This window comes from Furipterus horrens, unplaced genomic scaffold (assembly GCF_987537825.1).
Source record: "Furipterus horrens unplaced genomic scaffold, mFurHor1.1.pri manual_scaffold_11, whole genome shotgun sequence".
NCBI lineage: Eukaryota > Metazoa > Chordata > Mammalia > Chiroptera > Furipteridae > Furipterus > Furipterus horrens.
Window position 1 is genome coordinate 75,513,301 of NW_028327181.1, and position 142,836 is coordinate 75,656,136.

The following is a 142,836-nucleotide window of genomic DNA, read 5'->3' on the forward strand; positions in this document are numbered from 1 at the left end:
ATTTACGTGTCGTGCGTAGGTTGCCCTGCCTTTACGTGAAGGAGCTGGGACAAGACCCCTGCCACCCTTGAAAGCCTAGTGAAGGGTCCTAGCAGGAGGATCGTTCTCAAACTCCGGGTCCTGAACGTTCTTCTGGTGGAGAGGGTAGGTAGAGTTGCTAATGCTGGGCAGCGGCTAGGGGGCGCTAAGGCTCCACTAAGAATTTCATGGCGTTAGGACCCAGTAGAAGCCTGACGGCCGACCGGGCAGAAGACTTCGATTTGCCCAGCCCTCCGCACCACCTCCCCGCCCATTTGTCTGTCTTCGCACAGAGCAGCCAATCGATGACCTCCACATCCTTATACATCATCACTCCACGCCCGCGTAACTCGAAGGTCGCCCCACTGAGCTCCGGATTGCAGTTGTCCTCGGAATTGCCTGATCGGAAAAATCCGGAGGGCAAGACTTTAACCTCGAGGCAGCTAGCTTTGCTGGCCACTAGGGACGAAGACAAGGTACTAGGATGGGTTCCCTGTCCTTGGAAGAGGTTTCTGGGCTCTTGAGAAGTTGCTCCGTAGGCGGCCCTGAGCTGGCAGTTCTGGCGGTGGCTGTTGGGCCCTGCTGAGAGGCGGTCGCATGCAGCTCCTATGAGGCCCCTGTCGCCGGTCGGCGATGTCCGACTGGAGCTGTCACCGCCGCTGCCACTGCCGGCTGTGAGCGGGTCTCCGGTCGGGTCGTCCGGGCGTCTCATGGCCGCTAGCAGCTCCCTGGTTCCCGACCGGCTGCGCCTGCCGCTCTGCTTTCTCGGTGTCTTTGTCTGCTATTTCTACTATGGGATCCTGCAGGAAAAGATGTGAGCGGGTCCCCGGGGTCGGGAAACAGACATTCCCCGCGATCCCACCTCCTCCCCTTACCCTGTGGCCGGGTTCACAGTCTTCACGCCCCTGCGCCCGGTGTTCCTACTTGCCCTCCTCCTTTCCAGCACCCCAACACCTTTGCAGAGAGGCTCAACCTCCCCAGATTTCCAAAACGGGAAAGTTGGTCTTTGGATTCTCGGGACCTGGTGATTTTTCTTCCATTAATTGCTTTTTGCCCTGTTGGTTCTAAGGGCCTGGGTTTTACAGGCTGAGACTTACACACCCAAGCAGGTTTCCGTGACTTGTGCCGGTGCCTCTTTGGAGCTCCTAGATGCTTGCAGACAGCAGACTTTCGCCCTCAGCGTTGTTGCTGTAGCCCCAGGTGCCTCGTTTCACCATCTAATTTTCTACGTTTCTTTTAACTCCATCCTTTACGGATGTTCTTGTCCTAGGCTACAGGATTAGTAGACTGGGATGTCTAGTTTCTAAATCCAAAAAAATCAGGTCCTTCTGTAATAGAGCCCAGTGATCCTTACCAAACTTCCCTACATCCAGAGAGGCAATGTGATTTCAAAGCTTTCAGTGGCTCTGGACATACGAGATGACATTGAAGGAAATATACTGATTTCTCCCCTTTCTTTCCCATGCATTTTATTCCTAGAACAAGAGGAAAGCATGGGGAGGGAGCCAAGCAGGAGAAGTTCACTTTTGCCTTAACTTTGGTCTTCATCCAATGTGTGATAAATGCTGTGTTTGCCAAGATCTGTGAGTACCTACATAGTAATGTGTTATGTGCCACCTCCGTTTTGTATCCTGGGCATTAGGCAGTTATCCAACCTTTAGGTCTAACTCTTAAGGTCCCCACTTCCTTTTGCACTTAACACAGACTCTCTATGTAGTCTATAAAGCTCATGACTTTGGCATGGAGTAAAACCCTGTTTCCTTAAATTAGACCCACTGCATTAGAAATACACAGAGAATGGGCCTTCTGTATTTCTGATCCCCGTGGAGACTACTTAATTTTTTGTTGTTGTTGTCCCTTTGATTTTCCTTTTTGTGTCCACTTCAAACATGGTTTGAGCTTTTCTCTGTTCCCTGGGGGCTAGCAGCAGGCTAACTACTCCCTTGAACTGAATGAGCGCCCCACCCCTGCCCTGGATGTCATCTTGTGTTAAGCTTAGGTAGGATTGGAAAATTGAATAATCAGCAGAGGTTTCCCAGTGCAAGAGGACAGAAATAGCTTGTACTTCTTATCTTATTTGACAGGCCAGTTCCTTTCATGTGGCTGCAACTTTTGCTCAGTTACGAATTCTAGGTTTTTCCCACCAGGTTTTTCTTGTCTTTTTTTGTTTCTTTCTTCTCCCAGTGATCCAGTTTTTTGACACTGCCAGGGTGGATCGTACTCGGAGCTGGCTCTATGCTGCCTGTTCTATCTCCTATCTGGGTGCCATGGTCTCCAGCAACTCAGCACTACAGTTTGTCAACTACCCAACTCAGGTGAAATCTCAGGACAGGCTGGGGGTTGCCTCAGAAGTTATTTGAAAAGAACTAAGGATTCTTCCCACAGGTCTGTGACTTAAATAAAAAGAGAGTGTGTTTGAGAACTTTAGAGTGCAAGGAACCATAGATCTGAGGAGGAGTGGTGGTGGGATGGCCACGATAAGGCTGCTTTTTGAGGCTGCGGTCTCCGGTGCATGCCCACACTTACTCATCTTAACACAGCACCTAGCATAGTACCTGGCGCATCACACATGCTCAGAAATTATTTGCTGAATTTAATTTCAGGTCCTTGGTAAATCCTGCAAACCGATTCCAGGTAAGCAGAAGAAGATGGTCTTCCATCTTCCAACCTCACTTTTTGTATAAGTTCTCACCTTCTCTGCTAAAGCTTTGTATCCCTTCAGGCTACATCATCCCATCATAGCTATCTCCAGGGACTACCCTCCATTCCTTCCCCCTGCCGTCCTGTCATTGTATCAATTCATTTGGTGTTGGATATGCTTAAGCTGGGAGCTAGAAGCTTCATGTGGTTAGTCATTTTAGTGTCCCATGTGTTTGCATTGTCACTAGACACCCTCAACCCCATTTTGATCATCAGTTAATTTCAACCTTTCACTTTTCCTCATTCAGCCTACCTTTGCCCTGTTCCTTCCTGGACCTTTCATCTTGGTTCTCTGCCTTTTCCCTGCCTTATACTCTCTGTTCAACCCTGTTGCTCAATCCTCTGTCTAGGTGCCAGCCTCACCCTCCTCTTATCCTCTAGAGGCCTGCCTTCTCAGACATTCTTTTCTCCCATGGGTCTTTTCTTGGCTCCTAGGAGGAGAGTGTTGGGCTTATCAATGCCTGCGGGTACCTGAATTTTCCACTCTCGTGTTTTCCCTGTAGTCATGCTCCTTGGAGTGACCCTCTTGAAGAAGAAGTACCCAATGGCCAAGTACCTGTGTGTGTTGTTAATTGTGGCTGGAGTGGCCCTTTTCATGTACAAACCCAAGAAAGTAGTTGGGATGGAAGAACACACAATTGGCTATGGAGAACTGCTCCTGGTATGTGATCCTGGTGGGAAAGGCAGCCTTTTCCAATAGTCTTAACCAAGGAAAAACCCCACCTTGGCAGGCAAAGGCCAGTTATATGTCTTGAGGAAGGTTGCGATGTTCCTTGTCCCCATTTCTGGTCTTTGTCTGTTGCTACATGGCCCCTGGCCCTGCTAAGACCCATAGTGGGAAGCTTGAAATACTTAATTGCAGGTCTGCTCTCCTGGGGAAGGGACGACTCTGAGGCTTGTGTCTAAATGCTGGTGTGACATCACAGAGATCTGAGAACAAAGAGTGAAGGAATAGTGTGTCTCTCATTGTGGCTTTCTGAGGAACCTGGAAGCCAGAGTTGAAAATAAATAAAAATATAGTAGCTATTGCTTACTGTGTATTTAAGCACTGTTCCAAGTGTTTTACATACTAACTGATTAAGTTTTACAACAATAATCTCATAACAAATAGGATTATCTCCATTTTACAGATGAAGAACCTGAAACAGAGGTTAAGTCACTTGCCCATGGTCACATGACTTTTAAGTGGTGGTTAGTGGTAACACTGCACAGTACCCAGTCTCTCCTCCATGCCAGGAGTACTGGGAATAGGTTTTCTCTCTCTAGCTTCAATGGAAGAATGTATGTGGCTCCCCTCAACCTGTTGGAAATCCTTGCACACCAGGCCTCATGGCATTGTATTGGAAAGTGGTAGCCTTCCTGCCCTGTTCTGACTACAACTATTTGTGTGGCTGATAGCCTGTCATTCTAGTGCCTGGGGGACAAGGGAGCTTGCATGGTTTCTCCCCATCCTCCACCATGACCAAATGGCACTCTGTCTTAAGCAATAGCTTTCTGAGGAGTCTCAGAAAGGTGAGAGTCCTGTGTCCTGGGTTGGGGAGGGGCACTGTTGGCCTTCTCACTGAAAGTTGTATCCTTTTTCCCCCCAGTTATTATCTCTGACCCTGGATGGACTGACAGGTGTTTCCCAGGACCACATGCGGGCTCATTATCAAACAGGTTCCAACCAGATGATGTTGAACATTAACCTTTGGTCGACACTGCTGCTGGGAGCTGGTAAGAAGCAGTTCTGTTGTTCTTCCATGTATCAGCAGAGGGCAGGCTGCCCTTATCCAGGTGATCTCTAGCTCAGATGCCAGTTGCTAGCTTTGCCTGGGCCAAAGTCCTGCCTTGACTCTAAGATGCCCTTATGTCCAAGCTCCCGAGAATTGTCCTGGAGAAACCTGCACTAGCAGGCTGTGCTTGCTGCTCGTTCCTGGCACAATCTGGGGTATACTATGCTAGGTAACATGGGAAGACATGTGGCAGTAGAACAAAGGGATACCTTGGGAACTTGCCATCTTCTAAGGGAAGTGAGACACTGGTATGTGGTATATATTGAATATAGTTCAAAGCGAATGCATTTGCTTTTAAATTAGTACATTATAACCTTTTCCAAATCTGGGCACAGGAGGAAGTTTTTTTGTATCGCAAACTAGGATTAACAGAGGAGCCTGCTGATGGCTGGAGGTGACCGGGCTTGGCTGCCCTGAGCTAGGGAGGTGTGGATCAGTATCTCCACAACACCTGAGGATCTCTGCTTTCGGTCACTTTTGGCAGAAGTAACTAATGAACTTTCAAGCCTTTCTTGGAAGGGACTTTAGTTAGTTTCTCTAATCAGGAAAAGAGGAAAAGGATGCCTGATGGGATAATATCAGCTCACTGCATACATTGCCCGCATCTCACTGCCTTTCAGATTACTTAGCGGGCCGTGTGTAGGTGTGTGCAGGGGTGTGGATGGAAAGATGCACCACTCATCTTGTTGCATTTTTTCCTAGGAATCCTGTTCACTGGGGAGCTCTGGGAATTCTTGAGCTTTGCTGAAAGGCACCCTACCATCATCTATAATATCCTGCTCTTTGGCTTAACCAGTGCTCTGGGTCAGGTGAGTGCCTTGAGGGGGTGGCGGGGCTTCCCCAAGAGATTGGCCTGGCTGGGAGAAGGGGGGTGGCAAGATTAGACCTGATATCCTGTTATAGACTTGAGACCTTGTGGCAATTGCCCAAGAACCAGCCTGACCGCATCTTTCTCTGTCTCTCTCTAGAGCTTCATCTTCATGACAGTTGTGTATTTTGGTCCCCTGACCTGCTCTATCATCACCACAACTCGAAAGTTCTTCACCATTTTGGCCTCTGTGATCCTCTTCGCCAACCCCATCAGCCCTATGCAGTGGGTGGGCACTGTGCTTGTGTTCTTGGGTGAGTTCCATACACAGCAGGCATCTCTGGACCACGCAGAGAGACAGTGACAGAGCTTAATTATTTTTTGCCTTAAAATTTACTTGTATGTTTATGAAATTTATTTAGTTATTATAGGGAAAACTCAAAAAAAATATTTTAAAGTATAGTTGGCATACGATAGTACATTCGTTTCAGATATACAACATTATTCAACATTTTTATGCCTGACGATGTAATTGTCACGCTGAGTCTAGTAACCATCTGTCACCATGCCAAGTTATTACAATATTATTGTCTGTATTTCTTGTGCTGTTCACTACATCTCTGTGGCTTATTTATCTTATAGCTGAAAGTTGTACCTCTTACTCCTCTTGGCCTTTTTCACCTACCGTCCCATCCCCCTTCCCCTTTGATAACCATCAGTTTATTCTTTGGTTCTATGAGTCTATTTTTGTTTTGTTAGGTTTGTTTTAGTTTTTTTAGATCCCACATATAACTGAAATCATACAGTATTTGTCTTCCTTTGACTTATTTCACTTAGCGTAACACCCTCTAGGTTCATCCTTTTTTTATTGCTAGTAGTCATATATATATATATATATATATATATATATCACATCTTTTTTATCTACTCATCTACCGTTGGACACTTGGTTGCTTCCATGTTTTGGCTATTGTAAATAATCTTGCAATGAACACATATTTTTTTGAATTAGTGTTTTCATTTTCTTTGGGTAAATATCCAGAAGTAGAATTCCTATGTCATGAGGAAACTTGTTTTAAAGAGAAAAGGAAGCATTACCTCTAATCCAGCCTTCCTAATGAGCATTCATTTCAGTGATTTCCTTTCAGTGACTCAGGTTTCCCCAGACATTGAACAGGGTAAAATCATTGTGCTTATTCCCTATTAATGCTTGTTATGGACAAGCTGAGAGAACAGGCTTAGAAATTTTGACTCTTATGTTTCAGTCTTGCTGTACTTTATTTGTTTATCTCTATATATAATCTATATATCTATATGGGTGCAGATATAATTACCAGTATCTTGGTATCTTGGTGATTTTTTTTCATCTGATGTCGTTCTTTTTCTCTGAGGGAGTTTTATAAAACCCATGTTTGGAAACTAGTTTTACTTAAAGCCCCAGTTTTGGAGAACCTTGGCTCACCTTTTATTTTTCCTCCAAATTATTAGTAGGTATTTATTTTTCCTCATAACGCTTAGCCCGTTTTCTCCCTTTCCATAGGTCTTGGTCTTGATGCCAAATTTGGGAAAGGAGCCAAGAAGACATCCCACTAGGAAGAGAGACATACCTCCACTGCAAGAATATTTAAATTATTATCTTTAATAGCGATATCTCTTGGGAAAACGGACACAGTAGGGATAAAGGACTGGGCTCCAGTCTGTTTTTGTTTTTTTTTAAAGGAAGCAAAATCACATATTAAAAAAAAAAAGTACTTGGATTTTAACAAAGCAGAGTCGGCCGTTTTCTGTTCTTGACGACCCGGAGCACAGCCTAACACAAACGAAGAGAGAACGAGGGAAGCGGCAGAGCTTGATGCTTGTTGCCCAAGCTGCTTCCTCTCCAGTGTGGTTAACCTGGTTGGGTTGCTGATTCCTTCAAGGGCCTGACCATTACAGGGAGGAACTTGAATAGATTGCATAGTTGTGCTTGTGTCCTCCCCTCCCACTGGTAAGGGTCTAAATATGCCAAGGCAGGTGGCTGTGTTTGAGCTATAGAATGTAAAAAATCACTTTCTCAAAGCTCTGGTCGGCAAATATGTCTTTAAAAAAAAAAAACTATACATATCCTCTCCTCAAGAAACCTCTCTTAAAAAAATTTTTTTTATATCCTTACCCCAGGATATATTTATTGATTTTAGAGAGGAAGAGGGGAGGAGAAACATCGATCAGCCGTTTCCTCGGGGATCGAACCCACAACCTTTTGGTGTACAGGACAGCACTCTAGCCAACTGAGCCACCTGGCCGGGGTGAGAAACTTTTCTTGAGGTTGGGGTAAACTGAGCCCAGAGCCTCAGAGTCCTGCTGTGTTTTCACATTTTTCCACTGCCTCCCTTCACCCAAAAGCGGAAACCCAATATGCATGTCATGAACAGCTTTGGAAAGTCTCATTCCCTCTCCATCTCTGTCTATTCTCAGTCCACCTGGTCCCCTCCTGGGGAGGCTGGATTAATCCTTCCTATTTTCCTGCCCTCTTCAGCTGCTGAAGCATTGCAATCCTTTGCCATCCTGGCTGTGGCAAGGTATCACCACGCCAGCTTCTGTCTGTTGCAAAGGGATGCTGGCGGAAGGCATGGTGGCTGAGTCCTGACACACAGCCGCTGTTGAGTTTTCTGGGTGGCAATGGGGGAGAAGGCGGAGCATGGAGCAGAGCCACCTGCCCACTGCTGCCTTCAGAGTTGGAAATCGCAGTCCTCCAGGGACCACGCTTTACACATGAAAGTGCATTTCCACCAGCTGCAGCTTTCACTCCATCTGCTCAGCAGCTCCGGCCCCTGGGCCCTCCAGATGGGAGCCCAGCCCCCTTCCTGAGCCCTGCCTCTCCACCCCCCTGCCCAGCCTTTCAAGCCCTGCCTTAGTCGCACTCATCTCCCTCTCCTGGGCCCGGATGTCACTGCAGCTCTGGCCCTAAAGGCCCGCTCTCTTTTTGAGCTCCTGGAGAGAAGAGGTTTTCCATACATCTGGCTGAACTTCCTTCCTTCACCCCTTTCCCTGCTGTGTGCTCTTCATCCTGAAAGTTGCATCAGTTAGCTTCTTCTCTATTGGAATGATCTCCTGTGGATCAGTTAGGTAGTTAGAACATGTTACCAGGGCCCGGGGCCTACTGTTTTAATGAGACATCTTCCCAGCTCTCAGACCGATCCTCTCCCTCTGCCCACTGCCATTTCCAGCCAGCTGTCTCAGGTATGCCTAATGCGAGTCAAGAGCAAGACAGGGTTTTCAACAGCTCAGCCTGGCCCTCAACCTGATACTAAAGCAAGCGTGTCCCACCAACAATGAGCTAGAAACCCAGTCCTGTCCATTCTGTGTGCCACGTACTGTGAATGTGCTGGGAGTTCAAAGATGAGTAGCACCAGTACTTAGCCTTTAGGGAGTTCATAGTCTAACAGGGAGTTGGGTAAACGAATCATTGCATCTCAGATGTCCAGGGGTAACAAGGTAGGAAGGTGTCTGGGCAAGGCGAGGCTTGAGCTGCAGAGAGTGTGGGAAGATGAAAGGAGGAGGAAGTGAGTTTTGGCTCCACCGCCAAGTGGAGAATGGGGTTAAACTGGTTCCTCTCCATCTAGCGCCTCCAGTCATTTCAAGTGAGAGCTGGGGCAGAAGAGTGGCTCTGCAGTGAGACATCTTTCAGCTCCATTGGAAGATATTTGAAGATGCTGCGTAAGCTGCCAGTTTGTCTGGGGCGGCACGCTTCCTTACAGGATCTCAGGAACTGAGAGCACCAGGTTAGGCTCAGTTCAGTGGCACTCTGTGAGGTTATAATAGGGCTGATAAATGGGAAATTCCAGACAAGTTCTAACAAACGTATTGTTGATTCCTAACCCCGGGCGGCCTGATGCCTTGGGTTTCTAAAGATCAAAGGACTTTCACGTGCAGTTAATTCTCAGCTATGTGTAGAAGGGAGGGAACCAGCACAAATTTTCCCAAACGCTGTTCTTAATTTGGGGTGGACTGTATTTAAGTGTGTTTTGGTCAGACTGTCAGGTCTGCCTTTGCTGTTTGTGGTCAGGCTCCTGGTAAAGGGGTTTTGCCAGCTCCTGTGCACCTCTTGGCCCAGGGCAAGGGAGTGGCCCACACATGCGATTTGGGGTAAAACCATGGAGAAAGCTGTTCTGGAATTAAAAAGAAGACAAAAATTATAATTATTTTTCAAAGGACTTAAAGGGGCAGGAATTAAACACTGGCTAGTCTTTAAGGTGAGGTATTTAGCGATGCGTGATATGTTTTCTCACAGCCCTGTGACCCCCTCATGAAGAGGACTGAGCAAGCATCTGCACCTTTTAGAAATGACCAAACAAGTTAGAGAAGGTTGGGTGACCTGTGGGAGGTCCCTGGGTATGTCCCTGAGAGATTAACTAGAACTCAGGTCCCTGAGGTCTTGTTGTGTCTTGGACACATGCCCTTTTGAGGGAGAGGAGCAAAGCTCCTCAGGAGGCCCATTGCCTCTGCACGCTGGTCCTACTTGTCAATGGAACAGTTTGCACTCCTGAGTGGTGCTGGTCACTTTCCCCAGATGCCCCCTGGCAAAGAAATTGTCCTGGGTCTCGGCGGGATCATTTGGCCCCTCCCACAGAAAACACGCCAGCTGTCTAGGAGCAGCAATCTCATGTATTCGTTGAGTTCCTCTTTTCCCAAAGCTTTCTGGTTCCTGACATTTTATCTCTACGACACCCCTGGGGAGAGCTTGAGCCGGAAACCAGTCTGCCATGTTTGGAATCGGGAGCCTAAAGTATGTCAGCGGAAGGTCACACGACTGGGAGGGCAGGGCTCCAAAGTGAGTCTCCACTTCATACAGGTCAGGTCAGTGAGCTAAGCCCAGCTGTCTGGATTTCCTGTTCTAGAATTTCCAAATAACTTGGAGGGCTGACATAGATATACTGGCCTTCGCCCCACAATCCCGGGTAAGGACATTAAAAAAAAAATTTAGTATCATCATTATGGCTTATAAAAGGATGTTTAAGTCTATAAAAATTTTAGGAAAAGGTATTCATTTTAGACTAAAGGACCCTTTTTCCAAGGAAATTATAGTTATAAATCATACCACCATACAGAAAATGAAATTAATTATTTTAAGTGCAGAAAATGTTTAATGTAAAACATCTTATGGTTGGGTAGTTCATTATGATTGTTCGTTTGATACAACTAGGCCAATTTGGGGGCTGTATTCCACAATGCAGTCCGCAGGAGCTGGAATGTCACATAAGCATGCTGACAAAGATGAAAGCAATATGCAATGAGGTTTTAAGTCATCTAGAACATTCTGAGAGTGAAAATCACACCCCCTGACCTGGGCCACTCCTGCCTTCCCTCTACAGGGCTGGGAGCAGGCTGTGGGGCCAAGGGGCTTCCCATTTAGGACTCAGCTCCCCTACTGCTAGAATGTCCAGACCATGGCTTTGCTCACCCAGTTCAGAGTGTCCAGAGTTTCTGACAGACACAGCCCTCAGACTGGGAACCAGTGGGCTGTGCCTGCCATGGCAAGGATGGAAAGGGGGCCCAAGAGGGTCTTGGGATGAGGGGTGATTTCATTTTGCACCTTCCACTTGGCTGAGGCGCAAGTCCACGAAGGCTGCTGGGTTTTCTGCCCAAGTACGCCTGACTCCCTGTTAGCTCTGGGAGAGGCCGAAGAGGGAAGAGGCACAAGGCATTTTACCAAAGAGAGAAACGGACTCTTTCTTCCTGCCCACTTCTGTGTTTCGTCATGGTATGTGGGTGGCCAGAGCCAGTAGAACCATGTTTTGCTTAGGTTTTGACTAAGCACCCGTTCCTCCTACTCAGGATCTGCAACTGCCACATTCAGACCACATCCCTAGAAGGAAGGTATCACTCTTACAGGAAGGCTGGGAACTCCCTGAAATTTTATGTGAAAGTGTGAGTGTGTAATATCATAAGTGTTCACACGTGTCAAGCTGATAGGAGGTTCATTTTGGTGTAAAAAGGAGTCCATGGCTCTCTTCAGATTCTCAAGGGGGTCATGTGCAGGGTCCTATACTAATGGGACTCCTTTCATTAAAAGTGATTTCCCAAACCAAGTTGTATAACTGGGCACCACTGCAAAATTTGAGAAATCACCATCTCCAGCTCTGCTTATGTGGAGGGTGGAGCTGAGGCTGCAGAGACACCCAAGGGGAGTAACCTATCCAATGTCATTCCTGCCTGCTGCCCAGCTCCTCCACACACTTCATCTAGGGTTGGCAGGTTTAGTGAATAAAAATAAAGAGTACCCATCTAAATTTTAACTTCAGATAAACAACACATAATTTTAGACATACTTAATCTAAAAATTATGCATTACTTGAATATACCAAACTTATACCAAACAATTATGTATCGGTTATCTAAAATTCAAATTTAGTCCTCATTCTGTATTTATCTGACAAGACTGTTTGTGGCATTAGTCATTATCACACGTGTTCTCATGGGCCCCTCTTTTCCTAGGAAAAGGAAGGCACTCAGATACGCCGCCACTTGCAGTTCTGTGCCCAGGGCTTCCAGGTATTTTTCTTAGCGGCTACACCTAACTTCCCTCTTGGCCCAGGGCAGGCGCAAGGCTGGACTTAGTCAGCAGGGGGCGCCATTTTCTTAAACTAGATCCCAGTGGAGTTTCAGGGGCCTCAGAAAGGTAATGGGGAGCATTGAATTGAATTCTATTTGCTGCTCTTTCTCTGGAGCTCACTTCTCCCCACCCACCACTGTGCCAGAGTTCTCTCTGCGAAACCAGAATCTCATCCTGCCACTTCACTCCTTAAGTCACATCCAAGGTTCCCTGGGGAACTTCTTAATGCGGCATCAAAAGCACTTCAGGATCCCATTGGAGTTTTATCTTCCCTGCTCAACCGCTGCTGCTTCTGCCCTGTGTGATCCCACCCACTTCGCACTTCCAGCACCCCCACGCACCATGAAGTATTTGCCGTTTTCCTGTACACTACTTAGTGTCAGGTCTTTATGCCCACAGTTCCCTCTGCTTGGAATTCCTTCTAGTGACTCCATTCATTCAACGCATCTCACAAGTATGTATTGGGACCAACCATGTATCAGGCTTTGTGCTACTCGCTGGACATACTGTGGAGAAGGTGGTCGACTACTGCGCTTCCCTGATGCATGTCACAGTGAGGAGAGGGGAGAAACAATAAATAATTAAATCAGTGAGGTCCTTGGACTTAGTTCAAGGGTTAACTCATCAGATGTCCTGGAGCAGAGTTAATGGTTCTCTGCTCCTGGTCCTCTTATGGTTTTTCATTTTAAGGGCCCGGTATTCTAGCACCTGCACAATCATTGCAGGGAACGTGGATGAATGAGGAGCCCGTTGAATTAATAGGGAAGGGGGTAGGAAGGAGAGATGGGGGGGTGCGGTCTGTGATAAACTGAGAATTTGTGTCCCATCTAAAGGGGACAGTGGCTTTTCACCTCCTTCCAATTTTTGCCAGATCTGCTATTTCAAAAAAAGATGGAAATACTGATTTTTTACATGAACTTTCCCAATTTTTAAAAATTCTTTGCCAGCTACACTAAACATGCCCACAGGTCAGCTTTGGCCTGTGGCCACCGGTTTGCCACCCTTCACCGTGTAACACAATATCATTCATTGTCCTGCATCTGATTAGTATTCGTATATACTTTCTCACCCGAGACTGTGTTCTTGTGTCTTTCGCCCCTAACTCAGTGGCTGGCACATGGTAGGTGCCAGTCAAACACCAATAAGCGTTGGTGGAGGGGCCAAAAGAAGGGAGGGAGGCAGGAGGCAAACTGGGAACAAGTTTATTGGTGGAAGTTTTTATTACAACTGCTTTGGGTGTGGGACACATGAAACGATTTATTTCTGAGTGTGCACGAGTGTGAGTTCTCATGTGAGCAGGTGTGACAGCTGAAAAATGTGTCAAAGAGCCACCAGCTCCTTTCTTGGTGGGCTCCCAAGCCATTCTCCCCCTTGTTGGCAGATGAGGGGGAGGAGAAGAATGCAGAGCTCGTGGTGGACCGCTGGCCTCCATCCAGGACCTGTAGCCCCTGGCACAGAGATCAGAAAGAGCTTATATAGGCTTTCGGCTCCAACGGATACGTCCTCAGGGGAAGGTGTCTGGCAGCTCTTGCCACCCACTGCCTGCCCGCTAGTGCCCACTGCATAGCCAGCAGTTGTGGGGGTCCAAGTAAAATGTTTTCTCTTCTCACTTGTCCAAAGTGAGGTCATTGAAATGACCCTTCACCCTGCATTGGGGCTCAAAATTCCTAAATTAAAGAGTGGGGTGGGTGTGGCTTAGACTGCCCACCACAGCCGCCCAGAGACAGAGCAGGAGCTTGACCATGAAGCAGTTTGCTGATTTCTGCTAATGGTATGCCTTCCGCTTTATCAAGAGAGGTGCTGCCTTGAGCCCACACAGACCATCCCATATGTATATTTTTTTTTTCGTTTTTCAATTACAGTTGTCCCCTTTTCCCCCAATTTCTCTCCTCCACCCAACCCACCCCCTCTCCCGCAATCATATCCCTCCCCGTTGTCCATGTCCATGAGTCATTTTTACGGGTTCTTTGACTAAACCCTTCCCTTACTTATCCCCCTTCTCCCCCCCCCCCATATGTATTCTTGCTGCCCCAATGAGTAAGGACATATCTTTGGAAATTAGACATCTGAGGCTTAAAATGTATATTTTGTCTAGTTTTCAGGAGAAAACTAGGAATCAGAGCCTCCATCTTGGCTCTGAAGTCTCTTGTGAGGCCTGGAAAATGCAATTTTTTGAGTTGGAAAAGGTAGAAGGTATTGGACAACCTGAAATGCAATGGAATCACTTGTTAAGGTAGACTGTGGAAATTTCTATCCCATGATGCTCTCTCTGGTGAGAGATATCTTAAAAGCCAAAGCCAAAGCTACCTCCAGCCTCCAGGGTCCCTCTTGCTTCCTACCAGCACTTGGCCAGCCAGAAGCTTTGAAGCAAGACTTTCCAGGAAGCAATCTTTCTTACAGGCAGTGCTGGTTTAGCCCAGACTCCAAGCTCTAAGCTTGGTCCCTGTCCCAGAGTAGCCCACAGAGGCAGGGGCGCACAGGGAGCTGTGACCCTGGGCTGTGGGTGTGCTGCTGGGGGCAGGGTGGATGGTGTGTGTGTGTGCAGAAACAGTGAGGCATGGACCCTGAATTGTTTAGGCTTTTGCTAAGAAAAAAAAAAAAGGACAGAGACTCAATAGTGGCTTGAAGCCAGCAACCTTGGGCAAAATCTATCCCTCCTAAATTCCCAGAAGAAAGGATGGTGGCAAAGTCAGTACCTTGAATCTGGGAGCCAGAACATTCTCTGATACGTTCCCGGCTTTCATTTCTATTATGCTGTTGGGGGAGGGGAGGACTAGCTCTCTGGGGCCTCCACTTGACTCTCCAACATTCTCTTTTTGCAAATTACTTCGCTTGGATTAGCAGGAATTTGTGCTCCCTCTCTCCTCTTCACTCTCTTCCATCTCTGCCGCTGCTTTCTGCTTCCCTCCTGCCTGTCCTTCCCTCCTTCTATCCTTCACTGGCATTTTCCTCTCTCTACACTCCCTCGTCCCTTCCCCCCATTCTGATGGCAAATCCTTTCCCTGGCACAGGCTCTCCACTTGCTTGCCAGCCCTGCTGGGTTACTCTCCTCGTTTCTGTAGCTTCTGTCCAATTATTTCTTTGGCCAGGTTCGTTGGGGAGCCCTCTCCTCTGGCCACCCTGTCTCCTTCTTTCCTGCTGGATAGCCCTGCTATCACCCACGATTTACATCTGGGGATGGAGGTGGAAAGCTCATTTGAGTAGCCTGGGAGATGTTCGGCTCTCCATTCTGTGTTCTGCTCTGAGGGCCCCAGCAGAGTTAAGAGAATCTTAGGGAGGACGACATCATTTCATAGACCTTTAAGGGCTGCAGGATCTAGTTTTAATGAATGTGGGATCAAAAGCTTTTTAGAGTCAGACAGTCCTTAAAAACCAGGGCCCAGGGACAGGAAGGAGTGGAGGCCTTTGCCATGGAAAACAAAGCCGTGAGGCACAGGCATCTCATAGATGCTTCCTCGCTCATCCACGCTCCTGAGTTTCGTGTCTTTGGCTTGGGAGTTAACTCTGAGACGTTTCCAACATAGATAAAAATAGAGCTCATAAATGCCATCATAGGCACTTTTCAATAAGGTGGCCTTTTAAGGCAAGGCTGGGCTCCAGCCCTGGGTGTGAGTCAAGGAGCCGGTGTTCGGGGTTCTCACAGGCTGCTGACCAGCCTGCTGACAGCCTGTGGCCCAACAGTGGATGCAGGAAGAGGAAGCTGCTGGAGGTTTTTGTGCCTGAAACTACAGCAACCAAGTTCCTGAAAGGAATGTTTATTTCACTCATTCATCCATTTATTCATCACACAAGCATTTCTCTGAATACTTATTATGTCCCAGGAATGCCACTTGGTGCTGGAAATACCACAGACAAAAAGGAAAAGGAATCCCTGACCCCAACACGGAGAGGGTATCAGGCAGGCAAGAATCAGAGGATATTGCAGTGGGAGGGGAAATATGGGGAGACGTAGCTCAGGGTCAGGGGATGTGCACAGCTTCCTGGAGGAACATGTAGGTAAAGCAAAGCCTGGAAACTCAGCAGAGAATGAACCTGGGGAAGGTGGGGGTGGGGGCAGAGGACGGTGTGGAGTTGTCTGTTCTGGGAAGAGGTGACAGCCTGTGCAAAAAGAGAGAACTTGGTTCACTCGGGGAACTGAAAGTGGTTCTGTGTATGACTAGAAACCATGCTGTTAAGCGGCATTGGGAGGGTAAGAGAGTCCTTGGAGGCCAAGGCATGGTCACTGGTAAAGAGCCTTTTGCTCTTGTTAAGGAGTGTGGACTTTATCTAGAGGGCAATGTGAAACCATCGAAGGGCTGTATGCAAAGAAGTGACTCGAGCAGATTGTCATTTTAGAAAGCTCACTTCTGCTGCAGAACAGAGAATGAACTGAAAGGGGGAAGACCAGAGGCTGGGAGACAGGTAAGGAGGCTGCTGTGATTCTAGGAAGAATTGGGGAAGTGTCAAGAAGATGGAAGGAAGGAGGCAGAATTGGGACATAACCGAAGTATAGAACTGTCTGAAGTTGGCATTGAATTAAAAGTGAGCTTGAGAAGTCGGGAATAATTCCCAGTTCCAGGCTCGAGCTACTCGGTGAGACAGAGAACACTGGAGGAGAAGCAAGTTTTAGATCTGCTTTAGATGTCTTAGTGCCTACAGGACATCCAACTGAAGCTGTCAGGTTGGTACTTGGGTGTGTAAGTCTAGAGCTCAAGAGAAAGACCTGGCTTAAGATAGATTTGGAATATTTTTCAGCAGATGGATGGCAGTGGAGCTGTGAGAGTGAATGAGCGATCTCAAGGCAAGTGAGGACAGCGTGAAGAGGAGAGGAAATGAACAGAATCCAAGGAAAGCCAGTATTCAAAGGATGGCTAAAGGAAGTAGCCGAAGAGGTAGAAGGAAAACCGGGAGCAAGGGCCTTTGTTGTTGGCCTCTAGCAGTCCTTTCCCCCGGCCTTCTGCCAAGGGCGCCCCTGTGGTTTGGATCCTAGGGGGGAGATGCTGGCTGGTTCTGCCTGACCCCTCTTAACCCACTTCCCACAGACTCACTTGTTCTCTGTACTCCAGTCATACTAATTTTCCTCGAGTTTCTAAAAACACATGAATTTCTCTGGTCTTAGGATCTTTATCTCTCTGGACTACCTTCCTTCCTTATTCCTCTTCTCCACACCCTTTCCTTATTAACCTTTTCTTCAAACTTCAGACCTCTGTTCAAGCCTTTTCTGACATTCCAGATAAGATCAGGGCTTTCTGTCATTTGTTCCTTCGTTAGTTCATTCATTCATTCATTCATTCTGTGCTGAGCATCTTCTATGTGCCAGCACTGCTGCGCTGAATGCTGGGACATTACGGAGAGCAAAACAGCCAGGTTCCAATGGAGCTGAGAAATGAATAGGGAAGACCAATAATAAACAAGTAAATACTCTATAACAATTATAAATTGTTGTTAGTATTGTAAAGGAAGTAAACAGAGTACCTTGATAGAAAATAACAGAAAGTTCTTACCTCCGGTCAGGTGGGTGGTCTGAGAAGGCTCTCTGTGAACGTGAAAATTAAACTGAGATCTGGAAGAAGAGGCAGAACCCTCTATGTGAAGAGTTAGGGGGAAAGTGTTCCAGACAGAGGGAACAGCGGATACAAAGGCCTGTGGAGGGCAAGAATTTGATGGGTTTTATCAGTTCCAGACTTTGACAGATGCCTAGGCTAAAGTGAAGACAGGAGAAAGTGACATGGGATGTGGTTGAATATGTGACTGTGCTGGACAGTGGTATAAGGTTTGGGTTTTATTCTTGGTATGGTGAGAAGCCATTTAAAGGTCTTAAGCAGGGTGGCAGCATGATGTGACTTAGGTTTTAATTAGATTGGCCTGGGTACTGAGTGAAGAAGAGATTGAGGGCCAAGCAAAGAATTAGGAAGCCTAATTAAGACCCTCTCATTGTGGTTCAAGTAAAAGAGGATCATGGCCAGAACTTGGATAGGACAAGGGAGACGGAGAAAGTGGGTGGATTTGAAACTAGAATTTACAGGAATTCCTGATGGATTAGAGGTGAAGTATCAGGAGGAAAGGGGAGGCAAGGATGGTGCCTAATTTCTGGCCCGAACAAATGGAAAGAGAACCAGGCTGGCTTGGCTTGTTCTGCCCCAGCCCCATTTGACCAGCCTTGGAACCCTTGAGACAAATCTTCAGGAGCCGGAGCTTGGGAAGCAAGCACAATTCGAAAACCACTGGGTTGGAGAATCTTTATGGTTCCTTTCAGTTTTGAATTTTATTTTTTATTTGAAACTGAAAACTCTCTGTGAATAGGGACAATATTTCTATTTCTTTTGCCTTCTTCTGTAGTTACCTAGGTAGAGTTCTGTACCCAGGGAGCATTCAGTAAGTGCTAGTTTACTGTTCACTTTGGCACAGGCCTTCTATAATTGAATTTTAGATTAAATTCCCTTTTTAAAATAGGATTCTAAGGTAGAGTAAACTTTCAATTGAAATCAATTCACTTTGATAAAGTAGAGCCGTGGCAAGGGTAATCAAAAATTGTAGAATCCAAAGTAATTTGTATTTGAGTTGAGGCAGAGAAAAAAATGTGTTTATGCTAAACTAATTACCTACACTTCGATAATGTTATTTTAGGGCAAATGCCAACAGGTAGTGGTTTAATCCTGATCAAAATAAGACCAAAAACCCCACTGAAAATAATTCACAATGGTGAACATAATCTATATTTAGTAATATTTTCTTTGTCGAAAACAGATATTAATCCACTAAAAACTTATTTTGAAGCAATGACTTCAGGCAGTTTTTTAGACCTGTTTTAAAGATGAATGAGACAGAGATGGAGTTGGGTTGTCAGTTCAATATAAAAGTCAAAGAAAAGCTAGCCATTTTCAAATTTCCCATTTCCTCTTCTCTCTTTTCCACGGCTGTTCCTTTGCTGGTTACTCTACTCTTTAGATATCATGTTTCTTAACCATCTTTCTAAGTTGAAAACTCAGAATGTCAATATCTGTAAGCACATTGGTCAAATCCTCAGATAACTACATGATTCCAAACCTTTTGTTTTACTGAAGAGGGAAGTAAAGTAACAGAATGCCTTTTATGTGCCAGCACTTTTGAACAAATGTCAAGTCATTCCATGCTGCTTATTACCCTGTGATGGATGTCCCATCTCACAGATGAGATGGGAGGGCTGGCAATCCAGCATCTGACCTGCTTCCTCTTTGGGATGAGTCCCCTGTGATAGATAATGTCAATGAGAAGAAGTACCAAATATTACACAATGAACACCACAGCAGTGAGACCTTTCTTTGTTGCCTACCATGGTGGTCAGGTCACAGGATGTGGCCTAGAATTGGCCAACAGGATGGTGAGCATGGGCACAAAAATGGAAGGAAGGTTAGACATCCTTTCCAGTGGCAGCAGCTGTGACCATGTGTCTGGTGGTGGCATTCTGGGGAAGTGCCCAGCGGTTGGACCTCTTGGCCAGAATGGTCTGCTGAAGAAGATTGTTCTTCCTCTATTAGCCTTTGGTTTTTCAGCTGAATTTCCAAGTCTGATTCTTTGGGTCCTGTTAAGTCTGGGAGCCAGAGATATTTTTTTCAGTAAATTCCAGTTTGGGTTGATATAGCCAGAGTTGGTGCAATTCCTGCAGCCAGAAACCCTGCTCGACCTGTGAGGAAACAGATTCCCCAGTCCAAGAGCTTGTTCAGGGATGTCAGTTAGCAAGTGGCACTGCTCTGGCTGAGAAGTCTATGCTGTTTCCTTGATTTTATGTTTCCCTAAGAAGGGCACAGGGAAAAGGAATGAGCATGGTACACATATTAGAGTGGGACTTGAAGACCAGTAGGTACTATATGAACACTTACCCTGAAAAACCACGTTCAGTAACATAGCTATAATTCAGAGGGGTTTACTCTTTATTAGGGACTGTGTTATGTTCAAATATTATCTCAGTTAATCCTCACAACAATATGATATGTTGGGCATTATTTTCTCCATTGTTTTGATGGAAAAACTGAGGCTTAGAGACATTTGTCCAAGTTTTTATTATAGTGTCAGTGCTGGGTTTGAACTTAAGTGTCTGGATAGGGAGCCTGGATCTCATTCATTAAGCCACAGCTGCCTCACTGTGAAATTTAATCAATAAATATTTTTCCACTTCCAATTTCTATTAACCCCATTATGGCCCCAGCATAACCTCATCCATGTATTCTTGTTGGCATGTTTCCTTGTGTGTGGTCTTACATTTGTGTCCCACAGTGTGTCATCTGTCCCTGTTTCTTTAGACTGGAGACCTCCAGAGCACAGGACCACGTCCCTACTAAGGATCTTCCTGCCTATCCATCTCTGATTTCCATGCAGAGCTTCACCACGGCAGCCCACTGGCTGGGCATTCATTGACTGGCAATCTGAATAACTATATATAGAGAAGAGAACTTCATCTTCCAGCAGTGCTTACAGACAAATATGAGAGTTTGTAATCATCTGTTCTATCCCGTCTGTCTCCACCTCCCCTATAGCTTCAAGGGAAACCATGCCTTTGCTTACTGGACTATAAAATGGAGCCAAAAGTCCTCCTTGGCAGAATAAATACCAGATGTCTCAGGGTCATTTTGGGGCACAGCCTTTGCCCAGACCTGGTTCCTGATGGCCAGAGAACACTTTGTCATTTGTGTTTTGGAATTAAGAAAATGAGTTCTGCGTGTTTCCTACTGTCACAAGGGGCAGCCAATTGAACTGGTGCCATTGTAAGCTTGATTGTTGTTGCATAGATAAAAGCCTCATTAAGTCCCTCCTGAGGTGAGAAGAATTTTATTCCAAGGACAGAGTTGTGAGGGGGGGGGCTTCTTGATTGTCATGGTTACGACAACAAAACAATAAATGGAGGAAATAATGAAATAACTGCTCCCCCCACCAAAGACCCTCGTCAGGAGGCTGGGTGAGTTTTTAATTAGTGCTGCGTTTTCAATAAATTCGTATCTGTACGTGGTGCCGATTCTTCCCTGGATAAGGAAAGATGATAATGAGAATCCTATTTTTCAGCCCCACACTAAGGGGATGCCTAGTATATTTAATCATGTTGTAGAAATCCTGGCAGCTTTCTCTGAGCCCAGCCTCTGCTCTAATTACATTTCTAGATTTTAGTAAATTGAAAGGGAAAATGTAGGAACAAAATAATTAAAACCAAAGAGGAAGTGCATATTAAAAAGGAGAAGCTGTTTAAAATTCTTCCACACAGTGCTTCCAAGGACGTCTAGTCATTTAATCAGATCCACACCAAATTAAAGCCCTTTGTACAGAGGCTGGTGGGATCACATCTCAGGTGGGTGGTATGGCCCCACAGCAGAATGGGAGCCTCATTGCATCAGGCTGCAGATGGGGATAGAACTCTAATGTCCTTTCAGATCTCTGGGGATTCAAGGCCAGCCTGAACAAGTTGCTGGCAGCCTCACTAGCCCTGAGGAGTCCACTCCCAGGTCCCAGGCAGAACCTCACTAAACTGTAATGATTAGCCCAAGTCGTGAGGCAGCTAAAGCATTATGGTCCATGCTCCCTGTTTCCTCGTTCTGCGTCCCTTCCCTACCTGCATGCTCTTCCCTCCAAGGAGTGAGTATTCCCTTTCTTTTTCTCCTATTGTCCTGTGAAATCTAAAGTCAAGAACTAACAGCCTCGTGGCACCAGGAGTCAATTACTTATAAATGGTTACTGGGTTACCTGTGGGACACTTAGAATTTTCACAAGGACTGAAAACCTTGCTGGCTTCAGCTAAAGGAATGAATGTTGGTTGATAATGATGTTGAGTGAAATCGAATTGGAAAGTTTCAACTTCAGCTTCATAGGTGACAGAAGCTCTTTTTGTTTCAAGAGGGACAGGCACAAATTTCGAATCTCCATTTCTTGATCAGTTTTACTGAAATTTGGTTTGGGCAAGCTCAAGGAGTCTGGGGTGTATTGTTCACGATTTCTAGGACATTTTAAGCTGTGGGATTGTACGGTCTTCTTGTGTATTTGAAAGTGGAAGGCAGCCTGGTATTGTCAGGGGTTTCTTTCCAAACCCCTGTGGCTTTGCTCAGGTGCTCCCAGCCTTCTTTGCCCAACAGACTCACCAGCCACCTGGTGCCGGTACACTTGTGGCAGGAGACAGTGAGCACCGTCTCCGTGACAGTCTCACAGCAGTGGGGCTTCCAGAAGCTTTTCCCAAGTCAGGGCCCACATTTTGTTACCCCATGACCTGCAGTTTCACTTTGTTGCTCTTTTGGATCTAGTGCCTCCTCAGGCGTGTGTGTGTGTGTGTGTGTGTGTGTGTGTGTGTGTGTCTACATAATATTACCTCAATATGTAAGAGACAATGCTTGCTCTGGATTATTTAGTTCAATTTAGTAAGAATAAGTTTTAAAATTTAAGTCAAAGAGAAGAGTTGTAGCAATAATAAATATCCCATCACTGATGTTATTACTGGAACTGGGAGATGACTTTTTTTTTTTTTCCTTGCAGGGCCAAGATACTCTGAGACTTTTTTCTTTTACTAAACTCAGGAGTCATTGATGGCCTTTGGGAGCTAGGAGGACATGAGGCCAACAGGGGACCCAAGTGTCCAAGACATTATCACTGAATCCGCTTTCATTTATATGTCCGCCTTCCTTCCTCAAAATGGTCCTTATTTTTGTTTCCAAATGCTAAATTTTAAAAGTTCCTTAAAAGATTCTCTAGTATTATCATAAAGTCCAAAAAACATTTTACTGACGGTTAGAAAAGACGCAGTAATTATTGGTAATTCCTAAATTGCTTGCAAATATAAGTTGCCGTTGTTAACCGCCTTCATTGTTACGCTGTCCACTACTTCTCCTCTCCTCCCCTTACCTCGGTGCGCCTCTATTTGGTCCTCGCACCTCGGAGCAGCCTGCGGGGCCCAGCACGCGACCCCCTTCGAATTCCCGCCTCTTTCTTCTGAGGCCCCTCCTTCCCTTCAAATCTCCGGGCCCGGAGAGATTCCTGGGACGCACGCGCGCTAGGGGAAAGTAGGTGAAGTCTTGAGACACAAGGAGGAGGGGCACGAGAACCCAGGGAGGGGAGGAGAGGAGAGTAGAATGGGCGGAGGGCGCGCGGGGTGGGGCCCGGCGGGTGCGCGCTCGCTGCGTCGACGTGCTGACGCCATGACGCCCCGGCTGATGTGTGTCGGTGTGTGTGTGTGCGTGTGTGAGTGTGCGCGTTGAGTGTGTGTGTATTTGTGTATCGGCGGTCCCGCAGGTCCCGGATGTTGCGGACAGTATGAGGCGAGCGCAGGGGGACGGGGACCAGCAGCTGTTGCCGCCGTTCTCAGGTGAGTGGGGGGGAGGAGAGTCGAGGGAGAGGGTTGTCCTGTCGGGAGTGGGGGGCGCCTCCCTTAAGAGGTGATTGACCCCCCCACTCCACTCGCCTCCTCCTCCCGGCACACATATACTCTTCTCTGCCCCATTTCCCACATCCCGGGTTACGTGACTTGTGAATGCCAGAGCTTAATCAACCGTTCCTTCTCGCAATCCCAAGCATTCAGGAGACACAAACGCGCCCCCTGCTTTCAGCGCCCCCCCACATCATTTTCCCAGCCCCATCCCCCTTGCCAAATAGCGAGCTGTCGCCTGCGGCGAGATGGGTGACTGCGCATGCGCTAGTGTGAACGAGCTTGGGGTGCTTGGTCGCTGCCCTTGTGGCGCATGCGCATCGCTGTGTTGCAGGGACCTGCGGGATAAAGAGCCCCTTGACCACGCGCCCGCCTTCCTCCCCGGCAGTGGGCTAGACTTGCTGCCAGATAGCGAGCCTGTTGCTCTTATCCAAAAGGGAGGATTTCAGTTTTTTGAGGGACTTAATGACAGCACTGTTTGCATCTGGCGTTGCCCAGGCTACAAACGCTTCCTAGAGCCAACATGCCGCACGTTGACCCTTTTGAAGCTGTCACTACAACTTACAGTTCTAGCATTATTTTTCCTTACTTCCGTAGTTGTGCTGTATCTTTAATGCAAATATCCCCTAAATTTCGGAGGAGGTGCCCAAACACATTCAGTTACTCTGGCAGGGGATTTTGGAAGGATTTCTGAGGAGGATTAGGGGGAGTTTTCTTTTAGCAGAATTCTTAATTATCTTCACAAAACTAGGTAAGGTATAAAGAGCACACAATATAAGGTTTAGAGTAGTAGCTGTAAGTCAAGATAATCATGGTTCTCTCATCACCAGGCCTCTTATTTGTCTCTTTCTTTGTAAAAGAAGCTCTTAGTGTTTTCGTTTTAGCTGTACATTATTGATGCCCTGAACGTCACATGAAAACAAAAGCAGTCTGAAACTACTGGTGGACAATAACTTATCCAGTGGAAGTTCTAACTCTCAAGTGATGAGAGTGCAAGTAACAAACAGCAGCTTAAAACTAGGACCTTGAAAGTACAGTTATATTTCAGTGAGCTAGGTCCTGGTGGCACATTATCCATGGTCCTTTAATTTGCTCTCGCTGTGCCACTCTTTTGCATACTTTACTGTTTCTTACCTGTGCCATCAGAACAGGGTGAGGAAATGATAAGCTCTTACCAACAGAAGGTTTGCTGAATAGCACTGAAACGAACAGCCAAATTGTTGGGCGGGACGGGATGCATTTTCCGTATTTTTCAGATACCTTTGTCAACCCTGTTCTATCTGGATAACTAGGAATGGGATATATTAGTAAGCCTTATTTTCTGTTCTCTTTCCTTTATGTTCTTTCTTTGGTATTCCTCTCTCAAGGCTTTTTTGGCTGCCCGTTTAACTGTAGGACCTTATATGTTCTTGGGCCTTCAAGTATATGCATATATTCTTTTTCCACTTTCCCATTTAATTCTGGCCTTTGCATGGTTCAGCTGTCTTTTGTGCTGATTTATGTTGCCATGGTTGCAGTGGAGCCAAGAGATGACCCAGAGGAAACAGGAATGGGGGTGGGGGGCATATATCATCCTTGCCCTGGGGAAGAGCTGGAGACTCATCTTTTTTTTCCTTGTGTAAGCATGAGGAGAGTTAAGTTATTGTGACAGCCCCCGCACTTCGGGTGTGGGTGGTTGGTGTCCATTTGGAACTTTAGTGACTTCTCCTTTTAGAGTTCTTTCTAGTGGTTAGTTAATGTTGCCTGTGTCCAGCCTTTCATCAGGTTCTGGTAAAATCGTGAAGTAAAACTATTGAGGTAATAAATGTCCATTTTTTTCCTTGGTAGGCTTCCGTCTTCTAGGGTGCTTTGTTTTAATCTGGAAACATTTCATCTGGTTGAATTTACTGAAGCCTCATTTAAAACTGTTACCAAGGCATGATATGCTTTTAGGATTAAGATGAGTACCATTAAACAATTCTTATTGATGCAGAGCCATGTTAAAAAATAATAACTCTTGAAAATGGGTAACACATTTACATATGAAACAAAATTCAAAAGATACAAAGAAAAAGTGAAAAATCTTTTTTCTACTGTTCTTTCATCCATCAAGTTTCCCTCCCCCAAAGAAATTGTTGTTACCTGTATCTTGTTTGCCCTTTCTGAGATGGTTGATACTTTTACAAGCACATACAACTATATATTCTTTGGTGCTTTTGTTTTTAACTGTTGTTTTAACACAAATGGTAAGAAACTATACCCATTATTCTGCACTTTGCTTTTCTCATTTAATATATCTTGGCCATCAGTTAATACAGTACATAGAGTACCTCTTTTTGAAAGCTGGCAGGTAGGTATTCCGTTGTATAGATAGACCATCTGCCCTGGCTGGTTTAGCTCAGTGGATTGAGCGTCGGCCTGCGAGCTAAGTGTCGCTGGTTCGATCTTCCAGTCAGGGTACATCAGAGAAGGAAAACTCTGACTCCAAAAAACCTCCGCTGCCTTGCGGCATACCTCTTCAGGGGAAAGGCTAAGGGAGTAAACCCCGACAGAAAATCCGGAGCCGGAGTCCCTAAGGCGGTTTGACGTTGTAGTCAACACCGGCAACTCCTGCGGCGCACCTGAACCCAAGCTGTATCGACTCCGTCTTTCCCTTGGACCCTTCAGCTGCGAAGAGAGGGGGGGTCTGCTGCATGGGCAACAGCAGACCCTCCATATTACCCTGCCCAGGCTCTGTAGCTTCAGCGTCATCACAAGATGTCGATTCAACACGGGAGGAGACAGATACCATGTCACTCCCGAGTCGGACTGCACAGCCATTCTCGGCAGTGCAGATAGACTCTTAAGAAGCTACACCATCGTCTCTCGAGACGGACGGCTGCCGACGACGAGATAGACCATCATTCATCCAGCTCTTACTATTGGATACTTAGGTTGTTTCCAGAACTGCAATTAATTTCTTGTATGTACTTTTTATGTACATGGGTGTCTGTTGGGTAAATTCATAGTGGAAGTGCTGGATCACAGGATGTGTGCATTTTTACTGTTGTTCAATATTGTTAAATTGCTTTCCATCAAGGTTGTATGCATTTATATTCCTGCCAGCAGAGTATGAGCCTGCCTCTTTCCTCACTGATACTGTATCATCAAATTTTTATCTATGTGCAGTCTTTTATTTAAGATTTTAAAGTTCATTATGTTGCTCGTTAAGCTTCATTACACCCAGGAGTTGCAGATTAATACGTTGCTGTTTTTGCAGATAGGGGTGGTGGTGGAAGGTATTCTTTAACTGAAGAATAATGTCATGGGAATAAAGTCGTATGCCTGGATAACACACCAACCCCAGGACAGTACTAGGCAGGCATGTAAAACCTATATTCTAATTTCTTTAACTTTTAGATGCCAGTTTTTCCATATGAACTTCTATAAGCCATAAGTGATGTTTTATGATCTTTTGATAGCTGTGACTCAAAATGCTTTAGACAAGTGACCTGCCACTCTGTTGAGGAATTGAAAAGCTAACTCAGTTAAGGTACTTTACTAAGTACCTACGCAGAATATCGGTACTAAGACTTTTTAAAAGTCTGCTGACTGCAGAATACTTCACTATGAGCTATGGGGAAATAGAAGAGCATTAAAAGATGTCTGTTCCTGAAAGAGCTTACAGTGCTGTTGGAAAACCAAATTTACTGAACACAGGAAATAATAAGAGAACAGAAAACAGAACAGGAACATTAATACACAGTTTTATGCTGAGAGGACTTTGTAAAACAAGAGATTAAGAGTTTTAGGAGAGATCATTTGGGATGCCTTCCTGGAAGAAGTGCATTTTGAGCCCGCCCTCCCCCTTTTTTTACAACTGTTTAAATGAAGTTTCAACATACAGAAAAACTGAAAGAATAGTATAGTTATCACCTATATTCAACAGTTGTTCACATTTTGCTATATTTGGTTTATATATGTGCATGTGCATTTGTATAAATATAAATTTTTATATTGCAGACATACAAAATAAATTAATGCTCTAATACTTTGAATATGTTAGATGCTTCATCTTAAAATTTACTTAATTGTTCTTTTAATACATTGCCATAGTTAAGGCAATTTACAGTACTTTCCTAATACTGTACCACCTAATACCCAGTTCATGTTCAGATTTTCCCAGTTGTCTTGAAGATGACACCTTTTAGCTATTGGGGTTTTTTTCCCCTCCAAACTTGTCTCATTAGTCTCTTTTTAAACCTAGAACAGTTTATATAGAAGCCACATAATACTGACTTTTTGAAGAGACCAGGCCATTTGTCTTATAGAATATGTCACTCCTAGAATTTTCTGATTGCTTTCTCATAGTTTCATTTAATTTGTTTCTTTATTCCTGTATTTCCTATAAACAGGCAGTGCATTCTAAAGGCTTGATTAGAATCAGGTTGAGCATTTTTGGTAAGAATACTTCATAGATGTTGCTCTGTTCCTCATACTGCATCACAATAAGAGAAATGTAATACGTCCTGTGTTTCACTATTAATGATGCTGAGTTTGATCACTTTTTAAGATGGTAAATACCATGTGTCTCTATTGAAAGGACTTTTTTTTCTCTTCGTAATTAGCAAGTAATCTGCAGAGTGGTGGCAGTTTGGCGCCATACTGCTATACTTCCCCACAACCTTTCATCTAGAGATGATGATCGTTGCCAGTTATTTCTTTGGTTGTTGCAAAAGGGTAATTTTCTAATTCTCATTCCCCCCGTGTTCTGTAAAAAGTTTCCCTCATCAGTTAGGAATAAATTATAATTTCTACTAAAAAGCTCAGGTAAATTATTAATTGTCCCTTTAACAATTTTCTGAGTAAGGCGATGGTATAATAATCACTCTAATGGCAGCAAATTGTTTCTTTTTGTTTTAGTATCATTATAAGCTTACGGATTTTAATTTATTCTATGCTTTACCAAAATTTATTTTTCTTTGATGTTCAAGATGTCCCATATTTTGCCTGTGGAAGCCTTTTAAGCTTGGTGTATAAGCACTTCCTTGCCTTCTAGTACAAGAAGTTTCTGGCTCACTTTGTATTTTCCTGTCCCAGATGGGGAACCCTCACCTCTGTGTGTATGTGTGCATCACATTTTCTTCCCTTTTAGTAAATTATGTTGTTTATCTCCCTCTGGAGCTTCTGGAACCAAATTCTAAAAAATAAAGGTGCCTTTATTTTAACACAATGCACCTAGTGTTTGACTCATTTCTGTGCCACTCGTATTGCTGGATTCTGGATCTTAGACTTCACAGATTCCTTTTCTTGAATACTGTTTGTGAAAGACAGGTAGTATCTCTGAAGAGAGCACTGCTTCCTTACACTCCCCGGCCCCCTTAATGTAAGGCTAGCTATAGAAGAGACTGGGGAATTTCTTCTCTCATGAGCAGTATTGCTTTTTTTCTGAAGTGAAAGGTACAGAAAATGAAGTTTAGAGACTGAATTGTGTTCATAAGCTTTCTGCGAGATGTGGGGTTTTGTTGTTATATAAAAATATCTGTGTGTGTGTGTGTGTGTGTGTGTGTATGTAGAAGTATGTATTTGTCTTTTCTCTCTTTTCCTCAATTTGCATGCATTTCTCCAGACAGTTGGAGCATTATGTAAGATTATGCTGTAATAGGATGTTTTTTGTTATCACTAGATTTTCAGGGTAAAAAAGCAGTGAGACAAATTGTTTTTAATTAGGGAAAATTTTCAGATAGACCATGAACTCTAGTATCTAGCTGTCTTAACTTAGGGTCTGAAACAGTGCTGAATCCTGTGGGTTTCTTCTGTGTACTGAAGGCGCAGGAGAAGCGTTGGTGTGTCCACGGTGTTTTCTGAAACTCTCGTCATACTAATGAAGATTAATACAAATGAAAGATACACTGGAACTGCATTCTAAAGCTGGTTTTAAGGGCTGGACTAATTCCTGCCTTAGCAGAAAATGTTTTATTAGACTCCTACGATGTAGTGGTATTTTGAGTACTCTTATTTGAATAAACTGATTTCAGATTACTCAAACCTTGACAATAACAGTATTCTGATATTTATCTGAAATTCATTTTTCTTTTCACCATCTTGTCATATTTACTTCCAGACATTATAATGTTATTCTCAACCTGGTTTCATAAGACAGTACTGGCCTCATATTAAATTCTGGTTGTGTATTCAGGGAAGCACACCTGTTTCTTGTGTTTGTTTTCAGGCATGGTGAATGACTCTGAAACACTATGCTGACACATTTGTTACTTTTGTTTTTGACAAACTCCCGTTATAGGAAAAAATATTCTAAAGTATAGCCTCTTTAGGAAACGCTTAGGCCTTCATTCCGACAGCTATGGTTACGTTTTAATAGAGCGGGAGTTGCCTGCCTGCTCTGTGTGGCAAAGCTGGTCATGCTACTTTGGGAGAGCTGGATGCAGACCTCAAAGTGGGGATTAAACATTCAGACAGTAACCCTTGTTTGACCATGAAGACCTTTTTTCTTGTCTGTTTCTTTTTAAGAAGCTGTTGGCATAAATCTTTTTGCTGTGGCACCAGCTACGTCCAAGAAGGGATTGCAGTAGTTCTCTGAAAACCTCTAATTCTTTCTGTCTATTTATTTGCCAGAAAAAAAAATGTATATGTAGTCATTCATCTCCTTAATTTGAGATTTATGCGATTCTTTTTTGGTATTTAGAAACAGGTGCTACTTTCTGTTCTGTGATTTTGACTACTTTAGATACGTCATATGAGTGGAATCGTGCAGTGTTTGTCCTTTTGTATCTGGCTTATTTTACTCAGCATATTGTCTGTGAGATTCATCCATGTTGTGGCATGTGTCAGAATTTCATTCCTTTTTAAAGCTGAGTTATATTCCATTGTATGTGTTTATTCACCTGCTGATGGACACTTGGATTGCTTCCATCTTTCAGCTATTGTGAATAATGCTGCTATGAACATTGGTGTAAACATTTCTCTTTGAGACCTTGCTTTCAGTTCTTTTGGATATATACCCAGAAGTGGAATTGCTGAATCATAGGGTAATTCTATTTTTAATTTTGTATTTTTTTGAGGAACTGCCATACTGTTTAATGTAGTGGCTGCACTTACATTCCTATCAACAGTGTATAAGGATTCTAATTTCTCTACATCCTCCACAACACTTGTTTTCTTCTCCTTTTTTTTTTTTTTTTAAGATTTTACTTATTTTTAGAGAGTGGGGAAGAGAGAGAAACATCAATGTGTGGTTGCCTCTCTTGCACCCCCTACTGGGGACCTGGCCCCCAACCCAGGCATGTGCTCTGACTGGGAATCAAACCAGTGATCTCTGGTTCACAGGCCGGCGCTCAATCCACTGAGCCACACCGGCCTGGGGCTGTTTTTTTTGTTTGTTTTTATCGTAGTTATCCTAATGAGTGTGTTTTAATATTTTTTTTAGCTTGATTCTATGTTTTATTGAAACTAAGTTTTAAACTTTAACAGAGTCAGATTTATTTATTTTTTGTAGTGTGGTTTTGTTTCTGAATCAAGGATTCTGCCTCTATACTGAGGTAATAGTTACATCCTATATTTTCTTTTAAAAGTTTTAAAGTTTCGCTTTTCACATTTAGGTCTCTAATCCACGTAGAATTTATTTTGATATTTGGTGTGAAATAGGGATCTAATTTTTTTCCATAAGGATAACCCGCTACCCCAGCATCATTTATTAAATCCCCCTACCACGTTATGTTTCCAAATATATGAGTATTTGTATCAGTATCCTCTGTACTATAGACATGATATATAGTTTTCTCCAAAAAAAGAAAAAGTAATTAAGCCTCCTATATCTAGCAGCTGATCATTAAGTTTGTCTCTTGTTCTGCATGAGCCTACAGTTTCCATTTAATTTTTAGTTTTTGGGAGTGACTTTTATTTTTATATAGGGATCTGATCTTTCAAGTGTAAGAAAAGAAGCTTATTTAAAATAGCTCCTATAAAAGATTTATCAAAAGGAAATAGCTGTCATAGAATCCAAGGAAAAACTGAACAATCAGACTTCAGAAAGGGCTGGAACAAAAACAGTTCCAAGGACTTCAGCAATAAGAGTTAATGGACTCTCGTGTTCCACCATAAATAGACCTCAGTATCCATGAGGCATAATTCAGATTCCTGAGTGATATCTGATTTGGTCAACCTAAGGCTTGATTTCCTTTGGGCCAGATATCTGCCCCAGATTCAGCTGTGGTTGAGGATGGGGGGAAGGGAGATTTGGTATAGTGATGTTGGGAGTGACTCGAATAAGAGGGAGATTTTCTTAGAGTAGTGGTTCTCAAACTTAGTGGTCTCAGGACTGTTTATACTCTTACAAAAATATTGAGGCCACAAAGAGCTTTTGTTTAGGTGGTTTATATCTGTTGATATGGACCAAATTAGAAATCAAAATGGAAAACATTTTTTAGAAATATTGATTACTTTAAAAAGTATATCATGTTAACATAAAACGCAGGAGTGGGCAAAAGTAGGTTACCAGTTGTGAGTACATGAAACAGTTTATTCTTGTATTAATATTTATTATTGCATTATTTATTTATATTACAGCTGTAAACCTACTTTTGCCTATGCCTGTGTTTTTATGTAAATAACTTAAAAAATTAGTGAGAAAAGTGGCATTTTTTGTAACATTTTTGCAAATCTCTTAAATATCTACTTAATAGAAGACAGCTAGATTCTTATTTCTTCTGTATTCAGTCTGATATGATAGATTGTTTTGGTTGAAGTATGTGAAAAAAATACGGCCTCAAATGATATAGTTGGAAAAAGGAGGAGTATTTTTAGACAATTGTGCATATTCTTCTGTGGCACTATACCAAAACTTGACAAATGGTAGTTTCTTACACATTGCAGTGTGGAAGCTGAAATCACACTGATGTTACTGTTACATTAAAATCCATTGGTCTGTCTTGCACCTTGACTAGATCTTTTACCTATATATGATTTTATAATATCATGCATTGGTTTCTTGGAAACACCAGTTCATCGAATTAAGCAGATCTTCCAAATGACACATTTTATAGTGCCATATCAAAAAACCATGTTAGTTGCCCTGTCAGGTGACTTGGGTGGAGTGTCGTCCCATACACCAAAAGGTTGCAGGTTCGATTTCCAGTCAGGGCACATATCTAGGTTGAGGGTTCAATCCCCAGTAGAGGTATGTACTACTGCAGGCAACTGATCAATGTTTCTCTTTCACGTCAATGTTCCTCTCTGTCCTCGCCTCTCTCTCTCTCTCTCTCTCTCATATCAATGAACATATCCTTAAGTGAGGATTGAAAGAACAAAAAATACCTACCCCATGTTAGTTAATATCGCCATCCATCTCATCAGAAAAGTTATTGGAATCTGTCAGGCATCCACAAGATTTCCAAAATTCTAATTTTTGATTAAAGGTTTAGCTTTTATCATTGGCAACAAATACTGTCAGTTGTTTTCCTTGAAGTGATAGACTCACTTCATTTTCAAGAAAATGTCTGTTTAGTAGTCATGTCTGAATAACCAGTTTGTGCTTTGTTCCAAGTTAAAGCAGTATTCTGTGAAAAAATCAGTTAGTCCTGCAGGAGTGCTTTTTGCATACTTCTCATTACACACAGAATATTTATCTGTTTAAAGATTTTATTTAGTTTCAGAAAGAGGAGAAGGGAAAGAGAAAGAGGGGGAGAAACATAGACGTGTGAAACATTGATGCATTGCCTCTTGCACGCCCCCTGCTGGGGACCTGGCCTGCAACCCAGGCATGTGTCCTGACTGAACTGAACCAGCGGAAGTTTGCAGGCCGGTGCTCCATCCACTGAGCCACCCCAGCCAGGGCTATTAATTAATTAATTAATTAATTAACTTATTTATCCTTACCCAAGGACATGCTTATTGATTTTAGAGAGGGGAAGGGGGAGAGAGAGAGAGAGAGAGAAGATGAAAGAGAGAGCAAGAGAGACATACATAGGTTGCCTTTTGTATGCACCCCAACTGGGGATTGAACCCACAACCTAGGCATATGCCCCTCTTGGGGAACCAAACCTGCAACCTAGACATGTGCCCTTTTGCTCTATGGGACGACATTCCAACCAACTGAGCCATACCAGCCAGGGCCATCACACAAAATATTTAAAAGATCTGTACTTAAGAGCTTAATTTATAAAATTAATAATTTTTATTGCTTCATCAAAAACATTCTTAAGTGAAATTGGCTTTTTAAAATGATCAGTAGATGATGGTAAAAGACACATGACTCTGATACAGTTTGATGCTGTTACCTTGATTTATGCTAAGGCATCAGCAGTTTTACCACCAGTAGAAATGTCAGCATAACGAAAAAGACAAACAATTTCTTAGTATTATGAAAATAGTTTTGGTTTCATGGACTTTTTGAAAAAGACCTCCAGGGAAACACAGACTACACTTTGAGAACCACAGCCTTATGAGAGGGTGTGGGTAGGGAAACAAAGGTCTGCAACTTGAGGTGTAACAAGTGTTTCATGGTAGAATTTTACTGGGTTACTAGGATGTTCCTTAAGGTCACTCAGCATGATGTAAAAATGAATGGGATATTTTAAAAGATCATAAAATATTTCATATTTCTTGTTGGACAACTATGTTTTTCTAGTAATTATTGTTTTTCAGACATCAAAATTTAAGGTATTCAGATTTTTCAGCCAGCTATTCTTTCAAGTATGTGATAATCTTAGGGTAACTCATTTTAATATAGCTTATGAATTTATGTCATCATAGTAGCACATCGCAGCTTAACATTTTTTTCTTTCAAGCAGTTGAATACATTTAAAAATCTGAGCTCTAAAAATTGTGTTTGGGAAGATCTTGCTATTTCAGAAAAGGCATAGAAGGGAATACCATTCCAGTTTTGTGTCTTTTAGTCATTAAAGGGCCTGTCAAAAGAGAACCCCCTTCCAAATTAAATATTTTATGACAGAGAAGGAAGTAATGGTGTTATCTGGCTTTCATTTCAACAAATATCTATTGACCATAAACAAAAGGTTTTGTAACGGGTGGGGGAGGGGTATGTTCTGAAAAGAGTAGGGGATTAAACCAGTAAAATGTATTTTGGTGTTTAGAAGAGGAAGAGGTCATTCAATTGGGGAAGTTGGTGGTTGAGAGGGGTGTCAGGATTGTCTTCGTGAAGGTGAAGGTTGTGTTTGAGCTGGGTTTTGAAGGGTAGGTATTTTGAAAGTTGGAATTTTAATTGGCAGAGATGGGAAGGGAATTCAGGTAGAAGGAATGCCATAAACAAAAATGTGGAGGTGGGGAAATTCTGTGTTTGTTGGTAGAACTGGGTGTGTACCAGAAATAATGAACAGTGTGGTGTTGTTGCAGCAAAAGACACATGAGATAATGAGAGATAAGACAGTAAAGTAAATTGGCCCAGAACATGGAAGGTTTTCTACCAAGGCCAGGCAGTTAGTGTTTAATGTGGCAAGTGATGGAGAGACTTTGAAAGTTTTGATTGAAAAAAATAACATGATCAGGTATGCTTTCAGACAGTGTATTTGACCTCATTTATTTATTACTTTATTCACTGGCTGTATCTTAAAATAGTTACTCTGTGCCACTTAAGCATGGGGAATGGTGTATACAGAGTGGGGCAAGAGTAGGTTTACAGTTGTTTGTATGAAAAATAATACAGTAATTAATAAATAATAATAAAAGAATAAACTTTGTTTTGCATACTCAAGCCTATGGGGCAAAAGTAGGTTTACAGTTGTTCATGTGGAAAATAATACAATAAATAATACAAGAATATACTCTGAATTTCATGTACTCACAACTGTAAACCTACTTTTGCCCCACCCTGTATAAATGGTGACCCAAACAGAATGTCCTTATTCTCTTAGAATTTATAGTCTAGGTAAGGAGCCTCAACAAATAAACATAAATACAATTACAAATTATTGTAAGTGTTATGAAGGAAAGGAATAAATTAATATTAGGGGAATAATAGGGAAATTATAGTTAGGGGAATCTGGGAAAGCCTTGCTGTGGAGTTAAATGTTAATTATCTAGCTATGACAGATGCTATTCTGGGTGCTGGGGATATAGTTAAGGACCAAAACAGACAAAAATCCCTGCTTCCATGAAGTATATAAACAAGATGAATAAAATAGATGGTATGTTTAAAAGTGGTAAGTCCCAAGGAGAAAAATAAATCTGGAGAAAGAGGTAGGGAATGCTGGGGTGGGGTTGCAATTTTAAATAGAAGGGCCAGGGACCATCTCACTAAATCACTGAAGAGGTAATATTTGAATAAATGTCTATAGGTGAAGGAGTGAAATCAGAACTCTTAGACAGAGGGAATAGCAAGGGCAAAAGCCATGAGGAATGTGTGTGCCTGGCAAGTTCAAGGAGCCAGCAAGGAGGCCAGTGTGGCTGGAGTCAAGTGAGCAAGGGTGAAAGTGGTAGAAATGAGGTCAGAGAGGTGAGTGGGAGATCCTGTGGACCAGTGGTTCTCGCCCTTCACGGCATGTTAAAATCACCTGGGAAGCTTTTAAAAACCCTGGTGCCTGGGCTGCTTCTCATACCACTTAAATAAGAATCTTTGCAGGTAGGGCTCGGTGGCGGAGGCTATGGGGAGAAGTAGATGGATTTAGGAAGTGTGTTAAAGAAAGAAGTCAGTTAATTATAGATGGAATGTGGGAGTTGAGAGAGAAAAAAGTGTCAAGGATGACTCCCAGGTTTCTGGCTCAAGCAGTTGGATGGGAAGAGGTGCCACTTACTAAGATGGGAGAGGGGGATAGAGGAATAGGAAGAGTAGGTGTGGGATTTGGAGGGAAGATCGGAAATCAGGAGTTCAGTTTTAGACATGTTAAATTTGAGATGTGAATGAAGCTAAGTATAAATGTTAAGTAGGCAGAATTATATGAGTGGAGCTTGAAGTCAGAACTCGAGTTAATTTATGTGTTATCTGCTTATTGGTGGTCTTCAAAGTATCTAAATGACATCACACAGGGTAAATTTGATGAGGAAAGAACTGGTTAGCTTACTCCAGTAATTTGAACAAGAATTGGTGATAATGTGAACTAGGATAGTGGCAGTGGAACTAGTATAGAAAAAGCAGGTTGGAGATTTGAGGACCTGTGGAGCCCACTTCTAGTGACAGTGGACAATAGGAAGGAGTGAAAGGTAGCTTTGAGATATCAAGTCTGGATGAATGATTGGTCTGTCAGCAGATATAAACTAGGCAAAAGGAGATGGTTTGGGAAAAAAGACAGTGTTTGACTTTAAGTATTGCCATTTAGGAGAGGCTGCCTAGCAGGTAGGCAGTTGAATTTCTTGCACTGGGTTTTAGAAGAGCAGATAAGGTTTGAAACATAGATTTAGGTTTCATTTATATAAAATTGATTCACCATGGGAGTGGCAAAATTTATTAAAATAACATCCAAAATCTTGATCATGACCTGTCAGGCCCTCTAAGACATATAGAGGCCTTTCTCGTTTCTTGTACAGTGTTTTCCTTCGTTCACCATGTTCAAGCTGCACTGACCTTCCTTCTGTTTTTCCAATGTACCCAGCTAGGTCCTCCTTCTGCGCTTCTGCACGTGCTGTTTTCTCATCTTGACTCTTCCCTTCTTCTTGGTAGAGGGAATAGGAATACAGAGAGAAAAATTCAGAAGTTATCTGGTAAGTAGAAAAAATTCCAAGAGATCCTTGCTAAGGTAAAAGTGTGGATGAGCATCTGCAGTGGAATGGCTATGGGGGCCATTGAAGCTGAAATCCTGTCAACACAAAGATACCGTGTCTTAGTGTATAGGGTCTTAGTATACCTCAGTACTGAAATCTGTTGACCAGAGTTGTTAAATCGACCGGAGTTGTTAAATCGACCAGTGGTAGTTCCTCTCCACCTTGGCAGTCTGATGATGCGATGGTGGTGATGGTGGTGATGGTCGGCTTTTGGAATATAACTTGTCTTGATGATGACTTGACTCATGCCACCTTGTCACCACTTAAGGACGCCTAGTCTGCATAGGTGAGAAACTTCTTGCAGTGAAAATTATTGGTCAATTATTTTAGAAACTTCTTGCTTGAAGAAACAACATGAAAACAGCAAGGAAGTTAATTGCATGTAGACTTTGATACATTGTTAGGGACTACTTTTCTTCATGAGCTAGAGTGTCACTCCTTAAGTGGTGGTGCTAATAGTAAATGTGGATAATGCACTATACACACAAATTCTTAAAAAGAGTTGTGTGTAATTTCAAAACCTGCACTGTATATATTTTTTCAGAATAAAAAGATTTGCTTTTTCTGCAATACAAATGGAAAAATAGAAAAAAAATAAAGAAAACTAAAAAATTTCATGTTACTAAAGAATAATCTTTTAAAGTAAATATGTAGAATTCTGTTGTATAGATGCATCATATTTTATTTGGCCAATTCCCTTCTAATGAACTTCCTTTTCCCCCAGTTTTTGCTTATAAATTATGCTACTATAAAAGTCCTTGTATATAAATTATTATATATTGAACGGGAATTTATGTGCTTAAATGGTATGCAGTGTTCTATTTTTTTTCTAATTACTCTTTAAATATTTTTATAGTTAAAAGGAAATTTAAACATTAAAGGACATTTTAATGAAGGGAAAAGTCAATTTTATTCTTCTACCAGCTCTTTTGTTTTGGTTTTTAAGTACCTATTCCTTGGTCTCACTAGAGCTACCAGAAGAGAATTTTGGTGTAGACAAAGACATATACACAGAACAATTACAGTTCTGGGTGTCCTATGTTAATTATCAGGTAAGGGATTCTAAGTAACATTTGTTAACTGTTAAGAAAGTAATAATCAGTACTACAGGAATTCAGAGTGAACTGGGGTGATTAGGAAAAGCTTTGACCTAGATCCAGAAGGGAGATGTTCAAATAGAACGTAGGAGAACATTCCAGGCTTTCAGAATCATATGAACAAATTTGAGGAAGACACATGGGGGGGAAAAAAAGCATGATTGTACATATGAGCTGACAAGTAGTAGAATCTAGACTAATGGGAGAGGATGGTGTAGTGGAGAGGCTTGTACAGAATTGAAGGTATATCCCAGATGACCAATTTTGTTTTTGGGACATCTGAAGTTGTACACTATGGGTCTGTAAAATAAAGCAGATATATAGATGTGGCCCAATTTAAGCAAACTGAATATATTAAAATCCATTTTTATAAGAAATATAGAAGGTTATTTATTTATATAAGTGAATTATTTAAATAATGATCTTCCTATAGATCCTAAAAGTTCTCATCACAAGAAAAAGATGTTTTTTGTAACTATAGTGGAAATGGATGTTAACTAAACTTACTGTGGCGATCATTTTGCAATATATACATGTATCAAATCATATTTTGTACACCTAAAACTAATGCAGTGTTATATGTTAATTATCTCATATTTTTAATGAACTTCCCAATTCTTAAATATTTATTTTAATATGTAGTTTTGACAAACATGTTGCAACTTTTGTGGATCTCAGTTTCTTCTATAAAATCAAAGTGTTTAGACTACTTGGTCACCGAAGTACTTTCTGGCACTGAAATTGTTACATGGCCTTTCAAGAATACCTTGATTTTATGAAATAAATCAGCCTGTAGTTAGGCCGATACTCACTTCTTGCTCTTCAGGCACAGTAATGCACCACCATACCTGTGGGAGCAGAAATCCTCAATTGGATGATTCGCTCATGGTTTCAGAGGTTTAGATTGATTCACCTTTAAATGCTCAGTTGTTCTCATCATTCGTTTCTAAGTGACATTTAGAGATTTTCATCTGAAAGAATTTTATGGCTAAGATCGAGCCTCAGTAGGATGCAGTGAGGCTGAGAGGAATTACTATATAATAATAGTTTTAAATTATCCTTGTATAATCTGTAGGAATTTATCTCATGCTGGCTTACCTCTTTTATGTTTAATTCACTCCCCTGGTGTTTTTAATGTATGGCCAGGCTATGTAAATACATTTTATTATTAGTTTCTACTATAAATCTATTGGAGAAGTTACACAATACATTCCAAAGTAAAATGTTAAGGATTTCTTTTTTACTGTTTTGAATTAATTATACCACTTTTCAGCTCCTTAGTGTGGATAATTGAGAGATGACTATTACTTTTTTAAACTCAAGAGACTTTCTCTTTAAAGTACATAATCATATTCAAAGCTAATTAGTGACATACTTTAAGTATGTCCCTCCTCGCCTCACATTCTTTTCACTAAATTATACTATCTTTGATCAAAATGTTGCCTTTAGAGGGAACCAAGGTAAGGTGTGAGAGGTGACCAGCTAGCTCTTGTTACAAGTCCTGTCAGGATGCTGCTAACTTGATGGGGTCTTCAAGATTCAGGATCCATTCCTGTTGTGCAAGTAAACTCCACTTCTTCATTGTCACCAGGGTTGATTGGTCTCATGGAAAAGTGGCTAACCAAACTGCAGGGGACTGACAGATAAACCCTCATGTACATCGAGGGGTAGTCTTTTCCGTGACCAAGAAAACGTGTCTGCTCAGTCTATTCTCCTAGCATGGCATATTATTAAAAAACTAATAACGATAGCTGATGTTTACTGAGCACTCACTACATGTCAGGTACTACTCTAAGCATTTTACATGTATTTAACTCATTTAATCTTCACAGTAACCTTACGGTAGAAGTATTTATCTGTACTTTACAGGTGAGGAATCTGAGGCACAGAGAAGTTTTTACATAACTTGCCCGAAATCATATACTTGTAACACAGTTAAGTGTCCTCCTGGTAGTACTCTCAGTCCAGTGGAAAAGACAAATAATTACAACAGCAAGAAGTTTATACATTGAGAGTGATGAGGAGAAGCATTTAATTTTACTTGGAGAGATGAGGGGGTTTGCAAAGATGAAGGAAAGGCATTCCAGGTAGAGGAAACGTTATATGCAAAGATGCCATAGTGAAAAAAAAATGGCTTATTCTGCAGGAATGAAACAAGGAAGTATTGCATTAATTAAGGTAATCCTGCATGGTTATTGGTTGTGGGGATCAAGAGAAATAGAACATTTTGGGATACATATTGAGGTAAAATTGACAAGACATGGTAATTGACTAAATTGGGGGATGGGAAGTGGAGGTGTGGAGGTAGTGAGGGAGCATGAGGAGTTAAGGATAACTCCAAGGCTTCTAGTTGGAGCACTAGGATTACTGGAAAACAGAGTGTCCAGGGGCAGGAGGAAGATGGGCTTCTATTTTGGACTTGCTGAATTTGAGATATCTATGATACAGCCACATGATGTCTCGTAGCAGGAGGTTAGTTTGTGGTACAGAAGAGATACACTTGTACATGGTCACTGAAGCCATGGGAATTAAACAAATGGGGGTGATTTGTAGTGTTTTGGATTGGCTAGAAGACAGGAATAAAAGTAGGGGGGGGTCAGTATTCCTCTGTTCTCAGTAAATCCTTGTTTAAATTTATAACTCTTATTTATGGTGGTTGTTATAAAATTCAAATGACCTGGCTGGTGTGGCTCAGTGGATTGTGTGCTGGCGTGCCAACCAAAGGGTTGCCAGTTCAATTCCCAGTCAGGGCACATGCCTGTGTTGCGGGCCAGGTCCCCAATTGGGGGGGTTGTGAGACGCAACCACACGTTGATGTTTCTCTCTCTTTCTTTCTCCCTCCCATTCTCTCTAAAAATAAATAAATCTTTAAAAAAATAAAATGTACACAAAAACGGTTTTATTCTTTTGATTGTAGTGGTGATTACTTGGGAATTTAGTCAAAATTCACAGGCTGTATAATTTTATGCAAAAAGTAATTTTTTACTCTATATAAAAATTATTTTTAAAAATGCATTCAGAGTTTCTCCCAGAGTTTTGTGGGTGCTTTTCTCCTGCACTCTTTTAACATCTTATTAGAACTTTTTATAATGCCAAAACCTCATGTAACACATTCCTTTAAACTTTGTCACCAATTTTTGACCAAGCTCACAAATAAGAAAATGGATGGACTTAAATTTATCTATTCTTTTCCTATTCAGTTATCACTATTTGAAGACAGGGAGGCAACAAAGGGCTAAAGAATCTACAAATTCGATAGTGAGCACTATATTGACTCCAATCCCCCCCGCCCCCGTGCCAAATGGTGAATTATTTAACTATATATATCTACAGTGCTTTTAAAAATATTTTATTTATTTTTAGAGGTGGGGAGGGAGAAATAGAGGGAGAGAAACATCCATTGGTGGCCTCTTGCATGCCCCCACTGAGGACCTGTCCCACAACTCAGGCATGTGCCCTGACTGGGAATCGAACTGGCAACCTTTTAGTCTGCAAGCTGGCACTCAGTCCATTAAGCCACATCAGCTGGGGCTGCAGTGTTCTTTAAAATTTATTTTTTAAATAAGCTTTCATCTTTAATTATGGTAGGAATTAAAATGAAGATCATAATTTCATTCTAGAATAATGAGGATAACAGCATTATCTTTATTGCCAACTACAGTGTAAAGATATTTCGAATTAGCAAAATTAACAACAGTTATGAAAGTCAAAGTTTATACACATGCGATATTTATAGAAGTGATTGGGTTAATTATAAATTATGGGGAAGTCTCAAGGACATTGGACATTAGGTTTTGGTAATTTTTATGCAGCAATCGACTAAGACATCTCCATTCTTCTACTGGACTGTGCCTTGACTACTGTGCCTTGTATAGAGTACATGCTCATTAAAAAGTTATACAATGATAAAAAACCCAAACTACTTATATTTGGAGCTATTTGCATTATATGATTTGATAGGATAAACTTTTGTGGCAAGTATGGGCAGTAACCAATAAATGTGCACTTTGGTAACCAGACTGTCTGCAGCCAATCATGAACCATTGTTTTGTTTTATGTCATAGTAGCTTGTCCATGTAACAGGGACCTAACCAAATATTGCTTTAGTTTGTTTCTGACTTCAGTGCAAGCTCAGTGTTAAATTGGATGTCTTTAGATTTGATTTTTGGATTAATTTCAAGTAGTTATTTTCTCTTCTTCATACATTGCCACTTAATACCAATATCTAGTCCAAGAAACAGACTCTTTTGTGTCTTGGAAACAGGAGATTGTATTGAAGGATGTAATTATTTCATTTTAGTCTCAAGCCGCCTTTTTAATTATGTGATTGAAATATTTGTTTTTCTTTGATTTATGATTTTTATTTGAAAACTTTTAATTTAAAATATGTATCTACAAATCTGTGGAATTCAGCCTGTATCTGGGCATTGAACTCCATTCAGTAGAATTTGCCAGCACCTAGAAGATTTTTTCTTCATCTTCAAGTCAATCTTAAAGAGCTTATCCAAATCATATGCCTACAGGTAAGGGATTCTTTATTAGTATTAGAGTTTGCGAACCTCCCACATGATTTTCTTGATAATATCATAGGTAGGACCCTAGCCAAGTAACCCTTTTATTTGACTTTGTGGCCCATTTAGCTCAACTCCTCCCTCCCTTTCCCAGTTGATGCATTGTTGGACACCTAGAGCTATGTGCCTTGAGTCCAGTGTCTGGCATCGTCACTGGTCATTTGTGATGTAGTCAGAACTAGGGTTGAGAAGATCACTTCATTTTAAAAGAGATGCTTGGTTAGTTTTATGCGTAGGAGTATATAAGGCTCACCTTGATTCTGAGTGCTGCTGCTTATTAATGCTTAAACTTGCTTTTTTAAAAAAAGTGACCCCTGATAATAGAAGAAACTGGGGGCAGTTTTCTTAAGAGAATTAATGTTGGATATGGCTGGTTTACTTGGGTGAGGAGAAGAAAAGAATGTGTTGGGAATAATCTCACACTGAGTGTTCCTAAATTGTATTTTCCTACTTATAAAATTAGAGGGAGCCTCTGCTGGAAACAAACATATTACATGAGATATACTACATTTCCTGATTATAAAGTAAAATTATTTTTCACATTTTAGTGTAAGACCAAAGTATTATGCATACTACAACTAAGATATAATAAATACTGATCCCCACGCAGTCCAAGATCCATGTATAACTTTTGATTTCCCAAAAACTTCACTACAGTCATCCCTCAGTATCTGTGAGGGATTCATTTCAGGACCCTTGTGGGCAGAAACCAAAATCTTCGGATGCTCAGGTTCCTTATACACAATGGAGTAGAACAGTGCTGAGACTTGGCCTTCCGCATCCGGAGTCTGTGGATGGGAAACCTGAGGATGCAGAGGGCCGGGCCAGCTGTATATTGAAAATACTCTGCTTATAGGTGGACCCATGCAGTTCCAAGTTCAGCTATAATAGCAAATGATAGGACAGTAAAATGAGAACTTTTGTCTATATTTCGTTTTTAGACACTTACGTGCTCCCCCATACGTACGTACACTCACACATACACATACATATATTCCTAGAGTTGCCCGATGTTCACTTGGTCCTTTGCAGATACTTCCTGTTAAATGAAGATGATAATTTTCAAAGAGGGTAGTGTGAATAACTTAACAGTTACTTACTATCTACTACATGCTAGGCATTATTCCAATTATTTAGTAAAAAGCACTTTTAAAATACAGCAAGAGTTGCTTCCTATGTACTTTATTAAGACTTTAAAAAAAATCTGTTAGTATTTATTTTATGCTGAATTACTCTTGGGCCATAAGTTTTTGTTTCTTCAGTTTCTTCTGGGTTATCTTTTTCTTCTGTGCAGACTCCTCTTCTGGTTTAGGAACAATCTAATATTCTTGTTTTCAGTAAGAATCATTGCAATGTGGCAGGTCTGTGAGCTTATGTATGTGTTAATCCACCATGAGCTCTCTTAAGTTCTGTGCCACATTTTAGGAACTTTGCTCACCTGGATGTGTTCAGTGACCAGAGAATCTACATCTGAACCCTTAAGTTCAGCACTACTCTCTGCATTTTTAAGCATGTGCAGCAAAAACTCAGCACTCCTTTTGGGCCACTGACCCCTGTGTCCAGCCCCAGTCTTTGGCCTGAGCACACCTATCAACTCCACCATTGTAAGGATGGAACGGCACACATTGCTTCTGTAAAGTGACATCCTTCGGATGCTTGGTGGCTTTTTTAATATGCATACCTTTGATGGCCTGGGCAGCTTTACTAGTGTTCTTAAAGTGAACATGAAGATTTAAACCTCCTGATGGGCATGATTTTATGGTATTTTCCAGGTCAAGTGAATAGCGAACCATTTTCAGAGGTCACCTCTGGCTGCAGCTATTAAAGCTTTTACTACCTCTGGAATAATGCACTATTTCAATTAATTTTGGGGTTAAAGGCTGAATTAATAGGGATCCTTTGCCAGTGATAAAGATAAGGAGCTAAATGGGCTTTTTACTGTGGGTAACCATCTCTTGATAACAGTGACCAGATTATATGTGGAATTTAGTCATACATGTTACTAAACCCGTATCCTGATCTATGACAGAATTGAGTCTCCTCGGAATTAATAGAATATGCAATACAAGTTGCTCACCTACTCTCCTGTGTTTCCTTTCCATGCCCCCAAATTTATTTTCTATCAATATGTTCTTTTACAAGCATCTGAGGGTGACAGCAATACTTAAATCCTGTAGCAAACAAGTACCACCTATTATTTCTGGTATATTTTTGGATGGATTTTTCCACTTAATTCATAAAAGGCATTTCTGGCCTTTTTTTCTGGGGTTCTAAATCTCACTGGCCCATCTGTTGAAAAGTTTGTTTATACCTCTCTGTCTCTGGCCATCCTGGATGAATAGTGTATCAGTAGGATAGATGCTTAAAAATATGGGGAGTCAGGCAATTGTATGGGGGATACATATTATTAGCACAACATTTTGTAGGGCAGTTTTGCAATATCTATCAAACAATGTACAGGTTCTTGTGCTTGCTTGCATTTATGTTCAGATATACTTATTTGCTACATTTGTTTGCAGTAGTAAAATCCTGACAACCACACTTCAGTGTTCAATAGAATTCTTTGCAACTTTTAGAAATAATAAGGTATATGTGTGCCTGTAAGGGAATATGAGAGAGTGTGTGTTTGCTAGTACATGCCCTTTTTTGGTTTTGTGTGTTTTTTATTTGTTTCTGAGGATACAAAAGAAAACAATGGTTATTTTTAGATTTTGGAAGAGGGATTTGGGTGTCTATAACTTCCTAATTTTTCTGTATGCGTATTGCTTGTCATTTTTAAAAAGCACATATAAAGAGAGGTACATATAATTTTAACGGAATTTTCAAAGGAACATAGAACTTTAGCTTTGGAAGGGACCTTAGAGATTCTTGGACAGTTGCCCTCAATTTAAAGATGAGAAAACTCAAAGCTTACACTAGAATTCAGGTCCAGAGGAAGGCAAAAGCTTATAAATATATTGACTTGTTCTATTCTTATTCTAAAAGTTTATTTAAATGATGTCCTTTTCTTGTTGTGAAGAACTGATTTTGAAAGACCCAATAAAATTTTGACCTTTGTACAACATTTTTTAAAAAACCATTCTTAAAGTCCTTACCTCTGGCAGTAAAGATAAAGTGATAGTGGTAACTCTTACCCACATTTTGCAACTTTGGAGACTCATTACCCTAAAAGTGAATTTATTTATAAGTTCTGTAAGTATTTACTATTTGAAGTGAATTTGTGTCTAGAGTCCAAAGGTTCCCTTTGTGATTTGAATACCTGACTATTCTAGATTTATAAAATTAATTTTACTGAGTTTTTGTTCATCCAATACCCAGAAGTGAATAGATGGAGAAATAATGTTCGTGACTTCTAAGTGGCTTGCTATTCAAAGGCAAAGTGTGCTGTAAAAGATGTTAGTAAAATTTTTTAAAGGAGGAAAATTTATATGTTGAGATTTTTTGTTCTTGAAAATATGAGCGGTTTTTCTCTTTAGTCGTAAGTTGAGTCTTTTTCTGGCTCTTTAAGACCAGAAACATTTTTTTCTTTATTTAAACCAAATCATTGGAAAGTCATTCTGAAGAAGTTGGTAGTGTTGAGGCTGGTAGTTCAACTGGAGACTGGCCATCCAAATTGCATTCATTGAATATTTTTTTATGGTTGATTGGCTTTAGGGTTCAAGCAATAGAAACATTAATGTTAAGATTAGTTAGTTTTTGGATTTAGGATAAAAATCTATGCTTGTGATTGTACTACTTTATAGGTGTGAAATACTACTCTTTCAAAATTTAAATTACCCATAGGCCTCTCTCAAAATAGGCACTCTATTTGATAATAATTTGGTTAGGTCGATAAGATGAATCTTTGTTTTTCAAAGGAACGAATTTTCAGGAAATAGAGTAAAGTGTTTTCACATCTTGAGAATCGGTGTCAAATCATGTCTGCAGTTTTAATCAGTAAAGGTTTGGTTCAATGGAAAGGAGAAAAGGTCATAGAGGGCCAAGAACAAATAGAATTGCAAATTTGTCTTTGCAACCCTACATACCTAGGGAGGAATCCAGTTTGTGAAACCACTTTAATTCTGTTGTGAATGAGCAATGGAATTGGGTACCTGACTTAATCTGAACAGTCAATATTAGGTAAGACTTTAAAGCTTGGCTGGAGGATGTCAGTGTTTGCTGTGTTTCTGGTTTGTTTTCCGTATTCTTTCTGATAATGGAGAGAAGAATTCGGTTGGTCCATTTGGACTCTACATAGTGGATAACTGTAGTGCCTCACTAAGTTCTTTCTTTTTGTGTTTCAAATCATTATTGAACTCAGTGTCTTTAATTACAGTTTGATTGTTTTTCACTAGTGCATTATTTTTCATTTACCCACATTGAAATTCTTCAGCCCAGCACCTACTTTTTCCAGCATAACTAGAGAGAGATAGTAGAATAGCTTGGGTTTTGGTCTCAGCTCTGCTCCTGGCCTCATGTGTGTGCTCTATCACATTGGGCAAGCCACTGAGCTGCTCTGGGGTCCAGGTTTCTGACACGTAAGACAAAAGCATTTGACTGGATGTTCATTAAGTACTTTTATATCTCTAGAATTATTTTACTCATTTTTTTATTCACCAAACATTTATGAAGCACCTTCTGTGTGTCAGGCGCAGTGCAGGATGCTCTGGGTGCAAGCCCCTTGCCCTCAAAGAGTGGTCAGGCTAATAGCAAAGAATTCCCTTCACTTTATTCAGATCACTTTCAGTCCTGAAGAATTAAGCAGTATTAGCAAGTTTTCTTGATTTTTATTGTCACTCTGTAAGGCATTTGTTAAAACTGCTGCCATTATTTACATCTCTATCTCCAAAAATACTCTTTATCTCTATCTTTATTTTTCTATTTGTAACTCAGTTTCCCATCTCAGAAAACAGATTCCAGATCCCCAGTCCCATTATGATTAGCTGTTGTTTTCTTTAATTGATAGAAAGTAAACTGTGTACTATAGATTAAGGCTTAGTGGACAGAAAAACTAGTGATTTCTATAAAGCAAATAAAAAATGACACAAGTCTAGAGGCTTGATATTATACTTTTAAAAAAAGAGAAGCATAAATGAATATAATAGGAAACATTTTAAAGATTAACAATGGCTTTGTTTAAAAATTGTATACCTGAAAGAAAAAAGAAAATTCAGTAGAGTTTCTGTTGGATGCTAAAAAGAAAAAGATCAGGGAGCTACTTCTGACTTTGAACTGGACATTATATTTACAGAGCCCTCCACTGTCCAGGTTCCAGTTTTTAGCTTGCAGGACCAGAATGTCAATAGTGTAAGTGCACCAAGAAGAGATGATCAGGCTGTAGACTGTAGACAGTGTAGAGGAGTAATTCACATAAAAAATTCACATAAAACAAATTCATAGAAAGTAGGGGTGGGACTGCTACTTTTGACTGTCATCAGAGAAGGCCTTTTTAAAAAAGAAGTGACTTTTGAGCTAAGACCTAAATAAGAAGAGGCAAGCAATGTGAATCTCTAGAAGGGTCTTCCAGGCTGGGGGAAGACTGTGCAAAGGCCCTGTAATGGAAACAGGCTTGGCTTATTTATAGAAAGTCCAGTGTGTTTGGAGTGAAGTTCGTGATGCCGATGAAGGTAGGTGGTGAATTTGGTATAGTGGGCCAGCGCTTACAGGAGCAGGTATGGTTAAATGGAAGAGAGACGTGATATGATTTACTTTTCTTTTTCTTTTTTTTTTTTTTAAGATTTTTATTTATTTATTTTTAGCGGGGAAGGGAGGAAGAAAGAAAGGGAGAGAAACATCGATGTACAGGAGAAACACCGATCTGTTGCCTCTTGCGCGCCCCCAACTGGGGACCTGGCCCACAACTCAGGCTTGTGCCCTGACTGGGGATTGATCAGCAACCTTTCAGTTCTCAGGCCGGCACTCAATCCACTAAGCCACACCAGCCAGGGCTGATTTAATTTTTAAAAGTTCATTGTGGCTGGTATGTGGAGACTAGATTGTGCTATAGAGTAAGCTAGGAGATCCCAATTAGAAATCAGTCAACACTGGTTCAGGTAAGAGAAAACTGCAGAGAAATGGATAAAATTAAAATGGGTAAATGTGGAATATATTAGGGACCAGGACAGTTGACAGGACTTGCTGATAGACTCAGATATGAAAAGATAGGTTTTGGGTTGAGCAACTGGGTAGACGATGGTACCATTTAGTTTTCGTCATGTTCGATATCTCAGATTGAGTATAGGTAAGTGATGATAGAAACCATATTTTCAAATTCTGTGCTCTTGTGGCAAAAGGGAGATAGAGCTCTCCAGAGAAAAAGATATTGGTGCCTCAGAACTCAGACTAGAAAATTACTTTGGCATGTTAGAGCAGGAGACATTTTATTTTTTTAAATTGATGATTAGGTACTAAAGGTTGGAGAGTCATTCTAAAAGTATTAGGATATATGATTTTTTTCCCAGGGTCCAGTCTTGAAAGTAGATAGGCCTGAGCCTATCAACAATTTGCCCAAATTTTCATTAATAACGGCACCCAGGCCCTGACAGATGTGGCTCTGTTGGGCGTTATTCCACAAAGCGAGGGGGGTCGCCAATTCGATTCTGAATCAGGACACGTGCCTGGGTTACACATTTGGTCTCCAATTAGGGTGCATAGGAGAAGCAACCAATTGATGTTTCTCACACCCGGGTTTCTCTTCCTCTGTTTCTCTCTCCTTTCTCCTCTCTCTAAAAATAAATAAAATATATTAAAAAAAAACAAAATGGTGCTCAGAATTCATCAGAAGAGCATACTTTTCAACAGAGTTGCCACTTAAAAATGAAATTGGAATCAGAAGCTAGGGTATATAAATGTGCCTTCTATTTGATATTTTTCTAATTCCTACATGTTTAGTAAAAGACCGTACCTGATCTAAGAATCACCTAGTCACATGAATTATGAAGTATTGGATTAGGAATTGAAAGACTTATGTTCTGAACTGCAACCCCTTCATAGCTATGTGACCGCAACACATTGTAACCTCTTGAGTTTCTGTTTCCTTATTTGTAGAATACTTGCCCTGCATGCCTTACAGAGCTGTTGAAAATCCCAAATAAGATCATGAGTGTCAAAGGACTTTGAAGACTGAAGCACTGAATACTGCTTGTAAGAGAATGCTTATATAGCTTTAAGCATTTAACAAAAAGGACCTTGGAAGTTTTTATTTTTAAAGAAGACCAGGATGAGGTGGGAGTGTATGGGTTATGCCTATACTGTGAATCTTAAGGTTATATTTCTACTAGGCTATAGTACTCAACTGTACAGACGTATTCTAAGTAGTCTTATTATTCTTAACCCAAGTGCCTTGTGAATTAGAGGACTCCAGATACATTTAAGTGCTATAAAGATGACAAAATATGCAAACATGTTTGGTTTTACTCGTTAGGTTGCTAGAACTTTATCGTTAGCCATAATATCAAAATGGAAAGCAGCAAAATATGGTTAGTATTTTTTACTTGAGGTTTTTTCCCCCTTTATTTGACCTTTGGGCTGTGGAGAGGGATTTTGTTTGGTTTATTTGGGAATATCTTTTCCTTAAGAAGTGAAATGTATAAACACGCCAGAGACTTGCTAGCAGCTGAAAGCAACTGTTGGCCTGGCCAGGTAGCTCAGTTGGTCAGAGCATCATCCTGAAGCATCAAGGTTGTGGGTTTGACCCCTGGCCAGGGCACATACAAGGAGCAACCAATGAATGCCTAAGTAAGTAGAACAACAAATCAGTGTTTCTCTCTTTCTCTCTAAAAAATCAATAAAAAAAATAAATAAAAATGGAAGGAAAAAAAACAGTTGGGAATGGAAAAGATAAAAGGAGGTAGGGAACTTATATTTGATGGTGGAGAAAAAGCTTAAATCATTTCAGGAAGTCTCAAGTTTTCTTTTAAAGAAAAATCTTTGAGTATAGATATTAAAATATGAGGTGATTAAAGAAGAGGGATTGTTTTCAGAGAGAGAAATGAGTGAAATGAGGGAAAGACGGAGAACAGGTCTACAGGAGGTTAGAAGTACAATAGAACAGATCCTGTAGCAGTTAGAATTCTGACCAGAAAGGAGAAAGTGCTCCAGGGGGTGGGAACATGGTTCCTTATGAGGATTCATAGTCTCTCCGAAGACAGGCTGGATTACTGTGAGAATTATTTTTATTTAAAAATTACTTTTTTACTGAAGTATATGAAATCAGTCTATTTAATCCCTCCCTTGTCAAGTAACCCCTGTGCTACGTAATTTCCACCAACTGGAAAAAATATTTTACCAACAAAAGCTGGACTTTTCATCATTAAGAAGACAGGGACTGAATTCACTGGCCTTTTTGGGGGGGGGGGGCAGAGGGTTTGATTCTGATTACAGTACGTATTGTCTATTTAAAATATTGCTCTGATGTCGATTTTCAAAAGCTTTTCTAATTTACTTTGTCCTCTGAATTTATTGTTTTCGAAAAGTGTTTTCAAAAGGCCAAACAACAAATAGAGAGATTGTGACAAATACCTCCAGCTAAAGTCCTCTTTATTCACTTTCTCAGTTCTTTTTCCCACCCTCACTCACCCGAGACAACCTGTTACCATAAATTTAGTGTGCATTCTCCCAGTGCAGTGTGTGTTAAATATATAAATGTGTGTAATATATAAATAAATTCTATGGAAGTCTTTTTTCCCCCCCATTTACTCTTGTTTTGAACATCTGTTCACCTGGATGTGTATAGATCTAGGTCCCTCGTTTTAGCTGTTTTATTTTTATTTCATTGTATGACTGTTCCACAGTTTTTTTCAAAACCATTTGATGGATATATAAATTGTTTTCTTTTTTCTTTTTGCCATTAAAGGCAGAACTCTAGTGAACAGAAACCTCATACATATTCCTTATGGTTTTCTCCTCTTCTTCCTCATCCTCTTCCTCCTCTTCTTCCTTCTTTTTGTTGTTTTTGTTGCTTTGGTGTTTTGATTCTATTCTGAGTATCTTTTATTTTTTTTTAAAGATTTTATTTATTTCTAGAGAGAGGGGACGGGAGGGAGAGAAACATCATGTGTGAGAGAAATAGCTATCAGTTGCCTCTCGCATGCCCCCAGCTGGGTACCTGTCCCACAACCCAAGTATGTGCCCTGACTGGGAATTGAACTGGTGACCATTTGGTTCCCAAGCCAGTGCTTAACTCAGAGTCACACCAGCCAGGACCTAACTATCTTTTTATTTGAATTCTCCCCCTTGGTTTACCATTTTGAGGAGAGGGAAAGATCATTAGAGGAAAAGGAAGGGATGAGGAAAATCTTGCATAACTTGGAATGACAGTCTTTTTATAGGGCCAGAGACTCTGAAAATTTCTTTTCCTGTGGAATCTGATAAATCTGGCAACTTTTGTATGTTAATATTTTGTGACTTTATTGTCTCATATCCAATAGCTGCTTTTCATAAATAACTACTTAACCTTTCTCCCTTCTAAGTTTTCTTTTACTACTTTTTAACTCCTAGAATATTCCCTACCCACTAAATGTAGGCCTATTTAGTGATCTCCAATCCAGTTCATGCAATTCTTACGTTACCTTATAAGTTTAGCATGATCCAAATATAGCTGATATTTATGAAAGAGTTTCTTGGAGCGTTCTTAGTCAAAGTAAGCATTTAAAAAATAAAAGCCTTCACCTTAGATTAGAATTATTAGAGGTAAATTTTGTTCAGGAAATACATGTTTCAATGACCAGTGGTTTTCATTTATAATTTTTTTCTGGAGTCTTTAAACCCATTATGCTTTTATTCATTTTTGTGAGGTTGAGTACATTTTTAATTTTTATATTTCATATTTTTTCTCCTTAAATGTGGATCCTGTTCAGAGCTTTGACACTTGGAATGCTGAAATGTTACAAATGAAAACTGTTACTCTTCTCTAATAACTCTGCCTGCTGCAAGTATTTGAGTAGGAATTCTTTAATTAGTTTGGGCAGTCATCTCATATATAAATATATATTCACCTCATGAATATATTAACTACCTTAAGAATTTGAGAAAAATTTATTGCTACATATTTTTTAAAATGATAAAACTTAAAGTGAAAATCTTAGTAATAAATATAACTGTAGAATATCAGATGGCTGTGTATTTTCTGTCAGACTTATTATGTCTTAGGATATGATTCAGGTCACAAGTATTGTGGTTGGAAAGTAACCTTCGTATCTAGGCTTACTCCAACTTTAACTTCGGTGAAGTATGTCATCAAAATAGTATGCTCAGAAATATCTGTTATGTCTTCCAGTAAGCTTTGTTTAGTGAATTATCTTCCTTATGCCATTGTAATTATGAAGTTGGAATGGACTTCGTTACCTGCACTTTATCACATCAGTCCCACATTTTATCCTGTGGAGAAATGTTCCTATTTTAAATCTTTCTTTAGAATAAAATTATGTTCTTACATAGAATATTAACACTGTGGAGTTTTGTTTTCCCTTTGACTCTGGAAATTCTCCATAAAAATTTTTAGTTCCTAAGTCAAAAATAATTTTTTTAACTCTATCAACAGCTTATGGACATTAAGCAGCTTGCTAAATAAAAAGTGTTTCAAACCCTAAATAATAATCTTCAATGGCTTAACCCTAAAAATTGGTTTCAAGGACTAAATTTACATATATGAATAATAGGAACAACTACATGTTTGTTACTCATCATTATACTTTGTGTCCTCTGATGTGTCTGCAAGCTGTTTTCCCGTGAGCGTATTCAAGAAAAGCAAATAGCAAGCTTTATAGGGCTTTCTATTGTAAGTGTCTTTAAAAACAAAAAAGGGAGAGATGTAGGGGATCGCTCCTTGTGGTTTCGGGAATTGTAGCCCAAGCCGTGAGCCAGGCACCCCCCCCCCCCCCCCCCGGGAAGGTCTCTTAAGTCTCAGCAGAAAACCGACAGGCTGTGCAGCAGACAGGACTGAAGGCCACTCACAGGGTTCCCGTGGGAATTGGATTTGAAGCATGCATATTATGCTTTAGAGCTTGCTCTGCTTTTCTTATCTGTTAGTTAACTATAAACAACGTGTAGCTAAAAATGTATGAAGCCTTGCACCTAATGCCAGTGTGGCGTCAAGATGTTTAATAGACCCTGACACAGACTGGTCACTGTGCCCTGTATATTGATATCTATAATCAGTAACTGTCAACTGTAATCCAGGTGCCTAAAAGCTAATTGATGATTTATAAATTTTGACCTTGTTATCTCCCATAAAATGCATGAGGAATGGAGGTCTTGCGCTTTCTCCACTAGCGGGAACAGCCACCTCCCGTTCCCCCAGACAAAATAGAGTGTCCTGGATAAATTTGTTCCGCCGTGGTCCTGAAACCTCTGCTGGACAGAGAAGTTTCCAACCGAGCTGGGGTGTTGGAGCAGCTCAGCTTCAAGTGTGCCAGGAGAGTATCTCAGAGAACAGTTATACAGGTAGAGAGAAGGGCAGGTACAAAACGCTGAAGCAGGAACAAGCCTCTTTGGTTTGAGAAATACCAGCAAAGGAGGGCAATGTGACTGGAACACCGTGAGCTCAGGAGAATGTAATTGGAGATGAGGCTGACAAGGTAATGGTGTCCAGCTTGTGTAGAGCTTTTAGGCCATTGTAAGGATTTTGTCTTTTACTCAGAGTGAGATGGGAAATCATTGGAGCTTTCATCAGAGGCCACAATTAAACTGAAACAGTAATACCAAAAAATACTTGTATCCTGGCTTTGATTTTTCAGAAGCTTTTGCTTATTTCTTATAATAATTTGGGTATTAAGTAATGGCTCCAGGTGAGTAGAAGTACATAGATTTAAACGTTTGTGTCAGTATTGAAAATTTTACTGAAATAGAGATCTTAGGTATTGCATATAAATTCAAAGAAAGGAAGTATAGTAAGAAAGCCTGTCTGTAGGTATCCATTCCTGAGTGGCCCTGCTCTGTTACTGAGTTCTCATCCTAAATTGTCTTGGAGGGAAAAATCAAGGGTGTATTCTGTACAAGACATTTATTTACCCTTAGACATTGGAGGAAATAAATAGATACTATTTATAATAAATATTAGATAAATATATTCAATAAACATGTAAATAAAATTTACATATTCACACACAAAGTTGACCTTTAAACAATTCAGGGTTTAGGGGCCCTGACCTCCCCCGCCCCAATGCAGTTGAAAAGTCTGTGTATAACTGTGACTTCCACAAAATTGAACTATTAATAGCCTACTGTAACCCCTTACCGATAACAGTTGATGAACACATTTTGTATGTTATATGTATTATATACTGTATTCTTACAATAAAATAAGCTAGAGAAAAGAAAATGTTATTAAGAAAATCATAGGAGAAAATATCACTTATAGTATTTATTGAAAAAAATCTCTAAGTGGACCCATGCGGTTCAAAACTGTGTTGTTCAGTGTCAACTGTATGTATATACTCTGTTGGATTATTTTGATGTATGTTTTGAACGTTTTCATTATCAAATATAACAAAAATACACAACTGTATATAGATTAATTATAAAAAACAAGTACCTGTATAACTACCAGTAAGACCTAGAAATATATCATTGCTAGCACCCAAATGAAGCTTGCTGTGTGCCCCTTCTAGCTTATAACCCATACTTTTTTGCTCAGAAGTTTGACTAGTCTGACATTTATGATAATTATTTCCTTTTTGATTTTACCACCGAGGTTTCATTGCAAACCAATATAGTTTAATTCTATCTGCTTTTGAACTTTATATAAATAGAATAATACTATGAGTGTTCTTTTGTGTTTTCTTTCAGAGCCTAGCAGTATGTAACTTTCATCTATGTCATTATGCAGAACTGTAGTTTAATTTTGTTGCCAGATAGCATCATTCTATAAATATACTGTACCATAATTTATGTAGCTATTCTGCTGTTGATGCTTTTGGCTGTTATGAACACTGCTGCTATGAACATTTATTTATTTACTTTTTACATGTGCTGACAGAAATTTGCAGGAGGAGTTTCTCTGGGCCATCTTTGGGAGTGAAATTGCTGGATCTTTAGCTTTATTGGATAATAAGCTGGTGTCCTTCTACCAAGGGTGTGAGAGTGTCCCTTGTTCTCTTAGTGCTCACCAGTATTGTCAGACTCTTTAAATTTTGCTAATCCTTTGGACCTAAAGTAATTATTCTACCAAACTTACTGTGAAACCAAAAACCTTAAATTTATAAAATATATAGAGAGTAAAGGACTAGAGGTATTGGTTTCAGCTTTAAGAATCACAGGTATTCAGAGCATTTTTATTTGTTAAAAAGTTCATTAATAACTTTTGTGTAAGAAGTAGTTACTTATAAAATCTTAAAGGCATGTATCTGTTTATACCCTCAGAGGGCCAGGGACCTTGCCTCTCTCTCTCTTTACTACTATATCTCAAAGAATGTCTTGCACAGTTGGTGTTCAGTAAATATTTATTAAATGAATTCAGCCTGAGTCTTGCTATTCTTAAATTTTCTGATCATGACTGTCCTGTTTTAACATCAATAGTTTAAGACAGTTTTTGGTGAGGGCTCATTCCATTACCTGTAGTAACCAGATTTGGTTTACCAAAATGAGAGAAGCTTACTCATACAGTTGTAACAGTTAAAGATAGTGTTTACAGAGACCAGAAGTGCTTTGCTCTAATCTGATCCTTTTCATCTGGGTTGAAACTTGGGGGCCCACAAAGATGCCAGCTTACCACTCTTCTCTCATGGACCCCGACACAAAACTCATTGGAAACATGGCACTGTTGCCTATCGAAAGTCAGTTCAAAGGATTCACCCCTAGAGAGACAAAAGATACAGATATTGTGAATGAGGCCATCTATTACTTCAAGGCCAATATCTTCTTCAAAAACTATGAAATTAAAAATGAAACTGATAGAACCATGATATACATAACGCTTTACATTTCTCAGTGTCTAAAGAAACTCCGTAAGTGCAATTCCAAAAGCCAAGGCAAGAAAGAAATGTATACACTGGGAATCACTAATTTTCCCAGTCCTGGAGAGCCTGGTTTTCCACTTAATGCAATTTATGCCACACCTGCCAACAAACAGGAAGACTGTTTACAGCAGCTAAGACAAGAGACTGGACTGAGACTTTGTGAGAAAGATTTTGGCCCTCAGAACAATAAACCCAGCAAGTGGTAGACTTGCTTTGTGAAGAGGCAGTTCATGAACAAGAGTCTTTCAGGACCTAGGCAGTAACGGGAGCCTGAGCAGACACTGTTTCCATGACCACGGTCTGCATTTTACAGCAAGATGTGCACAGTTCTTTGCCTTTATTTCATAAAGTTTTATACAGAAAGGAGTAGAGAACATGTCTTTACTTGAAAAGTTTATTATCAAGAATTGGGTGGGTGGGGGAGAATGAATTGTCAAAGGGTGATTTGAAATTTTCTGCAGTATTAAGCTGGTCCTTAATAAGTAATAATAAAGAAATTTCTAACATTTTATGTCAGGGGGAAAAGAAGATAGTGTTTACATTTTTAGGAAAAGATTCTGTTTTAAAGAATTACCCCAGTATATGCAGTATTTCATTTTCCTGCAAAAGGGAAGCTAACACCAGAATTTTCTACCTACATGAGGCTTCTGGAAGTCTTGCAACCACTTTTACTCCTGTTTCTGTTTTGAGTCACTTTGTAGGATATGATAGATTTTTAGGGTGGTATAGTGATAGTGGTTAGCCACGTTGTTTCAGCAGTCTTCAACAGGAGCATCATAGTGACAGCTGTTTATTAAAACGAAAGGATACAGCCCTGACTGGTGTGGTTCAGTGGTTTGAGCATCATCCCGCAAACCGAAAGGTCACCAGTTTGATCCCCAGTCAGGGCACATGCCTGGGTTGGGGGTGTGTGAGAGACAACTTGGTCAATGTTTCTCTCACGCATTTATATTTCTCTTTCTTACCCCCTCAATAAATAATTAATTAATTTTTAAAAACCTATAAGTTACATTGCTTTGTTTAAATGCATCTTGTATCGGTATCATTGACCCATAGAGCACTTTTTTAAAGGATATTTTACATAAAAACCTTACAGATTTTTTTTTTTTCAATATTTTGTGAGGTGACTGACAAAAGTGCTTACTCCTCTCTTATTGATGCTGGGCAAGCCACTATTTCATTTTTACTACATTCATAGGCCATTTCATTAGAAGAATTGGCTTGGATTTCTCTGACTTTAATTTCTAAATACTATCTTTTTGAAATATGACTTAAAAATAGACACTCAGGACTAGAGATACAAGAATGGTAATTTTGACTTGTAAATCCTAGCAAATGTATCACCTGCTTTTGTAAGATTTTCTAATTTCAAAATAGCCAAAGCAAGGAGGACTTGTATGAGATTCAGAAGCTAGTTAACTCTGATTCATCATCTCTATTTACAACAGAGATTTCCTGTTAGACAAGACAAATTATTCTTTCTACTGACTTGGTGAGTTTTTACATAGTTTTATTTTAAATATAGTTTCATATGATGATGAAAAAAAAGTGGAATGAAATGCATAGACATATTTACCATGACTTAAAAAAATACACATCTTGAGTGCAGTCTACTGTTTCATATCAGTGTAAATGATATGTAAAGCTGGAAGTCATGTAAGGTAAGCATGTAAAGTGGTATTTAAAAAAATAATAATGAGCATTACAACCTGTGAAAGAAACATTTTTATAAGTGCTTTCAAAAGAAGTTTTATTCTAAATATTTTTCCTAAAGTAAACCAGATCTTCTGTGGTGACTGTTGTATTAGATAGATAGGATTAGGCTTTATACTGAGGATGAAGGGGAGACAAGATACTTGGATTTAAATTTTCTTAAGATTTTATTTACTTATTTTTAGAGAGAGGGGGATGGAGAAAGAGAGGGACAGGAACACCGATGTGTGGTTGCCCCCTGTGCGTCCCCAACCAGGGACCTGGCCTGCAACCCAGGCCATGTGCCCTGACTAGGAATTGAACTGGTGACCTATTGGTTTGCAGGCTGGTGCTCAATCCACTGAGCCACACCAGCCAGGGCTAAAGTTTTAATTAATAGTTGATAATACTTGATTTTGAAACCGTAGAGTAAGATTATTTTTCTCCCTGGAAAACACTTTCAGGGAAATTAGAATTGTAGTTTAGAAAAGGAGATACCTTAAAGCAATTCATAGGCTTCATTTTACTCTATAAAAGGAGTTTGATTTAGAACAGATTGCCTTTTCCTTTAACTTTTATTTATTTTTAATTAATTTTGGAGAGAGAGAGAGAGGAAGGAAGAGAGAAACATTGTTTTGTTCCACTTATTTATGCATTCATTGGTTATTTCTTGTATATGCCCTGACCCAGGATCAAATCTGCAACCTTGGCGTGTGGGGATGATGCTTCGACCATCTGAGCTAGCTGGCCAGGTCTGTGGCTGGCATCTTAAAACTTTTACTTCGTGATATGAGAGTCTTGCCTCAAATGCTTATCTATGTTTTCACAGTGTTTTAATGGGTAAAATAGGTGTTACGGCATGTTAATCTTTTAAATTCTGACACAAATCTTTGGGAGCCAGGAAATTCTGTTAAGACAGACATCCTGTCTGACTTTCTCTAGTTGTGTCTGCCAGTGTGGTTTTACTTTTTCCTTGTGTTGTGAATTTTGGAATGAACATTTAAAGCAGAGAACTTCCTGCCCATCCTTTGTTCCGTTTAGTTTAGTTAGAACCTTAACACTTACATAGAAATTGGCTTATTTTAATAACTTCAGAAGATAAGAGAATTTCTTACCTGCCAATATTTGCTAGGCAAGGAGCATGGGTCCATGTAAACAGTCATCAGATTTCTTCAGTTAAGGCCATAGTTAAAGAAGGTGAAAGTGTAGGTATACCTTGATCTCTCATAGTTAGAGGGAGGTCTAGATGTCTCATAAAGAAGTATCTCCAGAAAACACTGATTCTGTACTTAAAAGAATTTTTAAGCTAGATAGTAGTTAATGCTGAAGAGACTTGGTTGCCCATGTAATTAATATGAGAGAGACCCCCCAAAAAATCCTGGAATTATCTTCTGGAGGGCAGGCCCTTTGTAGTACAGGCTTCCCTGCTAGCTGTGTATTCTAGGAACCCATGTGGATCAGTGTACCAGCTGGTGTTGTTGTGAGAGGCTGTGTTTGGCTTCAGTGAATTTTTCTTGAAGACTCCTTCAACGTGTTTGTTTGCCCATTTCATGATGGTGATTTAGAAGTGCACCTGCCCACACCATGCTGAGTGTTCAGCAGTTTTTGTACAAAAACGGCCTGACCCCTGTGCCCCACCCTCCCTGTTCAGCCAGTCTTGCCCCCAAGCTACTTTTTTTGTCCCTCCCCCCCCCCCAATGAAAAAAGTCCTCAAAGGGAAACATTTTGCTGATGTGGAAGAAGTGAAACAAAAAATGGCAGAAGCACTAAAAGACATCAAAATCAATGAGTTAAAAAACTTTTGAGCAGTGGGAAAAACGTCTCAGTAGGTGTATTGCATCACATGGAGAGCACTTTGAAGGTGACTGAAGTTTAAACGTGTGAGAATAAATACACAGTGTTTTACACCAAATCCTCTGCTGCAGATGGACCTTTTCAGCTTTTAACTTATTGTAAATTGTATGCCATAAGACCAATTTAGACTTTCTTTTTTGATATGCATTCTTTGGGCCCTTTCTGTAGCCAAATTGTGTTAGCAAGAAATATTTTTAAATGGCTTGGCCCAAGTGTAGATGGCCAAAGAGAGCTGCATATTGAATTTGGCTTCTGTAAAGGGGGGGACCCTTTGGGATTATCCAACTTCTCCCTATTTGTTTCATGAAATGTCTCTTGTTTTTGAATTCCTTGCAGATTGGACATGCTTAAATTGTATTAGGGCCAAGCCTTTCATCTGTTTACTACTTGCATTTTATAAGGTTCTTCATAGCTGTACTGGAAAGGAAAGGATGAAAAGTCTCTCAAATCTCAAAACAATTTTGGGAATATAATTCTATACAAATAGAATCTTCTTAGCCATAAGGTTTTCTCCCTCTATCCCCAATCCCTCTTCCCCCTCCCCCTCCTCCTCTCTCCCCACCCCCTCTTTCTTTTTAAAAATCCTGTTCTAGCTCTTGTTTTACAATAAATTTTCTCAACCTAGAGAAGAAACTTTGATAACACGTGGGATGTGTTAAAATCTTCATCTTTCCTAACTTTGTTCTTTGTAGCCTTAGAGATTTTCTCCCAAGCCTTTCAGTGGAATCAACACATTATCATGATTTGTGAAAAGAGAAGTTGCTGATTGGTTTTTCCTAACTTCATTTCTAAATGTGTTTTCCTTTGGAACTGAGACCCACTTTGAAGTGAACTAGCCCCTTTATAATCAGATTTGTCTGCTGATTTGGATTCATGTCATTCCATTTCAGACATCTCCCAAATGATGGAGTTTGAAAGTGATGTGCGGAGAGGCTTAATCTGATGAACTCTCTCTGCCTTTTTTAAAAAAGCAGTTAGAGGAGTGGTTTGGTTTTGTTTTTTCCTAGTGGGGGTTCTGTAATTAACAGTAGCAGCACATCAACTGAAGGTGTTAAGCCAGGTCTTGTGAAATCTGTGGTCTTGCAACCATGGTTTATCTGCTGTCTCCTCCATCCAAGTGGAGACAGGAATTTTTTTTCTTTCCAGTGTTGTTTTGTAGATGTATTTAGTTCAGTAGTCATTTTTGTCTAAATTAAAAAGCAAGAACAAAACTCAAAAAGTCTTCTTAAGGTCTAAGGTGACACAATCCTACAAGGCTATTGAATGGCATCTGCCTGCCTCTTTTCAGGAAAGACCTCTACATTTGGAGTGTAGAATGCATTACATTCCCCCTGGACATATTTTTGGGGAAGGGAATTATGCTAATATATCTGTGTCAACAACTGTTACATATGGATAGTTTTCAGTGGAGAGGAACAATTCCCCAGCCCTTAAATTGGCAATATATTGTTCTGCTTTTTGATTATTTTGCTACCTGGAGAAGTTGCATCCAAAGTGAGAATTATTCCGTATTTTAACCTTTGAGCTGGCTGCTAAGGTCTCCTCAGGGACAGGGACACTTTGTAGTTATTTATAACCTGTAGAAAAGGGCAGTAAGACTGTAAACAGCCAGCATACACTGAGGTATGGAAGTCAGTGGGAGCATTTTGTTGGTTATCCCACTGCTTTTCGTGACAGGAGATTCTTTCATGTACCTTCCTGTTCATCCTGACTTTGTCTGGATGAGACTTACTAGCCAGGCTATTTGATAAAAACTCTGTCTTATAACACTTAGGTTGAGGAGAAGAAGGAAAAATAACCCGTTTATGTACTGTGAACGTATCTAATCCTTACAATCATTTTAGAGTCTATGCTTGCCTAAGAGATATTTGTAAACTGGGACAATCTTAAAGGTACTGACATGCATACATAATGCTATACTTGTTTCTAAGTTTTCCTTCTATACAGCAGTTGCAAGAACAGTTTAACTCTTAATCAGATAAATATTTAGCTGTGTCAGAAAATATATTCTACATTTTAGCCTGGTAGAGAAAAAACTTTGTTATGTATCTAGACATATTTTAAAGATTTTTTAAAAATATATTTATGTATATACATGTTGACACATATATATATTTAATGTTAATTATCTTTTCTCTGCATGTCAATTTTAAGGGAATCAAACCCCATGTCAGATAGTATGAAAATTATAGATCAAATCTTAAGTAAATGCTAAGGAACCACCTCATTTTATCAATATATTGGAATTTTATTATATAGAATTTAACTTGAAATAACTTAGAGGTCTAGCCTGAATTCCTCACAACTGCTGTAATGGTACATTCTATAACTGGGATCAACTTACTCCGGAAAGTCTGCTTATTACTGCTGTCTTGTGGGTTCAGGAACTTTTCATTTAGCCCTTTTCTCCCAAGTTATCTTGGATTGTTTTTTAATCAAAGAAGAGTGTAGTTTTGGAATGTATTAAATGAATTTTTAAAAATTGGAGTGAGATGAACTGATAATTTTTTTTTAGTGTTGTTTTCAAAATATGCCTGGGTTCCTATGCTGTTATTCATTCATCAACTCCTAAACTTTTAACATTTTAACCAGCACTCATTAAGGAAAAATATGATCCCAGAATACTATGAGTCTAGTTATTCAACAACAATTCCATTGAACAAATATTTATTGAGTGTTTGTTATGCCATTAGGCACGTGGGGATGCTCTTCTATCACTGAGCTTAACTTCTAGTGGGGAAAACAATAGACAAAAAAAATTAGAATAAGATAGTTTCAGGTGGTGGTAATAAAGAAAAAATAAAATAGTGTAATATGGGAAAGAGATGGGCTAGAAGTGGGCTTCACATTGGGTGATCAGGAAGCTATTACATTTGATTGGATATCTAAAGGACAAGAAGGAGCCAGCTATGAAAAGAACTGAGGGTAGAAAGAGCTTTCCAGGTGGAGGAAAGAGCTTGATGTGCTCACCAAACAGAATTCAAGGCCTGAGCGACTGAGCGTGGTGGTTCAGAAGGGTGAGTGTTAGATGAGGTCAGGGAGGTGCACTGAGGACTTGGCTGTCGGGACAGAAGGTAGATTTTATTCGGATACTAGTGGCGGCCACTGAAGAATTCCTGTCTTGTCTCTCATAAGGGTCTGATTTATAAGCCATCTTAAAACTTATAAAATTATTTGTAAATGCTAGTTCCTTTACATTTTACTTATTTACAGTATTGATTTTAGAGAGAGGGAGGGAGGGACAGAGAAAGGAGGGAAAGGGGGGAGAGAGAGAGAGAGAGAGAGAGAAACATCAATTTCTTGTACTACTTATTTATGTATTCATTAATTGGTTCTCGCATGTGCCCTAACCCCAGATGGAACCTCCAACCTTGGCTTATCGGGACAAAGCTATAACCCAGCTTAGCTACCTGACCAGGGTTAAATATTTTTACTTTATTATTTGAAAAGATAATATAGTCACATAGTCCAAAATTCAGAAAGTAAAAAGGGAATACAGTTGAAATTCTTCCCAACCAAGTATCCAGTACCAGTAACCAGTGTCTCTAGCTTTAGATTTTATATATATATGAATAAGATATATGTATATATCTTTAATATATATTAAAACAAATACTTTTGCCTCTTTAAGTAGGATAAGCTTCCTTATTTCTTTTTTTTTAACAGATGCTTATTACGTTGTCTATCTGCGTTATAATTTAATCAAGCCCCCGTTGATGGACTTTTACGTCATTTCCATTTTGTGATTACAAATAATGTCATGAGAAACATTTTATATTTGTCACATTAAATCTATCAATAGGGTCAATTTCTAGAAGTAGAATTGGTGGATCAAAGGGTATGCAATTCTTATTCATTCTTATATACATTTCTCTTCATGGAAATTGTAGCAATTTATGCTCTAATCAGAAATGTTCTTCTTACCCTGGGCAAGTGTTATCAAACATTTTGATCTTTGCTAACTCACTGGGTGACTTGATGAGCGTTTAATTTGCATTTATCTTATTATGAATGAGAGTTTAACATACCTTCACATATTTAAGAATCATTAATATTTATATTTCTGTAAACTATTGCCCATTTTTCTTTTAGGCTGTTGACTTTTTCTTCTTGATCTGTAGACTCAATACTAAATCCCTCCCTTAAAGAATTAAAAAATAATGTTATTTGTCAAGTTATGTCTCAATTTTTAAAAAGTAGTTATCTTTAACTTACAAATTTTATAAAGCATGAACCTGGTAAGGGACATAAGAGAAACCCAAACTTCCCTTTGCTGATTGAGATCTCTCTTTGATTGCTCTTAGTTTTATTTTAAGAAGTATCTCTAAGTTTTACAAAAGTGTGTTTTAAAAAGTATTTGGTTAGATTAGACTGAACTACAAAAAAGTTTACCCATAACAAATATTCAAAAGTCATTCAAACCTTGCAACAGAGAAAGTCAGTATGACCTAAAATAATCTCCCCCTAGAGTAATGAGAAAGAATTACTACCTCCTGGGTTGTATACAATTGAAGGCACTGTAACAGAAGAAACACAAATGCTCCTTTGAAATCACATCAGTTACTCAAAAATGAGTGTATACCCAAATCTTTCTGTAGTTCACTGTTCTCTCTCTCTCTCTCTCTCTCTCTCTCTCTCTCTCTCTCAGTCTTTTTGGCTTCTTCTGTTTTGGAAAATGGCAAACATCTGTCAGGTTTAAAATAGTTATGACATTGGGATTTTTCCTTACTTGGAAACTGTACAGGTCTTTAAATCAAAAGAAAAGAAAGTGATAAGCTTTTAAAAAGTCCCTAACAAACATTCTTTGGCAAGCAGCTACGTTCCCAGCCATCTAGCTTGCTCATGTTTGTATATTATGTTATGTTGAACCACATGAAATTGCTGATATATGGCCTACAGGAAAATTGCATGGTTCAATCTAATATATCTACAACCTTATTCCTGTAATTTTTAAAGCTGGTGGGTATAAGGCTAACTATATCATGTGTGTGATGTGGCTGCTGTTGATTTAAAAAAAAAAAAATCTCTGGATGACTGAATTAGATCACAGGTGGAGGAATGCTTATAGAGAATAAAAGAAGGATAAAAAAATAACTGCGCACGTTGTCTATGTAACACTTTTCAGAGAATGTGCTAGCTTAGCTCTGCATATACTGCAGGTTAAACTACTGTAACACTTCCCCCTGTTGTACAGGGAATTCATATTCTATCCTGAAAGAATCCTGATTATGTAAGAGTTTAGTTCAAATTACTGATTTGTGTTTTCAAAGTGAAAGAAATTATAATGTCTTTCTCCGCATGTAGAATGAAGATACACTTAATTAATAATACTGGATGAAAAATTCAAATTTAACCAGGGCTGAAACTTGAGAGTGCCCAGCTAGGAGTTTTTGGCTTTGTTTATACCTTGTCTGAAAGAACAAATTAATGATTTTCATTCCATTGCAAATCTAATATACTCGGCACTGTTCAAAGGTCTCTTTTAGAGATATGTGAAAGAAGCAAACAAAAGTTAATGAACTTGAATGCAGCGGCATAAATGTTTCAATCATCAAAGTATTTCTGCTGAATGCCTTGTTCAGGGTTGGCTGTGCTGGGTGGTAAAGGTGATACAAAGAATAGTTGCAAGTTCCTTTTAAAAGTCTGTTAGAGGCAGTAGAAGTGTTCATAAGCATAAAAGCATGTAGAGGAGACCGTGCACTGTGTAGGGTCCATCGAAAGCATTACATCATAATACCTGCTTGGAACATTCTGTTAGAGATTGTTACTAGTTGCTAATAGTTACCAACTGCCACTGCCTTCATTGGGATTTGAGCAGTGAGCAGTATTACAGTCCACTGATATTTGAAGTATATTTCTGGGTATGTCTTCAGAAAAGGTATGTGTAGCCTCACAGGTCTGGCTTTAATACAGTGAACAAGAAAATATATGGTGGTATGTAACAGATATGTTCAGCCTTGAGGTTGTTAACATACTGGGAAGTTTACTAAGCTTTGTAGAATACATTTCTCATTTGGCAACTTGGACAGTTTGTTTTAACTTATTTGAAGTCAAGAACAATGTACTCGTATTTTGGGGCTAGTTGTCTCCTAAAAAGGTTTTCAAACCATTACCCTCAAGTAGACCTCTTTTCTAAAATTGTTTTTCTGCTGGGTATCTGCAGCAGTTGGCATGAAGCGCTAGAGAGTTCATGTAACACCAGGCTACCCTTTGCCCATGGTGCCTGCTATGAGTGAAATTAATTAGACTTGTACTATCCTAGTCAATTTCCTTCTCAGCAGGTTGTGTGGTTAGAGCTCCTTAGCGTCTAAGGCTTATTCTCCAGTTTTCCTAGATGCTGGGTTGAACTTTTTTTTAAAAAATGGGAAGAATGGTGATATTATTAAAAAAACAAAACAAAAAAGAACCTTGGCTACAAAATGAGAAGCAAAAAAGGAAAAAAATGGCCAAGACCAAAGTAGTATTTTTCCTTTCTGCTTGTAATAATGGACCATGGTTCAGTAGCAACAGTTAAGCCATTAAAATAAACTTTTAAAAATTTGTCCTTTTCTTAGACTTAGAGAATTATTAAATTGTTAATTGTTAGATAAATTTGAAATATTTTTAAACTTCAAAACAAACTCAAATTAGTATTTTATGATTGCTCAGTATAGAGCTGAGCCTTCACCCAAAACCTCCAGAGCCAGATTTTATGCATTTAACTGACGTGTAGAACTCACATCTTCATTGCCAACCTGCCCAAAAGATAATTTTAAGTAGGAGTTTTTAAATTTCATTCTGGCCTCTACGAGACAAATAAACAATTCTATGAGAATGTGTTTTCTATCAAGCGCAAGCCTACTTTGATCATAGATGATCCAGTATCGCACTTGGTCTCTCTCTCTTGATGTTATCATAGAATCATGAATTGCATGAACCAGAGAGGCTCAAATGCCAACGCAGGGTTGCTCGCTTAAGTGAAAGAGCACATTATGTGTAAGATTATTAACTCCATCTTTGATTACATGGGATACTTTAGTTGTAAATGTATGTAGAATAGTGTTTAAAACCAATGGGGACCCTGGTAATATGGTATTACTCTGTGAGGGTACAACGAAATATTACTACTCTTCCATAGTTTTTACATAAGTGGTTAGTGACTGTGTATGAGTTAAGTGATCTTTTTCATTTATTTATACCTTTTTCTTCAAATGACTTCAGGCAGTTTCCAAAAATACTTAACATATTTTAAAATACTAGTAAGTTGAAGAGATTATAGCAAAGGGAATAACAACATTAAGTAAATAATAAAACTATTATAGAATGAATATTTGAACCTATATAGAATATAGCATATGGAATAACCTATAGCTTCAAGAGATAGGCCACAAATTTGCCTCAGGGTTTCTTAGTAGCCAAGCAAAGAGGGCAACATGATGAGATTCATATTGTCTGTCCATAGCTAAGAACAAACCAGTATTCAGGAAAGAAATTTCTCCAGGCAGTGTGTGATTTAATGGAGCATATTCTTATTTTATTCCTACAGTTAATACAATATGTTTAAAAAAATAAAGTAGGAAAGTACATACTCAGGTAGTTGTCCCAAACCTAAGAGACATTTTTGTATTGTATATTTGCCTCAGATCATCCTTATTTTAAAAGAAATATGAGAGTTCAACTTGAAATATTCTTTATTATTTTCCCACCCTCATTCTTCTCCTTTGCTCTCCTGTCATGAATCTGATGCCTAGCTTGTCATTGTGTTACTTCTATTGCATGCATATATCTATAAATAATATATAATTAAATTTGTATAAATGTACTACACATGACATTGCAAAAGTTGCTTTTTTTATTACCATTGTGTTTGATTTTATGTCCATGGTGGTATAGATCTAGTATAGTTTCCCATTATATGGAAACAACCTAATTCAGTTAGCTTTTCCTTCAAATGGATTTTCAGTTTGTTTCTAGTTTTTCACTGTCATGAACAGTGCTACACTGAACACCCTTATCTGTGTCTTCCTGTGCCCATATGCAGTTTCTCGAGGGCAGGGGTTCTCAAACCATGGTTTCAGGACCAGCATGTCAGGATCGCCTGGGAACTTTGTTAGACATGCAAGTTCTTAGGCTTCTTATTCCAAACCTCTGACTTAGAAACTCTGAGGGTGGTTCTGTTTATCAGGTGCCTCTGATGCGTGCTAACATTGATGATCATTATTCTAGTGCAGTGCTTTAGTTAAAAGTAGAATTGCTGAGTCTTGGTGTACACATATACTCAGCTTCACTAGAAATGGCCAAATTCCCATCCAAAATATACTTTCCCACCAACTGCATATGAGAGTTCCCATGTCCCCATACATGATTTGGTTGGGTTGTTTTTTTTTACTGCAGGTCTGATAGGTATAAAATGTTTTAGAGCAATTTTGTTTCCTTTTTTGTGAATGATATTTTCGTAGAAGCTGGCCTTTCCCAGTGATTTTGTAGAAACAATTTATATATCAATTGTACATTAATGGAATGATTTTTGTCATGTGTTGCAAACATTTTTCTTTTTGGCTTTGTTTATGGTTCTTAAAAGACTGTTACCAAATTCACCAATATTGTGAATGGCTTTTGTGTTTAGAAAGGCCTTGTAGGGGAGAATTTTGAATTGAATTTGACTTGCTACTGGGACACCCTACTGAAATGTGTAGCAGTTATTTGAAAATGGTTTGAGGCTTATGAGAGAGGTCAGAGTTAAGAGAGATTTGGGCAATATTTGTGTAAAGGCAGAAATTTGACACTGTTGGGATGGATAAAATTGCTATGAAACAGAATGTAGATTGAGAAAATGAGGATTAAACCATGGGGAACAATAGTGGAAGAAGAGAATCCAACAAAAGAGATTGAAGAATGATCAGAAAACAGAGAGTCCAAGAGCACAGAGACTCTGAAAAATTGAATAGTGATGGGGTATAAGTGGGGGAAGATCTCCAATGGTGCAGAGAAGGGAACACATCTGAGAAAGGGGTACATGTTGCCCTTCAAGAGGGCAGCTAGCAATGGGTTGAGGAATAGGAGATGACTTTTCAGCAGTTTGTACTGAAGTGTAAAAGAAGATGAGACAGTAGGTAGAGAGGCAACAAGGTCATTTTCCTTCAGGAGGAGAGTATTTTTGTCCCAAGAGAAGGAACCAGTGGCATAGTTGTATGTGGTGTTCACTGTGCTGTCTCATCTTCAGGCAGCCGTTTCATTGATGTACTTCATATACCCATTGAGTAAATTCATTTGGTAAGATAATGTTAAGTATTGTGCAGAGGATTAAAATAGGGTGCTGTAACTGTGGCTAGGAGACTAGGTTAGTTAGCTGATTTCCAAGGTTTACATTTAAACTTGGGATCAGAATTGTAAGCAGCCATTTGAGTGATATGGGTAGAGAATTCTAGGCCGGAAACAAAGTTTCCAGTCTCTGGAAGTTCAAACAGGAATAGTAGGATGATATGCCATTAATCTAAATTCTCTTGCTTCTTGCGTCAACCAGGGTAAAGAGAGCACAGACGTTTTTGTCCCCTAACTTCGGAAATCTCGTTTAACCTTCAAACTGGCGATGTCAAGGGTTCCAAGTCCTCCCCCTCCGGCAGAAATGTCGAGTGGCCCTGTAGCTGAGAGCTGGTGCTACACACAGGTAAGTTCATGTGTTCACCCTGCAAATCTTGCATCTCAGCAGGGTTTGGGGCATGAAAGGAACAAGATTCCTTTCTACATTGAGTTTTTTCTTTCTCTGGGACATAACTGCTAAGTAGCCGATAGGTAAGGTACTTGTCAGCTTTCCATTCCTTGGTTCTCCATGTGGAATCTGAATACCCTGGACCAGTGTTTTTCACTGGAGGTTGAAAGCGGGGAATCTTTGAAACTAGATCCACTTACATCCTCCTTGATGGAAATGTGTTCCTCTGTTGGGCAGCTCAGAAGGATACTAGGTTTGAGATTTGTGACCCCAGGTAGTGCGGTGTCAACATCTCAACTGTCCGACATTGCTCTGAGCCTCTGCTCATTTTAGGTGTGGCTTTATCATCTGCTTTCTCAACCCTGCCCATGTTTTTCTCACTTTCCATTCAGCATTTCTCAGAAGCTGAGAAAAGTTATGGAAGTAGCTGGTCACTGAGATTTCTTCAAATGTGGATGAGGGACCTAAAGTGCAAAAAGCTGAGCCTCTGCTGGCCGAACAGCGCTGCCTTCCTCTGGGGATTCTGCGGAGGGAGGGAAGGAGGGGAAACAATGATCTGATCTTCAGCCTGTTTTTTAGGTTGCCCACTTCCTATTTAATTGCTTCCTGGTTTTCTATCAACAGATCAAGGTAGTGAAATTCTCCTACATGTGGACCATCAATAATTTTAGCTTTTGCCGGGAGGAAATGGGTGAAGTCATTAAAAGTTCAACATTTTCATCAGGAGCCAATGATAAACTGAAATGGTGAGGAAGACTACATCTAGCAATAAAAATTTTTCTAAAAGTTGCCTGTTTTACTTGGTTTCACAGGGAGACTGACTAGAATACAAGATCTTCAGAGACAGGGACTTTGTACCTACTGTATTCCCCAGTGCCTAGAACAGTGCCTGGTATATTTAGGTTCTTGCTATTGGGTTGGCCAAAAAAGTCCGTGTTTTTTTCTGTAAAATAAAAGCCCTTTTTTCATTTTCACCAATAACTTTATTGATTTGGATATTTTGAGTATGTCAGTTATCTCCCGCATGGTATAACATTGATTGTTTTCAATTAATGTCTCAGTTGATTGCTGTCAACTTAACTGGTCTACCCGACTATTGACTATCGTCCAGTGAGGAATCTCCAGCATGGAACTTCGCAAACCACTTTTGACATGCTCAATCAGTCACAGCACCTTCTCCATACACTGCACAGATATTTTTGTGTGTTTCAGTTGCATTTTTACCTTTCTTGAAATAATATAATATGCCAAAAATGTTTCATATTTTCTTCCATCTTCACTATTAAAATGACTACACAAAAATTCACCAGTTATAATAAGTTATTTTTAAATGCACGCTGATATGACAGCTATCACAATATAATCTAGCAAAATTGTTTCAAATGAAGTTCAAGAAGACTAAGTGCTACTAGAGCCATCTTATGGAAAAAAAAATTTTTTTTGCCCAACTCAATATGTAATTGTTGAATTAATTTAATGAGTATTTCAGGAATCTGCAAACTCAAATGGCTATAGGGTAATGTAAATGAGTAAAGAGGGCCTGCTGTGTAAACAATATCCATATCTGGTGTGTTGACTACTAGGGAAACTAGCGAGTGTGCTTCTAAAGGAGGGGCTGGTTACCAAGATCCAGCTGACTATAGCAATGGTGAACAAGGACTGACCGTCACCAGGTTTTCTGATTGCTAAAGAAAAGCAAGAAATCTAGATATTAGCATACAATCTCTTGACTTTTAGATTGCCTGCTTTTTGAAAAATATTTATTTACTTATGTAACTAGAATACCTAGGGTGTAGGATGGTTTTGAAGCTTAGTTCGATCCAGCAGCCCAGTGGTTAGATTAAGGACCCCTGCTCTCCGGACTGTTGGAGATCTCAAGTCTAGTTTCTCTTGTGGTTGAAGGATGACTCTCATCGGTAATGGGTGTAACCCACTATCGTCCAACAGAAGTCTTTGAACTTCCTCTGAACTGTGTGGCCAAGAATATGTACTGATTGGTTTAGATCTGGGTTCCCTTGATCCCTTGGCCAGGGGAATAACGATCTGAGTAGGGGTCAGTCCCATCCAAACCATGTGTCCTCTTGAGGAGGAGCAGACAGTTAAGGATACAGTCATGTGCTCGCTGCAGAGACCAGAACACATATCTGTGAACCACCAGCTTTGACCTCTGATAACCCATTGAAAAGTTAAATAACCCCCTACTTAGTATTTGGTGGCTGTGCACATTAAGCAGGGGAGCTGAGAGAGAAGGCTTATTCTTAGGCATTGTATTTAAATCTGCATCTCTAGCACAATGCATAAAGCTATAAGGGGCATATGTACTCCCTAGAGAGGCACTGGATTGTGCCACCTGTTTGAGAGAGGAGTCGTGACACTGGCAAGGCCTAAGGATACATATGGCCTATCTGGTAGAAGCAGGATCTGAACCACATGCAGTTCAACTGACATTTACAACTTAACTCAGTTGAACCTATTAAATTCTGTCTGAATTTTGTTTTGATTCATTGGTAACAGATTGGCATCTCTGACTGTATAGCTTGGAGCTATACTGTGTAATGGGAGTTTACTTTTATCTCTGCTTCCTCCATACTACCTCCTTTATTTTAATCTTATAATATTATTGCCAGATTGATAAAATATCTTTAAAAGATTGTATACTATTCACGTATTTCTCTTGAATGCTTTTTCTCTCCCAGGGCGATATTAAAGGACTTACTGGCACTTATTTTCTCATGGTTTCACCACAGACCCAACAAAATTAGAGGCTGCCTCTCCTGAGATCAAGGGTTACAATAGCCTGACTTTTAAAATATTTTAAGGGGAGCGCTGGCTGCTGTGGCTCAATAGATTGAGTGCCAGCTTGAGAGCCAAAGGGTTGCTGTTTCAATCCCTGATCAGGGCACATGCCTGGGTTGCGGGCAGGTTCCCCAGTTGGGAGTATGCGAGAAGCAAGCGATTGATGTATCTCTTGCACATTGCTGTCCCCCCCCTTTCTTCCTCCCTTTCCCCTCTCTCTAAAAGTAAGTAAAATGTTTTTAAAAGTAAAGTATTTTAAGGGTAAAAAGAAGGATTTGGGAGATTATGAGGAAAGAGGCAAAGATGTAATGGGTGTGTTGTCAGATTCTAGAATATCCCTTTATTTTTGTTATTTACTTTTTAAAAGTTGACTCTAGAAAAGTGGTTCCTAAGTAGTCATTTTGTTGAATCAGAATTTCCTGGTTGTGGGGACTGGGTTTGTCTGCTTGTTTTTTAAACATCTCCCTCTCTTGATTCTGATGTTCTCCTCCTCTCCTGTCCCTTCCCCAGCATATAAGCGTGGATGCTTTCAGCACTTTTTTTCCTCTCTGTTTCGGGCAGGTGTTTGAGAGTAAACCCCAAAGGGCTAGATGAAGAAAGCAAAGATTACCTGTCACTTTACCTGTTACTGGTCAGCTGTCCAAAGAGTGAAGTTCGGGCAAAATTCAAATTCTCCATCCTGAATGCCAAGGGAGAAGAAACCAAAGCTATGGGTAAATATTCTCTTCTTCAATTCTTCGTTTTCACATCCAACAGCTTCATACACTGACGAGTTGTAGATTTGGTCTGGAATTTTGAGTAAGCCTTAATATGACTCTTTTTTTTTTCCCACCTCAGAGAGTCAACGAGCATATAGGTTTGTGCAAGGCAAAGACTGGGGATTCAAAAAATTCATCCGTAGAGATTTTCTCTTGGATGAAGCCAACGGGCTTCTTCCTGATGACAAGCTTACTCTCTTCTGTGAGGTGAGTGCTTCTACCCGCTGTGAGACTGGCAGTTCCCTGTGATCAGCATTGGCACGTTTCAGTGTTGCATCCAGGGGTGGAGAGTGAGAAGAGCCCCATGTGGAGTGGTGCTGCACCAGCGTCATTTATGTCACCGAAAATTGCCACGATGTCAGGGTTTGGGGCATCTCAGCTTTCCACTTGTTACTGTTCTTAAAAATGGAGATTGTGTACAGTCTTGGTATTTATGATTTTTGAGTTGCTTGTGCCAGGATTTTGGCGTTTTCATTGCAGGCTTTTTCTGATAGCATTTGGAAGGCCCTGTCACACCAAGCTGAGGAGAATGGCCAGCAAATACATACATGTATTTGTTCCTTAAACTTTATGGCTTCTCCGTGAGTGCAGTATGAAGTCCACGTATGTTTGACTATCGATCACTTTTCTTTTCTCTCTTTGACCTAGATGACTTTCCAGGACTTGAATGTCTCCAGTTTGTCTTGCTAGAGTAATTGTGAAATGGGAGGTGAGAACCCTCTCTTCTAGAGTGAAGGTTATGTAGAGCTCTCTAGCTCAGTTAGCTGAGAGTTACCTGTAGTCAGCTGGGAGGGTCCTTCTCAGGTTTTTAAGAGAACCCTTAAATTAAAATTCCCAAACTGAGAGTGAGTTGGAAAGTGGTTTCTTTAATGAGTATGTACTAATAAGTCTTTTCATGCTGTTATTGGTACATTTATAGATACTCATAAGCTTACAGTGTAATAAATAAAACCTCCAGTCAGCTCAGATGTCATTGTTTCCTATACATTGTACAGTAAAGGAACCACCTCCTGAGGAAGCACCATTTGATGAGAATAACCACTGTATTTTCCTGGGCAGGGTGCAGGCAAGTTCCCTACAATAATAGGTTCACCCTGTGAGTTAATGACAATTCCTTTGCGGCCAGGAAGAGTGTCCCTTAGGAATCTTGTCCTTTTGTAGAAGAGGTATGGCCTGTAGTAGCAGGTTTCTTTTTTGAGTCAACAGCTCATTGATTATTTCCACAGAATAGTCCCTGGTGGTTAGAAAGTTTTGGAGGTTAGTTTATTAAAGTACTACCACACTGAATACAGAAAATGCAGTTTGCATAATAGCTACCTTCTCTTCTTTCTAATTTCTAAATAAAAGGAGAAAATACTAATGTGACGACATCTAGATAAATGCAGAAATTGTTGCAGTTACTTTCTGTCTGATGAACTTGAAATTTGATTTCCATGTTTATCTAACTAGTTACATACTCAGTTAACCAAGTAAGAAATGATAACAATTAGGTGGTTTTGTGTGAGGTTAGATATTACGTAAAGAGTCCGTCAACTTAATCTTCACCTATCTTAAAGACCTAAATTTCAGAAAAATTTAACAATAGTGGAAAATTCTAATTTCTGTTGGAAGTGAAAGCCAGTCTTAACTGTTTTCTGAAGAAAGATAATTCCTCTAGACATTGCATCCGGTGTTTTAGGCTATGCCATAACCTTTATTGTAGCATTTTCAAGACCACGGTGGGTCCATCCAGTTTTTTCTCATATGCTTCCCCCAACCCCCAATCTGCTCCAACCCCTGTATTGATGTTCTTGATTTGGAAACTAATCATCCTGTCCTCACTTGGCAATCTCTCGTCCTGTGGTTAAGACTAAGGCGCACTCTCCCCCTTCGCTTCCCTGTAGAAAATTCTCTTAGGAGAAATCCTGTGGTTAAGTTTAGATTCGCCTTACTGACTTAGGAGGGAAGTGAGATGACACTTTGGAAAGGAGGGGATGTTGAACAGGGAAACGTCTGCTGGGTTCTGCTGATGCCATCGGTTTCTTACCATCGGACCAGGTATGCCATCTGTTCCTCACACTTCTCTGTTGGCCACAGGTGCTGAGTGTTGCTTCTCATACTTGGGCTTGTGCCTAGTGAGACTCATTTCTGTTCCAAGCCTCTCTGTGGACTTAGTAGCATTCAGCATTGCAAGACAGTTGCGTGGGGCGGTGTGTTTGATGTGTGGGCTTTTAAAATGTCTGCAGCTCATCTTGAGTCCTTAGCGCTTGACAAAGGTGGATCATTCTTTGGTGCGAGTTCTGTCCCTTTGACCTGTTGCTCCATTTTATCTATGGAAAATATATACACAAGTTTATTTTAGTTCATATTTATATTTTATTTAATATTGGTTTAGTTAGATTTTTTTTTTTATTATTATTTAGAGGCTTTTATGAAGTTGATGTCCACATACAAATTTAGATTATGAATACCCCACTGCTCCATTCCTCACTCAGCCTTTGGCTCAGACACTTCTGTCCTATTGTGATGCAATAAGTGTAGTTGTTCATAAATTCATTAATTTTTTTGGATGTTCCCAGAGGCCACAAGAGGGAATTCTAAGGTGCAAGACAGAATCACTCATTTGTGTGTTTGGGCTTTATTTCAGTAGTATTACTGTTAATGAATATTTAAATGAAATTAGATTGCAAACTCTGAAAATGCCAAATGGGTGGCTTGTTTATAATGTGCCGCACTGAGTTCGCTTTCAATCTTTGTGATGTTTCTGCTATTAGGAAATGTGGCGGTTCTTCCAAGTTGACATTGCTTAGCTAATGTATTTGGAAGCATTTTCAAAGCATGGCGTGAATTGTCTCTTTTCACAATCCTTTGAGCTAGGTTAGTTCTGTTATCTTCATTTCATGTTCCTGGGGAGAAAAGCAGTGCCTGGGGAGATCAGGTAATTTTTTCCTGACATTGTGCAGCAAATTAGTGTCATCTTTCCATTTTCTGTCTCTAGTCTGCTCTGCCACTCTAAGTGGAGCTGAATGCCATTCACGCAGGGAAACAGGAGCTCTACAACTTTTCTTAACAGAGAGTATTTATTTTGGTAATGAAATAGAATCATGAAAGCTTTACACTTCTATTTTTCTCTTTAATAACTTGGACCACAGAAAATCTACTTGAAATATTTTAGCTCCTGTTGACACTTCTCTCCATTTCTTTTTACTGAAAACAAGTAGCTGTTAACAATAAAGATGCATATATTCCACCTTCATTGTATATATGCCTTTGATAGGTAGTGGATTCCAGTGTTTCTTTTCTTTCTTCTTCTTTTTTTTTTTTTTTTTAAGATTTTATTTATTTACTTTTAGATGGAAGGGAGGGAGAAAAAGAGGGAGAGAAACATCAATGTGTGGTTGCCTCTCGCATGCCCCCAACTGCACACCCCCAACTGGGACCTGGCCTGAAACCCAGGCCTGTGCCCTGACTGGGAATCGAATCAGCGACCCCTTGGTTCGCAGGTTGGCGCTCAATCCATTGAGCCACACCAGCCAGGTTTTTAATGTTGCAATTATGATTGAAATATGAAATATCACAAGGAAATATAAAATAGTTAACTCTTAAAACATTCCTTCTCAAACATAGAAATATCCCTTCATAGCTTGGGAATATGATTTTGCCAGATTTTAAATATGGGTCTATTCATTTCTTTCTTTTTTATTTATTAATGGATTATATGGCTATATTAGTTGAACTGTGTGAAAATGCCAGTATTTGATTTTTTTCTGTCCTACAGAAGTGGTGATTTACTATTTAACATTATTATAGGTTATAAAATAGGGTAATATAGTAAACCTACAACCCAACCCAACAATGTCACCAGTTACTTAGAATTAAACTGTTTCCCCCCATCCCTTAGACCTGTTGTCTTCCCCTCTTAGAAGCTATTAAATAGCTATTTTGAATTGTATGTTGTCATCTGCTTGTTTATTATTTATATGCATGAACAATATATTTTTTACATTTAATTGATTTTGAGCTTTATAAAAATGGTATCAGAATGTATAGAGTCATCTAGGACTTACTCTTTTCACATTATGTTTCTAAAATTTATATTGTGGAGGTAACTATAGTTCATTTTTAGTGCTGTGTAATAGTTCTGTGACTATACAACAGTTTATTTATTCTCTTGTTGATGGGTGTTGAGATTGTTACTAGTCTTTTGATTAGAAATAGTGCTGCTGCTATGAACAATCTATATGTAGAGTCTCCCCCCCTCAATTGTTTTAATTATATAAAAGTTTAAAAATGTATTTCCATTAGTTTTATTTTGAATTTTTATGTTTAGCTAATTGTACAAAAATTGGCACAGTCTTTAGTCTTCTGTGAAATTTTTTAAGAAAAGGAATTGACTTTAAAAGTGAGGCCTTTTTACAGCTTGGAATTTAGAGGGTTATAGAGCCTTCCTGAGACATTTTCATGCAGTCGTTTGTAAGACGACATAAATGTCACAGTCACGTCATCTTCACAGCTATAATTCTGAATGAGTCTCCATAGTCAATTCTGTAGGCATTAAAAAAAAATCTTTAGTTTTTCTCAAAATGGTTTCATTTTAGCAGCATCATTTGCAGAGGAAAACAATCCCCTTCTAAGTTAAAACTTTGGGCTCTGAAGACTCATTTGTGAATGCCATTTAAAATTTATTTTTAATTAAGCATATTTAATGTTGGTTAGAGGTGCCAGACATTCAGAGCTCTGGAGACTCCAGGCATCCATATATCTACAGAACAAGTCTGGCTCAGACGGCAAAGGTACATTCTCCTTCCTGCTGTGTTCCTATCTGTGTCTAGAGAGAGGAATCGTTCCTGAGAGAAGAGTCACAATTTTGGGCCCCCACTCATACCAAGCATACATTTAACCAGCAGAAGGTCTACTGGTAACCATAGTTTGAAATTCACCTTATCTCTTGCCAATTCATTTTACCCAGTCTAGTAAATTGCCATCAAGTGTTAATGAGTTTGGGCTCCTGTCATCCTGGTTTAATTCAGGCTTAGGACCTAGTGCCAAAAGCATTCTCCAGTCCCTTCATTGGTCATCCCAAGAGATTTCTGCCTTTCTCTATGAGGAAGTTGGCTTGATTTACTTGGTCTTTTACTTAAAAAAAAAAAAAAAAAAAAAAATCAGCTGTATTTTGAAGCTGTAACTGGAAACAGGCTACTTCTGCTTTTGTGCTTTTGTTATTATATCAAAGAAGTAAAGGTATTAATATGAAAGAATGGCTGAACCAAATTAGAGATCTTACAAAGGACAAGAGAAAATCTCTGTGCAAGTAGTTTGTGCTGGGTTTCAGGCTGTTAAAATAATGTTGTGATCTAGCGCTGATAAATGTGCTGCTGATGCTAAGTACATTCATAATTGATTAACTTGGCTGCTTCATTGCTCAAGACTATAACAGCCCGTTTTAAACAAATGAATAAATTTTTTGACCTGTTAGTATCTCACTCCTGCACAGAAGGGACTATGGGTCATTTGGATGGGGCATTAACTTTCTCAGGGTTTATGATTGCATTGAAGGTAATGATTTTCATCTTGAAGGTTAAAAGAAATTTAGGTCATTTAGGGAGTTCCTAAGCTGTCTTTCTCATCTAACTCATAGGAATAGCAAGAGTGTGGAGCTGATGCTCAAGGTTTATGAATGTTGCTTTGATTTTAACATTTCCAACCTGATATGATGTAGGAGATGAAGCATAGCCGTGGTTGTTAGGCAGAAGACTGATCTTAGCTTCAGTTTGGTAGCTTACGTTTATTTTATAATTTACATGATTTATAAATCCTTGTATTCGGTATACTAACAAACTTACCTGATGTTCACTGACCCATCTAGAAGTTACCTTGGTTTTTTTAACTAGGCTGAACTGTTAATTCAGCTGGTTAAAGCATGCTGCTGCTGCAGCCGTGGTGGCAGGTTGGATCCCTATTTAAACCTGTTCTCATCGTTCTGTTCCAAAGCTGTGCGTGCATGTCTGGCTGCAGCCGGCCGCCTTGTGTGTCACTGTCACAGACTACTGAGTGTGGGTGTAGGTGGTGTGTGGTACCCACTCAGTCATCACTACAGAATGATCTTCCAACCCCAGTCCTGTTTGTTAAAACTAACATTGGTGAGGAAGTAGTAATTATTTATCAGGCCCTACAGAAGCTGCATTTTATTTTCATCGTCCACACCTAACTGAAGTTAAGTGAAGTGCTTTTAGGCATGCTAGATTTTTCTCTCTAAAGAGTTTAATTTAAATGGTAGTTTCTATAGGAGTTCTTTGTAGTTAACCTTTTACTTAAGGCAGAATAAGGTAAATACTTGAGGTTTAACATTTATTTCTGTCAGTAGTTTTCCTCTGATGGCTTCTCCCAGGTTTGCAGGGAAGGGGAGGTGGAGCTTATTGGAAGTTGGAGGAGAAGATCTGTGGGGCTTACTCCCCATTTTCCTGAGGTGGTGTAGACTAAGTATGATTGTGATAGGTTGGGAGTTACTTGATCCACAGGATGAAGCCTTGATTTGTGGAGGTGGTTTCAAGAGAATATGACTAACCTTAATATCTGAATGTATTATATCAATGAGGTAAAAATCATCTCCCTGTTGGGAAGAAAATTCTTGGTAACAAAAGCTTTAGACTGTGTTTCCTTGTCTTTCACAGGTGAGCGTGGTACAAGATTCTGTCAACATTTCTGGCCAGAATACCATGAATATGGTGAAGGTTCCCGAGTGCCGGTTGGCCGATGAGTTAGGAGGACTGTGGGAGAATTCCCGGTTCACAGACTGTTGTTTGTGTGTTGCTGGCCAGGAATTCCAGGCTCACAAAGCTATCTTAGCAGGTTAGTATTTATTCATGGGGAGCGTTAGTTTTGGTGAAACAAGGAAAAACAGTTGACTGCATAATCACCTTTTGGATAACTTCAACCTTTTGAACTAGCCCCCCAAAATTGCAACTAAATATATTTTTATATTGTGGTAACATTACTTGTCATAACTAAAAGGGCAACTCTCCATGAAAGTGATATTTCTGTTTTCTCTCTCTGTAGTGGCCTTAAGCCACCATTTTCAAGGAATGGATGATGATAGGTATTGAATGCCTTTGCACCTAGAGAACAGATGTCAAAACACAGATTAAGATCAGGCATTAGTCCCTAGACAGGTACTTAGGATGTGACAGAGAGGATTTTGGACTCAGAACTAAACCACCATCTAGCTAAGTCGCCAACCCTCTCTTCCACATAAACATCAGAAGAATGAGATTATGCCAGTGATGTGGAGGCCCAGGTCTCATTCTAGCATTTGTGGTCCTTCAAAGCTCAACCCTACCTAACAAAAATCTTATTCCTTAGCATTTAATGTCTCTCATTAGGGATAATTTAATTTTTTAATGTGATGTCTTTAAGAGTAGAAAGACTAACACAGAGGAGGACTTGATGAGATAGGACTGACTTTACCTCACGTGAAACCATAGCAGTCAGTCACAAACTTCTATTTAGGCCCTAACACATAAAAGGAAATAGCATGAACCTTTAGGCAACAGATTTCTTACCAAGACTCTCAGCTCTCTCTATTCTAAAATACACACCTGGCAAAACCTCTCTCAACTAAATGTTAGCACGTTTTGCTAAAGAAAGTCATCAGGACATCAAAATTACAACCAAAACATAGAACAACCATCACTCAGAGCCATCAGAAATCTAGTTGAATGGAAGTCTGACGACTATGGAATTAAAGAAACCACATCCATCCAGACTGGTAGGAGGAGTGGAAATGTGGAATGGGCTGGTCCCAAATTCACGTGTGCTGGAAAAAAATTCAGGAGGGATATCTCAGGAGCAAGGAGTCCCAGGCCCCCCAGCCCAGGATTCCAGTGCCAGGAAGTTTCCATAACTTCTGGCTGCAAAAAACTAGTGGGGATTGAGTCAGTGGAAGAAACTGTTGGAGTCCCAAGCAGTTTCCCTTAAAGAACCCACACATGACTTAGACTAACTCCCTCTGAGCGTCAGCACTGGGGTAGCAGCCTGAACGCCACCAGTGGCATATAGGGAGGAACTGAAGTGTCTGGCATCAAGGTGGGAGCTTGGGGATAGCTTTCTCCCCGACAGAAAGGTGGTCAGAGGCCACTGTCCCTTTTCTGAGCCCTCTACCCACAGAGCCACAGAGCTGGCAGGCTGGTGCCATATCTGAGACTCCATCAACCTGGCTGACATTGTTTGACCCACTCTGGAGATCCCCTGAGACTTCATCCCATCCAACTTAGGGGCCCACCCAAACTGTTAACCGTGACTTTTCCATAGGAATGGTTGGTCTTGGCTCATGCTTCACAACTTCCTAAATCCTGTCATACAAGCAACAGCTGGCCTTATTGAGCCCTCAGCCCCTGTACCTCTTGCTAAACGGCACCAGGCCTGGCATTAGAAGCAGCCAGCATTAGAACCTTGGCTTCACCTGGGAATCCTTAAGCCCAGCACAAGTAGCAGCCATCTCAGATTGCTATATAACTCATGCTGGGTGGCCCCAGGCAGAACACAGGTGGGGATGACCTTGGCCTGCACCACCTGAGAAACCCCAGAGCCTGCGCACCCAGTGTATAGCTACAGACCATGTTGGAGCACCACCACCCTGTCCCTGCACAGCTGATTCTCCACGGAGGGTGGAGGGTGGAGGTTGGTGGTCAGGGGTCACAACCAGTCCTTGCAGCTGACTGGCCTGGGTAAATCCCTCCCATTGACCTGCCAACAGCAACGAAGGCTAAACTACAAAAGGAGGGTGTACTCAGCCCATACAAAGTGCACACCTCAAGTACCCAGCTTGGGTGATAGATCAGTCTGTGCCACTGGACCCTACAGGACACCTACTACATTAGCCCATGTTATCAAGATGGAGTCATAGCAGCTCAACCTAATACATAGAAACAAAACAAAGGGAGGCTGCCAAAATGTGGAGACAAAGAAACTTGGCCAAATGAAAAAACAGATTAAAACTCCAGAGAAAGAACTAAACAAAATGGAGATAAGCAATCTATCAGACGCAGAGTTCAAAACACTGGTTATAAGGATGTTCAAGGACCTTAGTGAAGACCTCAACAGCATTAAAAAAAAGAGATCTGGTCAGAAACAAAGGATGCACTAATTGAAATGAAGAATAATTTACAGGGAAACAACAGTAGAGTAGATGAAGTGGAGAATCAAATCAATGATTTGTAACATAGGAAGCAAAAAACAATCAGAAGAAGATAAGAGAATTTTAAAAAATGAGAATATTGTGCCCTGGCTGGTGTGGATCAGTGGATTGAGTGCTGGCCTGCGAACCAAAGGGTCGCTGGTTCGATTCCCAGTCAGAGCACATGCCTGGGTTGCCAGCCAGGTCCCCACTTGGGATGCGCAAGAGGCAACCACACATCGATGTTTCTCTCTTTCTCTCCCTCCCTTCCCCTCTCTCTAAAAATAAATAAATAAAATCGTCTTTTAAAAAATGAGAATATTGTAAGCAGCCTATGGGACAACTTCAAGAGGTCCAATATTTGCATCATAGGGGTGCCAGAAGGAGAAGAACAAGAAATTGGAAATTTATTTGAAAAAATAAAGAAAACTTGCCTAATTTGGTGAAGGAAATAGACATTCAAGTCCAGGAAGCACGGAGAGTCCCAAACAAGATAGATGCAAAGAGGCCCACTCCAAGACACGTCATAATTAAAATGCCAGAGGTTAAAAAGAAATAGAAAATCTTAAAAGCAGCAGGAGAAAAGCAGGCAGTTAGCTACAGAGGAGTTCCCATAAGACTGTCAGCTGATTTCTCAAAAGAAACTTTGCAGGCTAGAAAGGATTGGCAAGAAGTTGAATTCAACATCCTGAAAAGCAGGGACCTACAGCAAAGATATTTATAATCAGAGGGCACATAAAGAGCTTCCCAGACAAGAAAAAACTAAAGGAGTTCATCATTACTAAACCATTATTATATGAAATGGTAAAGGGACTTATTTAAGAATAAGATCAAAACTATGAACAATAAAATGGCAATAAATATATATCGATCAACAATTAAATCTAAAAAAACAGACTCAGCAAACTAGAAGAACAGAGACAGAATCATGGATATGAGAGTGTTTTGATGGTGTCAGATGGGAGGAGGCAGTGGGGGAATGGGTGAAGAGGTGAGGGGATTAAGAAGTACAAATAGGTAGTCACAGAATAGCCACGGGGATGTAAAGTACAGTATAGGAAATGGAGTAGCCAAAGAACTTATACACATGACCCTTGGACAGGAACAGTAGTGTGGGGATTGCCTGAAGGAGTGGGGGTGCTGGGTGGGGAGGGCAGAGGAGGGAAAATTGGGACAACTGTAATAGCATAGTCAATGAAATATAATTTAAAAAAAGAAAAGAAAGTCATCAGCTCTTAAGTTAGCAACTCCATGCCCAGTTAAGTCCCTCGGCACTGCTAAGTGTTATTTCTACAGTTAGCCAGCTCCCTTTCTTTTTCTCAACAATAGATACTTCAAAGCTTTACTACTCTCCTTAAATCCACAACTCCTAAAAGATGACCTTGCAACTTCTTCCAAGAGAAGATTGAGGCCCTTTCCTTCAGCTGTTGCCTCTTACCTTGCCTGGACTTTCCCTGCATTCTCAGTCATTGGAGTGTTCTTCCTCGTGCCCAAAGCACGCTATACTTTGTACTTCTGTTTCCCATCCCATGCTCCCTTCTCAGAAGCCTTCCTCTGCCCCTTCTTCCCTGTTACCTAGTATCTTCACCATCTCTCTCCTATTGCCTCTACCCTCAGCCTGTAAACAGGCTCCAGCTTCTCCCTCTAGTTACTCTCTTGCTCTGTCTTTTTTTCACAGCTAAGTTTCTTATGTTAGCACATTCACTGTCTCTACTACTGTCCTCCCACTTATCCTCAGTTCACCTTCATGCAGTGAAAGCAGTTTTACAGAGTTACATGATTTGCTAGTTTAAATTTGTGGAACTCTTTAGTTCATATATTATTTGTCTCCTTTCTCCTAGTTTTCTTGCTACTTCTCATGTGTGGCCTTCCTCTTCTTCACCCATCAGTCCTCTTTTCACTCTACTTATTCTCCCCAGGTGGTTTTATTTATTCTTATAACATCAGCTTCTGTCTACCCACTGAAGACCCTCTAAGCACATCACTGCTTGGGATCCTTCCCTCTGTATTAAAAGCACCAGCCCTTTAGTCTTCAACTTCTGTCATGTATTTATTTAGTGCCTTTTATTCTATAACCCTTCTGAGATAAGAACAATGAGAACTAATATCTTTTGAAATAGATTAAAACATTGAGGCTTAAGAGGGTTAAGTGATTTGCCTAAAGTTTTGTGGTTAAAAAATGGCAGATCTAAAATTAGTCCTTTCTGACATAAACTGTAGGTCAAAGTTCCAGTTGCCTGTTTGCTCAAAGTCCTGCTATATATTCTATCTGTTCTTCCTCTCTTAGGTAGAAATTGGTAGTCTCAACTTTCACCAAAGTCCCTGATTTATTGGACATATGATAAAATTTGAGTTCTTAGCCATCTTAACTTTTCACAGTTAAAATTAAGTTTACTTATTATTTATAGTGTTCATTAAACTAGAATTGGGCATTATTTTTTTCATTATTCCCACCCCAAAGGGAAAAAATTAAATTATCCCTAATGAGAGACATTAAATACTAAGGAATAAGATTTTGTTAGGTAAGGTTGAGCTTTCAAGGGCCACAGATGATTGTAATATCTAAGATGTTTTTTGCCTCTTTGGGGTGTTATCATCTCTGCTGAGAATGTAGTGCTTGAAGGAATAGAAAACTTGCCATAAACAAGCATGCATTTCATCGCGGTAGTGGATACCACCGAGCCCTGTTCTTGACCTCCCTGCTGTGTGGTCTCTGGAAGTGGGAAAAGTAGGTGTCATTGTTCCAGGCAAAAATCTAGGTAGCAGAACATCCTTCCATTTGAACCCCAGAATCTACCCAGAGTATATCATTGTCATCCAACATAGGTAATTTGAGTAAGTTCCCTAAAATGTGAATGGTTGGAATCGAGCTAATAAATTATTTTGAGTGTAGCAATTTATTTTTCCCCTATGTATTATAATTATTCACTTATTGGTATAAGAAGAAAGGAATTTTATAATTCTGGCATAATTGGAGGCTAAAACCCTTTCCTGTACCAGTGCAGCAGGAAAGAAAAAGACCTCTTCTGCATAACAGAAGAACCAAGAGATTACAATGTGATAACCCCATCTGTGTCTGTTGCCTTTCACTTTCTAGCTCGTTCTCCAGTTTTTAGTGCCATGTTTGAACATGAAATGGAGGAGAGCAAAAAGGTATGTATCAGGATAAAAATATGTCTTTTAGCTAGGTGACTAGATTGAGATGATTTTTCCAGTCTGGCAGAAGATTTAGTTTTCTAATTATTTTTCTTACTGTGTTACTGAAATGGAGTACAAATTCCCCGAACAGACGCTTTCTGAGAGCAGGGAGAGGAGGTCCAGGATTCTAGGTAAAACAGCCTCACTCTGTCCCAGGCAGATCATCCAGGCATTTGAGGGTGAGGGTATTAGACATGTGTTTCTACTCAAGAAAAGAAAGGGGAAAATGAAAGATGCTGTTGTTTTGCTGTTGTATTTGAGAAAATAAAGGCCGTACATATGACAGGGAAAGGCGATTGTAATCAAATACGACAAAGAGCAATTTTCCATTCATGTTAGGTTTTAAATGATACAAGCTTCTCTCCTCACCAGTGCTTTCAAATGAAAATTGTTTAGGGCCTTGGCCAGGTTGCTCGGTTGGTTGGAGTGTTGTCCCGTATACCAACGGGAGGCAAACCAGTCGATGTTTCTCTCCCATGTTCATGTTTCTCTCTTGCTCCTTTGCTCCCTTCCTCTCTCTCTAAAATCAATAAACATATCCTCGGATGAGGTTTAAAAAAAAGAAGAAGAAGAAGAAAATTGTCTAGGGATTTTGTTCTATGGGAATGTTCCTCACTTCCGGTTTTTCTGACACAGAATCGGGTTGAAATCAATGATGTGGAGCCTGAAGTTTTTAAGGAAATGATGTGTTTCATTTACACGGGGAAGGCTCCGAACCTGGACAAAATGGCTGATGATTTGCTGGCAGCTGCTGACAAGGTGAGACAGGGATAGAAAAATAATCTCCAGACTAGGAGTTTCTGTGACCTCTTGAGTTTCACAACTGGGCTTCTGTGCTGCGTTGTAGGTGAGGTGAGCATATATATTAGTTTGGCCAGACAGTCCTGGTTTACACATGTGTTACAGCACAATTACTGATAGCGCTCTTTTTACACTTGATCTTAGCCAAAAGGCCGAGAAGCGATGATAGCGCTCTTTTTATTTTCAAAAGTGTCCTGCTTTGAATGGTAAATTTTATGGTCACCGTGCCTATGAAAAAGAAGAATAAGTTTGCCATTTACTACCTCTCTTCCCCATCTCACATTTAACCATAGTGAAATAAAAGGCTCAGATAATACTAACATTTGGATTTACATTTTATAATTTGGCTTTATAATTTATAAAATGTTCTTGAGTTCATTAACTTTTATTTAAACTTTTTCAATGAGAGAATAATATTTTACCCAGTGTCCTAGTTAACAGCGTTTTTAACTTTCCCCTAAGTAGTTATTGAAATATTCAAAATTACAAAATGATTAAAGCTCTTTAGGAAAAAAGAGATACTACTACTGTAAAAGTATACTTTGACTATAGGATATATTCTGATTTGAGAAAAGGTGTGAAAATAAAAACTTGGATCTTAGCAAGGAAATATGGTGATTACCTCAAACAACAAACCAGTGATTCCCAAAATAAGCTTGGGGGGAAATGGTTAATGAAATACTGAGTGTAACCAAATCACATGGGGGTTTTGTGTGGTGCTGTTTTATTGCAGGATTTCTCAGAACCTTTAGTATGTTGTGTGTGCACTGAGTTTTCTGAAAGGCAATATAGCATTTCTCCACTTTAGTTAACCCTGGAATTCTCTTCCTCAAGGACCACCCCTGGGATTCATGTTCCCCAAAACACACTTTGGGAAACTGACTTTCATTGTGTAAATACATCAAAGAGAGGTCAGTGACCTGCTCCTCCAAGGCCCTGTGGTCTGAGGAAACACGAGGGGGTGTGTGTGTGTACGTGTGCGTGTGTGTGTGTGTGTGTGTGTGTTTCTTGATGGGCTCGCACCTGACCCCTAGCACACCCTGTGAGAAAGACGGTTCTCTGCTGGAAGCGCCACGTCTTTCTGCCATGAAGCTGCAGCACCCGTCTGAGGGCGAAGCTGCCTCTACCATAAGGGCTTAGAGCCTTTCAGGATTCGCTCACAGGAGTGGTCTCCTTCCACCTTCCTTTGCACCCTTGAGAACAGAAGAAAGCACCTGTTTTTACAGTGGAGGTTTTATCTTTCTCGATCAGCTTTTTGGAGTACTTGTAGAGGATAAGGCATATAAACCCAATCAATGCTACAGATGAAAAGGGCCGAATAATAACTATATCCTGTCTACCACCTTTCAAAACCTTATCAGTCCAGCTAAGCAATGCGAACATCCCATAGCCTTCCAGTCTAGCTCAATTCTGACCAGAGGAAACTGGCTTCCAGTGGAGACAGTAAGAAAATATATATTGTGAGCTCTGGGCTTGCTTTTTATAAACATGAATTTATAATGATTCTGACTCCTCTGCCCTCTGATTTTCAGTGAAAACAGTCACTTGTGCTTACACACACCAGGCATTTATCTTCCTTGTCTTCCAGTAGTATTGAAAGGCCCACTTTCTAGACAGAAATACTGAGGCTCAGAACCAGGGTTAGATATCTGTGTCCCTGGGTTTTCATTTCTGCTCCTCAGCCAGAGAACCCACTGGGAACCTACTGGAAATGCACAGAGCATGGGGATCAGCCTGGCTGACCTTCTGAGGATGGCTTTTCAGTACAGTGCGATAACGATTTTAGAAGATAAAGCAGTTGAATCACAGCAGTGCTTTACATAAATTTATGAATGAGAAGTAACTGAAGGGTATGTTTTCAAATTCCATTCAAAATTTCCCCTTAGATATTCTTTGCTCCCAGCATATTTGAAAACATTTTTACCTTTATACCTCCTTGTGAGCTTTCGGAAAACAGAAAAAGAAATCTTTCATGGAAGGATCTAAACATCTAGAATTTACCCTACAGGCTAAAACAGCTTCTTCTGAGCTTTTCTGGTCTCCTGGGGACATGTGTAATTAGACCAAAAACAAAACAAAACACATTGGCCAGGCCTGGGAGACACAATTTCAATCTCTTGGGTAAGTACTGCCATTAGGCAGGTTTTCCAGAAGTATAATTAAGAAGAAACTTCGTCTCCCAAGGGACAAGAGTGGCTACTTTTGCCTAATTATGCAGTAGGGATCAGAGCTATTCACAGTAAAAATCCTTTTAAAAGAATGAATTGAGAAAGGATGAGAAGAATATTCTGTGCAGCACAGTGTAAAAACTGACCATTTACTCAACCTTTTCCAGCCTTTACAACAAAAACCTAATTTCTTGCTTGTCTAGTATCATTCCTGTTTTCCATGGAAACTGTTTTCCAGTTACTCAAATGTAAAAAATTAAACCTGCACCAAAACCAGTCAAACACTCTTTTTGCTGTAGGAGGTCCCAGTGCCAGCAGATGTGCCTCCTCACCCAGGGTTTATGGGAATGAAGTTGTCCTGCTCCGATCGCCATGACTCAGCCTGAGGAGAGCTGTTTCACTGAGTTCTGAGGCCCCTTAAGATGGGACCTGTGCGGAGACTGGACTCTCAATCAAACCTCTTTCCTGTGACCTGATTAATGACATTGTATTTTGTGCCTTCTTCCATCCCTTCCTCCTCTTTATCCTCGAAGTTCCTTAGGAAGTTCATAATCTCCTACTTGAGAGCAAGGAGTACGGTTGCATCAAAACCAATCAGCTAAATCAAATGTGCCCAGTATCAACCTAGACTTTCATTTCCAGAGCCTTTATACCCTTTACTTGGAAGGCAGAAAGTGTTCAGACTGAAACTGGATCCAGGGTCTTTGTTGCTTTGTTCTTCTACTCTGAGAATCTTAACCTCAACCCCAATAAAATAGGACTCCATTTATCCTTCTTTATTTAAAAGGAGGCCTTGGTTGACCTTCATTCAGGAACAACTGGTGGCAGAGATGCTGGTGAAAGTCACCACAGGGCTTCTTCCCATAGCCTGATGGTCCAGTTGGGATGCCCCGCTGGGCTAGTGACCGTGCTTCGGTGGAATGGACCGTGCATCACTCTAGTCTGGCTCTAAATAAAAGGATTGCACAGATTTTAAATGTAATGTCCCTGATGACTTGAAGCAGACTAATGCCCCCTTGTAAGCATAGGTGGTGATGGTTTAAGAAACACTTTAATCATAGTTGGGACAGGGTAAACTTGAAGGTGGGGGTCTACTTCATAATTGCCGTTTCTCTCATAGGTAGACTGGAGAACTTGAATGGTAGGTATGCAAGTTATTCTAACTGTCTTCACCTTGGCCCGTCGGAGTATGGTTCCGTTTTACAATTGCAGTAGCAGCCGTCTCAGTCTGCAGTTTTGTTTGGGTACCCATTGCATGATGGCACACCTGCAGAAAACTGCTCCTGCAGCGCGCAGCCCGGAGCACTTGCTGCTCTGACAGGGTGCTTTTGTTTTATAGTATGCCCTGGAGCGTTTGAAGGTCATGTGTGAGGATGCCCTCTGCAGTAACCTCTCGGTGGAGAACGCTGCGGAAATCCTCATCTTGGCTGACCTCCACAGCGCCGATCAATTGAAAACTCAGGCAGTGGATTTCATCAACTAGTGAGTTGGCATCTTCAAAGTTCTTCTTTCAGGGCAGTTGGGATAGCTAGAGAAATGAGGAGACTTTGAATTAGTGAATAAAATAGACAAGAAGCTTCATTAACCTTTGAGCAGTAAGTATAGAATTTTCATCCTGACCATGTGGAAGACAGTTTTCTTTCATGGGTCTAATTTGATTGCTGAGTGAAGTCTTCTGCTTCCTTGTAGTGATCAGAATTGATGAAAATGATAACTTGCTGGCCAGAAAAGGCTGTGTTCCCCAAATGATAACATCTTTACTTCACATTCACTGGCTTAATAAAAGGCATGTAGATCTCTGGGAGAGCACAAGTCTGTTTTTATGAGTTAGCAAAATACATCTAGTGGGGAAAAGAGAAGAGATCATCAGATGAGGTTGTTAAATACTGTTTTGAGAAAGAAATGTTCATTCCAGTAGATCTGTTCCTTCAACCTTAAGTGACAAATGCCCTGGCCATATTAGTTTCTGAAATAATTCTCAGTGGGGCATGTTCTACTCCCTTGCCTGCTGGGGAGCAGAAGTTGGAGACAGCCTAAGGAGGAGAAGCAGGCCTTAGGAAGCTCTCACACAGCAGTTTTGGAGTGAGATGAGTCTAAGAATTTGCCAAGTGGATAGTGAACATTATTCAATACAGAAAATGCCCCCAAACAGGAAGCGATGTCCTCTATGTGTTTGTTAAGGTTGTTTTAATGTTGGTCCGAGTGAGTGCTCATTCTGTGCTGGACAGGTGCTTGATGCTTTGTAGATTTAACCATTCAGTGAAGTGCAGTTAGTATCCCCTCCTTTTTTATAATCAGATAGGCCCCAGGCTCTGATCTGCTCTGGGGTTAGTTAGGGCACTAGAAACAGGAAGCTCAGAGCTGTTCCTTCATTAGCAACATAAAGAACTGGACAGTGTAGAGAAGAGCCTGAGGAACACTTCACCTGGGAGTTGATAACAAAGTGACACAAAGCCCAGGTTTTCAGAATTCAGCAGCCACAGTCTGGTCAGCATTCTGCACACCGTCTAAACAAGCAAAGTCCTGTGCATATTAAGGGTTTTCTCTTCTGGGAAATTGGGCTGTCGGGGCTGTTGAACCCGTTCTTCACGCGTGCCTTTGTTAACCCAGCTCTCCACATTTCTCCTAGTCACGCCTCGGATGTGCTGGAGACCTCCGGGTGGAAGTCCATGGTGGTGTCGCACCCCCACTTGGTGGCTGAAGCGTACCGCTCTCTGGCTTCCGCACAGTGCCCCTTTCTGGGACCCCCACGCAAGCGCCTGAAGCAATCCTAAGAGCCTGCCTGTTGTAAGACTCCGTTTATTTTCCCAAAGCAGCAGCCACTGTTGCTTCCACTGACCACCAGGTAGACAGCGCAATCTGTGGAGCTTTTACTCTGCTGTGGGGGGAAAGACTGCATTGTGGCCCCAGACTTTTCAAACAGCACTAAATAAACTTGGGGGGAATGGGGGGAGGGAAGGGCCAGGGACTCGGGGCTGTTAAACCTAAAGAAAACCATGTTGCTGTCACTGTGTTCTGTTCCTTTTGGCTGGGCCGAGTTTGATCCTATGGGGATTCGGCTTAGGCGCTGGCCCTGAGGACGGCCTGGCGGTGGTACTTGGAGAAACCTGCCTGTGCCTGACTGAGCAGAACAAATCGGCAGGTGCCTGGAGCAAAAAGGAAAATAAATGGACATTTGGTTTTAAGAGAAGAGGAAAAGGAAAGGAAAGAAGAAAGGATTTTTGCAGAATTTCTCAAAAATCAATTTGTAGATTCCAGTACTATTTATATTGAGAGAAATTTCAGCCCATCCAACTGTGCTAAAATGTGGATATTTGTGAAAACTCCTCACCACCATACAAGTATCAGAAGAGCGCTCTTGTTGTTAGCACTTACTGTTTGCAAGAACAGACTATATCTTTTATCCCTTTATGAAAAATGACAAGTGAAGGCGAAAGGGAAAGGAGGTTATTTGATCTGTAAGATGAGTGTTCTGATGTGGTGGTTTTTTGCAGAAAATCTTTATTAGTGTTGAAAACTGGGAAAAAAATAATTCACCAATAATTCATACTGTTTTGACAAGAACTATTGTTCTCTGTTTTTAGATATTGTGGAAAATGTTTTTTGGCATTTTTCTCTGATTTTATTTTCCTGCCCATCTCCTTTTCTAAAAAAAACCACAAAACAAAAAGATGAGAAAAAGGAAATTTTATTATTAATGCTGTCTGAAAAAAATCCCAGCCCGATTGCTCAGCTGTCCGTACCTGCGCCTGCGTAGGAGCCAGTCCTGTTCCTTCCAGTTCACCCCTCTTCCTGCAGGGGAGAAGTTCCAAATGTTAATTTTTTTCTTTTTGAAAATATAAATAATGACTATTTTGTACTGTGTGGTGTCCCTGGCCTTTTGTTTCACTCATCTGATTTCTCTTTTGGGTCTGAGTTTCTTGAGGGATTTCGAAGGCCTTGTTTGATCCTTCAGCTTGCAGAGATTTTGTTTGAAATGTGTGAGCAGTGGGGATTTATTGCATGTCCCTAATCTCATACTTCCTTGGTGAGCTACCAGCATCTGCCAGTCTCCTGTCCTTCCTGAGTAGCTCACAGTCCACATTCTACTGGGGATCAGGCTCCTACCTCTGCCAAGGCTAGTGATGAAAGCGGGCTTTTCTGCACCCTCCACGTTTTAAGACCTACTCTCGATATCCTTCCTAGTGAACTAGAAAAAGATCAAGGGGACATGAATGTCAAGGTTAAATAAAGGGAAATTATTGTCTGTGACTGGTTCTGTCACTGACTTGATGTGTTTTCAGAAAAGGTACTGTCTGAATTCCCAGTGAGCTCACAGGGATGCTCTTCGGCCTTCCAGCAGTGTGGAACCGGACTGGGGGCTACACAGGGAAGTGCATTGGCCACCTGGCCAAGGTGCATGGTATTTGACCTTAGACAGAAGCTTGACGTGTTTCACCTCCCATTTCCCTTCCGTGACTTTAGCCTTTGCAGATATATCCATTTTCATTCCTCTTGCCACCCCTGCAATGGAGTAAGATCTATTATCAGTATAATCAAAGACGGGATTTGCTTACTGGAAACCAACCACTCCATTGCATTTTCCAGTTTCCTTCTAAGTGTCACCTGTGTGAGGAAGTACCCAGTTCGTGCTCTGGCTTCTGTCCCTGTGCCTCCTCGGTCCTCCCTGTCCAGACCAGCACACGACTCCAGGGACCAGGGCATGCATGGTCTCCTCTCCCCACACTCTCTCAGGCAACTGCATTTGCTCAGCAGGTCCCCGTTGGCAGTGAGCCTCGCAGGCACAGTGTCTCATTTGAACTTCCCAACAACTTGAGTTTGGTAGGACAAGTGACAAATACCTTCCCATTTTATAGATAAGAGAAGTTGAAACCCAGAGAAGGCAAGTGACTTGCCTAAGGTCACAGAACTGTTGTGTGACAGTTCTTCTAATGTAGAACTCTGAAAAACAGTGTCAGTAACTGTAGAAAGTTTCTTTTGTGAAATGTTTAGGTATGAAGTATGAGGCAAAGCTTCTTTTCTGTGGCAATAGCAAGAGCAAAAATCTGAAAAGAGGCCTGGGCTTGCTTGCTCTTCAGAGGTTCCTGGAGGACAAACGGGACCTCAGATTTGCGTGCCTCCTCATTCACAGAAAGCTGTGGGTTTGGGGCTGGTGGTTCAGAGGTTATGTCCTCGTGAGGATAGCAATCCTGGCACCTGGCTTCTGGCAGGACGAAGGTCTCTGCTGTGATTTTCCAATATTCATGGAATTTCTAATGCGGGCTTTCCTGTGGGTACAAAGCTTAGGATTTCAGGTACAGGTGAAGCTGCTCCGTGCTTCTGTCATTATTGCATTATTTCTGGACGTGTTTGTTTTTGTTTAAATGATACAGTTGACGCCATCTGGTTGTGACAACATCAGAGCCCCAGCATACTGTTCATAAACCTCCCACTGCCACCACCCCCTCCCTTAGCTCCCCCACATCTGAAATTTAATTCACGTTAACTCCACAATCTGGGGCATGTGCTGTCACTGCAGCGATGTCCGTGCCAGTAGAACAGTTGGAGATTTCAATTCCACAAGGAGATGGCTTATTTATCAAACAATATTTCAGGCAAGGAGTTTCACAGAACCTTTGGTGTTGCTGTTTCAGGTCCAAATAAGAGTATCTGGTGTCACTCCCCAGCTCCCCTCCTCCCGTTGTCAGCCCCCCTCTATCTGGACGTGGAGACAGCCATCCACGGAGAATTGTTCCCATTCCCTGTGTGAGGATTAAACCTCTGTTGCTACAGAGCATCTCAAACACCTTTGTGGGTTTTAACTCTTTAGATAAGAGATGCCTTTTGCTTATTGCTGCTAAGTCAGCTGGCCTTTTAGGCCTTTAAAGAGATTCCTCTTTTTTTAAAAAATCCCAACCAGAGACATTAAGATCTTTTCTTAGGCCAAAAAGATCTCTGGCTTGACCACCACTCTGCACATTTATTTATAAATCTGGTTTAAACCTATTGTGGATTCTCCATATTGTGTGAGCCCTGTGCAGATGAAAGGAAGCAGCTTGGATGTTTATGGGCAGAACAACAAATGGGGGGAGTTGAGCCGCATCTTGAAACTGACTGTGGCTTTGTTCTGGCTCTTCAACTCCTGTATAAGAACAACTCAATTCTCCCAACATGACTGTATTGGATCCTTTGGTTTATCTTTGTCAAAAACAAATTCTTGGCTGGAGCCCAATCTTACTTTCCACAACTAATTATCTTTTTAATCAGCCTGGGCCCAGTGTGTTTCTTTATCTCATGACTTTTCACTGAACTCTGCTCTACATCATTTAGATTCATTTCTAATGGTTTGCTGACTAATCTAACATTCAGGTGAGTACTGTTGGACTGCTCTTTATGTATGTGTGTGCACAAGGTGGATGTGTTCTTCCCCTTTTAATTTTAGAGGTGGCTGTGCCGCGCTGGGGCCTTTGACCCCATAGGTGGACACCTCATGGAGACAGTGAGCGAGAAAGCAAATGTAGGACGATCAGTATTTGGGATAATGAGCTGGGGGAACCAGAAGCTTTGACCTCCAGAAGAGAGTAGAAATCTGAATACTGTTGATGGATGGGATCATCATGCCACTAAGCCGTTAGCAAGATGATCAGTCCCCCTCCGGAAACCCTGTAATGCTGGAGTGGAAACAGGCGTGTGGAATACGATTTGGTTTGGATTCCTGCAACTCTTAAGAAGTTTAGACTTGAGGGAATTCCATACAAGCAACAGAAATGATTAACGGGTTGAAGGGGATCAACTCTAGGGGGAAAGCATTATGGAGATAAAACAGGTGTAACTCAAGTAGCGCTGGCTGCGGTTCACAGACCTCACTGGAGTTTTGAGCACTTGCCGGCTTGTCTTGTGCAGCCTTGTTCATCCCAGCTATATAGTTTGGGAAGGTGATAACGTAACTTCCTCAAAGTCACTCTACTCGGCTCTGAGCCAAGAAGCAACAGAAGGCAAAGGAATAATTTTGGGGCATAGGTCCAAGGAACAAAGAGAAAGCGAAAATCCAAGAGTTTGCCAGGCAGTGAAGAGGACGTACCTGCTTCTGTTGCTCGGTTGAGGTGGAGAGAGTTTCAGCCCCCTCAAGACCCTTAAAGATGAGCTGTGGACAAACTGAGGGGGAAAACAGGCCCCCCACATAGTTCATCTTCCTGTCGTGTCTGAGAAAACACACTCAGAAAAGTGAGATGACTTGCTCAAGGTCGCAGAAATGAAAACTTGGGCCACTGACTCAGCAAATGATGGCTGAGCACCTAGAAGTTTCCTGACGGTGTGCAAGGCTAGGGTGGACGTGGAGGGTAGGATTTCTGCTCTTCTAATGCGGCCTAACGGAGGAGGCGGGGGAATGGCGCACTGAAACAAAGCAGAGGTCGTGGCACTGAGGGCTGAAAAGGTACTGAATTCAGCCATAAGGAGGTCAGTGGTTACCTTAGAGCAGTTTCTGTCAAATGATGGAGGCAGAAGCCAAGACCGATGAGAAGGTAAGCCAGCAGATTGAGTACAAGCTACTCTTCCCAGAAGTTTGGCAGGGAGAGAGGAAGGGAATCTCTCCCACCCACTCTTAAGAACTTAGGTCTCAATTTAGTGAACACATTTATTTTTGTCTAGAAGTCATGGCGCACAGGTTGTTCCATAAAATTACAGATCCTTTCATAACTGGTATTTGTCATAAAAGTCATGTTTATAGAATAATTATAGCTTCACATTGAGAAAAAACAAGCACCTCAACCCTGACACGGTTTTGAGAATGGTTTCCTTAAAGACAGACACATGTGTCTATACTTCTTCACCCTTTCCATCTCCCAAGGAAAAGTTTGCTTCACGCTTACGATAAACCCTTCAAATGTTTTCTTTCATGAGCCAGTGGCTTGCTTCAGTGGTGTGCTCCTGAAGGCATAACATTCACTTCCCCAGAATGGAAGCTGATGGGTAGCATCTGTCAGTCTCCATGGTGTGGATACTCCCGCCCTGGCCCATTTGAAACTTCCAGTGAGACCTCCCTGGGCGCAGAGCTGGGAAGCGATGCACAGCACACCACTAGCTACTATTCCTGCCATCCGGATAGATGTATAAACCTCAAGGGCACAGATAATAGTAAAGTGTAAAATAATTAGGAAGAGGTGAATTTTGAGTATTACTTTTCCTATTAATACAACTTAACCTTTAATTAGCCACTCAACAAGCTCTCAAAATTCTTGGAAATTTAACAACTGGGCTCTACAGCGCCATTGGGAGCCAGAAACCACTCACTGGTGTGGTTTCAAGTTTTTCCTTCAACATCTGTGCACCTCATTGCTTCCTGTTACCCCACCTCACTTTAAAATGCACTCGCCTAGTTAACAGGAGAGGGAAATACTGCCTTTTTAGAATCTATCGATAACTTGACATTGATACATGAACCGATAGTCATTACACATTTGAATCTCTGATTAAATATTTTTTTTATATCTTACCAGTACTGGAAGTGTGTGTTTTGTTGAAACACTAATGGAAAATATGCCCATCCCCTGACACATTACCCAATATAATCCTCAGTCATTCCAGGGGGTTGTGGTCTCTAGTGTATCCTTCCTGCCCGCACTACCTTTGCACAAAGGTTAAAGAGGAAAACAGAAAGGAAAGGGCATTAGAGAGTGGTCAGCATACGAGTGGGTGATCTCAAGGGTCTTCTATGCCCACCGAAGTTTTAGTAACTGTGCCTTGGTGTGGTCTTTTAAGAATGAATTCTGAGAACCCTTTCTGTTTCCTTTGCTGGTAATTTACTTACACATTTGATATATGGTTTGCTAGGAACTGCTAGTTCCTAGGGACAACCAGTGAGTACAACTGCATCTAATGGGGAGGTAGTGTCCCTAGTAATCCCCCAAATACATGATGTCCCACCGAGGTGAGTGCTCTGAATGAAACGGATAGGGCACGAAGAGAGCCTGGGAGTGGGGAATTCACCTCATCTGGGAGATCCAGAGAGGCTCCCCAAAGAAAGCAGCTTTTGAAAGCGAGAGCTGAAGGATGAGGAGCTGTCAACTTGGTAATGTTAGAGAGGCGTATTCCTCACAGAAGAAACCGCATACATTAGGCCGGGAGTCAGGAGGGAGCCTGGTGTGTTCCAGGAGCGGAGCCCGGAGAAGGCTGGGTGGCTGGAGCGTGGAGAGGCCTCAGCAAGTTAGAAGCCAGTCTGTCGGGACCTTCATAGGTTGTATTTAGACCTTCCAGGTCCAAGCACAGTGGGAAACCCATTGAGTTTTAAGAGGGGTGACAAATTTCCTTTTAACAAGCTCTTTAGCTAGGATATAGAGAAGTGAATGTTGGAAGTAGGAACGGAGGCAGGCAAGAGATAATGCAACTTGAATGAGAGAGGTGGTAGAGCTGGGAAAGCGTAGATATATGCGAGATCTAGGGGGCAAATTTGGCAGAACTTCACAGTGGATTGGATAGAGTAAGGATGAAGAGGTGGCTAGGATGGGTTCACCGAAGTACAGACCGATAGGAACATAAACTGTCTTGATGGAGAGTAGGTGGTTAGTTTTGTTTTACTTGTTGATGATAAGAGGCCTGGTGAGCTCCAAGTGGAAGTGTCACGTAGGCTGTTGAATTCATGAGCCTAGATCTCGGAGGAGAGGTCGAGTCCAGAGAGAAGGTTCTGGGGTGATACTGGTTTGTGGGTGTAATTGAAGTCCTGGGGTGTGCTGGATCTCCAAGAAGTGCAGAGTGAGGGGAGAAGGGGGCCCGGGATGAAACCTTAAGGAACCCTTATATTTAAAGGCCAGTAAACGAAGGTAAGCCACAAAGGAGGAGAAGGGGCCCGGGTAGGAAGAAAACGTGTACACGAAGAGAACCGGTACAAAATTGTCGACTGCACCAAATACTGTAGAGTAAGAAAAAGAATTTTAAAATGCTCATAGCATCATGAAAGTCAGGGGAAGGGACCCCAGCTGGGGTGAGGTGAGGAGTGGGCAGGAGGTGAGGATGGAGATGAGGAGCACAGGCAAGTCTCTGAGGTGTGGCTGTGAAGGGAGGGACAAAGCTGAGGCAGTAACGGGGGTGGGGGTGAGTAGGGGGAGGTGTTTTGTTTTTTCAGATAGAATGAAAGCGACAGGAGCATGTTTAAAGCTGGTGGGGAAGGGTGCAGCAGAGGGGAAGCGTGAACACTCCAAGGTCCGGTAGAGAGCAGGTCATCTGTGCTAGGAGGAGCCGGTTGGGTGGCCTTAGGAGGAGGAGGGACGCCCTCTCTGGATTTGAGGAGAGTCCTGCCGGAACGAGTGGATTTGTCTGATAGCGGGAAGTTGAGCAAGTTTTTATCTGGTGGATGTGTATGGTTTTCAGAGTTAAGCAGGAATTAAGGGCAATGGCTGAGAATTCCTGGAAAGGGTGGCGGGGTGAGGAGTGACCTAAATTGTCGCTGGGGAGGGGTTGGTAAGAGAGCACGCTGCCCTCAGGGTCCAGGCCAGGCTGAGCTCCGCAAAGCACGGCAGCTGGAGTCCAGGAACCTGGCTCTGACCTCCCGCCACGCTCGTGATCCTGGCCTTGCCTGTGAAAGCCTTAGTTTTCTCATCTGCAAAATGAGCACCTCTTAGAGACTTCTCCTGGGACATGAATGAGAAAGTACATGTCAGGCCCTTAACACAGTGTCTGCCATTGAACGAGAGCTCCAGAAAGGTAAATGGAGGCTAACGTTACTCTTGTTACTTCATCCCCGTTGGCTCTAACCTAAGTCGTATGTAGTCAGTTGAGTCCATTTCCTTTTCGGATTTCTTGGAATAGAATCCAAATCTGTGACGAGACACTGGAATGGGCACCTCCAGGAGTGTGGGAATCTCCTGAAGCAGGATTACCTGTGGAGAAAGCATCCCGGGCTCTGAGGCTCTCACCTGCTGTAAGGTGCGGAGGCGGGGGGGGGGGGGGGGGGGGGCCTGCGCCAGCTCTCCAGCCACCTGGAATAACTTTCGTTCCCCATTTATGATCATCAGTGTCATCACTGTTAAAATCTCCGAAAGCCAGGAGTGCTTGACACGAGGCCTTCCAGAGATGGAGGAAGGAGGCAGGGCGTAAGCACTTCAGCTTGTATTAGTAGGTGTGAAAATCAGGCTTGGAGAGAGGAGGCGGGTAACTTTAGGACCCAGGAGCCCTGTTCCTTGGACTGTTGCTGCCTCACAGGGGCCAGGGAGAGATGGGTGATACATGCCTGCTAAATCAGGCCCATCTTTTCTACACTTTTTTCTTCTTTAGCTTTTTTTCTTCCTTTCCTGCCCCTGATCTTCCTTCCTGCTAGAGTCTAGAAGCTTCCATTTATCTCTCTCCTGTTTTCCTAGACATTTCTCTACCCATTTCTAGTCCAGCTCAGTAGAGTGACATCTTGAGCCTGATTCTACTGCATTAAAAAAAAAAAAAAAAAAAAAATGAAAGAAAAAGAAAAAGCTCTGCCTACAACGAGCCCTCCAGTGCTGATCTCCGCTGAGATGTGGCAGATGGCAGAGCCTGACTGAGCAGCAGCAGCCCCCTCCTCTCGAAGGCCTGGGAGCTGCCAGGACTGGTAAATGGGGCATTTATATACCTTTCCACCTCTTGTATCCCTCACCTACCCCCAGTTTCCCCCACCCAGCACCGTTCTCACCTACTGCAGATGCCGCCCTGCAGGGTTTAGCTGCCTCTTGCTTCCCTTCCCTTTTTCCTGTCCTTGTGAGAGACACCCACGACAGAAATGGAATTCAGTTTGTCCAAGAGCCAAGGTTTACTTGCCCAGGCCCTGTGTGCGCCCCATGCACTTGGCCCTCCCTGAGGTGTGGAAGAAATGGGTTACGCAAGGCCCAGTCCCCAGAGATTCACTCTCAGGTATAGTCCAAGCTGGGTACTCTTCACACACCAGTTCCCATCCGTGACAGCAAGGGACCACAGGCCATCCAGGCTGATGAGAAACTGCTCTGTTGGGTGGAGGTGACCTGAAGATGTGGCAGGGAGAGAAACCAGGGTGTGGTGGGGTGGGACGCGGGGGCCAGGGGTGGGGCAGAGGGGGCTCTCAGCGGTGGGCTGCCTCAGCCTGGGGAATGTGTGTGGCTGACTGCTCTGGGCACTGAACCATGTGCTTCTAAATAAAGACCCCTTGGCCACCTGCATTCTCTGAGCCTTGTGTTATGTTTACGGGTAGGGGTCCTGGGGGGACCATATACAGGAACCCCCTCAGTGTGCCACCAGGGCTTCCGGAGTGCGGAAGTGAGATTCTGGGACCCAGAAGCAACAGGAATGCAACCAAGGGCCCAGTTTCTTGGCCAGAATCAAGAACAAAAGGACTTTCCTTTATATAAGTGTCATCTTTTGTAGACATGACGGAACTCCAACCTGCCCTATGGGGTTTTTCGTGTACACTCTTCCTGCAGCAAGGAATGCATGCCCATGGCCATTCGTCTGGCCGCCCAGGCCCGAGTGAGGCCAGGATCCCCACAGTGCGGGACTGCCCTCAGAGCCACACGCTCCAGCACCGCTTGCTCTGTGCCAAACACTGTTCCAGCTGCTTTCAACGGCCCTTGGGCTGGTAAAGACCATCCTCATTTTACAGGTGGAGAAGCTGAGACACAAAGGTGTTCAGTCACTTGCTCAAGGTCTACAATTAGGCAATCTGGCTTCGACGTCTGTGTTCTCAGCCGCTGCGCTCCACAGCCTACCCTGAAGGGAAAGAAACCAGTCCTCTCCCTTCCCAGGAGCCTCCAGTGTGATGTGAGCCCTGGGAAGGAGCGGGCTGGGGGGAGCTAGATGGCAATAGCCCTATGCTGACATGATGCCACTGTGCACAGAGCCAGTTTGCTCCTCACAGCCACCGGTGAGCAAGTGGGAGGAGCACTGCCATCCAAGACCCTCCGGAAGGGGAGGCGACTAGATCAAGATCACATGATAACTAAGACTCAACCCCAACTCCCTTTAAACATATCATAGCTGGGCATAGTTTTTTGTTTTCGTTTTTAATTTTTATAGTTTAATGTACTTTTAAAAAAGATATTTTCCTGGCTGCTGTGGCTCAGTGGATTGAGCATTGGCCTGCGAGCCAAGTGTCGCTGGTTCAATTCCCAGTCAGGGCACATGATTAGGTTGCACATCAGGGTCCCCAGTTGGGGGCGCAAGTGAGAGACAACCACACAGTGATATTTCTCTCTCTTTCTCCTTTCCCCTCTCTCTCAAAATAAATAAACAAACAAATAATTTATTAAAAAAACATTTATAAAAAAATAATAGAAATAAAATAAAAAAGATATTTTATTTATTTATTTTTAGAGAGGGGAAGGGAGGGAGAAAGAGGGAGAGAAACATCAGCGTGTGGTTGCCTCTCACATGCCCCCAACTGGGGACCCTGCCCACAGCCCAGGCATGTGCCTTGACTGGGAATCGAACCAGCAACCCTTTGGTTCACAGGCTGGCATTCAATCCACGGAACCACACCAGCCAGGGCTGGGCAGAGTCTTGCTTTAACACCAGGGTTGGGGAGCCTAGGTTCCTCTGGACTGAGCAGGCCACTTGTCCCCAGATGGGGCCATCCACAAGCCATGAAAGGGACCTGGGGCAAGGAGCCTGGTATGAAGAGAAGAGCAGCACTGAGTTAGGAGCTGGAGGCCCTGGCTTTTCCTATGACTCAGTGTCCCCCACTGAGCCCTAGGAGCTAACCTGGGCCTCATCAAGCTGGGGGACCTAGGCATGTTGGAATGTCAATGGTGCAGCAGCTTGTCCTCCTGTTGTCACCTCCTCTCTCAAGCTGGCAGAGTGAAGGCTGTGCTCACACCCCGGCACAACGTCCAACAAGGTCTGCTGGGGACTCCCCTCATCCCCACCCCATGGAGAACGTGGTGTGCAGGACACCTGGGTCCGGGCAGCTCACTAGACACTCCTCAGAGGTCGGACCTCCAGGTCACACGGCCCTTGCTCTCAGAGTCTCCAGTCTGAGGAGGAGACAGCTCCTGTGTCCAGTTTCTTGTTGGTCAAAGGCGGGGACCTGCACATTTCCTGCTGTCCCCAAGGTGGCAGGTACATAGCACTCCAGACTCAACCTGAGACAGAGATAGAAGCAGGCTCTTTAGGGGATCACAGAGGAAGCCAGACGAGTGTGGAGTTGGGGCCCAGCGCCAGAGAGGGTGGGGCGGGAAGGTGGGAGCAAAAAGGCCTGGAGATGGGAGGCGCGTCCAACAGAGCAAACTGCAGAGCCTCCGGGTTGGGAGTGGCAGGGCCTCGTGACTCCTACTCTTCCCCGAGTTTCATTTTCCTCTTAGGGTTTCTTCCTTCACCTCACCACTGACATCACACTGGCCCCAGCAGAACATTTAGGCAGTGGCTCAGCTGCAAACTGAAACGTCTTCCCCTGGATCTCCTGGCACCATGGAGACCAGCTGGAACTTATAGAGGCTTTATCAAACAATGTTTGTTGAATGAATAAGTACTAAGAGAACAGAAGGGTATTAACGTATAATGTCCACAAAGCTTAAAAATAGCCCAGCTCAGAGAGTAGGGGTTTCTGAATCTGTCCCTGTCAAGACTTCGGGCTGGCCTGGGTTCCTTCCTTCTGCCTTCAGGGAGAGGAGCCAGTTGAAGTCCAGCACCAAGGAGGGGGCTGTCTTTACTTGTCCTCAAGGAACAACATGGGCATGGATTTCCTTTGGTGGGTACAGAATTGCCCTGTTTCTTAAGCCAGGTCAATTCGGGAGAAATATGAACCATGCCTGCTCCTACCCAGCGTCCTGGGCAGGGTCAGGGGCTCAGGAGGAGAGCTCAGCTCTGAGTTTAAACACTGTGTGCTGGTCTCAGTGTAAGCACAAAACCAACATTGACAGCTTCAGGCTCAAGAGCCTGGTACTCTGCTCCCAAAGGCCCGGTTTACCCTGCTCCCCCACTTGGCTGTCAACCCAGCCGCATGGGCCGCACTGGCTGGGCCAGGCAGTTTGTGCCCATCGGGAGGGTAAAACGCCTCACAACCGCGGGTTCCAAGTGATGAAAGAGCGCAGCCCGTGCTCTGCCCTGTCAACCATCGCCCCCCTGCCCCCCCAGTCACAGGCCCCCTTCTGCATTGGACTTCCAGAGCTGTGTTGTCGCAGGTAATTAAAGGTTTTTAATTAAATTAGGATCCCATCTGGCTGGGATCAGTCAGGCCCTTAACGAGGATTCTGTGTCACCAGTACCACAATGTGGATGGGGACCAAGATGTGTAGGGGCTGAATTAGGGGATCGAGGCCTTCCAGACAGCGCTAGCAAACCCCTGAGCCCCTCAGCGGCTCCCTGCAATGCAGCAGCAAGTTGGTCCGCCTCCCCAAATGGAGGCTGTGCGCTTTGATGCCGACGACAGGGCGGAGGACCAGTTTCCCACGTTCATTCTTGTCTGTGAGTCTATAAAACCTGTGAAGGGCCGCCCGGTATGAGCACGATCTCATTTCTGTCGGTCAGGAAACAGGCCCGCAGAAGTGAAGGGCGCAAACACATCCGCGCGGTCAGGCAGGACTAGATTTAACCGCGAGAAATGGAGACCCAATAAGACAGAAACTTGACAGAAATTTGATTTTTCTCCAGCGTAAAAGTCTGAAGGTAGTCAGCCCAGGGCTGGTATGATATTTCTCTCCCACAAAGTTTTCAGGAAACAAGACATTTCCAATCATTTCTAGGCTATGGTTCTTATTCTCATGGCCTTAAACGGCAGCTAGAGTTCCAGCAATCACATACATATTCCAGGCAACAGGATGGAAGATGGAACAGAGAAGAAGGGCCAAACTGTCTTAGGATTTCTGGAAATTGCCTAATGGCCCTTTCGCTATGTCACATGATCACATCTTGGCACAAGGGAGGCAGAGAAATGTATTTATTTCAGGCAGCCATGTGCTTGGTTAAAAACTGAGGATTTCATTACTATGGAGAAAGAGGGAATGAATGTTATAAAACAATTAGTGGTCCCTGCCACATGCATAATGGGGCAGAACCAGGACAGAAACCCAGGTCTCCTACCTGTAGCCTGGGTCCTTTCACCTAGCCACCTCAGGAGCAAGGCTGAAATTAACATCAGCCGATCTCCAGAAACAAAGAGGAGGGAGTTACATTTGTTGAGCAGCTCATTTAATTTTCCCAACAATGCTCTAAGGGAGCTAGATGCTAGTTTTTCACATAAGGAGGCTCTGGGAGATTATGTCATTTGTCCTAGCCACCTAACTAATCAATTATAGACCCAGGACCACGACAGTCATCTTGCCAGTTCATTGGTTCAGGATGTGCTAGGTTGTGTCTTGGGACCAGACAGCCAGGTGGTCCCAGGAGACTTTGAACCAGGCATCCTTCACTTGGATTATTATCAGGTCAGGCTTAGAGCTTGGCAGGTCAACAGGAAACAGGGTCCTCCCCTGTGGGACCAGAAGCCAGTCCCCAACTGCTGAGTGCCAGGTCTCCTCTGGCACTTGGGCCTTGGTGATGGCGGCAGCTGCCACTCTAGGACTTCGGCACAGTCGGCAGGTGCCGCCCGCACCTGACCTTACCTCTGCCTTTTGTGGCTTGTGGGGCCTCTCCTCACCTGTCACCCAGCCCCTGGTTCTCCAAATTCAGAGTCTTTGGAAGTAACATTTCTCTCTCCCACTCCCCACCATGGCACTGGATCACTTCCAACACAGAGCAACTGGTTCCTTGTGTCCCCCTCGCCCCGTACATACTTCCACTCGATAATCTGGGTCCCTGGTCACCCCCTGCCCTCTGGCTGTCTCCACACCCCATACACATCCTTCTCTGAGCTGAGCTTCCCTACCCACCCATTGCCTCGTGCATCTCTGAGCAATGGGCCTCACCAAAGAAGTCTGCCCCATGCAAGGTCACCAGCGTTCCTGCCAAAGAAGGGGAAGGGGGTGACTCAGTTCCTGCTTGCTCATCCCAGAAAAGGAGAATGAGGGAGGATGGAGGAGGGACACAGACATCCATTTGCTTTTGCCTTCAGCTTCATCAGGGGGGAAGACTCAGCCTGGCTGCCAGTTGACCTAATGTGCATTCCCTCCAATTAGCTTCACAGGTTGCTGGGAAGACTCACCCATTAGAGATGAGAACGCTGAGGCCCAGACAGTGCCTGTGCCAAATCCGAAGGGCAGTGTCATTCTCCAGGTGTTCTGATGCTTAGAAAAGAGCAAGCTCCCCGTCTCTGCCTGTCTACAGTGCAGTCCTCGCCCTCAGGGAAACTCCAGTCTGATGAGGAAGGCGCAGACCCTGGTCCCAGGGGCTCCACAGTCTGGTGGGGAGATACGATGCCATGGCCTCAAAGAGGCCCTGGCCTGGTAGGCATGTCCTTCCTAGAGGTTCCATTAGGATGAAGGAGACACAACTTGCCCTGGGGTAGCCCCCAGCTGGGCTAGCATTGGGGGAGCAGGACCATGGGACCAGAAGCCTGGTCACTGAAGGGCCGTGGTGGTGGTGGGGAATCCATCTCAGTGAGTGGGGTCCATCTCCCAGGGGGATGCCATAGACATTGCTCACCAAGGGAGCAGAAGTTGGCGCCTTTATAGCCAGAGGCAGCTGGATGGACCCCTTACCCTCATGAGGACAAATAGGGTGCAGGAAGAGTAGTGATGGCAAGAATAGTAGGACCCAGAGGGTGATTCCAAAAGAATTAACGATTTCGCAGGATATCTGTCAGCAAGATCCTAGCTGAGAAGAGCAGCCGGGTGATGGGGAAGGCAGAAAAGGAGGATGAGGCGGCGGAGTGTGCGTGCGGGTGAAATGAAGTTATTAAAGTGAACCCACCCCCTGTGCAGGCAGAACTGTGTGCCAGGCAGGCCGGCCCTCCAGCTGTCGGCAGCAGCTGGCTCTCCACGGGAGGAGAGCAGCCAGAGGGGGTGGGTCAGAGCGTCCCCAGGTCCTGCTGAGAGTTCAGCCAGGCCAGACAGAGAAGGGGCCCAGGACCGCCACTTGCTGCCCCCAACCCCCAGCTCCGGTCCTAGTACCCACAGGGCTGGGGGAGGGGCTCCTCCCCGGTGTCTGGTGGGTGGGCATCTGCAGTAGGACAATGTACCCGATTCTACAACGCCAAGCCCTCTGCAGCGGGGCCAAGGCCCTGTGCCTCTTTGAATACTAAGTCCCTGTCCCCATGGTGGGAAGGGCGAGAGTAGCGTGGAGCAGTGGGGGAGTGTCTCGAGTCTCGGCGCAGGAGAGTTGGCCCCAGGAAACATAGTGCTAGGCAAAGACGCTGGAATGGGAGTGTGAGCTCAAGTCATGTGCCCTTTCTGAGTCACTTCATACAAGGTGGCTTCTAAGGCCACATCCAGCTCTGCTCTGCAGTGTGAAGGAGACTCGTCCATGCTGAACGCTGCTGGGCAGGGAAGACAGGTGCAGGGTGGCAAGACCATCTTCCCCTCCTGATAGGACTCTCCTAACTGTGGCTTCGTGGCCATAAGAGACCCAAGGGACCTGAGTACTGCCCTCCAGACCTAGAATGACCTCCAGAGAGGACACTATGATCTTGGTAGTGAGGGTCCAGCTTTCCCCTCACTGAGCCCCAAAGGACCCAGCCAACTCCCACTGGCAGCCGCCCATTCTGAGGCCATTCTACGGACTGGGGCAAGGGAATGGCTGCTTTCAAGTCCCCGTCTGTCCCCACTCCACCCTGGCCTCTTCCTTCACTATAAGGTCATCAGACTGAAAACCCAACACCCCTGATTCTCTGAAAGGACCCTTCCCAGGGGACCTCCCCAGGAGAGGCAGATGCAAGTCACAGCGGGGAGAGAGCATCAGACGTGTGTCCTCCTCCCAGGCAGCCAGAGCCAGGAAGGAGCTTAGAGGTCACCTGAGCAGTCCTCAGAGTATGATCCCTGAGCTCGGAGAGGTAGCATCTGCCTGAGCGTTGGTCAGAAAGGAAAATTATTAGGCCCCACCCAAACATACTCAGGACAGGACCCAGAAATCTGTTTCAACAAACCCTTGTGGTGGTACAGAGGCCCATCCACATTTGAGAACCTCTGGGCTGGGCCAGCTCCTCATTTTATAGAGAAGGAATGGAAAAAGACCCAGAGAGACTGGACTTGCCCAAGGCCACAGAGCAAAATACAGACACACCTGGGACCCCCACTGGGCCCACCCAGATCTCAATACAGGAAGTAACAAGAAACACCTTTCTATGGCCCATCCCTCCTACAAGCTCTCGCTCCCTGAGCTGCTTTGGCAGATGCCACCGCCCACCAGTTCCCACAGCGGTCAAGCCCTGCAGCTCCACTGGCTGGACTATGGGGCACCCGGGGCCCTTCCCCCTGACAAGAATCCAGTGCTTTGGGAAAGCTTTATTCCCTGCTCCAAGAACAAGACTCGGCACACAGAAGCTGACAATCAGATGATTTCACAAGACCTCCCCACCCCCACCCACCAACAGACAGACACCACGGAACAGGTCCAGCACACCCTCCCTCGTCTGGCCTCCCCCAGCCCCACAGCCAAGGGGGAGGCACCATCTCTGTCCAGCCCCAATCTGACAGGCAAGACTGACCACTGAAGGGCGGCTCGCTGGACAAGGATGCTCCCAGAGGAGCCAGTGGGGAGTGGGTTGGAGGAGGGACACACAGCGTACAGTGATCACCCTCTGTCTCAGCTGAAGGAAGACTGTCCCACCAGCAGGGGGAGGGGTGGGAGAACAATGGCAGGAGAGGAAATTTTGGAAAGGGGTGGCCTGGCTGGGGGAAGATGGCGGATGATCCATTTGTCACGACATCAAAGACTCCAAAGTCACCACTTCAGCCTCAAGCTGAGCTCAGTCCACGGTCCAGGACAAGGGGCTCAGGGTCACCCACCGAGTGGGCCCAGACAGCTCCTGCTGCCTCCACCCCCAAGCACTGGCTCCCAGGAGGCCCCATGTCAGCCATCCTTCCCTACCTCCTCGGTGTCTGTGCTGATGTAACAGCCCTCTCCTGTTGCTGTCCTGTCTCAGGATGGCTGGGAGGGGGCCAAGGTTTCAGGCTCCTCTCTCCATGACTCGATGGAGGCCATGCTGGTCTGCTGGCCCCCAGGGGCTTCCTGGACACAGCATCTGCCTTTCGCTCAGTGGGGACACCTATGAGGCTGGCGACATGGGAACTCACTCCTCCTCCAGGGCGCCTGTGCCCTAGTTGCTCCACAACTTCAGGATGGGGCCAGCACTTGAGACCCCTTCCCCACCACGTGACACTTGGCCCTGGCCCAGCGTGGCATCTCCTCTCCATCCTGTTCCCTGCCTGAGGCCCTTCCCCTTCCCTGCCCAGTGTCCAGACAGATGGCCTCCTGTGTGGGCAGGCCTGTCCTTCCAGCCCCAGCCTGGCCTCTGTGGCCTGCCCAGGGTCAGCCGGAGGGGTAGTAAGGAGTATCACTGTGGTAGTTGTAATCTGGGCACACCTTCTGGACCAGCCTATAGTCCGTGCTATAGAAGGCGATGTAGACGCAGACGACTTTGAAGGGCTGGGAGCAGCTCCAGGTGGCTGAACTCTGAGCGTGGTCTCGGGAGCAGGTCTTGGCTGGGTCGTGGGTGCAGAGGGAGGTCTGGCGACCCCGTTCCACCTTCTCCCACTCCATTCGGCAGTTGAAGATTTTGGAGGCCTTGGCTTCAATGAAGATCTGCTGTTCCTGGTGGAACTCTACGGCTTTACTGGGGGGCACGAGGCTGATGGAGATGTTGCCCTGGCCAGTGGCGTTGTGTCGGAAGTGGACGCTGAAGGTCCCATTCCCGTGGTCCACGATCTTCCCGGTGACAAGCAGGTTCAGGGTGACTGTCTTGATGTTGGAGTAGAAGTCGCCCCAGCCAAAGATTTTCTTCACCTTGGCTGAAGGCGAGGGGCTGTGGTTCGGGCGTTTGGGGGGCTGCCCAAGGAACCCCCATGCTTCTCCTGGTGGAGCCAGCAGCCCTAGGAGAGTAGAGTTGGCCATGGGGCGGGACTTAGGTGAGATGTGACCCCGCTTCCGAGGCATCCGGGGCTGGGACTGGCCCTCACGGTCATCATGCTCAGGGTCCTCTGAGCCAGGGGGACCATCATCCTGGCCACAGATGACCTGTGGAGAGAGTTGGGATAAGTGTGAGAGCTCTGTCCCCAGAGGACCCAGGAGTTCTGGTCCATTGTTGCCTACTGCCAGCATCATCTTTCTCTCTGTCTCTTCCACTGATGTGGGGCTGAGGGGTCCCTGCACAATGCCCATTTATGCTGGGGGTTGGGTGTACACTGTGGCTGCTGTCATGGTCCCATCTCATGTTCTGATACTCAAGTCACCCCCCTCCATCACTTCTCCCCAGTGTCTTGCTCCTAGCCACTATTCAAAGTCTAAGAGGTTGGGTGAGAATTCTCTCCAGTGAACCACACCTCCAGTAGTATGTGGCCCCTACCCCTAGGGAGTGCCCAGTCAGATGGGAGAGGCCCAACTCCTGATTTTGGAAGAGCCGCTGTCTGATGGCAGAAGCATACCCCTGTGCTGACAGAGCCCCCAGACACAGGGAAGGTAGAGTCCCTGCCTCTGTGGAGTCCCAGGCTGATGGGGGAGACAGAGTCTCTGCCATCAAAGAGCCCCAGGTCAGATGGGAGAGCTCCATCCCAATGTTGGAAGAACCCCCTGTGTCACAGGAGAGGTACAGTCCCTGCCTTTTGAGACTTCCTAGTGCTGGCTGCGACACCATCGTACCCTAAGACAGTTTCTGCCCTCAGAGGCAAGAGGACCAATAGATAATGGGATAAGAAAACGGAGCCCAGCTACATTCTGTCTCAAGTAGAAATGCAAGAGGACTAGGGGGTAGGGACCTGGAGTGACTTTCACACTGAGGTTGACCAAGGGAGTAGAAAGCCTAACACTCCCGCGGGGACCACTGATGATGACATGCCAGGACATTACTTGCACTCTGAGGTAGGAGTTATTATTCACACTTCACAGATGAGCACACAGGCATTCAAAGGTTACATCACTATAAGGCTAAGTCACATAGGGTCAGCCCTCACAGTCCACCACACACTCCCAGCCTCGCATACCAGATGTGTCCTTTATAGGGGTTTTATCCAAGCCCCTTCCCCACCCTGAATCTCCTGTAAAACTGCCAAAGCTCTGCTGGACCACTCTGGCAACAGGCGACACCTGGGGAGGCTTCCAGGAACAGCTGGGGCGAGCGAGGGCGGGCAGGACAGCCTGACCGAGCTCAAACACGGGACAGCGCTGGAGGGCATCCAGGAGCAGACAAGGTTTCCTGAGGGCAGCTGCCTGGTGTGCGTCTGCTTGGCTTCTGACGAGAGCGCTCACCCTATGCGTCTATGTCACCAGCACGAGGGGCACCTGTTCAAGCTGGGTGGCATCTGTATTTGTGGGTGTCCCCTGGGGTGAGGATGGGGGATGCCTGAGGGCTGGAGTCTGGAGGGCTCCAGAGGGGTCTGGGGTCTTCATGCTCCCTGTTGTGACCCTGTTTGTGCCCTTGATGTGTGCAGTGGCCCCGCCTGCCAGGCCCCAGGGATGGGGCAGGACAGCAGGAGGGGAGGCTCTTGGGGGTTAGACTAAAGTGGATGCAGCTGTGTGCACTTGGCCCCTGGAGGTCACAGCTGAATGGATGGAGGATGGGGAAAAGGGCAGCAGGTGGAATGTGAAAAGGGAAGGGTTTTTCCACACGGTGAGTGGCAAAGGGGAGGTGGCAAAGGGGATTATTGTTTTGAGGAAAGGGGCAGATCCAGATGTGGAGATGAGGCTTCTCCAAGACAGGATGGGGGGTGGGGCGCTGGGTCGGAGAGGAGTTAAGACCTGGACTGGGACCTGGGGTAAGGCTCCCCAGGGTCCTGGACCCCCGGGCACCGCGAGCAAGAGCAAGGGGAGCGGTATCTGGGTGCCCAGCTCAGCTGCCGCGAGAGGCCGGGGCGGGAGCCGCCTGCCAAGGTCCTGTGGGGCTCGGGCTGCGCGCAGCCGGGAGAGGAGAGGAAAACAACAGGCGGGGAGGGCGGGCGCGGGAAGGAGCGGGAGCGGGGGACGCAGAGCCGACCCCGCCTGGACCAGCTCCGCGCGCTGGGGGGCCCACATCCCGGGGCCCTCTGCGTCCCCGAGGTCAGGAAAAAGACCAAGCCCACCGACTTAGCTTGTCACCAGCTCCACAACCCCATCCCCTCTCCCCCTCCACGCGGCCCGGGCGCCTGGAAGGGGTCGGGCAACCCTTGGCGACCTAGCTGCCTGCCTTTTCCCTCGTGCTGGTCGCACCTCCCGCCACCAGCGGCCGAATGGGTGGGCCAGCCAAGCACCCGCTCCCCGCCCCTATTAACCCTCTCTGTACCTTCTTTGGCCTCAGACCCGCCCTCTCCCCGAGCCTCCAGGCGTTCCCTCCATCCCGCGGATGTCGGGGGGAAGGGAGAAAGTTTCAGGGCTCGGAAGCTTCCCGCGCTCTCCCCCAGTCCTCCGAGCCCCCGCCCTGCGCGCAGCTCCCCGCGGACCGCTTACCAAATAGAGACTGCCCTGCACTAGGAACACGAAGCAGCAGCGGGTCAGTTGCATCCTCCTCCTTCGTTCTCTTGCCCCTTTTCTCTCTTTTCCGCTCGGGGTCCCAGGCCCCTGCCTTACCCCTGCTCTTTTCAGGAGTGCCGTCCCATGTTCCGGTCGCTGGCGACTCGCGGCCCTTGCTTCTGCTAGTCGCCTCGGACCGACCCCGCCCCCTTCGGTCCAGCTATGCAGCCGCCGCCCCCTTTCCCTGGCCCAGCTGTGAGCCGCGCAGCCCCCTGTCGAGGTCCCAGATGTGCGCCCCGAACGTCTCGAGGGACCCCAGCTGCGAGGTGGCTCTGCCGCTCCAGATCTACGCTCGGCGCCCCCCTCGGTTCCAGAGGCGCCGCTCTCGCCCAGATGTGCTGGGGACCTGCGCGCGCGCCCGTCCCTAGTGCTAATTTCCCAGACCAGACTGCCCCTCCCGCCCCTTCGTGGCGCGCCCCCTGGCGGACGCCCCTGGAGGCGCCGAACCCGGCTCCCGCTCCCAGCACAGCACCCGGCAGACTGGAGCGCTCCTGGCGCCCAGGCGGCTCCTGCTTCCTCGTCCCTCCTACAGGCGGCGGCAGTGGCGGCAGGTATGGTAAGCCCAGCCGGTACCTCCGGAGTTAACTCCTCCCCTGCCAGCCCGAAGCCCGGGGACACAGGACAAAGGAGGATGGACGGGGCAGGAGGGGGTGGGGAGGGGGGCATGACGGGGAGAGGGTGATGGCCTGGGGTTAGGTACCCTACCTTCCCTACCCTTCTGTTTAGGCATCTGCTGCCCTACCTTCAGCCCCAGGAGACCTGGAATTTGGAAAGATCATTTTTTTCCAAACCCATTCCAACAACCAAAAACAAATCAAAACAAACAAAAAAAAACCCAAAAAACAAAAAACAAAAGTCTTCCTTATGGCACCCTCTCCCCACAGTCAAAAGTCCACTTTCTATCTGTAAGACTTGCTTCTGTGCTGAGAGAGAGTTCTTCTGGGTGTCTAGCCTGTACTCCTTTTGTTATAATGTCAGTTCCTTTCTTCTACTTTACTCAGAGGAGTTGGAATAACTGTTCTCACCCTCTAACACATGTGCGCGCGCACACACACACACACACACACATTTCAGTGCAATCACTGTGACAGGAAACTTTTGGCTAAAGCCCTGGGCTGAAAAGGCTACTAGACGTCAGGCTAGATTCTGGGACTGGGGTCAAGGGCAAGCCTCCTGACAAGCAGGGTAGTGAAGTGGGCAAGGTCTCTGTGGAAGCTGTTCCTATATTCTTCACTTTTTAGTGACCCCCCTTAGCAGTCACTAGGCTGGGATATGGGGGTCCTATTCCAGCAAGGTCCCTGGTTATATCTGGTTTCTGCAAATTTCCAGGGCAAGGAGGAAAAATAAGACTTTGATATGAAATTCCCAAAGACCCTCCCACCCCACTCTCCACATTTCCTTCTTAGAATTTAGGGCCCCTTTAATCCTTAGAAAAAGCAAAGTCAGGTCCTAGCACCCTTTGAAAGTTGTGAGGGTGAGGAAGTACCCAGCATTTAGAATGGCCCCAGGCTGGGCTGGTCCCATGGGGCCCAATGGGTGGGCACTCTTCTCTGTGACCCTCAAGTCCCAGCTTGGTCTCTGGCTGCAACCCTCAGCAGGCACCCAGCCTCCTCCCCCACCATCTGCCAGGCGGGTGTGCTGAGAATGCAGATGAATCTTAATACCAGCCTTGGCCAAGTGCAATGAGGGAGACAGCTCCTGCAGAACCCAGACAGCATCACAGAGCCCCCCGCATTCCCCAGGCACTCTGGGTGGTATCAGGTGCAGCAGCCCTTCCCTGGTGGTGGTAGTGAGGTATGCAAGTCCAGTCAAAGACCCCAAAAGCCAGGGGAGGAAGGAAGAGATAAATCCTTGTCTGGCCTTGGGGCCTCCTGTCCGGCTGGGAGGAAGACGCTGTCGGTCTGAGCGTGGGCAGCTGGTTCTGGCGCTCAGCTAGGCAGAGGCAAAGCTGAGCTCACTCCTTGTACATCTCCAGAAGGCCCTGTCCCCAGGAGAGCAGTGTGGCCCAGCAGAAAAAGTACAGCTTTGCAAGCCAGGCAGCTCTGAATTCCACCCCAGGCCCAGCTGTGTGACCTTGGGCAGGTTGCTTTGGTTCTCTGATGCCAGTTTCTTGAGCTGTTGTTGCAAGAACGAAATGGGACAAAATGTACAAACAAAGCGCAGGCACAATGGCTGACGTGCCTTCGTGGGAGTGCAATAAGAGGAAGTTCTCACCTTTCCACTTCCCACACATCTGCTCTGCCTGCGCTTCCTGCCAGGCTTACCCTCGCTGCCCTCTCGGCCATTCCTGGCTCTCACTGCCTTTAAGTTTCCTCTCCGCATTCATCCATCCACCACTAATCAAGTCTGTCCTCAGTGTCAGGCACCAGGCCAGGGGCTGGGATACAGAGACGAATGAGACACCATCCCTGCCTTCAAGGATCTCACTGGCTGGTGCTGAACCAGGACATGGAAATCAATGATAATAACTCAGTGTGGTGAACAGAATAACAGATTCCTATACCAGGCATTATGAATGCACCCAGGATGGTGGGGACAGGGGCAGGATGGGTCAGGGATGGCTTCCTGGAGGAGGTGATGCTGAAGTTATGAGGAGGAATCAGCCAGGCAAGGGCTATTCCTGGCAGAGGACACTGACCGATCAAAGGTCTGGAGGCTAAAAGTGGAAGCAGTTTGCAGTTACTGGAGCACAGAGGGGAGAAAAGGATGCTGGAGCAGAAAGCTGGGACCAGCTGATGAAGGGTCTTATGTGTCAGGTCAAGGGATTAGGACTTTTGTTTATGAGGACCTATTGAAGGGTTTTAATAAGGAGGATAGTGATTGTAGTCAGAGTTTCATTTTAGAAAGCTTCTGGAGAATTCACTGGAAAGAGGAAAGACTAGAGGGAGGGGACCAGACATAAACAATCGTCCAAGGTAAAAGAGAGGGGGAGGCCGAAACATCTTTAGGAAGTGAAATAATCAGGATCTGGTGGTTGCTGATATGAGAGAGGAAGGGAGAAAGGGAGTCAGATATGATATCCAAATTTCTGGCTTAGGCAACAGGCGGGATGCTTGCTGAGACGGGCGCCGCAGGTGAGGGAAGGAAGATGGCTTCTGGGGAAAGAGGGTCAGCCTTGGTCAAGTCTGGGTGCTGCTGGCCACCCCAGGGCAGAAGAAAGTCTAGCCTAGGGTGTTAGGGTGGTCACAGGCTGTGAAAGAATTCACAAAGAGAACAAAGTGTAGGGAGTAAAGCTTTTATTCATTGTCGGAGAAAAGAGAGGGGTGTGGTGTGAAGAGAGACACCAGCATTGAGGGGGTGGGGGCTTTGAGCTTTTATTGGATTATAATTGGATTTTTATAAGGGTGGGGGTGCTGTTGTATGGCCCCTGGGCTGTTGGGGGCATTGTAAAACGAGGCTGCAGTTTGTTCCAATGTTATCATCTGCCTGTCGCTGAAGGTAGCAGTTAGCTTTGTTCTTGTTTTCCAGTAATTTCCAGTCCTGGGGACAGAAGCTCAGAAGAGAAAATGGCAGTCATGTTTAACAAGGTAATAGGCCTGCTCAGCAAACGGTGCCGCGATAGCAAACGGCACTGACTGTCCTTTCATTGGGTGCTGAGGGTGTGGATATACAAGAGGAGCAAGGGGCTTAGATGGGGGAGCCCTGGGCACTCTGGCATTTAAGGGGTAAGCAGAAGAAGAGCAGCTCCCAAAGGCCCTCAGGCAGGAACAGGCAGCCAGGCGCAAGGAGGGCAGGTGAGCTGATGGGGCTCTCCCACTTACGTGTACTGGGTAAAGTGGGGGTTATTGTACACACAGATTCTAGGGTCCCACCCCAGGAAAACCTAGTCGGTAGATGAGGGCCCAGAAGCATGTATTTTTATAAACCCCTGCCCTGTCCCTTGTGATGCCAATGGAGGTGACCTCTGGACTTCACCCTGATAAACTCTGGTGTGTGGGGAGCATCGGGAAAGAGGGAATTGAGAAGCAGCTCAAAAGAGCAGAGTGGCCTGGAAAGGTAAAGACAGAACAGAGAACACTGAGTCTGGCTGAGATTCCTCCGGCAACTGTACCCAACCTCGGCCCCTCCAGCTGCTCCCACGGAGAGAAAACAGTGCACAGATGTGCTGGAGGGAATCCCAGGCATGTCTGCCATTCAGGCTCACCTCTCTGTGTCCCCCAGCTCCTCTCCCCACCATGCCCTGGTGACAGCGGAGGCTCAAGGATGAGGACAGGGCTCAATGCACTAGTCCCACCCCTCAGCTCCCACTCAGCCTCCCAGCCCCCACTGGCACCCTGGATGTGGCTGGCTGAGCATTTGCTTAGCACTTCTGATGCCTTCCTTCACTTGCTTCAGTCTCACCTGGGAAGAGTCCTGCTCTCCCCCCCCCACTCCCCCTGCCGCAGCTCCTGTGCCGCTGCAAAGAAAACGACACAGTAGGTTGCCTGATCAGCACTTATTGAATGAATGGAAACTGGGGTTCCTGATGGTTTGAAAGGCAGAGAGGGGTTGCCCTTGAGCCAGCTGGAGCAGAGCAGTCCAGGGGGACTGGTGGGAGGAGATCATTATTGTTAATAATCATTCATGTTGAACCCAGCAATCTGCAATTTCAGAGTCTTATCATCGAATGCTATGTAGAGGGGACCAGCAGAGCCCAGAAGGAAACCCTGATTCAAATGAGGGGGCCGAGGACAAATCCCTGATAAATTTTCTTGTGATAAGTGGATCAGCCTGGGTGGGAGGGGGAGGAAAGAACCTTCCAGACAGAGGAAGCAACTCAGGCAAAGGCCAGAGATGAAAGCAAGCCTGGGATGGGGTTCTGATGATGAAAGAGTCATTTGTTCTACAAATAGTTATCCAGTGTCTACTTTTATGTCGGGTTCTGGGCTGGGTATGGGGGGACAGCTGTGAACGGAGAGGCCGCAGTACTTATTCACATGGAAAGTTTGGGAAGAACAGCAAGTTCTGGGCCAGAGAAACTAAGGAGGGATCCAAGTTTACCTGGAAGGAGTTGAGGGAAAGTCTGAGAGATGGGACACCTCAGTTGAGCTCTAAAGGCTGAGGAGGCCTTGGCCAGCCACAGAGCTGGGGGCGGGGCCTTCCAGGCAGAGGGAACAGTGCATGCTCAGGAAGCCTGGTGTGCTTTGGAGGAGCTGAAGGAATTGAGGTAGGGGGTGGGGGGGTTGAGCCAGAGAGCCAGGGAGGTGGGTGGGGAATGGATCTAGGGCTTTAGGGATCTAGTTAAGGTTTGGGGTTTTATCCTGTGATTAAGGTGTTATTCTTTTTTTAATTTCAAGTTTTAAACAGGGGTCAGATCTACACTTTAGAATGATCACTAGAAAGATCACTGACCAGTGTGGAGGGTGGATTTGAGAGGACGGGTGAACCAGGAGGCTGGTGGGTGATGGTTGAATTAGGGCAGAAACCATCGGGAGAGGAGGAGGCAACGATCTTGAAGGGTGTTTAAGGGGTGGAATGGAGAAGAGTTAGACTCTAGGATAAGGTATTCAGGGGTCAAAGATGACCTCCAGCTTTCTGGTGTGAGGACACAGGACAAGGAACAAGTTTCAGGGAGGAGACACAGCACCCTGTCCTGGGCAGGTGGGGTGTTGGTGCTTCAGGGAGTTCAGGGGCATAGCTGAGTAGTTGGGTAGCTGGGTAGCTGGGTGCATAGTGGAGTTCCGACTGAAATGACAAGAATGGGATAGGTATGAGCCTCAAGAATCATCAGAAGTGAAAGTGAAGAGCTTGCAGAGGACCCATCTTGGGAGGGTTCAAGATGGAGCTGCTCGGGCCAGTCATGTAGGAAGGAGTGAGGAGAAATAGGGCGCACCAGGGCTGGGGAGGGGCCAGGGAGCCAAGGAAGCGGGTGGGAGAGCCCAGGTCTGCAGGTCCAGAGGGTAGCTGCCCACTAACCTTCCAACCATGCACACCTCAGGCTTTGAGAGGTCCTTTTGTCTATATCTCTGCCTCTCACAGGCCTCAACCGCCAGGAGGGACCTCCAGCCCATAAAGGTTCCCACTAGTGTTCCTGTGGAATGGGAAAGGCAAGGCCATGGAGCCCGGCAGCCCTGGACTAGGAGTCTGGCTCTGAGATCTGCTTTCTGCGCGGCCTTGGGTGAATCTCTCCTGCACTTCCCTGTATGTAAAGGGGGATCATACTGCCCATCTCATAGGGTGAGGTTGTGCTGAGCGTGAGAGCGTCTGGCTCTCTACTGGGCACACAGCACCCGCGGGTCTTCTGTCTGAGTTGAGCTGGTGGAAAGCACTTTGTAAACAGGGACGCGCTGAACAAAAGGAATCTGGTTGTGCTCCTTCCTGCTATATCTCAGGTGGCTTCGCAGGTGAGAAGCAAGGGGGAAAAAACAGGGCCTGAACTGGGCCACCAGACTACAGGGGATATGGTAGGGAGCCAACACCTGGCTGGGAGCCAACACCTGGCACCAGGCCCCCTGTCCGCCACCTGTCGGCTGGACCCAGGTCGCTGTGGTCCACGCCAACTCACACAGGGTGCGATGGAGAGGCGTGTGGGTGTGGCGTGTCGGGGGCGAGTAGGGTTCATGCGCCACCTGGTGGGCCCTTGGGGCATGTCCTGTGGGCGCTTTGCCGAAGGAAAGCAAGGTGGAACTCTCCAAAGTGCATGGTCCCCCCCCCCCCCCCCCGAGCCTATGGGTGCCCAGATCCTCTCCGCGCGCCCAGCGCTGAAGAGCTTAATAAAGATTCCTTAAAGCAACGGATGGCTCTGGAACCAGGTCGCCTGGGTCGTAATGCTGGTTTTGCCGATGTCTTGGGCAAATTCACCTCTCTGTGCCTCATTTCTTCATGAGTATAACAGTATCCCCATATAAGGTTGGTGAGAACAGCCTCTGTCACACAGTAAGTGCTCAATAAACTCTGGCTATTGTTATATTCGCATTCACTGACTCATTCAGGTTTTCAAATGTCAGGAGCTTGCAGGGACGCAGCTCTGTAGTGCAAAGAGCCTTGACTGGGAGGGGGAGAGAGGGTTCCTGCAAATGGGGGCACGGAATTGGAGCCTCGCTCCGGTCCGTTATTTGTGAAGTGGGTCAGTGTAACATCTGTAGTGAGAAGTTCCGCTTTCTCTTCACGGAAAGGGCGCAGAATGGGTCCAGAGGCAGGGCACCCCACGGTCCACAAGCTCTCCTGCATCTCTGGCTCTCAGGTTTACCTCTTGAGATCCGGCCACGTTGGCCCTAATTTAGGGACTCGTGCCCCTCTGGAACCCGAAGGACACTGGGGCTACACCACCAAGTGGCAGCCACCTCCGGGGGTCAAAGCTTCCCTCCCAGAGCGTCCCTGCCCTCCGGCACAGGCCTGCCTGGGCGCTTCTTTCCCCTTCTGGCGCCTGTTGCCCGGGCGTCCAGACGCGCCTGGCTGAGCCTTTCATTTGCAGGCCGGTGGTGACACCTGGCGGCAGAGGGAAGGACTACCGCAGCCTCCACTCCACAAAGAACCCCACTGAGAACCTCTTCACAGTCTGCACCGCTGGGCCGCGCCGGGTCGGGGAGGGGAGGGAGGGACTCAGATACTGTCGGGGAGTCCGGGAGGTAGAAGGGATTCCCAGAGCAGCCCTGACCTGGGCTTCTGCTGGGGAGATGGAATCTAGGGTCTTCCATCCAAATCAGATAAGGGATGGGGCACGGGTAGCCAGATGACACGCCAAGGAACTCAGGAGAAAGACCTCCTTAGTTTTCTCTCCCTGACACCATTTGGGGTCATTACTGTTCTGCATCGGTGCCCCAGCCCCCCAAGATTTCAATGGGGACAATGTAGGGCAGTACACAGGGAGAAATGAACCTAGGAATGACCATAGCCTGCAAGGGTCCTCAGTCCTGGCAGCCACGGAGGCCTAGAGTCCAGCAGAAGATCTGGAGAGGCAGCGGGAATGACACCATGGAAGTACCTTTCTTACCCTTGTTCAGCCTGGACCACCATGGAAGTGTGGATGCCCACACTTGCTCCATGCAAACTCACCCACCCCAGGAGCTTGCAACCTGGTGGGGGCCAGATCTTAACTTACTCATTCTTTAACACTAGGCCTAAAGCTGGCCATCCGCCACCTCGGGGTAAACAAACTCACGCTCAGCACATTCTGACCATAGACCTGTGGCTTCCTGTGTCTCCCACTCCAGGAAGAGCCACACACTCCACCTCATTAAACTGTTGGTGCCAGCCTCACCTCCGGTCTCTTTCCCTGATACCCAGTTATATCTCCTCCACCCCACCGCAGGCTTCAGGACTCCATCCTGGCTCACTGGGACCACAGCATCCCTGGGCTGGTCTCTCCCAGCTTTCCTCACCCACCCCACAGCCAGAGGAGACTGATTTCTAGGATGCAAACTAGAAGGTGTCCCTCTCCTGTTTCAAATCCTCAGAAGGCTTCCCATGGTCCCAAACTTGCCAGGGTGTATTGACAGCACTCACTACATGTTAACCAAATTCTCTTAATTGCACCACCCAATGAGGTAGCTTCTATTATTGCCACGTGTTCGTCGGCAGCCGTCCGTCTCGAGAGACGATGGTGTAGCTTCTTAAGAGTCTATCTGCACCGCCGAGAATGGCTGTGCAGTCCAACTCGGGAGTGACACGGTATCTGTCTCCTCCCATGTTGAATCGACATCTTGTGATGACGCTGGAGTGTCCTCTCCAGTGAAGCTGAAGCTACAGAGCCTGGGCAGGGTGATATGGAGGGTCTGCTGTTGCCCATGCAGCAGACCCCCCCTCTCTTCGCAGCTGAAGGGTCCAAGGGAAAGACGGAGTCAATACAGCTTGGCTTCAGGTGCGCCGCAGGTGTTGCCGGTGTTGACTACAACGTCGAACCGCCTTAGGGACTCCGGCTCCGGATTTTCTGTCGGGGTTTACTCCCTTAGCCTTTCCCCTGAAGAGGTATGCCACAAGGCAGCGGAGGTTTTTTGGAGTCAGAGTTTTCCTTCTCTGATGTGCCCTGACTGGAAGATCGAACCAGCAACACTTAGCTCGCAGGCCGACGCTCAATCCACTGAGCCAAACCAGCCAGGGTTATTGCCACGTGTTACAGATGAGAAAACTGAGGCTTCTAGAGATAAGGTGACATCCCCAAGGATCCACAGCTAATACTCATCAGAGCTGAGCTGTGAACCCATGAGGCCTGGCTTCCAGAGCCCCACTCCCTGACCCCCTGCACCAGTGTATCCTGAGATGAGGTGTTTGTTGTGTTGCCTGGGAGATTCCTTTTACTAATATTACAGATGAACAATTTTAATTTTCATGGAAATATGTTTCATTTGAGGCTTTTCAATTCCCTTTTATTTATAACAAGGGAGACTGGTTTCCCATTTATGGAAGTGACACACAGCTCTTTAAGTTGAATTCATTTCAGGAAAAAGAGTAGCTAATTGAAAGAAAAGTAGCGAGGCGATGATACCACAGGTGCAACGTGGATACGGAACAATGAGAGTTGGCACGCTCACCGCAACATGCCACCATGCTGCTTCTCAGGAGCAAGTTCTACGTCTTTAGCTTACCAAGAGTGCTCCGGCCCTGCTTACCCTCCCTTTCCCTTCTCCCTCGCTGTGACCCCTTAAACATTTGCAGCTCCCCAAACACACCAGGCTTTGCCTCGCCTCTGCTTTGTACATGCTGTTGCCTGCAGCAGACCTCCCCTTTCTTCTTGGCTGTCTGGCAAACACCTGCCCAGCACCGGTGATCTCACCCAGCTCCGGCATCATCTTCTTGGCGCTTTTCTGAAATGGACCTCTCCTACCATTGTGCCCCCAGAGTCACCTGACATCACAACATTATTGCACTTTGTTCTTCCCTCCCTCCTCCCCAGAGTCAACAGAGATGGTCTTTTCTGGTCCAGCACCTGACCCCAGGAGGAGGTCAGTACTTGTGCGCAATGAATGAATTCCACGGGGGTGGGCAGGAAGTGGAAAGGCTAAGTCCAGCTGTGAGGAATGGGCGTGGTTACAGCCTTCACGGAGAAGGTGGGTGTGGACTTCTGAGGTGGATGTTGACAGCGTGGAGAACTGGGGAAGATGGTCTCCTGGAAGCAGATCCGAGGCTCTACCTGGGAGCTAATTAGCTCCCATTAGCTTCCCCTCTGTCAAGGGGAAATGGCAATTGAGGGGGAAGATTGATTTGTTTAATTAACCATGCTGCCAATTTGGTGGTCCACCTGGAAGAAAATAAAGCCAAATTCTCCCCTTCCACCTGACAAAACAGACCCCAGATGGAGTAAAGATGGAAAGTGATATAAAAACTCAAAATATTAGAAGAAAATTTAGAAGAATAATTCTTTAACCTTGAAGGGACAGGAAACCCAGACGCCATTAAAAAGAGAGAGAGGGAGAGAGAAGGCTTGGTTATGGGAAAAAAAGTATTTTTGACTGATGTAATTTTCCATAAACAAAATTAAAAGACCAAGAATAGACTGGAAAAATTATTTGCAACGTCTATAACAAAGAGTTAATATCCTTACTATGAAAAATATTTTATAAACCAATAAGAAAAAGACAAAAATAAAGAATGTACAGAAGTATAAAAAGCAGTTAACAGAACATCTATATGAAAAGAGACTCAGTCTCAATAGGAGGGAAATACCAATAAAAAGAACAATGAGATGTGTATTTTTTAATCAATAGACTTTTTTTTAGACTTTATTTTTTTAGAACAGTTTTAGACTTGCAGAGAAAATAAAGCAGAAAGTACAGAGAGTTCTCATAGACTACTTTCCAGTACACAGTTTCCCCAACCATTAACAACTTACAAATGGTACTTTTGTTACAATTAAAGAACCAATATCAACTTATTATTAACTAAAGCGCATAGTTTATTTGGATGTTCTTAGTTTTTATCTCATGCCCTTTTTCTGTTCCAGGATCCCATCCAGGATACCTCATTACGTTTAGTCTCTTTAGGCTCCTCTTGGCTGTGACCTTTTCTCAGACATGTCTTGTTTTTGACAACTTTCACAATCTGAGGAGTACTGGTCGGGTATTTTGTAGAATTCCCCTCTACTGGAATTTGTCTGATGTTTCCTCATAAGCTGGGGCTGTGCGTTTTGGGGATGGTGACCACAGAGATAAAATTCCACCTTTAGTGCATCATGTCAAGGCTATACACCATCAACATGATTCGTGATTTTGAAGTTGGTCTTGATCACCTGGCGGAAGTAGTGTTTGTCAGGTTTCTTCACTGTAAAATTATCCCCTACCCTCCCAGCCCTCCCCTTTCTATACTGTATTCTTTAGAAGGAAGTTGTTATGTGCAGCCCACAATTAAGTAGTGGGGGGTTATGTACCCCCTCTTTTAGAATGAAGTCTCCACATCATTTATTTGGAATTCTTTTGCACAGGAGATTTGTGTCTTCTCCCCCCATTTATTCAATAATGTATTCAATCACTTGCATATTTAAATCAGTGTAGGCTCATGAATATTTATGTTATATTTTGGGTTATAATCCAATTGTATTTTATTCATTTTGTTTCATATTGTTGTGATGTATTTATGTGCCCTTCAGATTGGTAAAAATAAAAGATTAACAACCAGGGCTGAGGCAGCTGTGTGTGCTGGCCACACAAAGAGTAAGCTGCTGCCCCTCTGGAGTGAGAGTTGCGTGTTCTCCACCGGAAGCACTGAAGGGAAAAATAGCAGCAGCAGCGCCATGTACATTGCCTAAGCCTATTTTTATATAAGAAGAAGGAATTTCCATCTCTCTGTCTCTGTTTGTCTCCCGGCAGCTACTGCACTGGCCCACCTTCAATCCATTCTCCACCCAGTGGACACCCCAGGGTCCTTGTGCTATCGGTGGCTTTCCGGTCCCCTTTGAATAACATTCAAACCCCTCACAGTGGCCCACAGTGGCCTCTACTGGGGTTCAACTCAAATGTCCCAACTCAGAGAGCCCTTCCCTGGCCATTCCACTTAAAGCAGCCTGGTCCCTGCCCCAGACCACATTACTCCCCAACCCATTGTTACAGAACCCCATGGGCTGTTCAATTATGAGGGGCCCAATTGCCCAACTCCAGAAGCATAACTCTCAACACCAGAGTTTGGTGAAAAGAAAAAGGATTTTTTATTTAAAGATTATGAGGATTTAGATCTGTTGAGTTTCCAGCTTTCTTGCAAAGAAAGCTTGGATCTCTCCTCTACCTCTCTGCAATATCGTGTGATTCTCTTTCTCTCTCTTTGTAAACTGCCTAACTCCCCTCCTCTGCCAGTCCCGTGGAACTCTTCTTTCCTTCCTCTCCTCTTTTCTTCCTCCCCAAATGTCTGCCGCCCTCTCCTTAAATCCCTGGCTATGGCCTGTGATGCAGTAGGTGTGGTAACTGGTTCTGACCATTCACAGACCCTTCCACAGGCCTTGCTTATTCACTGCTCATTATTCCTTGGAGCTGTGAAAGAACCGAAGCCATTTACATAATTAAGACCCTAGCTACGGACCATAGATATGCAAAGGCATCTTGAAAGCTGTTTCCCTTCCCCCATCCTCCAAACCACAGGCTCTGGGATTTTATGGGGGACCCCACTCCGTAACGCCATCACCCTCCAACCCCAAGAATTTATTACTTTTTGAAATATTTTAATTCACTGCCTATGGCCTCCTCTCTCCCACTAGAATGTAAGTCCCATTAGGACAGCAGGCACCATAACTGTTGTCTTATTTGCTTAGCACAGGGACCAATGCATAGTAGGTTTCAAAACTTCTTACATGTTGATTGAGCCACCCTACAGAAATTAAGGAAAGACAACACTCCTTCAGCCACATTAGTGACATCAGGGCTGTGGGGCTGAAAGTGGAGAGAGGAGATGAGCAACTTTTTCTTTAGATATCTCTAGTTTGTTTAAGCTGTTACAAAGAACATGTAGTACTATGGTTTATAATTAAAAAGCAAATCCAATAAAGTTAATTTTAAAAAGAGAAAAATTAAAGTTTTCATTTCCTGGGGAAAAAATTAAAAAAAAAAAACAGAAAGCTTTATGTGGGAAGTTGTTTGATGTGTTGGGGAGCACAGGTAGTCTCCTGAGGCTGGGAGATGGGGGTGGTCTGAAGAACACTGGGGTTATGGTATCAGAGGAGAGGGTTGGTGGGAAGACTGGGATGTTCTAGAACTGTTACAGGAGGGGGTTTGGGTAGAAGGGGTGGGAGGCAGAGGCTGGGCTGGGACACTTGTTTGGAGTTGGCTGAATGTGGGTGGATTAGGGGTGGTTGGTGGGGATCATGGCTAGTGGGGTGACCAGGGAATCCCTGGCCATCCCATGGAGCCACCGCTGGGACTCAGCCCCTTAGTCTAATCCCTGTCCCCGGCCTCTTTGGGGGCTAGTCATCTCCCCTCTTTTCAGTTTACCTAGCAATAAAGTAGGGATTGACGCAGGAGTCTCCAGGGTCCTCCGTGGTCGGATGACCGCCTGAGGCGGCGCTGATCACTGGGACTCAAGCGCACCTGCCTTGGGCCAGACCAGCAGGCAACCCTATCCCTCCAACCCTTGTGAAGCTCTGAACAGGTCACCTCCGCCTCCGGACAACAGAGGGCGCTGCGGCACCGCCGCACCTAGCCTGGCTCAGCGCCTTCCTGAGCGGATCGCTGACGCTGCTGTCCTGGGTGTGCCCCAGCGTCCACCGCTTACTTCCCTGTCCACCGGGTCATTCTCTTGACAGCCCTGGTCACTCTGCGGGGCTTGAGTGTCCTCCTCTTTGGGTTTGGGATGAAGAGGGCAGGCTGGATCTGGAGCCCAAAGGAGCTCCTCAAGAAGACATTCCTTCCGTGCGCCCCCTGCCTCTAGTCTCTGCCTCCCTTCTCCCTCCCTGCATCCTCCCCGGCTGCGCCCAGCGCGCGACATCTATGGGCAGGATCAGCCTTGAGCTGCATGCCTCTCACTCCGATGTCTTGCTTCATCTCGTCCGAAGCAAGTTTCTTCTTCTCTGTTCCATGCCTCTTTGCCATCTCGGGCCTGGCAGGCTCCTGGGCGTGCCTTGTCCCAGGATCAGAAGAAGTTCTGCAGCCTCTTAGATGTCTAGTTTGTCCCTCCTGGGATTCTGGCCATTCGGGTCACCCTCCCTGAAGCTGATTGGTGTACAGGTGGTACCAGACCCAGGAGAAAACATTGAGGGCTCAGGCTGCCTATTGGCCAAGCCCCCAGCAGGGCCAGGGAAAGGGGATCCCACTGATCCTGGGAGCTGGCCAGGCCCCCCTGGGAAAGAATCACGCTCTGGCCTAACTTTTGCCTGGCTGCCACAGGGGAAAACTATGTGTCCCTACTTCCCTGATCCTCCACTGCCCCCTGCTAGACAGAGGACCCCCATTGGGCTGTTGGCCCAGGGTATGTAGTAGAAGGATGGTGTGAGTGAGGTCTGGCCAGTGGGGCTGCCGGGAAACACGTTCCAGGGCAAGCTTCCAGGAGGAGGGTCCCAGCACTCATTGTGAGTGTGGAGTGGAGTGTCTCTCCATCCGGGTGCTCTGGGCTGAGATGCTGAATGGATATGTGCGGAGGGTCTGACTGATCAGCACCCTGGGCCCACACCCCAGGCCCTCACCCTGATTCCCCCTCCCCATATGGAATCCTATTCTCAGGATGGTACAGATGAACCTCAGTTAGCTGTGGGGATCAGGCCAACGGGCATGGTGTCATCAGTTACTGAGACCAGATGGAGCACAGGCCTATATGCTATAGGGACACAGAAGGGGCGTGGCCACGGGTAAATCAGCAGTATCAGGCAGTCCTGAGCCTGATGTTTGATCAGTGTCCCTAGCACTGTCATATCCTTATGCATGGTTAATAGTCTACCGAATCCAGGTTCAAATCTGGGTTCTTATACTTGCTCACATTGTGTCTTTGGCAAGGAAGCCCCTAAATGTCATGAGCATCGCTTTCCCCACCTATAAAGTTGGATAACAATATCTCCAATAACACAAGGTTATTGTAAGAACTTAATGACAGAGTGTGTAATAACTATAATAGCAAACACTGAATACGTAATGCCATGAGTTCTTCTAAGTGCATTACATAAATTAACTCGTTTGATCCTCACTATAAGCATATGAGGTCATTTCTATTATTATCCCCATTTTGTAGATAGAGACATTGTCTCTGCTCTCATGGAATTTCCAGTCCAGTGGGGAGATGAAGAAATGGGCAAAAGTCCTTTGAGCCAAATTAATATGTACTCTTCAATTAAATGAAAACTCAGACCCTGACTGGTGTGGCTCAGTGGATTGAGCGTCAGCAGGTGAACCAAATGTCACTGGTTCAATTCCCAGTCAGGGTACATAACTAGGTTGCACATCAGGTCCCCAGTTTGGGGCGCAAGTGAGAGGCAACCACACAGTGATGTTTCTCTACCTCTCCTTTCCCCTCTCTCTAAAAATAAATACATAAACAAACAAATAAATAAATAATTTTTTAAAAATTCAGGCCATAAATGGTCAAGCTCGAAATGGATCCTCATAATCACCCATGGTGTGCCCATGTTACAGACAAGGAAACGGAGGCCCAGAGAGGCTGCAACACTCACCCAAAGGTGCACAGTAGAAAGGATGGAAGTATTCTTGTCTGATTCTGGTGCCCATGCTCTTCTCCCAAAAATAAACACAAATATAATTTAAACAAATTGCTTTCCATGTAATTCTAGTTTTCAGAAAAGTCCCCTGGAGCCTCTTTACAAATGGAGGATTGCAGCTCCCAGCAGCACCCCACCCCCACCCCAGCCCAATACGTCCCCTATACAGATATTCAGGGCTGTCCTGTCTTTCCACCTAACTGCTCTGCCCATGGATGTGTGGAATGAGGAGCAATCACTTATGCTGGTAAGACTAGAGACGGATTCACCCAGGAGGTGACATTGAAGTGGGGCTTGTATAGGAATGTGCCCAGTGGACAGGGAGGTAAGACCATCTAGGAAGAGGGAACAGCATGCAAAGGCAAAGGATGTGAGTGATAGTGGTGGAGGAAGGCAGGGAGGTATTTTTAGTGGGGAGCAAGGTAGATAAAATCAGAAGGCAGGGCCGCCTAAAGAAGCCGTGTTTGGAGATTAATAAGAGCAGGAGGCCTGGGAGGGAGGCATCTGAGATAAGAGAAAATGCAGGGTGAAGCCCTATCTCTGTGGAGACAAAGCTCTGACGAAAGGACTGCTACTCTGACTGGGGTTCAGGGACCACTGGTGCTAAAGCCACTAAAAATAGCCACTTGGTCAGCCCTGTCTTTCCTGAAAGAGTCACTCAGGGGGACTCCTGCCAGTCCTGCCCATCTGAGGGTCTGGGTGGGGTCTGCTGTTTAGAGTACTTCACTAGCAGCCGGCCCCGGCTCACGGACCAAGTGCAGGTCCTGGGCCCCTAGGTGAAACTGAGTTGTGTGTACTTGTGCACTAATCTGTGCGTGCAGAATGTACTGGGGCTCTGGGGGCGTGTGTGTAGACAAGTGTGTGTAAATTTTAGTGCATGTGAAGACACAGAACCATGGGCACCTGTGCAGTTGCATATGTGAGTGTGTACTCTGTGTTTCCCATGGGGCAAAGGTGAGAGTACACAGGGGTAGCACTAGGACTCTGAATTTTCACACATGGGGGGAGGCTGGTACACTCTGGTGCATGTGCGTAAATAAGTTCAGGTGTTTGTAGAGAAAGAATTCACGCACGCATGTGGGCGTGAGTGTGTGTATGTGAACATGTATGTGATAACCCTTAGGAGGAATCTGGCTCCAGGGAGGGATGAAAAGAAGCAAATCTTGGGAAAAGTTTCAGCATCCTATGAGATCAGAATTTTAAGTTTGCTTAGACATGGCCAACCAGGAGGCACATGCAAACCATATGTAAATGATATGCAAATAAATACACTTCTTCCTGACCTGGGCTGGGGCCCCAGAAGTCCTCCTGGAGCCCTGGGGACAGGGGAAATGGAAAGTGGCACTCTGAGGGTGCTGAGAGCACAGCTCCTTGTCACCTTGATTCTTCCTAGTTTGTAGATTAAGGCTCCAAACCCCATGAGAGATGCCATGGCCACAGAAGCTGCCAGGTGCCACCTGCCTAATTCCCTGCGGAGGGAGAAGGGTGAGAGAGTTGGGGGAGCTGGGTGGGAGTTCCCAGACCCACCATGGAGAATGGATGTCACAGTGACAGCTGGCCTGATCTGCATTCGCTGGTCAGGCGCAGTTGTTGGGAGCCAAGGCGAGGGATTAAGGGCAGACAGAAGGCTTGGAGGTGGGTATGCAGGGGCCCTGGGGCTTCCCCTGGAGCTCAGAGCACAGGCCGATGAGATGGAGCAGGAGAGGCTTCACACAGCCCTCGCCCCTCCTGTATGCGGGGCACCTGAGGCCCAAGGGGGGCTTGCAGCTCACCTACATGACTTCATGGGGCTGAGACCCATACAGAGACCGGGCCCAGGCTTCCCACTCCCCAGGGGCCAGCATCCTGTCTCACACACATGTGCTGCACATGCAGTGCACACACCTGCAGCTCACATGCTGGCAGACTCTGCATAGCCTTTGCATGGAGTATACTCACGAGCACTGAGGACCATGACATGGGCACACCCCTTCCCCAGGCCTGAGCAAAGGTATCAGGACATCTGCCTACAGATATGCACGTAGCCTCCAGCTGGGCTTTGACTTACCCGCCTTCCTTACACCTAAGCACATGTCTGCAACAGGCCAGGGGCAGGGGTGCATGGTTTCTTCGCCCCCATGAGCTCCCCAACACAATGCTGGGCATGTTGCCATCTCTGCTTCCCTGATCCAGTTTCCAGTTCACACAGCTGGGGGTCCAGCTGCCTCCAGTGTGGGGGATTTGGGGTTTGCCTGATTCCGGGGTCATTTCTCCATGCTACAGGTCTTTCACCTGAGGCAGGATCTGTGACTCTTCTGTTCTATTGGGGCTCTTGAAAATAAGAGCTTTGTGTGCCCCATCAGATTAGAACTCCCTGGGGTCAGTGCCTGTCCCAGTGTCGGGAGCAGCCTGAAGGCAGGGGTTGTGTCTGCCCCCTCAGACAGACTGCCACCAACCTCAAAGCCAGCACTTGGCTCTGTACAATCCTAGTGGTATAAGGTGAGTGGACAAACAGCCTTGCTCCATGACTAAGTCAAAGGTCAGAATCAAACCTTCTGAGTGCCTGGAAGGGAAATCCAACCTGCCCAGGTGAAAGTCCCCATCCTGGCCACAAGGGCAGGAGGTATCTCCCAATACTGCCTTAGCCACAGGTCTCTCCCGCTGCCCAGCCTGGAAAGCAATGACACAGAGCCTGTCCAGAGGCTCATATCCCTTCCTTCCAGGAAGTTCTTCTTAGTGTCAGCCTCGACTATCTCATGCTATGGCATTTCCTCTCATTTGGCTTCATCAAACTCTCGTGTGAGGTAACTCCTGACCTTTCAAATTTCCAAGATGTATTGTCCCTGTTGGAATAAAAAAAAAAAAATGTGAGGGCCAGAAGGGACTGCAATGACCATCCCAGGCCCATGGGAAAACAGGCCACTAGAATACAAGAGGCTGACCCAAGGCCCATAGGAATTAAGGGCAGAGGCTAAGGGCCATTTCTCCCAGCTCTTTTTCTAGACCTTCCTTGTTCTAGCAACGTCTCCTGGGTCTTCTTCCAACCCCGCTCCTGCCCTCAGGTCCCTCCTGAGGGTGCGTGTGGACCTTGGCCTCTACCCAGTGCCCATCTAGCCCCATGCAGCGATCATCCCCAGCCTCAGCGGCTGAGTGAGTTCACGCTGGGGGTGAGCAGGCCATTAAGGCTGGAGCTGGGGGGAGGGCACCAGGCAGCAGGGGCCGAGGTGAGTGGAGACCTTCTGCGGGAGGTGCCACACCCCTGAGAGGTGCTTCTGAGAAAGTGCAGGTGACCCTGCTGCCCAGGAGCAGTGGGTTCCGTTCAGGAAATGGTGGGTGGCTGGTGAGTGTTTCAGGATGACACGACCAGCTCTGCTCTGTTCGTGGCCCCTCAGGAGATGTGGGAGCAGGCAGGCATCCCGTGGAGGGACAGGAAACAGACCCTCACTAAGAGAGTCCCCAGCCTCATGGAGAAAACATTGCCTTGACCCCAGGCATCTCCAGGGTGAAGGGGAAACAAGGCCCCTGCCCTCCCTCCTAGTGTGGTTTGTTTAGCGTCCGTTTTGCCCACTGGTTGGCATCGGCCTGAGACCCCTCCCTGGCTCATTCATGGCTGCCTCAACACCTGGCCCCAGCAGATGCTGCAGAGATGGGTTGAATGGTAGGTGTGGGACAAGTCAGAGGTCAGCTCCCAGGGAGGAGGACCCAGCCCCTCTGCTGCAAGCTCAGTCAGTCACCAGCAGCTGCTTGGTTTTCTCCTGAACACAAATTTAGCCCCTGCCTGGGCTCCCTGCCTCCCCTAGGCCAGTCTTTGCAATCTCTTTTCCTCACCACTGCCAGAGTGACCTTTCTCACACCCACATCTGAACAGTCTGTCTGGACCTCAAACCTTCCATGGCTCCCCAGTGCCCCAGAAGAATGTCCCAACTCTATATCCCAGCTCCTTTCACGCGCAGTCTCACAGGCCTCCCCTACCTCATCCCAGCCTCAAACATTCTCTTCAAGAGCCCCAGGCTTTCTCCTCCCTCTGCCTGCCCCGGGGAAGGATGCCTGCTCTGTGCTTCTGCAACCTGTGTCTCTCCGCGAGGTCTCGGGTGCAGGGCCTGGCTGCTACTCACTTCTGACTCTCCATTGCTGACCAGGATGCACTGTGAGACAGCAAAGAGCTGACCTCTAAACAGACCAGCCCTTCCCACGCTGCCTCCTACCCTTCTGTCCAGACTCCTGCTCACCCCCTCTGAGTTCTTTCCTGTCACCTGTCACAGCCTGGGATGATCTTGCTTGCTGATTGTTTACATGTTCAGTGTCCGCCTGGGCCACTGAAGTGTGAGTTCAAGATGGCTCAGGCATTGTCTCTGCCTGGAGCTGCGCAGCACCGAGGCTGGCAGAACCATAGCTGGTAGCACTGGCTGAGTGGCTCTGAGTGCCAGCACCAGTCTAGGGTCTTTGCACGCATTACTGCCTTTCATCCTCTGAGCCTGGCAAAGGCAGCTCCTACACTCACTGACATCTTAGACCTCAGTAACTTGTCCGTGGATGCAAGGTTAGTGGGTCAGGGGCTGAAATGGGAACTCAGGCTTCACCTGCTGTGCTGTGCTGACCCCAGAGCAAAGCAACTCCCTTGGGACATGAGGTGCTGGAGACTCCTCCAGGCCCTGTCACTGCCCTTTCTCCTGCTATTCCCAGACCCATTTCTCATTTCTCTGCTTGGAAGCTGAGGGTAGATCGGAGATCAGAGAGGAGCAGTCAGCAGCTTCCAGAGCAGATGGACAGCAGTGACCAAGCCAGAGAGTGGGAGCAAGGTCAGACAACAGAAAGGACTTCCAGACCTTGGTTCCTTGGGGACAAGAACTGTGTCTTGTTTCTGTAACAAGGAATGAATGAATGAAACTGTTCCCTGGGGAGCAAGAACGACTTTCCTTGTCCAGCCAGAAGAGTGCCTGCTGGGATGGTTGAGGGGTGGATACATCTGGCTAGAGGGCAAGGGAACGGCAGTGATGAGTACGTGGGGCACTCCTTGAAGCTGAGCTGAGAGAGAAGGGGTTAAGCAAACCCCCCTTACCACCACAGCCTGCCTGCTCAGGCCTCTGACCAATGTATGCTTTGGCTCAGGGAGTCCACTGTTTGAGGTGTCCCCTGTCTGCCCTTCTTCCCAGAGCTATTGGCAGGCCCGCTGTCCCACAAGCTGGACGGCCAGCTGTGCAGCTGTCTGGGGCTGTGTCTGGGGCAATGGGCCATGAGAACATCTGGGGCTGGGTGTGCAGAGAAGGCCAGGCAGCGGGATAGGGTTCCCTGGGTCTGCTGTGGTAATACAAGGGGACAAAGGTCCAATGGAGCTCCCATCACTTGGGGGCAGGGGGTTGTGCCCTGACTGAGGGCCTCCATGTCTGCTCAGTAAAGTCAAGATTCTTTTCCTTCAACAGTGTGAAGGCAGAGGGAGGGTGCTAGCTCAGAGTACATGTTTGTGGCCCTTGCCTGAGAGAGGATGAGAATTAGGGGCAGGGAGGCTGCTTTTAGACCAAATACGCACATGTGAAGCAGGTGAGGCTGGGCTATGGTATAGCAGCCTCCACCATGGCCCGCCCCCACGCCACCCCAGGCCTCTGTGGACTCGCCAGACTGGGTCAGGGCCCCTTTTCTTTGCTCTTACAATACCCTCTTCTTTCTTTTCAGCTCATATTCCAGATGTAATTGATGATTTGCTTAACGTCTGTGTCCCTGACTCTTCTCTAAGATCCCTGAGGTCCCCTCTCTGCTGATTTAATATTGTGTTCCCAGTGTCAAACTCAGTGTCTGGCTCATAGAGGGAGCTCAGTATAGAGAGGGAGACAAGGCTCTCAAGAGGTGTCCATGACAAGATATCATCATGTCCTTCCCCTGTTCACAGAAGTTCACGTTCACGGCTTCCTGAGCCCTCCCTCATCAGCTTTCCAATTGAAAGGCCTGCAGTTCAACAGTCACATTGTTCCCCAAATTCCCTTTCCGTAAGCTGTCCTTTAGCCCTAACAGCCCTTTTCCCTGCCCACCCCCACTTTGATTGTCTTCAAAATCCCAGCAGGGTCAGCTCAGGGTACACCTCCCCTGACAAGCTCTCCTGGACTCCCCTAAAGGTGGGGTTGGCCTTGCACTTATAGTTGGGTGTCCCAGTGGACAGGGTCATGACCTCACCAACCTGTATATTCCCAGCATGTCTTGTGCATATCCAACAGCCCTTTGTTGAATGGGAGTCAAAAAAGAAAGGGCCCACACCTGACCCCTCCCTGGGCTATCTGCAGGCTCACTGTTTCCCCGTCCAAAGATGGCAGAAGTCCATGGGAGGAGGAGGAATGACCTTAACAAGACCCTCAGTGGCTGGTGTGGCAGAGTCACACTAAGGTGATCCCCAATGAGTCACAACTTCGTATAATCCCCTCCCCGTGAGCATGGGCAGAACCTGTGACTTGCTCCTAGCCAATAGAATATGACAGAGATGAAGGAGTTTTGCAGGTGCAATTAAGACTCCAAATCTGTTTATTTTCAGATATCAAAAGGGAGATGAGTGTGGCTCAGTTGGTTGGGCATTGTCCCACAAAGCTAGAGGTCACTGGTTCAATTCCTGGTCAGGACACAGGCCTGTGTTGCAGGTTTGGTCCCAAGGTTATGGCGTGTACAAGAGAAAACAGATGGATGTTTCTCTCTCATATTGGTGTTTCTCTCCCTTTCTTTCTCCCTTCCTTCCCCTCTTCCTAAAAATAAATAAATAAATAAATAAATAAATAAATAAATAAATAAATAAAATTTTTATAAAAGGGAGATGATTCTGTTGGGCCCCGCTTAATCAGGTGAAATCTCTTAAAAGGGGTACTGAAACTCTTCCTAAGGTCACGTGATCCTCGTGCTGGACTGAGAAGTAACCTGCCCTGCAGTGAGGGGTTAGGTGAGGGCCATGTGGCAAGACAAAGTGGGCAGCCCCTAGGAAGCTGGGAGCAGCCCACCCTAGCCGCCAGCAAGAAAACCAGAACCTCAGTCCTGAAACTGCAGGAACGGAATGCCGCCAACACTGTGTGAGTTCGGAAGAGGACCTTGAACTCGGAAGAAATTCAGCCTGGCCAACACCTTGACCACAGCCTATGAGACCCTGAGCAGAAGGCCGAGTTAAGCTGGACCCAGACTCTGACCCATGGAAACTGTGAGATTAAAAAAAATGTGTGTGTGTTGTGTGAAGCTACAAAATTTGTGGTCATTTGTTACTGGGCAACTAATCCAGGTGGGCTTGAGACAATGAGCCTCAGGGAGTGATGCTAAGGGGAGGGTCACGGGTGTGAGAGACCCTGGAGAACAGGAGGCTCAATTCAGGCTCTTGCATGCTCACCACCATGGGGTTTACCTTGCCCAGCCCCACCCCCATCTCCACCTCTGGACCTAGCCTGTCTGGGTTGGGGGCTTGGCCTGTGAGTCCATGTAGAATCCAAGTAGTCTCCGTGGGTGACTTATGGGGGACATGGTTTGAGTGTCCTTGAATTTAGACCAAATTTGGGATTAGGCTAACTGTATCACAAACACCGCCCCCCTCCTCATTTCTAACACCAACTGTAAGGCCCCAAATTACCGCAGAGGCAGGTGAAACACAGATCCTCCCCGCTGCATACACCCGTATAAGGCCCAGGCGCCTTTGGCCCAGACAGCCCCAAACAGACAGCTGCTGCTCTCCTTGGCTCTTCTGCTGTTGTTGGCTGCAGGGAAAGAGTTCACAGCTTCCTTGGAGGCTGGCAGCTGGGACCCCAGATGTGGGGGATCCCAGAGCCTGGGGATAGTGTTACACCCAAGTGGTCGGTCTGCTTTCCTAGGAGGGATGGGAATGTCAGGGGGTGTCTGAGATTGGAGAATCTGTGTAAGACTACTTCCTACTCAACCCTCCCCCCAGCTGTGCCCCTAGGTCCCTTCTTGGGTGTAGGTAACTTGGAATCAGCTAAAAGTGGGGCTTGGTGAGTGGACCCAGGTCCCTAACTAATAGGGGTACAAACTGCCACCCGCTTTGAGACTTTCCTGCCCCTAAAGAGAACCTGATTCAGATGTCCCAAGACCTTGCCAGAAGCCTCCAGCCAGAACAGCTGGTGAGAGGAACAGGCCCCCTCTCCAAGCCCTTCCTTTTGTCCACAGTGAATACAGCAGGATTTGGTTTCTCCATGGGCACTCCCACCCCCAGCCCAGCCACTGGCCCAGGGCTCCCATCCATCCTGTCTCAGGCTGGGCCTCTCCAGGATACAGACAAAGAAGGCATCTCAGGTTCCCTTGTCGGGGAGCCTGCCCTTTGATCTGCCCCCTCCTCCTATCTGGGGATCCTGGGGTGCCCCAGGGAAAGCTCCATCCAGGGACAGGTACCCGAAGATAAGATCTGGGATGGGAGGGAGCTCAGGGCACAGAGGATTTTAAAGTGGTGCTGACAGTTCCCCCTGCCCCAGCTCACCTCTGCCTGCTTGCCTAGGCTCCTTCCCAGCACACCCCCCAGCATTCTCAATTCCCCACCTGCCCGGCCCTGCCTGGGAGATTCTTAAAGCATGGAGATTATCAGGTTCTCCACCTTCCCAGCAACTCTTTAAGGGAAAGAGGCCCATTGCACAGAGCACCGCCTCTCAGGATGGAGTCCCTGACCTGATGCCGCAACAGAATCACCTGTGGCTCAGAGGCCCAGCCTCAGCCCAGCAGCCCTGCATCAGAATAGGAATTGGGGAGGGGAGGTTGGGCATCTGCACATCAGCAAGCTGCCAGGTTGGCACTACAGGGCCTTCTACCTCTTTTCTCTTCCTTCTACTCCTCAGCTACTGTGAGCTATATTTTTAACATCAAGTCATTAACATTTACCTTCTAGGCTCTCACCATAGACAAGTCTTCTGTGATTTGTCTAAAAGTTGATTCTTGTGAAAACAACAACCAAAAAGAGCATTTGGCTTTGTAAATACTGTTCACTGCAGAGCCCAGCAGTGCGCTATGATACAATGTGACCGTGACAACCAACCCTCATCATTTTATGGAGGGGGAAAATGAAATCAGAGAGGTTCGGTGTCTTGTTGAAGATCACACAGCTAGTGAGTGGTAATATTGAAACAACCCTTTTACTCTTCAGGAACCTGGCTTCCAAACCCTCAGTGACTCTGCAGGGAGGGAGACCTGAACTAAGGTAGTTGCCATCTGGTTTGCAGTTAGAAATTGGGGTGAAATGGAGTCAGTGACCACCAAGTTTCTAAGCCTGCGTGGGTGACAGTGTCATCAATTATAAACAGAGTACTAGTAGACAATCTTAAAAGGCCTATATTTATTTTAAAAATTAAACCAATAATTAATTTGTGTTGCCAAAGAAAGCATCAAGCCCAGATGGGTGAATTTTACCAAATCTCTAAGGAAGAAATTATACTGATTCTTCATCTTTTCCAGAATACTTTCTAACTACCAGACAAAGACTTTATAAAAAAAGAAAACCACAGACCAAAATCTCTCCTGAGCACAGATGTAAAAATCCCCCACAAAATACTAGCAAATTGAATCCAACAATGTGTAAAAAGAATTATATACCAAAACCAAGTGGGATTTATCCAAGTATGCAGAACTGGTTCAATATTTGAATATCAGGTAATGTAGGTAATGTAATCAATCACCTCAACAGGCTAAAAAAGAAAATTATGTGATTATATCAATAGGTACAGGAAAACATTTAACAAAATTCAACACTCATATAATATTAAAAAAAAAACAACCAACAGTAGATTAGGAATAGAGGGGATCATCCTCAACTTGACAATAAACATCTACAAAAAACCTACAGCTAACATCATACTTGATGGTGAGAAACTCTGTGCTTTCTCACTAAGATGAGGAGCAAGGCAAGAATGCTCCTCTCATCACTGCTTTTCAATATTGTACTGGAGATTCTAGCTAATTCAGTAAAACGAGAGAAGAAAATAAAAGTTATTGAGAAGGAAGAAATCAAGCTGTCTTTGTTCACAGATAACATGATCATCTAAATAGAAAATCTGAAAAATATCTATTAAAAACCCTCCTGGAACTAATAAGTGATTATAGCAAGGTTAATATACAAAAGGCAGTCGCTTTCCTATACCAGCAATGAACAAGTGGAATTTGAAACTAAAAAACACTTTACTACTTACATTAGCATCTCCCCAAATGAAATACTTAGATGTAAATCTAACAATGTATAAGATCTATATGAGAAAAACCACAAAACTCTGATAAAAGAACTAAATAAATGGAGAGATATTCCATGTTCATGGATAGGAAGACTGAATTTTGTCAGGAGCTCAATCCCAACTTGATCTATAGATTTAATGCAATTCTAATCAAAATGCCAATAAGTTATTTTGTGAATACTAGAAAACTGATGCTAAAATTTATATGGAGAGGCAAAAGACCCATGAAAAGCCAGCTCAATATTGAAAGAGAAAAACAAAATTGAAAGACTGATACTACTCTTCAAGACTCCCTAATAAACTACAGTAATCAAAGCAGTGTGGTATCAGTGAAAGAATAGTCAAATAGATCAAGGAACAGAATAGAGGGCCCAGAAATAGAACCATGTAAATACAATCAACTGATCCTTTAACAGAGGAGCAAAGGCAATGCAATGGAGAAAAGACAGTCTTTTCAACAAATGGTTCTGGAACCACTGGACAACTACGTGCAAGAGAGAGAGAGAGAGAGAGAGAGAGAGAGAGAGAGAGAAGAAGAATCTAGACAGACTTCACATCCTTCACAAAAATTAACTCAAAATAGATCATAGGCCTAAATGTAAAATGCAAAACTGTAAAACTCCTAGAAGATAACATAGAAGAAAACCTAACTGACCTCAGTTATGGTGATACCTTTCTTTTTGGCAGTTTTGCATTTCTTTTTATGAATTTAGAATCAAATGAGAGGACATAAGGATGGTTACATGAAGTCCATTGGTGGTAGATTAGGGGGGCAGAGGAAAGCAAAGTGGAGTCATCTCTAGCGTTGGATAGAAATGGAGAGCTACATACCTCTTTTACATAGGTGAGTACCGGATAGCTCACATTTAATATTGACAAGATAACAGCGAGGAGTTTCGTGGTCGTGTGCTTTGGGGCCAGTGGTTGTGCCTGTGAGGGGTCTGGAAACAAAAATTACTTTGACTTTTCAAAGGTGTGTTATCATAGATGCACAAGAACAAGGGACAGGCCTCACTTATGGCAGAGACTGACCTTCGCTAAGGAAGATATATGCCGGAGATGTGACTACCCACCATGGCTGCCAGTTAGAAATGTATGACCAGACCATCCTGTGAGATTAACTTAGGCCACTTAGTTTGTCAGGCCTGCCATGTGGCCTCCTGAGCTTATTGGGTCTATTATGTTGCCCCTTTTACAGTCACAAGTGGATCCTGGGTATAGTGATGGGAAAGCTGTGAGAACTTTAAAGGGGGTTCACACATTCCTCATATTTAAGAAACACTATTACAGTATCTTGGGTTGCTTACCTTTTTGTTTGTTTGTTTTTTGCAGTTAGTAAGGAATATGGGAGTTAAAATTAGTTAAACATCTTAGTCCCACCACTTACTAGCTGTGTGATCTTATGCAAAGTATGTATCTACACATTACCTGCCTATAGTTGTTGAGAGGACTGAGTGCTATAATGCACGGCAAGTGCTTGGCATTCTGCCTGAGCACTCAGTGAGTTCATCTATGTTATGCTCATTACGGCAACGGCATTTTAGATATATTGCCAAAGGCACAATCAAAGAAAGAAATCATTGATGAACTGGGCTTCATTAAAATTTAAATCTTCTGCTCTGTGAAAGAAAATGCAAAGAGAATGAGAGGACAAGCCACTGACTGAGAGAAAATATTTGCAAAAAAAAAAAAAATCTGATAAGGGACTGCTGTCCAAAATATACAAAGAACTCTTAAACTCAACAGTAAAAAAAAATGAACAACTTGATTAAAAAATGGGCAAAAGGTCTTAACAGACACCTCACCAAAGCAGATATATAAATGGCAAGTAAGCATATGAAAAGATCTTAAGCATCATACGTCCTTAGGGAGTTACAAATTAAAACAACAGTGAGATAACATTACATGCCTAATAGAAGGGCCAAAATCTAACACACCGATCCACCAAATTTTGGGAGCATGTGAGCAGAAGGAACTCTCCTTCATTGCTGGGGGAATTACAAAATGGTACAGACACTTTGGAAGACAGTTTGACAGTTTCTTACTAAACTAACATACTCTTTTATAATGATTTATTTTTTATTGTATTTTTTCCCTAAACTAACATACTCTTAACATAGGGTTCAGCAATTGTGTTTCTTGGTACTTACTCAAATGAAATGAAAAGTTATATCCACTCAAAAAATCTGCACATGGATCTTTATAGCAGCTATATTCATAACTGCCAAAAACTTAGAAGCAGCCATGATATCCATCAGTAAATAAACCGTAGTATATCCAGACAACGAAATAATATTCAGCGCTAAAAAGAAATGAGCTATCAAATCATGAAGACACATGAAGGAATCTTAAATACGCATTACCAGGTGAAAGAAGCCAATCTGAAAAGGCTACAGACTGTATGATTCCAACTATATGATATTCTGGAAAAAGCAAAATTATGGAGACTGTAAAAGGGTCGGTGGTTGCCAGGGGGTGCGCAGTGTGAGGGGCGAAGTGGGGGCACAGAGGATTTTTAGGACTGTGAAACTATTCTGTATGATACTGCAATGGTGGATCCATATCATTATACATTTGTTCAATTCCATACAGTGTATGACACAAAAAGTGAACTGTAATGTAAATATGGGCCTTAGGTGATAATAATGTTTTAATGTAGTTCATCAATTGTAACAAATGTACCATTGGAGTGGACTATAGAGAGTAGGGGAGGATTGTGTTGGGGGCACAGAGACAGAGTATCCATGGAAACGCAGGGTACTTTCCACTCGATTTTGCTGGAAACCTAAAACTGCTCTGCAAAATAAAGTTTATTCATTAAAAAAGAAAAAAAGAGAGCCCTGGCTGGTGTGGCTCAGTGGATTGAGTGCCTGCCTGCGAAATAAAGGGTCGCTGGTTCGATTCCCAGTCGGGGCACATGCCTAGGTTGCAGGCCGGGTCCCCAGCTGGGGGCTCATGAAAGGCAACCACATTCTGATGTTTCTCTCCTTCTCTTTCTCCCTCCTCTCCCCTCTCTCTAAAAATAAATAAATAAAAAAAATTTTTTTTTTAAAGAAAGAAGAACAGAGCGCTGAGGGAGGAACTTTTGATAATGCTTTGTTTTTGGAGGAGCAGATAAAGATAAAGAATAAATTTTTGTTGTCTTCTGAGCACGTTGAGTTTGAGATATTGGTAGAACACGCAAAAGGCTCTCACAGGCAACCAGAAAATGGGGTTTGGAGAGACCTGGTGCTGAGGTGACCGACTTGGGCCATTTAGAGTGGGGACAGGGGCTACCCTGCAGTGGGTCATGTGACACAGGAAGACAGCATAGCCTGGAGAGACTAAATGGCCCAAAAGGGGACCCAGGGCTCTGGGCCTGCCACAGTGAGCAGACGTGCAGGTGGAGAGGTAGTTTGGGGTCTGGGCAGTGCGGGAAGGTCAGGGTTTCCATTTTCAGGGGGCTGTGTTTCCGGGAAGGTGTTTCCCTCAGAAGCAGGCTCAGGGAGGCTGGGAGGGTGAGGCTGGGGAATGCAGAGTTGGATCCCACCAGGAAGTTGGCCTGCTTGCCCGGGAGAGAGGTGGGAGATTGGAGGAGAGTAGGAGGCTGTTGCTTCGGGGTGGGAGGGAGGAGGGGTGAACCTTTTCTCCCTCCGTCTGCAGTTTGGCAGGGAAGGCAGGAGGACAGGTTTCAGAGGGGGTGGGTTTCAGAGAAGGTGTTTATAGGATGAGAGAGGTGGGAGAGGCTGTTTATAGACTGAGGGGACAGAGTCCTCAGAGGGGATCCGGAGCACAGGTGGAAGACTAAGGACTTTTTTATGAATTGTTTCCATTTATTTTAGAAAAAGTATCACACCGATAAAGACATTTGAGGGGAAAACACTCATAATTCCACCTCTCACCTTGTTCAAGAAGTTTTTCCTGGCAGAGAGAGAAAGGGATCCAAGGTCCTGTCCCAAGACCTCATCCTTCCCAGGGATGAGGAGAAGGGCTGGGCGTGAGGACTCGCCAAAGCCTCGAGGAGACTTTGTATCAAATCTACCAGACTTGAGTGAAAACACTGAGCCCCCTCCCTCCACCTCTTGCTGCTCCTGGCCCTGGTGCCCACCCCTCCGGCTGTCTTCCCCAGGCCACCCCCTTGCAGGGCACCACCCTGAGCCCTGAGCACGGTGGGGTGGTAGGGCCACAGAGCTAGTGGGGGGTTGGGTGGTAATTGAATCCAGGGGCCTTGAGACAGAGGCCAATGTCTTTTCCCCGGCCCAATTAGAAGAAATTCTTTTTTAACCCAGGAAACAAATCCATATGGTCTGCGATTGTTTCTCAGGCTTTTTACCCTCCTGAAATCGTAAATGTTGTGGGCTTTTTAGCATGGAAGGATTGGGAAGGGGGCGGGCCCACAGGCTTAGGTTTCTCTGCTGGAGCCCAGTCTGGGATCTGGGGCTTCCAGGGGTCCTGCCCCACAACCTGACCCGTTCAGCCATCTCCATTCCCTGTGCAAGTCCTGGCAGGCGGCCTCCATCCCCGCCCACAGTCTCCCCTTCTCCCCCAGGCCTTTCCCCTAGCCAAATGCTCATCCCCCAACCCAGCTTTCCTTTCCCTCAGACCCTGTGCAAGCACATCACTTTCCCTTTGCCTCCCCCCAAATCCCTGGCACCGATGACCACTGCCCTTTGTCTCTCTGCTGTCCTCCAAGCATGACCTGTTTCCACCACCAGATTGGGAGCCGACCAGACACACGAATTATGCCTTTCCTGTCGGTTTGGGGGCTTCTTAAGGGTTGCTCCAAGCAATTTTTATCGGCTCTTAATAGCAGAAGACACCAAGGTTAGACCTAAGGCAGGCCAAAGGGAGCACGTAGAGCTTTGCTATTTACAAACGGATGGTTCAGAGCTCGAGAAAGACTGGAACCTGGGAGTCAGACCCCTGAGCTGCCGACCACGTGCATCACTGGCTGCCTCACTGCACCCTGGGGCCTGGGTTCCCCTCTGGTGGAACCGGGCAGTAAAGGGAGGTGGAGAGAGAGAGATTTGTTGCAAAACTGGGA

At 44.2% G+C, this 142,836-nt stretch overlaps 3 protein-coding genes and 1 pseudogene across 5 annotated transcripts; 3 read left to right on the forward strand and 1 right to left on the reverse strand.

Annotated features, from left to right (window-relative positions):
• Positions 1-603: 603 nt before the first annotated feature.
• Positions 604-7,068, forward strand: SLC35B1 (solute carrier family 35 member B1). The gene is made up of 9 exons (XM_090292509.1): positions 604-832; positions 1,498-1,601; positions 2,203-2,333; positions 2,622-2,652; positions 3,222-3,379; positions 4,308-4,434; positions 5,196-5,302; positions 5,462-5,615; positions 6,842-7,068. The coding sequence occupies exons 1-9, from the start codon at positions 627-629 to the stop codon at positions 6,892-6,894; spliced, it is 1,071 nt and encodes a 356-aa protein (XP_090148635.1). The 5' UTR covers positions 604-626; the 3' UTR covers positions 6,895-7,068.
• A 15,943-nt stretch (positions 7,069-23,011) lies between these two features.
• On the forward strand, positions 23,012-91,657 carry SPOP (speckle type BTB/POZ protein). Of its 2 annotated transcripts, XM_090291411.1 has the most exons (11): positions 23,012-23,186; positions 36,767-36,875; positions 69,586-69,729; positions 70,396-70,517; positions 73,129-73,280; positions 73,405-73,532; positions 79,976-80,153; positions 85,574-85,629; positions 86,311-86,433; positions 89,983-90,125; positions 91,273-91,657. In XM_090291411.1, the coding sequence occupies exons 3-11, from the start codon at positions 69,652-69,654 to the stop codon at positions 91,415-91,417; spliced, it is 1,125 nt and encodes a 374-aa protein (XP_090147537.1). In that variant the 5' UTR covers positions 23,012-23,186; positions 36,767-36,875; positions 69,586-69,651; the 3' UTR covers positions 91,418-91,657. The 2 variants fall into 2 exon arrangements, with proteins under 2 accessions (XP_090147537.1, XP_090147538.1); XM_090291412.1 differs by lacking the exon at positions 36,767-36,875.
• Positions 56,279-56,800, forward strand: LOC149998275 (actin-related protein 2/3 complex subunit 3 pseudogene; annotated as a pseudogene).
• Positions 91,658-108,211: 16,554 nt separating the features above from the next.
• NXPH3 (neurexophilin 3) lies at positions 108,212-112,617 on the reverse strand. Of its 2 annotated transcripts, none has more exons than XM_090291124.1 (2): positions 112,056-112,617; positions 108,212-109,655 (listed from the first exon to the last, which is right to left on the reverse strand). In XM_090291124.1, exons 1-2 carry the CDS (start codon positions 112,107-112,109, stop codon positions 108,951-108,953), a joined length of 759 nt encoding a protein of 252 aa, XP_090147250.1. In that variant the 5' UTR covers positions 112,110-112,617; the 3' UTR covers positions 108,212-108,950. The 2 variants fall into 2 exon arrangements, with proteins under 2 accessions (XP_090147250.1, XP_090147251.1); XM_090291125.1 differs by lacking the exon at positions 112,056-112,617 and adding an exon at positions 111,892-112,012.
• Between the last annotated feature and the right edge of the window lie 30,219 nt (positions 112,618-142,836).

What these genes read in the sequence shown, in the direction of transcription:
- SPOP (XM_090291411.1), top strand. Translation starts at nt 69,652, where the DNA reads ATGTCAAGGGTTCCAAGTCCTCCCCCTCCGGCAGAAATGTCGAGTGGC. An exon ending in TCACAAAGCTATCTTAGCAG is followed by an intron (nt 80,154 to 85,573) that starts GTTAGTATTTAT and finishes TTCACTTTCTAG; the next exon opens with CTCGTTCTCCAGTTTTTAGT. An exon ending in TGCTGGCAGCTGCTGACAAG is followed by an intron (nt 86,434 to 89,982) that starts GTGAGACAGGGA and finishes TTTGTTTTATAG; the next exon opens with TATGCCCTGGAGCGTTTGAA.
- NXPH3 (XM_090291124.1), bottom strand. Translation starts at nt 112,109, where the DNA reads ATGCAACTGACCCGCTGCTGCTTCGTGTTCCTAGTGCAGGGCAGTCTC. An exon ending in TGCAGGGCAGTCTCTATTTG is followed by an intron (nt 109,656 to 112,055) that starts GTAAGCGGTCCG and finishes CTCTCTCCACAG; the next exon opens with GTCATCTGTGGCCAGGATGA.
- SLC35B1 (XM_090292509.1), top strand. Translation starts at nt 627, where the DNA reads ATGAGGCCCCTGTCGCCGGTCGGCGATGTCCGACTGGAGCTGTCACCG. An exon ending in TTGTCAACTACCCAACTCAG is followed by an intron (nt 2,334 to 2,621) that starts GTGAAATCTCAG and finishes ATTTAATTTCAG; the next exon opens with GTCCTTGGTAAATCCTGCAA. An exon ending in GCTATGGAGAACTGCTCCTG is followed by an intron (nt 3,380 to 4,307) that starts GTATGTGATCCT and finishes TTTTCCCCCCAG; the next exon opens with TTATTATCTCTGACCCTGGA.